This window comes from Malus domestica, chromosome 04, assembly GCF_042453785.1.
Source record: "Malus domestica chromosome 04, GDT2T_hap1".
In the NCBI taxonomy this organism is placed as follows: domain Eukaryota; kingdom Viridiplantae; phylum Streptophyta; class Magnoliopsida; order Rosales; family Rosaceae; genus Malus; species Malus domestica.
In genome coordinates, this window is record NC_091664.1 from 24,837,412 (window position 1) to 24,962,283 (window position 124,872).

Below are 124,872 nucleotides of genomic sequence, written 5' to 3' on the forward strand. Positions count from 1 at the left end.
GTCGGTTTTAATCGACGTAAATACTTATTATTTCGACACAACCACTTATTATTTCGACGCCTTGTATTATACGTCGGTTTAAACCGACGCAACCAGTTATTGTTTCGACGCAGGCATTTATTTCTATGCCTCGGTTCTTTCGCACGTCCAATTCCGAGGACACTGCAATTAATGTCTGTCAGAATAACGTCGGTTAAAACCGACGTCATTGTTCTCTATTTCGACGCTAGTTAGAAATGTCAGACTATAACGTCGGTTTTAAGCGACGCAATATGCCCATATTTCGAAGCCTCGGTCACATTCGCACGTCCAATTCCGAGGCCACTGCAATTACTGTCTGTCAGAATAACGTCGGTTCAAATCGACGCAATTAGCCTCTATTTCGACGCTATTTAAATCTGTCAGACCTAACGTCGTTTTGAAGCGACTCAATGTTACCCTATTTCGACGCTAGTCAAAAATGTTGCAGAGGTGGTGTCGCTTTGAAGCGACGTAATAGTTGCATATTTCGACGCTAATTTTTTTGGCATATTTAAGGTTCTACGACCTATTTCCGTCTCTCTCATTTCACTCCCCATTTCACTCCCTTCACTCCCCATTTCACTCCCTTCACTCCCTTCACTCCCTTCACTCATATTTCCGCACTTCTTCCTTTGGTTTTGCTATGGATAGTAGTTGTGATTCTCAACGTGATGAGGAACTTCATGTGGAAGGGGAGGAGGTCGAAGCTGGTTATTTTTCTACATTATTATTGGATTCGTTTTTTTTTTTTTTTTTTGTGTTTAATCTTCTATTATCCTTATAAACTGAAAGTTTACATCTGTTTCCAACTTTTTTGGTTTGTTTTAACTGTGGTTTTGTTATGAACAAGGAACTTCTCAACGGAGGCGAGGACCCTCAGTTCCCAAATGGACGAAACAGCTTTGTTCGTTTGATATGTCTGGAAAATGCGTTAGTGATAACTCTAGTGCATTTTCAAAATATGTGGCATCGGAGGTTAGAGACCACAGAATTCTCCCATTGGCGAAGCATTGGCGTAAGATTAAGGATGTAGATAAGGAAGCTTTTTGGAATAGAATTAAGGTATAGGTATTTATATTTTTATTAGAAAATGAAAGAATAATTCAATGATTGTTATAATATTTGACTTGGTTGATTTATTTTTTTTATTTTTTATTTTATGGATGTAGGGAAATATTGTTTTTGAAGATGCTGATATACCAAGATTGCCTTTGATCCGCTTTATGACGCTTAAGGTTGCTGAGCATGCACATAAGGAGTACAGAAATAAGTTAAAAAAAAAATATTATACCAACAGAGCTGCAGAGGAGCGTCCCCAGCCTCCTCCTGATGTGAATCCTACCCAGTGGGGTAATTTGTTGGCATACTGGAGTGGAGATAAAACAAAGGTAAACGATGTAGTTTATTTCGTTATAACTATAAATTTGTGTAATAATTTTTTTATTTTTATTTTCAGGAGGTTGCTGAAAAAAACAAGATTAATCGGCAAAAGAAAACAATGAACCATACTACTGGTACAAAATCTTTTGCAAGAAAGCGGCAAGAATATGTATGGATTGTACCATTTGAAGAAATGTTATTTTAAATATTCAATAGTTATAAATTTTAATTTTAACGAGGTTAGCCTAAAATTGTTTGTGTGAAATTTTATTTTTGGTAAAGCGGAAGAAACATGGGAAAGAAGCTGATCCTGTAACCTTTTTTCGTGAATGTCATACACGAAAAAATGAAGCTTGGATTGATGAAGAATCGGAGCGTACAGGGGTAATTTATTTTACTGTGTTGGTATTTCATTATTATTCAAATTTATTATCTATAGCTTATTGTTCTGTTTTACGATTGAATTTTTCTTTTTAAAAATTGTAATGCTAGGCAACAATGGAGAGCAATCTGCAAACTTTGATTCAGTCGGGGCAAGAGGATAATGAAGATCTTAGGACCCAAGTGTATGTTGACACAATGGGTCCTGAGAGGTATAATAGAGTCAGAGGATACGGTCATGGGGTGACTCCTGATATGGTTTCCTATGCATCTTCTTCGTCTTCTACATCAATTTCCTCCAAGAGGTCATCTAACAGTGCAATCGCATTGCTGATGACTCAAAATAATGAGTTGAAATTGAGGGACGAAAATAACAATAAACGGATTTCGGACCTAGAGAACAAGCAAAGTCAGTTGTTTGCGTGGCTTTTCCAAAGATTTCAGCCACAAGCACAACCACAACCACCGTTTAGCCCGGGAACCCAACAGTCAGGCCAGAGTCAGCCTCCTCCTCAACAGTCGGGTCAAAGTCAGCCGCCCCCTGCATATCCTTATGCTGGCTATAATCAGCAACCTCCGTATCCTATGTATCCGCTGCCTATGCAGCCCACGCCATACATGCAGCAGCCGCCTATGCCATACATGCAGCAGCCTCCCATGCCTTACATGCAGGAGCCGCCTTATCAAGTGCCAGTATATCGACCCGAGATGGCTGCGCCTTGTCCTGAATTTCCAGCTGGGGGGTTTGCTGAAATGCTTGCGGGTGTTGGATCTGATGTGGACTTGTCGAGGATGTTGGCATCAAATATAGGACCTCAAGGGCGAGAAGGATCTGTGCCACGTTCAGGCGCAGATTCGGTTCCGTAGTTTATTTGGTTCGCTTTTTTGTCGGTTAAATATGATACTTTAATCGTTCTATCTTTTTTGTTTTTTATGTTATGTTTGTAATGTCGGATTTAGTAGTTGTTATGACGGATGGGTTTTTGTATATTTTGACATTATTTTTATTGTTAATTATTTTCATTAATGTATGGACAATATTGTGTATGTTGGCAGACTTTTTTTTTAATTATTTTTATTAATGTTTTTTTTTTGACCTTGAAATTAATTAATATAATTATATAAAATTTTTCTGTTACAATGAATCGAAGAAGAATGCGATTTGTGTGTTTTTTTTATTATTATTAACAAAGGTGGTGTCGGTTAAGACCGTTATTCGGTTGCATATTTTATTTATTTAATTGTTATTTGGCGTCGGTTTATGGGATATTAAATTGATTTAATATTATTTCAGTGTCATTTAAAAGCGACAGTAGGAATTATATTTTACAATTAAATTGCTAATGAACGTTTTCTTAAAGCGACGTAACGTGTAAGTATGCGTCGCTTTAAACCGACGTTAGTTTAGTGTCGCTTTAAAGCGACGCTATGTAGTGTCGGTTTAAGCCACCAAACCGACGCTAAAGCCCTTTCGTGACGCTAGCAATAGTGTCGCTTTGAAAATGCGACATTACATTGTTTTATGTCGCATTTTTTCCAAAATTGCGACAGAAATCTGATTTCTTGTCGGTTTTGACTCCGACGGTGATAGCATATATTGTAGTAGTATGATTCAACATGTCAAATTTGTGGTTATTTACTTCTCCAACATTAGGATTTTTTTTCATATCTTTTAGGAAACAAATTTCTCTGCTCACACCTATGTTGCTTATTCAGCTCTGCATTTTGATCAATTGAATGAGGGATATCCTAAATGCTTCTTCTTGTAAATTCTTAGTTTTTTTAAGCCAAAAAAAGAAAGAAAGAAAGATTGGCATAAAACTTTAACACACTAATTAGTAGGAAAAACTGCATAATATCACCACAAACTTCTATGTTTGTGAACATAGACTAAATTTTTCCCTAATGACTATGTGGAGATTCACGTCTTGTGACAGTTTGGCACCTGCGTACAACTTCCTTGAATTTCATCTATTTTTTTGTGTCAAATAATGCTCACGTGAAATGCATGTGGCCCTTTTTAAGGTTGTTATTGTAATTCTACATGGATAAAAGATCCAATATTATTTAGTTTATCAACCTACATCCAAATTGGCACCAATGCGAATGTTTACGAGGTTGTTCTTGTTTGAGTGTGAGCATGATGAGATTCAGAGTTTAGATGCCAATTGTTTCCGAGTTCAATTTCACTAAGAATGTCTTATTAGAAGAGGAGTGCTAATCCTTATTGCTGCGAGGATTGTAATAGAACCTTAAACAGATGTCTTGTACTTTAAGGAAATATATTCAATTTCCTATATGAATTTAATAGGGAATCCTTATGTGGTTCAATAAGGATTGTATATCTATATATAGTGGTCTTTGCTCCATAGTACACGTTCTTTTCTAGACTAAAACATATTGTTCGCTTAAGCATTGAGATTTTGACAAATAAGAGAAGGATTACTGTGATTGTTTATGTGATTTTGCCATGGAAGAAAATGCTGATAATATCGGTGAAATATCGCCGATATTATCGGTTTTTCGCACAATGGATATTTAAATAGGTATCCGAATGGTTTTCGTCAAAATATCGCGATATTATAGATAATATCGCGATATTTTTTTGAACGGTGCAATCGGACTCCGAGCCGAACGTCGGAGAAGAACACTGGAGATGGTGTGCCTATTCCCGAGCCGATTTCGTCCCAAAAACCTTGCAAAAACACGATTTTTAACTTCAATTTCACATATAAACTTCAAATTTCACGCATGTAAGAGGTAATCAACGATTCAACATATGTGATGTCGGTTTAGGGTTTAGGGTTTCAATGGAATCTCACCTGTAAACTTGTTTTCTTCGAGTCGAAGATGAACCAGATGACTGAGCCAACTCCTTGCTCAGCGGCACACCGCCACAGACAACTGTGCCAACTCCGACTTCGCTAGAGCCACGATCAATGGTGGCGACACCCAGAAAGCTGGTTTCTGAAAAGGAAGAGGGATTCGAGATTGTCGGACTGAGGAGCAGAAGGATCGAGAGAGTGGGAGAAGGATCGAGAGACCTTGGGTCTCTGTGCGTGTGTGTGGGAGAAGGATCGAGAGAGTGGGAGATCTGTGTGTGTGTGGGAGAATGGTGAAAGGGGAAAAGAGAGCTCAGGCCTCAGAGAAGAAGAGAGAAGGATCGAGAATTCGAGAGAGAGAGAGAGACGTATGTGTGTGAGATCTGTGTGCGTGTGTGATGGCATGTCTGAGAGAGTGGGAGATCTGTGTGTGTGTGGGAGAATGGAGAAGGGGGAGAAGAGAGCTCAAGCGCCTCAGAGAAGAAGAGAGAAGGATCGAGAATGAGAGAGAGAGAGAGAGACGTATGCATGTGAGATCTGTGTGCGTGTGTGATGGCATGTCTGTGTGTGTGTGCCTATGTGATCTGACTCACCTAACTAATTGTTCAATCACTTTTTACAATTTCAGACAATTTTCTACATATTTTCTACACTCACAATGTTTGTCAGCTCGCTATATAATCAACTTGATAATGTTAAATCCATCATGCAATGCATTTCTTTCCAATTTTTTGTGATAAACTAATAGATAATTGACTAAATAAACATCCTGCAAAGTTTCAATAAAAATTTCCAAGTTTTTCTTACAATTTCCGTGGTTTCCATGTAATTTTTATCAATATCGATATTATCCCGATATTTCCATCGATATTTCCGTGTTTTCGTACTACCGATATTTTCGATATTACCGATATTTAAATCCTTGGATTTTGCTCATTCATGACTTCAACTAATGGGAGTTCTTCAAGTAAGTTTTCTATTTGTTTTTTGATTGACTATGGTTTATGACACTTGATTATCGAGAATGTCACATGATTATTTTTTTTTGGTAAAAATATAAATATAATTAGACGGATGCATAAAATTGACGCGTAAGTAAATAAATAATAGTAAATTTCTCTTGTCTAAGTGATAATTACGAGAACATAGAAAAATTTCAGATAATATTTGCACAATTTTCCCCGACTAACATTAGCTGTCTTCCTAATAAACAAAAATCGGAGAGAAAAGGAGAGAAAAATGGCATCCATGAAAGACAGGCAGGCCGACTTTAACGCCTATCCTCCTGTGTCCTAAAACACTACTAGGACATAATATTCTATCCATCTTATCGCTCTCAGACATTGCACAAATCACAACTCCACATATTATATTATTATTTTTAATCATCATGAGATGGTTTAATGGTTGATGATGAAATTTAAATTCATATTTTACACCACATGTCATAAATTTAATTTTTTTTATATTAATGAATTATACGATAATAGCAAAATAAAAAAAAATAACTTTATGAGTCTTTTCAACCTTAATATTTTAATTGCAATCATTCATTTTCGGATGTATCGTAGTAGGGAAGAAAAAAAATAATGAAAACAGCCAATAAACAGAGAGAAAGGAAAGGCGCATGTTTAGATGGACAAGACAAGAATAATAAGAAAGAGAGAGAGAGAAAGAGTGGCGGTTGCAACGGCCAGGCCAGGCCACCCTCCACCTCAACACATCTGGTTCCAAATTTTGCAAGTCAATGTGATCAATCATTCATTCCCTCCCCTTCCTTCCTTGCCACTTCTCTCTCTTCTTTCTCTTCCAAACACCCCAACTTTCTCTCCATTTTCTTTGGGAAAAAGAAAAAGAAAAAACCAAAAAAGGAAAAATACCCAGAAAAACCTGTGATTTGCCCACCTCGAATTCGCCTGCATCACCATCGTTTCCACCTCCAATTTTGTGTTTTTTTTTTCTGGGTGCCCAAACGGTGGTGCTTGCTGGGCAATGAGGTAGCTCCCAATTATCTATCTATTTCTTCAATTTTTTTTTATTAAATTAATTATATTTTGTTTGAATTTAGAGCTTTGAATTTTGAGGGTGATTTGGGAAAGTTGAAATTTGTTGCTACTTTGGAAGATGCAGCATAATATATTTACAACAATGCGTAGCTTGAAGATCATGGATGGGTGTAAGGGAACTCAAGTTTTCGCGCTTAATCCTTCCGGAGACACCGCCGCCGCCGGAAACGGCGGTGGTGCTGGGGGTGTGGGGGACAAGCTTCTTCACCATTTCCGGGTCAACTCTATTCGATCCAGATCGAGTCGGGGCAGTTTTCAGGCTCCGAACCCGACCGCCAACAATGTTTTGCTCGAGACTCTTCTTCCATATGGTCTTCCGGTGTCCGATCTACTCGAGCCCCAAATCGAACCTTCCCTCAAATCGGTCGATTTTGTCGAAACCCTAGCTGATGTGTACCGTAGGATTGAGATTTGCCCCCAATTCGAGAAGTGGAAGATGTATTTGGAGCAATGTGCGACATTTCGGGGTCTGTCGGATCCAAAACTGTTCCGGCGGAGCCTCAGGTCAGCGAGGCAACACGCGGTGGATGTGCACTCGAAGGTGGTGCTAGCGGCGTGGTTGAGGTATGAGAGGAGAGAGGATGAGCTTATTGGGTCGTCATCAATGGATTGTTGTGGTAGAAATGTTGAATGTCCGAAGGCTAGTTTGGTTTCCGGGTATGATCCCGAGTCTGTTTTTGAGTCTTGTATGTGTTCTAGGACGCTGCGGGGGGAGGAGGACGATGATGATCTTGTGATGGGGGATGAGGTATGTTCCACTTCCGAGGAGGATGGTGATATTTCATTTTGTATTGGAGATGCTGAGATTAGGTGTGTTAGATACAACATTGCCTCGCTTTCTAGGCCTTTCAATGCAATGTTGTATGGTAACTTCACGGAGACGCGAAGGGAGAAGATAAATTTCACACAGAATGGGATATCTGTGGAGGCAATGAGGGCAGTCGAGATTTTTAGCAGGATAAAAAGAGTAGATTCTTTTGAAGTGAGAACTGTTTTGGACCTGCTATCCTTTGCAAACAGGTTTTGTTGCGATGAGTTGAAGTCGGTGTGTGATTCTCATTTGGCATCTTTGGTTTGTGAACTGGAAGATGCAATGCTGCTGATTGACTATGGATTGGAGGAGACTGCTCATCTTCTAGTGGCAGCTTGTTTGCAGGTGTTTTTGAGGGAGCTACCGAGTTCATTGCATAATCCTCATATGATGAGATTATTTTGTACTTCAGAAGCTAGGCAAAGGTTGGCTATGTCTGGGCACTCTTCTTTTGTTTTGTATTATTTGTTGAGCCAGATTGCTATTGAGGAAGACATGAGATCGAACACAACAGTGATGCTTCTAGAGAGGCTGGCAGAGTGTGCCACCGAAATTTGGCAGAAGCAACTTGCATTTCACCTGTTAGGTGTTGTGATGCTTGAGAGGAAAGAATTTAAAGATGCTCAGTGGTGGTTTGAAGAAGCAGTAGAGGTTGGTCATATTTATTCCTTGGTGGGCATTGCGAGGGCCAAGTTCAAGCGTGGCCATAAGTATGCAGCTTACAAGCAAATGAACTCTCTCATTTCTGATTATACACCGGTTGGGTGGATGTATCAGGAGCGATCTCTGTATTGTATTGGAAAGGAAAAGATGATGGATTTGAGCACAGCAACTCACTTGGATCCAACTCTATCTTATCCATACAAGTATAGGGCTGTTTCTTTGTTGGAGGAGAACCAGTTTGAAGCAGCTATCACAGAGATTAATAAGATAATTAGTTTCAAGGTCTCTCCTGATTGTCTTGAATTGCGGGCTTGGTTTTCAATTGCCCTTGAAGATTTTGAAGGAGCTCTCAGAGATGTCCGGGCACTCTTGACTTTGGACCCAAATTACATGATGTTTCATGGGAAAATGCATGGTGACCATCTGGTAGAGCTGCTCCACCCTCTTGTTCAACAGTGGAGTCAGGCTGATTGTTGGATGCAACTGTATGATCGATGGTCCTCTGTTGATGATATTGGTTCTCTAGCTGTTGTACATCATATGTTGGCAAATGACCCTGGGAAGAGCCTTCTACACTTTAGGCAGTCTCTCCTTCTGTTGCGGTAAGTAGGAGAAAGCGGTACATTACTATACCAACTAGCCTATCTATAATTTGCTTGTGCATTTAATGAACTGCCTTTGTTCAAATCAGTAGTATTGTTTTTGTTTGAAGGGCGTAATCCAGAACATAACATCTTAAGTTCTTGACACGTAGAATTCGTCACTTTCAGCTCATTGGAATTGTATGTGCCTGACTGACTTATATTGCATGTTGGGCAGAACTCTAAACCTCGTTTGCTCCTAAGACGTATTATAGAGAAGGATGACACTCCACTTAGTCCAATTTCTATTGCTTTTTTGATGTCATTGGTTGTTATATTAGTCTGTTTTAGTAGCATCTCTGATGTTCCTGAAAATCGTAGGTTAAATTGTCAAAAGGCTGCTATGCATAGTCTTCGGTTGGCTCGGAATCATTCTAGTTCTGAGCATGAGCGGCTTGTCTATGAAGGATGGATCTTGTATGACACTGGCCATCGTGAAGAAGCATTGGCAAAGGCAGAGGAGTCCATTGCTATCCAGAGATCATTTGAAGCATTTTTCCTTAAAGCATATGCTTTAGCAGACTCAAGTCTTGATTCTGAGTCTTCAACATACGTGATCCAGCTTCTAGAGGAAGCGCTTAGATGCCCTTCGGATGGTCTTAGAAAAGGACAAGTAAGTGTCATCCTTGGAAAAAAAAAATTCAATCTTGGTATCTAAACTTTCAAATTTATTCAGATTGGTATGTTATCATGCAGGCTCTAAATAATTTAGGAAGCGTCTATGTAGACTCTGATAAGCTGGATCTTGCTGCCGACTGCTATACAAATGCACTCAACATTAAGCATACGAGAGCACATCAGGGTCTAGCACGAGTATATCATCTTAAAAATCAACGCAAGGCTGCATATGATGAGATGACAAAGCTGATAGAGAAGGCTCGAAACAATGCATCAGCTTATGAAAAACGTTCAGAATACTGTGACCGCGATATGGCAAAGAGTGATCTAAGTATGGCAACACAACTAGATCCCCTGAGGACATATCCGTACAGATATAGGGCAGCAGGTATGTTGTGACTATGGTTCTTGTTTGTTTGGTGCATGCCACTTAAAGTGGAAGTTATTGTTTATGGATAAATCTTAGTGCTCAGAGATGAAATCCGTACTGTATCCATGGCGTTTATCATACTATTTAAATATACAGAGATGCCTGTCATTATATCCTTGGGCCTTAACTTAGTGTAGATATCCTATATGCCGATTGAATCACTTAGAAACTAGTATGTACTTATATAGGTATTCAAGCAGAAGGGGCTAGTGGTCCATTCTGCTCGTTGGAGCTTCAATTGCTATGAATTTGTCAGTTTAGAGGGCTTTATTGTTCTGTAGTAGGATTTGAATTGAACACTAATAGTTTATTTAGAAATCTGCATGCTGATGTATTTGCCAACTTGAAACTTGTTATTAACTTACCAAACTTACTATAAAAGAAGGATGTCGATGGTTTAATAAATAATAAACTAGAGGAAAAAAAAAAAACCTGACAACTGTAAGTTCTATAAAAAACACTTAAAAGAGCTCAATTGAGAAAAATAAAACCTCGTCTATCCACTTGTGACGTTCTTATGGATTCTTAGTTATGGAATTTCTTTGGTGCCGTTCTCCTTTTACAAAGGCAGCTGGGATTTTTGGTCTTTCTAAAGTTTTCGGTGAATAGTTTTTCTCTGAAGTGTATTGTTAACAAGGGCTTCTGAGTGAAACCTCGATAAAAGAAAAGAAGGGAAAAATAAAACCTATGAAACATTTTTTTATTTTCGGTTGGAAGGACCTAGGTTGTGTTCTGTTATATGCTTCATATGATTATGTTATCAAAGCTGTACAGTGTTAAAGCATGAATTTTTCTGAAAGAATGTATTTGTGAGTGTGTTTGAAAAAACTGTGAATTACTAACATGGGAATTATGGCCCTACAGTTTTGATGGATGACCACAAAGAAGGAGAAGCCATTGAAGAGCTAACAAAGGCCATAACTTTCAAGCCAGACCTGCAGCTGCTACATCTTCGAGCAGCATTCCACGAGTCAATGGGTGACTTTGTCTCCACGGTGCGAGACTGTGAAGCAGCCCTGTGTCTTGATCCCAACCATGCTGACACTCATGACCTCTATGCTAAAGCACGGGAACGTGTCAATGAACAACAGAAGTGAGAAAACCATAGAGAGATTATTCTTTACCGTCTGGGGGGGCAATCATGCTGCTGCTACCTGATTGGTTTAACATGGGAATGGCCAGCAATTGTCAGCATAGGCGATCCATTGGATTTTGTCTTTGGAAACGTACAATTGTAGATTCCCATGGCCTTCAAAAAGGGTACGAAAAGCGGAAGTAAGGAGAGAATTTGGATTCATAAAGGAGGAGAGTAGAGAGGAGCAAGATAGCATGTAAATATATCAACTGTTTATTGATTGGATCAACTTATTGAGTAGAGCAGAGACCTGCTGCTGCTGCTGTCTGATATACTACTCCAGCAAAGACGGGAGCAGAAGTAACCGAAGGCAAAAAAGTATCTTGTACATGATCATGTAAGCTTGTGATGTGTGTCTGTCCAATTTAGATGTGTCTACCCTTTGTTTTTGCCAAGTGGTTTGGGATGTGTTGTAATCTTGTCGTTCTGTTCTCTCATTTGTTGTATCAGCTTCACGGGTTTCATTAAGAACCGGCACAAAATTGATTTATTTCTAAAGAGGCTTATTGGTACCAAATTCAGAGCCAGTTCTGCATCTTCCTCTTCCCCTGACACTCTTTCCGCACTAACTTTTCTCTTAGTTTTTCGGGAAATACAGAGAGTTGGAATTGGTTACAAACTTTTAATCAAAGAATCAGATGGACGCTTAAGACGTGACTGAGAGTTCATTTGTTTAAGAATTTGTAACGGTTGTATTTGTGCGTATTCCCGATTTCTTAAGCGATTGACTTGAAACCAAACATCCCTACATGGACCTATGCTAACCACTATACATCGATGATCCCTCCAATTAAATCAAGGGGTCCCTTCCAAATTTCATACAGAAGGGTCTTTCTATCTGATCACCTGTGACCATTTTAAAGTGAAAATTACTGCTAAACGGACTGCATGAGATGTCCATAACTTTCCAACTGTCCTGCAATTATTTTCATTCAACTGCCTCTTACCATTTCCTTCCTTATCACTCACCTAAAGCTTTCAGCTCACTCCAAAATGTCCTAGGATGCTGAACTTCAATGCACCACTCCTCTCAACCCGCCGCCTTGGAAACTCCGGCGGTGAAGATTTACAAGGTGCATCGCTGCCAGCGAGCGAGCGGATTCCGTTTTCCTGGGAACGAGTCCCTGGCAAGCCCAAGGACTCGAATGCGGGTGACGATATCCAGCCTGGGGACACTCCTCGCCCAAAGCTTCCCCCAGGCTGGTGGCACCGGCCTCTTGACAAGGACAACGAGTGTGATCATGAACTCGATGATGGATGTGAGGGCGACATTGATGACGATGATGATCTACGTGACCTTGAGGATGATATCTACGATGTTGATTACAGCAACGAGGCCTTCTCGGATGCCATAGATGTGTTCTCACTCTCAGAGGCAATAGACATTGTGGAAAAGAAAGCACAGAGAGAACAAGAAACAGATCACAGCTTGAAGTTGAAGCTTGCAGAAGAATCAAGGGACGAGATGAATCAAAACTGTCCGAATTTCATAATCGAGCGGTTTCTTCCGGACGCAACTGCATTGGCTGCACCTTCTGCTCTGAAGCTAAACGTGTCACAGATGAGTTCAAGCAAGAGACTCTGCTACCCGTGGAATTATCCCGAGCCGGCGGAGGCCTGTGTTTCGAGAACGGTGTGCAGGCAGTCGTACTCGTCGCCCAAGGGTTGTGGCTTGCAAGGTTTCTTCCCTTGGCGGATGAAGCATAAGCTCTGTCGAGCGAAAAGCCCTGTCGATGCACAAGCTCAATGCAGTGTAAAACACAAGAAAAATAGATCATGAGCTTCATATTCATAGTACTTGATGTATAGTATAGATATGAAATTAGTTTCCTCCTTTGTTTTTTACTTTTTACTGCGGTTATTTCTCTCTGTCAAAAAGTTTTACATAGATTCTACCTATTGGGTTTGATGCTATGGATGGATTGGAGCTTACCAATATCAAATTTGCTTAGAACTTTAAGTTGGGAAGAAATTGAGAGTCGTCACATGTCAAAAGGATAAAAAAGATTGACTTTTAAAATGGAACAACTTTTTTTTTATTTTTTTTATACGGTATTATAGTCTGGTTTGAGTGCACTCACACTTGCCCCACACACATCTTAAGGTTATCGAATTACCAACGTTGCAATGACACTAGGGCAATTTTTATTGTTAATGAATTTCCAAAGTTTAGACAAAGCGTGTTTTTCTTAAGGTCATTAAATTATCAACGTCTCAATGACACTAATGCAATGTTCATGGTCATCAGATTTCATAAGTGCATATATGTGCAGCTATAGTAATTCAATAACACGTTGTACGCGTTATTGGATTACATTGTCTTTACCACGATTTTTAATTATTTCCTAAAATACATTTTCATTCAAATTCATAAATATATTCAGAGTTTGGTAATTTTCAAATTTACTTGAAAAAAAAATGTTTTTGTGATATTTCTGAACTCACATGTAGGAGACTTTCAAATCCTAGGGTTTTCAAAGGCGGTGGACCCGGGTAGCTCGGGCAGGCAGTAGACCCCTGCCCGCTGGTTCTTATTTCAGAAATTTTAGGTGACCACTCCCTCCCGCTTCTTCCACCCATTCGAAATATATACAACGATTTATATATATCGCCGATTAATTCATCTTCCTCCTCCCTCTCTCTCTCCTCTCTGTGCTTTGCCTTCTCACGACGCAAACGTACAGAGTTAACCCGAAGTCCTCCTCGCTTCTCGCGCTACTTGTTTGTCGAGTAGGGTTTTAGAGCTGCTAGCCGCTGCTGCTACCGAATCGGCTTCTACTCGTGGTAATTTCTCGTTCTTCTAATCTCAATCTGTGGATTTCGGTTTACGTTTGTGCTGATAGATCTGATGATTTTGTTTATTTCTACTTGTTTTGGTCCCATGGGTTTTGAAATTGGTTCCAGTATTTGTTAGGGTTTTGATCTAGTCCGACGCGATTTCGTTTGGTTTTGGTCCTCAAGATCTTAATTTTCGTTTGGTTTTGGTGCTCAAGATCTTAATTTTTGTTGCTTGTTGGTTTTAATCGCACAGTGCATGTCAGGGATTGCGGGGGATTGGGATTTTGAGGGTTTAAGCTCTTTGGGAGACATCCTGTTTTAGTTGAAGTACACGTTTTGTGCTCTGTACCAAAAAAGTACACGTTTATGGATTGTATGGTTGAAGAACAGGTTGATGGTTTTGGTTGTCATGCTGCTGTTTCTCTCTACAGTTGCCTTGGTGTTTGATCATTCCTTTTGCAGTTTCGTGCAATGTGTCTATGCTCTAGCGATTTAACGAGTTTTTAGTAGATTTATTAATTTGTTACATTTATACTTTAGCTTGTGACATACTGTATAGTGTATAGCCTTACGAAATCATTGGTTTTAATGAAATTATTGTTTTATGTTTATGTATGCTTATATAGCTTTGCTGTTCTTTTGTAGTAGGAGCGAAATGGCTATGGAGATTACTCAGTTTCTATTGGCAGCTCAATCAGCTGATGCGAGAGTTCGTACCGAAGCAGAGGCTAATCTCAGGCAATTTCAAGAGCAAAACCTTCCTGCTTTTCTTCTATCGTTGTCCGTTGAGCTTGCAAACAATGAGAAACCCACTGAATCCCGTACGTTGGCTGGTCTTGTGCTTAAGAATTCATTAGATGCCAAAGATGCTGGTACAAAAGAACTTCTTACTCGACAATGGATGGCTATTGATATTTCTATTATATCCCAAATCAAGGACTTGCTCTTAAGGACACTTGGGTCACCTGTCCTGGAGGCAAGACACACATCTGCCCAAGTTATTGCAAAAGTTGCTTCTATTGATATTCCCAGAAAACAATGGCCCGACCTTATTGGGTCTTTGCTCAACAATATGACTCAGCGAGATAACCCAGCTGGTTTGAAGCAGTCAACTTTGGAAGCACTTGGTTATGTATGTGAGGAGATATCTCATCAAGATCTTGAGCAAGGCGAGGTGAACAATGTTCTTACTGCTGTAGTCCAAGGAATGAACCTTGCTGAAAATAGCCCGGAAGTTCGTCTGGCTGCAACAAGGGCTTTATATAATGCCCTGGAGTTTGCACAAACCAACTTTGACACTCAGATGGAACGAGATTTCATTATGAAGATGGTCTGCGAGACGGCCTTGTCTAAGGAGGTACAAATTAGGCAGGCTGCTTTTGAGTGTCTTGCTTCAATTGCCTCCAGATATTATGAGGTGCTTGAGCCTTACATGCAGGCTCTCTTTGAGCTTACATCAAATGCTATAAAAGGGGATGAAGAGGCAGTTGCCCTTCAAGCAATTGAGTTTTGGAGCTCCATTTGTGATGAAGAAATAGAGCTTCAAGAATTTGAGATCTCTGACACTGGGGACTCGGGGCCTCATTCAAAATTTATAGAAAAGGCTCTGGCGTCTTTAGTTCCATTGTTGCTAGAAACTTTGCTGAAACAGGAAGAAGATCTAGACCAAGATGACAACATTTGGAATATTGCAATGGCAGGTGGGACATGCCTACAACTTATTTCCATGACTGTTGGAGATGCCATTCTGCCCCTTGTGATGCCATTTGTGGAGGCTAACATAGTGAAGCCAGATTGGCACTGTCGTGAGGCAGCTACATTTGCATTTGGCTCAGTACTTGAAGGCCCAAGCACTGAGAAGCTCTCTGTTTTGGTTCATTCAGGTTTGGATTTCCTGCTTAGGTTAATGAAAGATGAAAACAACCATGTCAAAGACACTACTGCCTGGACTCTCAGTCGTATATTTGAGTTTTTGCATAGTCCTGGTAGTACTGTGATTTCTTCTGCTACCCTTCCAAGGGTGGTGGAAATATTGGTGGAAGGCACTAAGGATGCTCCAAATGTTGCAGAGAAGGTCTGTTGGGCCATCTATCACCTTTCTCAGGGGTATGAGGAAACCTGCTCCTCTCTATTTACTCCATATGTCCCAGGCATCATTGAATGTCTTCTTTCCACTGCTAGTCGTGCAGATGGTGATGATTCTAGGTTAAGGTCTTCTGCTTATGAATCGTTGAATGCCGTTGTGAGGTGTTCTAATCTTAAAGAAACATCACAAATTATAGCACAGCTACTTGTTGTTATTATGAATAAGTTGGGCCAGACTTTAGAACTTTCGTCAGATGACAAGGAAAAGCAAGGAGACTTGCAAGCTTCTTTTTGTGGTGTTCTACAGGTTATTATTCAGAAGCTTACCAGTGATGATGGAACTAAGCGTTTTATATTGGAAGCCGCTGATCAGATAATGGTTCTGTTTCTTAGAGTGTTTGCTTGCCGTAGTTCCACAGTACATGAGGAAGCAATGCTTGCTATAGGTGCACTGGCTTATGCAACTGGAACTGAGTTTGAAAAGTACCTTCCAGAATTGTACAAGTATTTGGAGATGGGGTTGCAGAATTTTGAGGAGTTTCAAGTATGTGCTATCACAGTTGGGGTGGTTGGTGACATTTTTCGTGCATTGGATGAGAAGGCATTACCATACTGTGACGGGATTATGAGCCACCTGATGAAGGACTTGTCTAGCGAATCGCTTCACCGGTCTGTCAAGCCTCCCATATTCTCTGTCTTTGGCGACATAGGTCTCGCAATTGGAGTACATTTTGAGAAGTATGTCCCTTATGCAGTGCAGATGATGCAGGGAGCTTCAGAGCTTTGTGCTCGGATGGACACTAGTGATGAGGAGTTAATGGAATATGGAAACCAGTTAAAGTGTAGCATCTTTGAAGCTTATTCTGGTATACTTCAGGGCTTTAAGGATTCTAAGCCTGAGGTCATGTTGCCATATGCCCAACATCTCCTGCAGTTTATAGAATTGGTTTTAAGGGATGTAAACAGGTATCGTCTCTATCTCTCTCTCTCCCTGTCATATGTGTGTGTGTGTGTAACCTAAAATGTCTTTCCGGTTTGTAATCTGACTCGTTCCTTGTTTATAGGGATGCCAATGTCACAAAAGCTACAGTTGCTGCGCTGGGTGACCTTGTTGATGTACTTGGCCTAACCATCAAGCCACTGTTCGGAGATTTTGCATTCTTTGAGGGAATTTTGCAAGAGTGTCTTCAGTTCGACGATAAAAGTCTCAGGGAAACAACGGCTTGGGCTTATGCTATTATGAGGCGCATCATGGATCAATGAGAAGTGACTGGTCGGTATTCGTTGAGGTCTAAGGATAGGTGTCACGGAAGTTAAAAAGTTATTCAGATCATGTAACCCTTTTTTATTTTGCATTATGGACACAAGTCTGTAGTTTTCGTTTTTGGTTCTTAGAACATCGTCACTTTATTGAGGCTACAGGAAAGGTGTCCTTTCTTATGTTTCGGAACTCTGTTAAGTGCAATACATCCACCGATCAGTGGTTTGAGTTATGTTCTCAATCAGTTTTTCTCATGCTTTACTGGTACGGACTTTTTGTTTTCGAGAAAAAAAGAGAGTTACGATAATCTTTGATATAGATTAAGAATAAAAGACTTGCAGTATGAAACAAATGTTACAATGTTGACTTGATAAGAATGGGAGCAAGAAAGAAATTATAATGGAAAGTACATTGGCGCTACCATCTGCCGGTGTTCATGGAACTGCAAGAGATCCCGCCCAAGGACGATGAAGGATACGATGCCATCGTATCAACCGAAAAAACCTGCATAAATCTTGCGTTCAATTCACTGTTCTGACGCGAATCAAGGAGGTTCCAGTTTTCGACTTCAGGAGGCTGATCCTCCTCATTGAGATATCGAACCACTTGTCTCATGGTAGGCCTAGCTTCTGGTTTGTAGTGAGTGCAAAGCAAACCTAGTTCCAGCACCAACTTCATCTCTTTAACATCGAAATTCGAGTCCAAGTTCGGATCAACTGTATCGAGTATGTGATCCATTTCATGATTCTCCATCACCCAATCCGCCAATATGAACTCGCCTGAGCCGATAGGTCTCTGCCCACAAGCCACTTCAAGGAGTAGAACTCCATATGCAAACACATCGGAGCATGTGGAGGCCTTCCCTGTGCGAGCCAATTCTGGTGCAATATACCCAATTGTGCCAACCACGCCAGTAGTGTGTGATATTTCTCCATGATCATACAGCCTGGCAAGGCCGAAGTCGCTTAGCCTCGGGTTCATTTCTGCATCTATTAACACATTGCTCGACTTCACATCGCGATGAATCACCACTTGCTCCCATTCCTCATGCAGGTACAAGAGCCCTGTTGCAATGCCTTTGAGGATGTTGAACCTTTGTGCCCAGCTCAGCACAAAGTTGTTTTTGGACCCAAAAATGAGCGAGTCTAGGCTTCCATATGGGATGTAATCGTAGACTATGAGGAGATCGCTCTTCTTCTTGCACCAGCCCTGGAGATGGACCAAGTTCTTATGCCTCAACTTTCCCAAGCTCTCAATTTCCGAAGCGAATTCCCTCATTCCTTGGATCGAATTTTGGGTGATCTTCTTAACCGCGATTTCACATCCACTAGAAGGTAAGACACCCTTGTAAACTTCACCAAAACCGCCGGCTCCAATCACACCGGAGGCCTTGAAACCCTTTGTTGCTGCATAAAGATCCTTGTACTTGAACCTGTGAGGACAATCCAGCTCCCAATCCTCAAGACTCTCAAACTCATGCATTCCTTTGTACAAGGTGAAGAACAACAAAACTCCCAACAGCACGCAAACCACAACCGATAAGGCAATTATAAGAGCCTTGATTTCGGGTCTGTAAGAGGATGAACCTTTCTCTTTTGGCGGTTTAGGAAGTTCCGAAACATTGATTGGTCTCGGTATTCCATCCACCGCGAAACTCCACGCTAATATGTAATGAGAGCTCGCCTGTTCTCCGGTGGATGCAGAGAAGCCGGCGTACATAGTCTCTTGAAGAGTAGTAGATAAATTGATAGGGTGCGACAATAGTGGTCTCTCAGGTTTCTCCACATGTATGGGAGATATTGTGACATTCAGCATTTGAGTTTTGCCATCGTAGTCTATCCAAGCTTGGATGAGTTCACCGCTTTCCAAGTTTACTTCTTCTTTGTGTGCTCCTTTGACAGAGTAAGCAGCTGGTTCAGAAGCTACAGAGTACACACTGTTGTTGTTTATACCAACATGATTTCCTGCAGTGTTGGAGTTCTCTTTAAACCCATTCACCGTGTCGAATTCCACAGAAAGGATGTGGTTTGAGGTGTTACTGTCAGTTGTGGAGTTGAAAATCCCAAAGAAATGCCCGGGTTCCGCCCCAGGGAATTTTGGAGAGGGAGAGAGTGTGAAGGCTAGGCCAAAGCCTCCGTGGCCGGAACTAGGGGAGACAATTGCAAAAACAAAATGTGTGCTGAAGGAAGAAGCATTAGGGTATGAAGAAGAGTTTTTATCAAAAAAGTTTATTGGTTTGGGATAGAATGCATGGCCTATAATATTATGTGATGCGTTTGTGAGCCTGAGCATGCCGGAGGGCTTGAATATAGTCGCCCCCTCTCGGATTAGGTCGCTTGCCTCACTTCCATTGAATCCGTTGAACAAAAACTCAACTCCGCAAGCCGGTGAAAACATGGCAAAGAAGAGGAGGAAGGCTAAAGAAATTGGTAAAGCCATTAGGGTTTTAGAAATTGCAGAAGCAAGTCCAAGACCTTTATGTAGCTTGAGAATAAGGTGAAGGACTTAGAAATGGTCAATGTCTAGAGCATATGCGTGTAGAGAAAGACCCTCCTACTATGTGGAGTCGTTTAATTTAGATGATGTGGTTCTCAAGATGAATACTAAGATAGTACGCAACTTAAGAAGGAACTCATAGTTTTCCTTGAATAATATTGCCTTGAATTAATTGTCAAAGTCATATGTTAACTGCTCATTTTTCCGCGTTGGGAGAGTTGTGATAGTAACAGGCTACAAGACTTAACTAGAAGGTATTGATCAAAGGCAATTGGCATGTAATTGCCACCATTGACTTGCTCAGCCCTTTAGCAATTGACCTCTTATTGTTAAGGAAGAAAAGGACGTGAGTGCTTATCAGCATATTGAGTGGCTACAGATCGTTGCGCCGTCCACTTTTTGGCGTAAACTGACTGTTGTTGTAATTTACAGTCTTTGACGCTTGATAAGGGGACTGTTCTACTGAAATGGATCGTTGCGCATGCGCAGTCCAACTTTTGACGAAGATTTGTTTTTAGTACTAACACTTGTACTGTTTACCAAATCTCATTTTATCTTTTACACTCTATTGTATCGCACTTTACCTCATGCACTCTTGCTCAGTGTCCTAGTTTACATTATTCCGTCAATTTCGTCAGCAAAACTGTTAAATTACAGACATGGTATGGACATTGCGATAAATTTTTAAAAATCAAATACAATGAAAAATAAATGGGAAGATCTACGTTCTTTATAAAGTTACGTGGAGTTCAAGTTGGGCAGGTAGTGGCCTCGCGCTTGCCAACTTCAATAGTTATCGGACAAATTGACTGAGGTTTGGCATTGGAACGAATTCATAAGTTGATGTGTAACATCGCAATTACATGACTCAAAGTTGAGGTGGTAAAATGAATTGTTATTAGCACTCTAAAATCTCATTTGACACTCTAAACTTTCTATAATTAGAAAAAAAAATACACTTGTGTGGAGTGGAGAATGTAATTTTGGAGTGCTAATCTTATATTTAATAGTTAAGTTTACAAATGTATATTTATTAGAGAACTATTATCTGCAATCCAAAAATCTCATTTTACACTCTTCAAAAATGTATTTTTCTTTTTAATAATAAAAAGTTTGGAATGCAAAATAATATTTTTAAAATGCGAATAATGATTTCCATTTATTATATTAACATAGAGAGTGCGATTTGTTGACCCAAAGAGGCAAGAATATCTCAATCATTAGAGAATCATTGCAGCACTACTCTCCCCCACCAAACTCCAGTCCAGTCCCATGTATATGTCTAAGTCCATTACTACGCGTGCGTGATAATCTTAAGCACCACAGGGCAGCCGGGCAAGAGGATTGGATATAGTGAATTGCTCATCTGCAATGTCCCAAAGCAGCGTTGAATTCTTGCGTAAAATGTACATACTCCCCACATTCTCATTTGCCACACCAAAGTGTGATGTAGCGTGACAAAGAAAAGAACAAACGATACTGTTAGTGAAATATTATTTCTTTATTCTTTTGACACTCGTTTTTCCTTGTATATCGATATGAAAGCTCTCTCTTTGCTCAAAATAAAGATATGAAGGATTTCTCTTCAATTTTGCAATTGTGGCTATGGCACAATGGAGATGGCCCGCACCAGCAACAAAGAGCATCCATTCCGTCGAAAAGATTCAACGTGATTGTACGTAATGATTATTGGAAGATAATGGTAGCATTGTCAAAACGATCAATCTTGTAAGATATGGTGTATCCAACTCAGTATCTCATAAGAAAATGAACTTAAAAACCAAATAAAAATTGTAAAAACACACAAAACACCTACTTTTTCATTTTTAGAATCCTCATAGTTGTTGATATGTTCTTCCATCATGCTATTTTTATCTTTATTTTTTGAGTTTACTATTATTAGGGGGAGGAGGAAGGGTTCGAAGCTATTACATTAATTTCAAAAAATGAGCAATTTCGAATCCAAAACACATAGGTAAAAATTTAGTACCTTATCCACTAAGATATTTGACTGTATGCCTTCCATCATGCATTCTGAGTAGAGCTTAGGGCAGCTCCAGGGTGCCCAAATCCCCTTGCAGATACCCCCCTCCCAAAAAAAAAAAAAAAAAAAACCCTCCAGCCCACACCAATCAATTGGGGAGCCCAACATCCCACTAGGCTAGAATCACGTAGCTCAGCGGTGAGTGCATTACGTTAAGTAAGAATTTGAAATAGAATAAGCTGTTGGGAAGAGAATATCACGAATACGCTCTTTGGAGAGCGCCGGGGTATTGTGATGTCAGCCAATATAAAACTAATAAAAAAATATAAAAAATTGTAATTTTTTTATAAATACCTAACCATGTTCTTCTACCTTATATCAGATTTCAATGTTTTCAAATATTTTCAATCAATTTTTTATTATTATTCGAAATTAAAAACAAAAAAAATTTAAAACATTAATGAAAAAAATTTTAAAAAAAATTTTAAAATACAAAAAAAATATTATTAAAAATACCTAACCATGTTCTTCCATTTTACATCATTTTCAATATTTTCAAATACTTTCAACCACTTTTTTTTTATTATTATCCGAAATTAAAAATAAAATTATGTTTTTATTTTTTTATAAAATAATAAATATAAATATTTTAATATAAATTGCCTGACGTACTCAGTTTAAGAGTGGAGATACACTCGGTCGGTTATTGTTCATTATAGGCGGTTATTGTTTGTTTAAAGGGATTGAGTTGCCTATAGCTCAGATGACCTAGCAACATTGGAACTGCTGTTATGCAAGCTCACGGCAAAGTGAAGTTCAAATTTCAGTAATGCCCCGCCTTTCGAAGGATCCCTTTCCACCAAATCTACCTAGTCTGGGATCCGGGCCATTGAAATTTGATCCAAAGGCTACAGTTATTATAGCTTTTAAAGGGGCCAACTGTTTGTAGCCGTTGGATCAAATTTCAATGGCATGGATCCCGAACTATGTGGATTTGGTGGAAAGGGATTCGGAGATGATCATTTCCCGCCTTTCGGATATGATGCTAGTGGGATGCCTTAGGCTACCAGCACTGCCTGATTTGGCGCACACGGCAGCACTTCTTCGCCGTCAACCTCAGCACTTGATATAATTTCCTTCAACTTCTTTCAATCGAATGCAGCATAAACTTTATATGCTTGGAAATTGTTAAGGGATGAAATTGCAGAAAAATGTTTTTAGTAAAAATGTTTTTGGAACCAATTCTTAGTAAAAATGCAAGTGAATCTTGAAAAGTACTTGAAGTGCTTCCTATAAGAAGCACCAATTGTGTGCTTTTTCTAAGAAGCACTTCAAGTTTTTTTTGGAATCTATAAACATTTTATCTAAAAGAGTTTTTAGTTATTTTAAAAGCACTTCCAAACAAACATCCTTCCCATCTCATGCATGACTTTGATGACATTCCATCATACATGAAAATTTGATCCCAGACAATTGTTATGGACAGTATTCACACACTTGATCCATGAGGCAATAAGAAAATATGATCAAATAATACCGACAAACGCATAATTTGTTAGGCAAAAACTTGAGTCAACCCTAATAATTTACTGAGCATCAGTTTTATCCTTGTGCAATTTATTCTTCAAACCAATACTTGAAGCCTTCTGGATAGGGAAGGGCTTGACCAAGAACATGTACTCTAAACTTGTTTTATCTGTTGACAAGATTAGATGGCTCGTTCTTTGATTGAATACCAGAGATTGGTATCTTTTGATCAGCAAACATTATTTTTATCTACTTTAGGACAAGTGTGAAGATGAATATAATAATATAGCTTATATTTCCCATAATTATGTGACAAGATAATGATTTTTTATGCTTAACATATTATTTGGCATATATACTTTCGCCGGTCAACCGATAGGATTATCGAAGTCCGCTATATATATATATTACTTGTCTTAATTAGGTCATGAACCATGGATCAGGATCCTCTCCTGAGCAGATGGAGAGGATCCTCCTGACCAAGGTCATCGGACCGTTCATTTTTTATTCAACGGTTATAAGTATTATAACTTTTAGAGGGTCCCCTGTTTGTAGCCGTTGGATATTAAAAAATGAACGGCCCGATGGGCCTGGTCAGGAGGATCCTCTCCATCTGCTCAGGAGAGGATCCTGATCCATGAACCATGATGAACATGTTGCAATGTTTCATGCATGCATTGCTTTGGACAGCCAGACTTCAAGCCCAATTAGGTAATGTCCTGCAGCATCATAAGCTTCTTAATATTCGTGAGGGAATTTTTGTGCCTTGGAATAATGTCTCTGTTTCTTTATAGGGGAACTTGCTTGTTTTCGCACTTGTAATTAATAAATCTTTACTGTCTGAACATTATAATTAGAATTGTTTATTCTCTTTATATTCATCTAAAGATCATAACTGTAACAAATATTCAATAAAAATGGTATTATGTAACTCAATTAACGATAAAGCCGTTTACAAATGGGTTATAGCATTTTCCTTAATCCGAAAGAAACAGAAATTAATAAACCTAAGTTGTTAAAGTTTGGCCTTCATCTGAGGTTTAGTGTGAATAAAGATAAGGGTTGTTTTATTAACACATCACGCATTGTTAAATACATCCCTCATACTAAATACACCCCACATCTATTTTTTCAATCAAAATTTATCTTAGTACACCCCACATACTTTCCTATACTATCCTCACATCGCAAACTTTCTACGTACACCCCACATTCTTCACATACATTCAACATTCTCTCATTGTTCATTCTCACCACACCTCCAAATTTCAAGACTCTCGCTAAACATGTAGATGCTAATTATGAGGTCGACTACATGACATTCGATTGTTGGTATATTTTACTGGTAGAGCACAAATCCAAAATTTGTATCCCTCTCAGACATAATTTTGACCCAAAAAATAATGATAGGACATGGGTGAATTCTTTTTTTTTTTAAATTATAATGGGATCAATTCTTTACTGTACAAAACTTAAAAGAAAGTAGTGCCAACTACTATGCTTACCACTTAGAGAAAAAATTGTTTATATTATAATGGATTTATTCTTTTTTTTTTTTTTTGAGAAATCGAAAATTTGTTTTGGAGTAGTTATAGATTTTGATAACAAAAAAAATGTTGTAGTTCTTACAAAATTCATAATGAAGTACGTCTGGTTACGAATTCGTAACATTTTTTTATTCTTAGGGTTTAGGTTTCTATCAATTTGGGGTTTTTTTGTCAATTTGGGGTTTTATGATTTTAGGGTTCGGGTTTAGACAACCAGAGTTAGGGTTCATATTAGTAAATAATTTGTGTATTTAATTTCTTTTAAATTTTTTGGTGCTAAATAGTCATTTCATGTTGAGTTGCATGAGTGATTTAATAATACATATTTGTGTATTAAACATTATGTGGGGTGCTAATAAAAAAACTCTAAAGATAAAATGTGAGTAATAGGATTTAATACATGAGTGATTTAATAATACATGTTTGTGTATTAAACAATATGTTGAGATGCATTGGGCTTACGATGCGTGCATGTCATTATACTTGTGTACTTAATTTATATAAGGGTCTCTATTTGTGTTACGCACATTACACATAATAATTGTGAATGAAAATTTTCATCGTCTTTTTATTTGACGAAAATGCACCTGTAAAATAATAATACCTAAGATTAAGGTCAAAAATCTCACGTGCCCACGATGAATTGGGGGGGAGAGTTTGGCCCAAGAATCTTCGATGCCAAAATTAGAATTTGAAAGAAAATGTGTTTAGGAATCTTTGGGTAGAGAATGGTCTAACTTTTTAGTGGGAGAATATGACTATTTATTGGGAGTGACCGGCCCTATTTGGATAACAGAGGCCAGCCACATATGGTCAAATTATGGGTATAATTGCAAGATATTATGTGAAATAATATCTTGCAATTAACTTGGCAATTAATCCTAAATTGAATAGGAAAATTGTGAGTTACCTTTTGAGTAAGGATTTGATGAGGAGTGATAAAAGGGATTTGAATAGATACCATTTTGATCACCTTTGACTCTTCCTTGATTGAGCCGTTATTGTCCGTTGCATGCGCGTGAGAATTCTGATGTGTCTCGAAGATAATTTTATCATTTTAACCCAAAAATACACGTGTCACCTCCATAATTTTCTTGATTATTTTTTTCTCTACAATACTTTTCATTCGATATTATAATCAATAGAAGAGCAGTTACTGGTGATCATACATAGGTTCAAGTAGAAAGATGTCTTTCACTCTCAATCCAGATTACTATCCAATTAGCATGTCTTGATTTTATACCTTAACGATAGCATGTTGCTGTGGTCTTGCTTCACTATATATCTATATAACTAGAATCTATGTCAAGGAAGGCTTGTAAACTTTGAGTCATGATGTGAGAAAGCTGTGAGTATATATATACAAAATGGGTGAGTTATGTATGTCAAGACCAATATTATGGTATAAAATTAATGACCAAAATTCCTACTTGGCTCTTGTCTCAAATAATGCAACCCCATGCTTGGTTATTTTGCCCATTTGGGTTTTCACTATCAACTGATTAATTCCAAGATAATTAATTCCTTGCGCGTAAAGGTATTAAATATCGATGATATCAGAAATATCGGTAGTCCAAAAACACGAAAATTTCGATGAAAATATCGGGATATTATCGATATCGATAAAAATTGAATAAAAACCACGGAAATTGTAGGAAAAACTTGGAAATTTTTATTGAAACTTTGCAGGATGTTTATTTAGTCAATTATTTATTAGTTTATCACAAAAAATTGGAAGGAAATGCATTGCATGATAGATATAACTGATTTAAGTTGATTATATAGCAAGCTGGCAAACATTGTGAGTGTATAAAATATGTAGTAATTAATGAAAGAAGTTTAAACACACCATAATCATTTATATATAATGAATTAGTACAATATTTTACACTTTATACATTGCATGGTAAGATACATAAGTGACTTAGCAAGGTCTAAAATATCGATGATATCGGAAATATCGGTAGTCTAACAAAATATCGGTAGTCCAAAAACATGGAAATTTCGATAAAAATATCGAGATATTATGGATATTTTAGACCATAAGGTACCGTTTGGTACGCAGATGGAACGGGTCAGGACAGAGGTTCCTTGTATGTTTGGTAACAGGATGGTTGTTCCGCGTCTGTAAAAAACAGAAAAACCCAACCCAAATCAGACAAATAAGAAATCTTTGAGACCAATTTCGAACAAATCGTCAGGAAAAACCAAGTGGGTACCTCTCAAATCGACGATTTGGCGATGAGGGACAAAGCTTCGGTTTTGAAAAGAGAGTGGGTTACCAGGTCCGCCACCCATATCTCTCTGTGTCTCTTCCCTGAGTTTAAAATACAACTTTTTCAGTAAATTTTCGTTCTTTTCGGCCTTAAAACCAAATTAATCCCAAATATTTTACAGCATAACAACAAATGGTAAAATTTATAGCTTTTTCAAGTAAAGTTTCGTTCTTTTCGGTTCTTATTAAGCACCAAACACCAAACCGAACCGAAACCAAACCGACTAAGCACCAAACCGAACCGATTTTGTACCCATACCGAAATGAACCGAAAAAAAAACCGAACCGACCGGGTTCGGTACGGGTTTGGTTCGGTTCTCGGTATTTTTTGCCCAGGCCTAGGTATATGTCAAATTTTTAAGGTAATTTCAAGCATATTTTTTTGGGCCAAAAATTGATTTGGGCCAAAATGTTTGTGAATCTAGGCCTAAAATTTATTTGTGTGAACTTTTTTAATTTTGGGCCAAAAGTTGATTTGGGCATTTTTTTTTACATAAATTGAAAAATAGGCCTTGTTCCTCATAGGCCCAGAACCGAACCGAACCTATACTTATACCGAACCAAACCGAACCTATTAGGTTCGGTACTACATCGGTACAACCATTCATACCGTACCAAACCGTACCGAAAGTTTGTTATAGGTTCGGTTTCGGTATTACCTCGGTACCGAACCGTACCGAACCGTGCCCAGGCCTAGTTCTTAAAGCAACGAAACAGGGGGCAAAAGAGTAATTAAGTAGTGAGCTCATGAGATGTTGTACCTTGCCATGGAAGTGGTGCTTGTTCTTGAAAACGGCATTGTAGTAAGCGTCCATGAGGACTTGATCAAAGATCATCTCCTTCTGGTGGTAGAGGAAGGTGTAGGTGCAAAAGTAGTTGGCGAAGTCGACGCCTTAGTCCACCGGGGCGCCGCCAGCATCGCCATTGCTGGTGCCGCTTTGGTCCCCGCCAAAGCCGCCGTTTCTGTAGCTCCCCATGTAGCTAGTGTAGGAAATGGTGGTGGCGGACTGGTAGTGATCAATCAAATGCTCTCTCACTCGGGGAAGAGAAAGTGAAGAGGCAGAGAGATATTTTGGGGGGGGGGGCAGGGCTTTCGGTTCTTAAAAAAATGTTATAATTTTGTGTTCTACGTACTAGAACGAGTTTTTCCAAGGAGGTGAGGTGAAACGAAAATTTACCTAGAACTCGTCCCGTGAAACAGCGTGTTCCACCTGTTTTAGGCGCACCAAACGGGGGATTGAACGCCTCATCCCACTCTGTTCCGTCTCATTCCATGTACCAAACGGTACCAAAAGGCACGCCCTAAAGTTTCATAAAAATCAGTATGGCAAAGATTCCACATAACTTCATGTAATGTTCAAAACTTCTAATACACTGTTCAGCACATTTGACCTGTTGAACCATGTGTTGTTGCTTCTAGTATATTTTATGAATTAGGGCTGGTTTGGTATTGCTGTGCTTTGAAAAAAAGCTGCTGTGAAATAAATTAGCAGAGTGTTTGGTAAACTTTTTTGTAAAAGTGCTTTTGGAAAAAAATAACAGTCTAATAGTGGGTCTTTTCATTAAAGGAGCACTGTAGCTCCGTGTGCTTTGAAAAAAAGCCAGTTTTCCAAAGCTGCAAATAGCAGCTTCAGCTTTTTCCTTTGATTTCAGCTTATTCTCACAACAGCTTCCAAAATAAGCCTTTTTTTTTCAGTTTACCAAACACTTAAAACTTTCACAGCTTTTTTTCATGGGTGCTTTTTTTTTAAGCACCTCACTCCCAAACCTGGCTTTAGTTTAAAATATCAAGCAAGTAATACAATACAAACATCACCACAGAGACTTCCCATTTCATCACTTTGATGAAGACCATCACAACTGTCGATCAAGCGTGCATTCTAAGCTTCGATGGCAGTCCCTCATAGTAAAATCTGATCCCACACAATTATTATGGACATCATTCAGACACTTGATCAGACACGAGGCAATAAGAAAATAAGATCAAATAGTAACGACAAGTGCATAATTTGTTAGGTGAAAACTTGACCCAACTTAATATTTTACTAAGCATCAGTTTTGTCTTCTGCATTTGTTCCTTCAAATCAATATTTGAGGATAACTTAAAGCCTTTGGATAGGGGCCTTGACCAAGAACGTGTACTCTAAACTTGTTTTATTTGTTGACTAATTAGATGGCTCGTTTCTTTGATCGGATACCAGAGATTAGTTTCTTTTGAGGAGCAAACATTACTTCTGGGCATCAAGAAGCATTTTTCATCTACTTGAGGACAAGTATGAAGATGAATATAATACTACCCTCACATTGCCACAATTATCCAATTTGCAGCATGTGGGAATGCTTGTATATTGCATACGTGACAAGATACACTTAGTTATATTATTTAACATGTGAATTAGGAGATAAATTAACAGTCTGCATGGATATAGACGTGCTTAAAATATGGTTTGGCATATATTTATTTCGGTCAACGGATAGGATTATATTCAGGAAGTTGGCTCTAAACCACCATTAGATCGCGACAACCACGATCAACATATACTTTGGCGATTACATTGCAATGCTTCACGTATTGCTGTGTAGTTTGGACTGCTAGATAGGGGTGCAACTCGGGCAGGTTGGACGGGTTGGAAGGTCAATCTAATTGTAACCCAACTTTTAGAATTCGGGCTCGGGTTCGGGTTGGGTTTCATTCAGGTTCATTTGGGTTCAGGTTTAGTTGGGTTAGGGTTTACTTGAGTTGGGTTTGGGTTGGCCAACTTTTTCAAGTTTAATCTTGTAACAACTTAGTTTCCAAGAATTCCTAAAAAAATTAAGCCAAGTAGCATCAAAGCTAGCTTACTCTAATTTCATACATCAATCTACTATAAAGCTTTAGGATTTAGAGACTACGAATATAGGCTAACTAATCAAAGTCTCTTATTCCCTAAAAGCTTAAGTAATTATAAATGGTAATTTATTATAAAAATATTAGAAAGGGCATAGGTTTTTGGACTTGGCACACTTGGGTATAGTATGAGCATTAATTGATATGGGTTACAATTTGGTTAGATTGGGTTTGGTTGGTCGGGTTAGGTTAGGTTAGGGATGGACGGGCAAATGATCAACCCAACTCAACCCAATCAATGAATATGTTAAATTGGGTTGGGTTCGGGTGGGTTATAACTAAAAAAAACTCGCTTGTTCAAGTTTAAAGTCGGGTTGGATATAGATGGGTTCGGATTAACCCAACCCAAGTTGCACCCCTACTGCTAGACTTCAACCATAATTAGGTCATGAACCATGATGAACATATAATAGGGGTATTTCATGGATATCATTGTACTCATTACATGGTTTCAAATGTAAAACTTCACAAAATCAAATGAGAAATAGAGATGTTCAACAAATTAAAGTTCCATGCTTTAATGTCATATATAATTAAACCCAATTTTGCAATCTGAGGCCGTTTACAAAGCATATACGTACTAGTGAGCCTCTGAAGCATATGCACCACATAAATATTAATATATATGTCAACTTCTTGATGAATTTTCTTAATCTTAATTAGTCCACGAAGAAGATGACGAGAGGGGTTACAATGACTATTGAACTGTATACCACGTTATTGAGAGATTAATTCATATAATAATGATCCGAATACGAAGATTCCTTTTTTTGTGGCCTCCAAAGCAGGAAAAGTCCATGACAGTCATCAAGGAGTACGTAATACGTAGATCAATGACAAGGCAAAGAAAGAAGAGTATGCTTTAAGTGTTCGAATACAGCCAACGTTGGTAGAGAGTCTAGAGACCTTCATGCTTCGAACATCGTTCACGTAAAGAGGCTAAGACATGATATTTTCAGATATGCTCTCATAAAAGATTCAATCAATGTTTCTGATGCATGTATCTTATGTTTATTTATGTGTCTTTTTGATACACTAAAAAATGAAAATGATTTGCAGAAATCACCTCCCTAACTATTTAATCTGATATAATCTCATCAAGTGAGCCTCAGAATTTGTTTAATCCAAATCTACAGTTTCCCTATCCATTGAACTTGTACTATGTTGAATAATAGTTTATGGCTTCATTGTTTTGGGCAGATTACAAAATCAATGTTATCCCAATATCGTTTGAGATGAAATATAAGAATCTGGGAAGTTGGAGGAGAATCTAATCTTTAGGACTGCAAACAACATAATGATAGACGCAATCTGATTACATATATAATCATATTTAACTAATAATTAATCAATTAATTAACATGCAAATTACCTTATCAGCAGAATGTGTAGTTGTTCTGAATTAGCTTACCGCTGGTTTGGGATTGAAAAATCTAGAATATCTAAACTTATTGAAAAAAAGCTTATTGAAAAATCTAGAATATCTAATGTGTTTGGTAAAACAAAACAAAAAATTGTTTTTTTTTAAACTGATATCAATGACAATGAAAAAGCATTGAAAACCAAAATCAGGGTCTACTATGCTTCTAAAAAAAATGCGTTTTTTTTAAAAAGCATAGTGCTCTTTCAATGAAATTTTCAAATGGCAAGTATACCCCCCACATACTTTACAAAATTACAATCATTACCCCTACATTTCTCTTTGATAATTACTATATCACATTAAATACCATCATTTTTAGTCATTTAACATATTCACAACAATTTATATAAAAGTTTACTAAACATTCAGACTTTTTTTTTTGTTAAATGCTTTTTTTTTAAAACACGGTAATACCAAACTAGCCCTTGAACAAATGGATTCAAGTTTTCTGCAGAATCTCATTACGCAGAAACGGCGGCACATCCTTATCCTAAATTATAAAGATTATATTATTGCAATTTGCATTGACTACTTGTTAAAGACAACATTTGCTAATTGTAAATTTGCATGAGGTTGCGTCGAAACTCTTTCTTTCGGCAATATTTAATTAAACGTACATTGTCTAGCTAAATTAATATTATGACCTCCTCCAGATACTTAGGAGATGTATCGGTGGCTATTTGTGTATCGACATTATGACCCCAACATAATGAATAGCTAATTGTGTGTCAACATTATGTCCTCAACATGACATGAAGAACAACTAATGGCATGAGTCCACATGGGAATATCGGGTCCTAATCATCAAGCACTTTCTCCTCTTTAAGAGGGTTGTAACTCATTTCGTTAAGGGCATTCTCTTTTACACTTCAGATTCCAAGTTTGAATTATTGTCACCAACATAACTTATATTAAACCAAGCATTTCTCTGCTATTGGTTTACAAGAGAGAAATTGAATTAAAAGAACCGTCTTATTTGAAATGTCATTAACAACTCATTTTAAAACTATTCTCATGTCACATTCAACGGATTATGAATATTACAGGCCTTAAGATTGATACTGTCATGTATAGTTTAATATCAAACATAATATAAAATGGACCCTAAGCTATCCAAAATAACCAACTGCTGAACCAGTAGGACCTATACTTATTATAATATATAGGAAGTTTATTCAAGAAGTTTACGTGAAAGTTGATTGATTGTATGTGCTTATTTTTTCTTTAGGGCAAATACTTTGGTGACCGCCAGTTCCCTAACCAATACGTAATTGTTTTATAATTAATCAATCAATGTAATTTTCTTGACAATTGTTAATAGGGTTACAATATTTTTGTAATGCAGTTACGTCTATGCATTACGTCTATGCATAACATCTTACCTTGACAATGTAATATGACATCCACAATGTAAAATCAATCTTGTGTGTAACTTTACTTTTCTAGTAATTCATATGTTAAATGTTAATGTTATGTTGTACAATTAAATGTGAAGGTAGCCTTAGGGAGCTCAAAAGTGAACAACGATAAGTAATTTCATGACGTCCATAAATAATAACTTACATCTATATTGTAACAAGATATTTATAATGTAGCAATTAGCGTTGGTATTCTAATAAACAATTCAATTTATAACCTCAATATTATTATCTAACGTTGCACAAGAACCTTTGATGGTTATAATGTAATTTATTTAAACAAAGGCCAACAGTACCCTTTTTGTTAAGAGAAGTACTGCAAAATTTCCTCTATTAATATTAGCGAAAAAAATACTCGTACAATCAACCTAAAGAGAAAAGAAAAAAAAAACACTTTTACATATCAACAACAGTAATGTTGAGTGCAACAATAGTCAAGTTCAACACTAAAGTTAGGACCAAGAGTTCTTGTTCTTCTTCAAAACACTATTTTAGGTTTTTTTTCTTTTTTTTTTGGCAATGAAAGTGATTTTTTAGGGAATTAATTTATTAAAGCTTTTTTAAAAGGTATAAGAGCTAGCTAGGTGTCATTGTATGGAAGGATGACCAGGACTCTGTGTCACCAAATTGGACTTATACCCTTGGTTGTTCTTCACATTGAGAGTTTTTTTTTTTTTGTCCACACACAATTAATTTATATTAAATAATTGATTAATTAAGGTTATATTTCTTATGATGAAAGGTACTTACGTTGAAAAGACATAATCATTGTCTATCTAATTTTCTTGATTAAAAAAGAATGATACGTGCAACATATAAGTCACCCCTTCAAGAAGCAGCCAAGAAATCAAAGAGAATTGAGCTGGGAACCATTGTGGAATTACGCGTGCAGTGCAAAGAAAGTTAGTGAGAACGATTGGTATTTGTTTATGAAGATAAGATAGTGATTAATAACTTTTAATAATAATTTTCCATTTTAATAATCTTCTGTTCTTTCTGCTATTTTACGCTTAATTTGTCATGATGTTGTCACCAACCGATATATAACGAGGTTAAGACTTCATTAGCAAATCAAACCCAAAGAGAAAAGTCTTCAAACCCTCTAAAAATATTCATCAAAAAAAGAAGAAGATGATGCAGTCTGAGATGAACTTTCAATCCTTGTGGCCCTACCTGAATGTCACAAATTCACCTATGGATACAAACGAATACAATGATCAGATGGCCAGCACTGAATTTTCTTCGATTTTCATGGCGTCTGACGAATTTTCAGAATCTTCTCCTTTTCCATTTTCAACCATTTTTTCTGGTGAATGTGAACAATTTGCGGACTGTGATAATCTCCTGCAAGCCACATCGATGGCGGCAGAGGAATTTCCGATGGAGTTGGGAGGATTCGAGCCGAATTTTTTTATCGATCAGTATGAAAATATGTATGCCTCATGTTTAGAAGGCAGTGAGGGAAGCAATACTCTTCCTTCACAGCAATTTTCTGTTGAAGGAAATGATGTGTGGAGTCCAAACTCCTTTGTGACATCAGAGGCATCCTCCATTGATGTGACCTCGGTTCAACAATCACTAACCCTACCAAGAGACGACATGGAAATTGACAACGAAGTGAGTATTCACCATCTGCTCAAGGCGTTCAGCGAGTCCATGGAGATGGGGCAGAGGGAGCTGGAGTTGGTTATAATGAGATGCCTTGCAGAGAAAGTAAACCCACTTGGTCAATCTCTTGAGCGCCTTGCATTCAACTTATGTCAAGGATTTGTTGATAATCAGCACGGAAACTATTTGAAACAAGAATCCTTCAATAATTTCGAGGCCGCATTCAACTTGTTCTACCAAATCTTCCCTTTTGGGAGGCTTGCTCACTACGCAGCAAACACTGCGATCCTCGAGTCTATCCCAGAAGATGTAGAGACGGTTCATGTAGTGGAATTTGATATTGGTGAAGGGGTTCAATTGTCACATCTGATTGAGGCTGTGGCAAAGAGAAACAAAACATTAAAAGTGACAGCAATTAAATGGGATGTGGAAGAGAGTGATGAGGTTGCTCCTCCACAGTGGAGATTCGAGGAGACGAAAAAGCAACTCCAGCATCATGCAAGGTCTTTCGGCCTAAACTTGAAGGTGGAGGAGATCGCGATCGAGGATTTGGTGAGCGAAATCAAGAAGGCGAACAAGAGAGGTGGAATGAGAGAATTTATAGCCTTCAACTCTATGGTAGGGCTTCCTCACATGAGGAGGAGAAGAAGCAGAGGACTTGTAATGGAATTCCTAAGGCTAGCTAAGGATTTATTAGCCAATTCAGCAAGAGGTATCGTAACCTTTGGTGATGGATATGCTTGCACGAAAAGGGGAAATGACTTGAGTTTCAGGTCCTTCTTTGACGTGAATGTTGTGCATTACAAAGCATTGTTAGAGTCTTTGGAATCGACCTTTCCGAGCCACCTAGGAGAGGCAAGGATGGTGATGGAGTTGATGTTTGTGGCGCCGTATGTGTCTTCTCAGGCTTGGCTCGATAAGTGGAACGAAGAACGAGAATGTGGAAATCTTCAGCCCTTGTTCGGGCTGGAGAGTAGGAGAGTGAGTAGGGAAATGTTAATGGAGGCCAAAGAAATTGTGGGGGCAGATAGCTCGTATGGAGTGAGAGTTGGAGGAGAAAATGGGAATGAGATGGCTTTGGAATGGAATTCAATTCCTTTGGTCAGAGTTGAAACCTGGACAAACGGAAGCTAACTAGAAATAAATTATTATTATTTTTTGAACTCTCTTTCCCAATTTTATTACAGCAAATGTGTAGATTGCTGGAGATTACCATAAGATATTTTTCTACAGATTCATATTGTTGTGAAAGGAAGATCAACTAAGTTGGTGGATATTTGGTATATAAATTTCACTCTAGCTATGACCCTCGCAAAACTTACATATCATCACAATCATTTTATGAACAGACAACAGAGTATCAATTATTTTAACAACATATTTTGCGATCATCATCACAAGTTAGAGTTGACGCAAGTTGTACCAACACATGGGATGCTACTGTGACGGTATTCTAAGCTGATAATGCACTACGAGGTGAAAATATAAATATATGACAGTTCATTAGCGTCCTAAAAATCTGCCACAATAGCATTTATGTACGTAAGCAAGTTTCTCTTCAAGTACTACAAACTTTATCAGCAGTAAGAATTTGACAGGTTTATCTACAATAGTCAAATGTTTGACATACCTCCGAAAACCACTAGAACTCGTTTGATGTCTATGATTGCAATGGCGGAGCTAGGAATTTTTTACCGGGTGAGCTAGCTTAAAATTTTATATCTTTATAAATAAAGAAATTTGATACCGTATTTTTCATAGTATCAGCTAGCTTAAAAAAAATCACAAGGTGAGCCAAAAAAATTGGTAATTAAACATATCCAAACTTGTACATGTACAAGAAGCGATGAGAAAAATGATGTAAGAAAAAGAGATGGTTTGCAAACTGTATTACATAATTTTATATAGTTAAACCTAGAGAATTCGGATGAGTGACTAAACATTTAGTGGGCTACATTCGAAAATCAATTAAAATTACATATAAAATTTTATTTTTCACCGAAAGCTACCTGGGAGCCCAGGGCAGCCTTAACCTGGCTCCGCCAGTGTATGATTGAATTGAATTGGACTGGATTAGTAGCACGCTATACCTTGAACCTTATAAGTTATCTAATCCATTCCAACGTCAGCACATAAAAAACACAAGCGAATATAAGGCTTGTGAAGACAGAACGAAGAGAATCGAAAACAGCAGATCATACATCGGCAAAAATAGTTCAACGACATGAATTTTACAATCAGCGTTTCATTTTCTTACTGAAAGAAACAAACCTAAAAATGGCAAGAACCGAAAGATCGACAATTGGTTTAACCACAAACATGAAGTTTGAACAATCGTCAATCGAGCACTACTCTAAACGTGTGTCTGAATACATATAAAAATCTGTTTGCTTATATTATACTAAGAACTCAAATGAGATAGGATCCTAATTCTAAACAATGCATTCTCGTTTGCCTGATTAGCTCCTCAATCGAAATGCCTACTTGAAGTACATGGAGATCTGCGGGATATCAATATCGTTCTCCTCATCATCGGCTCCTCGTACGCCACCACCTCATCAGAGTGCTTCTAATTAGCGGGAAGATCTGCCTTTGCAACACAAAGAATACGTGTAACATATCCGCCGCCACCTCAAGAAGCAGCCAAGAAAGCAAAGAGAATTGAGTTGGGAACCTTTTGTTGAATATATATGCTGTGCGTAAAAAACTGGTGAGAGCGATTGGTATTTGTTTATGAAGATAAGATAGCGATTAATAACTCTAAATAATTATTCTGATCATTCTCTCTTTTAATAATCTTGATACGATAGTGATTAATAATTCTAAATAATAATTCTAATTATTCTCCCTTTTAATAATATTCTGTTGTTTCTACTATTTTATGCTTAATCTTCTCTACATTGTCACCAACCGATATATAATGATAGTTTAAAACTTCATTAGCAAATCAAACCTGAAGAAAAGTCTTCAAACCCTCTAATAATATTCATAAAAAAAGAAAAAGATGATGCAACCTGGGATGTTTCAGACCTTGTGGCCGTACCTGAATGTAACAAATTCACCTTCGGATACAAATGAATACACTGATCAGATGGGGAGCTCTGAATTTTCTTCCATTTTCATGGCTTCGGACGAATTTTCAGAAACTTCTTTTCCATTTTCAACCATGTTTTCTGGTGAATTTGAACAAGTTGCAGATAGTGATCATCTCCTGCAAGTCTATTCGACCGAGGTGGAGGAATTTCCGATGGAGTTGGGAGGATTCGAGCCTAACTATTTAATCGGTGAGATAGAAAATATGTATGCCTCATGTTTGGAGAGCAGTGAGGGTAGTACTCTTCCTTCGCAGCAATTTTCTGTTGAAGGAAATGATGCGTGGAGTCCAAACTCTTTTGTGACATCTGAGACATCCGTCCAACAATCAATAACCCTGCCGATAGACGAGATGGAAATCGACAACAAAGTGAGTATTCACCATCTGCTCAAGGCGTTCGGTGAGGCCATGGAGATGGGGCAGAGGGAGCTGGGGAAGGTGATCATGAGATGCCTTGCGGAGAAAGTAAACCCACTTGGTCAATCCCTTGAGCGCGTTGCGTTCAACTTATGTCAAGGAGTTGTTGATAACCAGCACAGAGACTATTTGAAACAAGAATCCTGCAAGAATTTTGAGGCAGCATTCAACTTGTTCTACCAAATCTTCCCTTTTGGAAGATTTGCTCACTACGCAGCAAACACCGCAATCCTCAAGGCTATCCCAGAAGATGTAGAGACGGTTCATGTAGTGGAATTTGATATCGGTGAAGGGGTTCAATTGTCTCAGCTGATTGAGGCTGTGGCAAAGAGAAACAAAACATTAAAAGTGACAGCAATTAAATGGGATGTGGATGAGAGAGATGAGGTTGCTCCTCCACAGTGGAGATTTGAGGAGACGAAAAGGCAACTCCAGCATCACGCAAGGTCTTTTGGTCTAAACTTGAAGGTGGAGGAGATCACGATCGAGGATTTGGTGAGCGAAATCAAGAAGGTGAACAAAAGAGGTGGAAGAAGAGAATTTATAGCCTTCAACACTATGGTAGGGCTTCCTCACATGAGGAGGAGAAGAAGCAGAGGACTTGTCATGGAATTCCTAAGGCTAGTTAAGAATTTACTAGCCAATTCGGCAAGAGGTATCATAACGTTTGGTGATGGAGATGCTTGCGCGTTAAGGGGAAATGACTCGAGTTTCAGCTCCTTCTTTGACACGAATGTTGTGCATTACAAAGCCTTGTTAGAGTCTTTGGAATCAACCTTCCCGAGCCACCTAGGAGAGGCAAGGATGGTGATGGAGTTGTTGTTTGTGGCACCGTATGTGTCTTCTCAGGCTTGGCTCGATAAGTGGAACGAAGCAAGAGAAGGCAGAAATCTTCAGTCCTGGTTCGGGCTTGAGGGTAGGCGAGTGAGCGGGGAAATGTTGACGGAGGCCAAAGAAATGGTGGGAGCAGATAGCTCGTACGGAGTGAGAATTGGAGGAGAGAATGCGAATGAGATGGCCTTGGAATGGAATGGAATTCCTTTGGTTACAGTGGAAACCTGGACAAACCAAAGCTAGCTTTAGACTCTGCTGCGGTAGATTACCATAAGTTGTTTTCTGTATAGATTCATTACGTTTTATGTTGTAAAAAATAGTCAACTAAGTTGGTTAATTTTTTGGCATAATAAATTTCACTCTATGAACCTCGCAAAACTTACATGTCATAGAAGATTTTTACAGGACCTCCCTACATCTAGGACTGTACCTGAATCATTAACTCACTTCTATGAGCTCAAATGTTCCACGTGACCTTGCGTTTCGGCTTGGATACCGCACAGTTGCTCTCCAATTGCTAATAGCGGGCTTACAGAGTTTATCGGTAGTACTTAAAACCTTTTGACATGTCTCTGTATTTTGGTTGAAGAGTGATGGTGCTTGAACTCCCAAAAGGATGTCTTACAAAGCGAGCCCTCCCCATCTCAACTGCGCCTTCCCTCTCCTTCCTGCTGGCCTGACCCGGGAGGGGTCAATATCCTCTCAAGTCAGGTGTGCCAAGTTAATAACAACTTGAAGCTTTCAAAAGCGATGACATAACCTAAACTTTACCAGTCTCGTGAATTCAGCCGTGAAAAAAAGTTCACATCCTAAACTCGTCCTTGGGTTCGACAGAAGCCTCTACAGGCTTGTAACGGTACAGAGAAAGCGAATCGAATGCAAATGCCAGAGGTCAACTGATAAGTTTGACCCAAGTTTAGCGAATTTGAGCGAGACTGTACCAGAAAATCCTCAGTAGTGGAAAACAATAATACATATCCACCTTGTGCGAGTTCAATTCCCACTAATCCCTTTCCCCACTAACGCTATTGTTTAAAAAAGACCGATATGTGTGACAGTAAAAGAGATTCACTAGAAGAAAGAAGAAGAAAAGGCAACAAAAAATCAACTACAAACCGTACATCAGCAGAAAAATTCAACTGAAAAGGAAAAATAACAAATTTCACCACGTAACATTATTGGCAGAAATAAACAACCAACATTTGAAAAGTACAACTAGATGGACCTAAAATCGGCAGGAACGTAAAGACTCCAGAGACTCCAAGTTCGGACAATCGGTCGGTGCTACTCTAAAGTCAACATATATTTGAGTACATATAAAACTCCGTTTGCTTATATAAACTTAAAAAGTCAAATGAGATGGGGAGTTCACGTCCTGAACATCGCATTCCGGTTTTGCTTGATGAGCTCATCAACTGAAACGCCTACTTGAAGTAAATGGAGATTTGCGGGATATCAATATCGTTCTCTTCTTCATCTTCGCAAGCCACCACCACGTCAAAGTGCTTCCTATTAGCAGGCAGTTCTGCCTTCGCAATACTCGTAGCCAAATCCACCATGGTCCTGTCCATGCGCTCCTTGTGCTTCGGGAACATGCTGTTAAAGAGCAGGCAACTTCCATAGGAGATGCTGTACGCGTTTAAGCCCTGGTCTTCGAGCCACTTGAGGAGCTGCTTTAAAGTTGGGTTGTCCTTTATAATCCACCTGTCCCATACTGTCCACTTCATATCTTGGTGCTTGATGACTTTAGGAGGGACTGGTTCAGCCATGGAGAACAGAGGAAGGGAGAGATTGGCAAAGGTGTTTCGGTAGTCTTCAACCTTGTGCCCTCCGTCCAGAACCTTGTACAGCTCCAAGCAAACAAGGCCGGTTGCCAGAGCAGTTGATGTTGCAATTGCAGGAATGATTCTTCCTGCAATGAATTTGGCTTTCAGTTTGTCGACTTCACCAATGCCATAGTTCCTTGCCCTCATATTTGCAAATCCAGCTATTAGGTCCATATGATAGTTTGTATCATCATCCTGCATCAAAACATATCAAAAGCGCCACGTCAGTTGTGGATTCATGATTCTCTGGGAAAACGAGAAAGAAAAAAAGAAAGTCGCCACTTGTAAACTTTTAACTTTCACATACTTTTGGCTCTAATTCAAATGGATACGATAGCATCATACAACAAAAACCTATCCGAGGATATAGCACTAAGCAACCAATCCCTCCCCAAAATCAATAGCATTGCATACAATATGCTAAACGCACACCCAACTAAAAACGATTTAAGTAGTTAATGAATTTATCAAACTCCTCGTTGATATTTAAGTTGATTTCCTTATTAGGGCAGCTATAATTAGTTCTGCAAGATTTAACTGTCATGTACTTCCGTACTTCTACAGAACATGGAGAAGACCTAACAAGTTTGGGAGATGCTAATACCCTTATTCAAAGTTTCATATACATTGCTTATTATCTGCATCAGCATGTTGTAATAAAGAACTTTACTCTTGCACATGTAGTATGTACTATGGTTGCCCTAACGCTGGCTCCAACATTTTACCTCACACACGCTACGATACATGGAAGTCACTCTATCTCATAAGCCGCAAGCCTGAGATGAACAAATAGATACAATGTCTACGCATAATTTCTACGTAAAGAGAAAAGGCTGAAAAACAAACCTTCTCAAACTGAATCGGGTTCATCTTGAAGCCTGGTGGCAGCCGCTCCTTGCATCTTTCTAACTTCACAACTAACTCGTTGATAACCGCAGCATCATCAATCGATGCTGGTAAGACGGTTGTAGCTTTCTCATCAGTCTCAATCTTCACATCTTTCTTAGGCTGAAAATCCGGTACCATCACTTTGTTAACAGCATCAGCAAACTTTGCACGAGACTTGACCCAATCAGGAATTGGAATGTTGAATGTCTCTGCTCGTAGTATAGATGCTGCCATTAAAAACTGGAGGTGGCTGAGATCATCAACTGAGAACTGCAGTGGGCGAGGAAAACGCTTGGGGGCAGACCAAAATGGTGTCCCACTACTGGTTGTAGCATCCTCAGGAAAAGTATAAGTTAACTGCTTCACACGGTTAGCAAAGTAGTCCTCAAACCTGTTTCCATTAAGTACAATTGATTAGATACAGAAAAGAATATTATGACTACATGAAAATTTAAGAAAAAATGATAAACAAGAACTGTACTTCAGACGGGCCCAGCTTATGCAATCTTGGAACGTCTCACATCTCTCTTTGTCAAGGCATTCAATGACACTTTCCAAGTTGTTCCTGGCCTGAGCATCACCAGCATTTTTCATTGCGGCAATGTATTCATTAGGATTAGTCAGGTAGGCATTTACTTCAGCTGGCACCTTCTCAAGTAGACCCTCAAACTCAGACCGGGCCCATGTCAAGCAATGGTCAATGTTGTGAGGGAATGAATGAACTGTGCACATGGGTGCTTGCTTTTCAGGTGGGTCCCGTGATGCTCCATAATTTTCAGTCAGGTGAGGAATGACCATCTGCGTGTTGCACTTGGCACCTAGAGTTCCTGACTCCAAAAGTGGCTTCTGGAAGTACAAGCATCTCTGATCAATGTAAAGCCTTGCATTCACATTATCCAGAGCATTGATAACAACATCCAAATTCTCCCAAAAAGTATCATCAAACACATTTTCAGTATCTGGGCTTGCACGATTCTGCAGTGCTTCAATGTTCAGACGACCATTTATCACCATAGCAGCAGAGGCAGCTACTGTTGATTTAGCCTGCCCAATGTTCCAATCTCTAAAGAGAAATTGCCTGCTAAGGTTACTCTTCTCAATGACATCATCATCTGTTATTGTTAACTTCCCTTCTTTACCACAAGAGACACCCATCAATGCTAAATTCTTCAAAAACTCACATCCTAGTGCCCCAGATCCGACAGTGAACACTTTTGCGTCCTCCAGCTTTTTCTGGAGCTTGGCTCCAAATACTGAAATTTGTGCATCATATCGGCTATTCAAAGGCTTCAAATCATTAGGATCCAAGGTCTCTGAAGGAAGGGATTCAACTGAATCGAAGTAGAAAAACTGTCCACGAGGCAAGCAAAAACAAGGGTTAATTTATAATGATACAAACGTAAACCTAATGGAGTCAGTTAAAGATTCAAAACAAAAAAGCAGTGTCAACCATTCTTGCAAAGAAAATTCAAGTTGGTTTTAGTAATTACCTGGAAAAGAGGATGGAACTTAGCAGAACAGGCCTTCACAACTTCTTGTCCAACAATACCACCAAACATAGCAGCCATGGGATTTAGCACAGCTCTAGCACCAAAGGCAAAATGACGAAGAACCTTGTGGTCAATCTCCTCAAGCTTACCATCTGCTGAGCTATCATTGATGTTAGTTACCATAGATATGAATTTTGTAGCATCATCCTCAGATCCAGCAACAGGGAAACGCCCCAACTCTGAAATGAACTTATCTAGTGCCTGAAATGCCAAGTGTAGGAGAGGTGGGCGATCAAACTTGGAGAAGTCACTCAGAAGGAAGTCACCATGATCCTTGAGTGCTTCTCGCAGAGGCTTAAAGTTCAACACCTTGGGTTGCTTCACCTGTGAGACTATACCCCCTTTCTCATATGCAGCATAATTGGTAGTGTCCTCCTCGATTGTGAATGAGTAAGGTCTTGCATTCTTAACCTTCCTCGGCTTTCCATCATTCAACTCGGTCATTCCATGGACTTCGGTGAACACAACTAAATCCCCATCCTGGAACTCAAGCCTCTCATCATCAACACATGCTATGAGAGCAGGGTTGTCATTACTAATCGATGCAATTATACCTGTATGCGGATCCTCACCATCAACATCAAGAACAGTGAACTCAGGGCCAAAGTCACAAAATACGCTGCCAAAAAGGCCTCGTACTTCTGATTTTATAAAAGAGATGGGAGGGTTATGATTATGGCAGTAGTCATCGAATTCAATTGCCTTCTCCAAGCTAATATCAGTGAAAACTACAGCCTGCAGAAAATTGAAATACAAAGCTAAAATACAGTTATCTGCTGAATAATTAAAGTATATAAAACAAAAGGACAGTACACAGCTCCAAAATTTACAGGAAAATTCACTCGGAATCCAGCTTAACAACAATATCAGTACTTGTTTGGCCAAATGCACCTCTTCCCAAAAGTAAATCAAGTCCGTCTATTATTGTGTGTTAGTAGATAAAACACAACCATACAGGAAGAAAACCACTCAAACTACTATAACTGAAAAAGTTTTAAACTTCTAAAGTGACATTGTTAAAAAGGAGCAAATAGTCTAGGATACACCTTGTGTTTTTATGCAAGCAGAATATATGATTTCAAGAACATTGATTCACTTGATTTTAAGAATAATAATTAGAAACTGAATTTCACCAAAGCCTCTAAAATATATGTTAGTGACAATGCTGCAATAACACAGGAAAAGCAGTAACAGAAACACCATTCTGACTCCAATAATTGGAAAGGCATTGAATTTCCAAAAATACATTGACAGAAAGAGATAAAATACTCAACATATACCGCTTTTCATAGGCAAGCAAAAAATATGATAATGAAGAACATTGGTTTCCTTTGATTATAAAAATGTAAATGCGAAACTGGATTTAACCACGGAACCCTAAGTTAAAAGTTAGCAACATCAAGCCATCATGCAACAAAAGAAGTAACAAAGAGACAACGGGTGCAGTACCTGGAAATCAGAGAGTTTCTCTTTAGTCAGTTCAGTTGTTATGGTCGAAATGACAACAGCGTTGTTTAGTTCTTGTAATTTTTGAACACAGGCAAGGGCCCGATTCTTTCCAACATCCTCCTCAGAAAAGAAGAAGTTGCTTGACAAGTCCCACAACTCAACAACTCCATCATCATGCAAAGTCACAGACTTGACACCGGCAAGAACAAGGTTTTTTGCTGCAACAAAGGATCTCAATGCATAAACCACAGAATTACCGGACATTCGTACCACCTTAATTTCTATGAGAAACTAACTTAGCAGTAATTAGCAAGGTACTATCTTCGAGCTCCTAATAAGTATAGGATACACAACAATGAATCAATGGAATCATTTCACAGTTTTCTCATGCATGATCAGGTTAAGCATGTCTAACTTAAAAATGGAAATGCAAAGTCCATTAAAACAAAAAATATTTATACCCTTCCCTTTCTTATTCTCAGTTATTATTAGAACAAATTAAGTTCTCAAGAGCTATAAAACATCTCCATATCATCCAAATAAACCCAACATTTTTCACATACCAATCTCAGCGCCCAAGCCCTGCATCCCCGAGACGAGAATGTTGGAGGCAAAGAGCCGGCGCATGGTCTCCCTGCCATACACCGCCAACTGCCGGCTGTGGAGATCTTCATCGATATCGTTTGAGCTCCCGTTGCCCAATGCCATGATTGGAGATTCTTCGATGCTGCTACTGCTGTTGCTGTTGTTGTTAAAGGTGGTGGTGTTTTTGTTTTCGTTGCTCTTAGAATCGTCAGTAGTCGCAGCTCCGCGAGGCTTCTTGATCGGAGATTCCGTGGCTTCGTTTACTACAACCTCTCCGCCCACTGCTTCTCTCTTTCTAGGAAGCATATAGTGCGATGAACTGCCGGAACACCAAAATCTCATTTTATCAGTAATCAGTCTCGGATTCCACACTCTAAATCCAAAACCCTAACGCAGTCTCCAATTAATTAAACAATAAAAAAATCCTATATCATCTTAAACCAAAATTAAACCCTAAAATCACAAGATCGGTTTAAACGCTTCCGGATTTCAGCTGACTGTTTAAATTTCTCCAAACAACAAAAACAACAGAATCCGGAATCAAAATCAAAATTTTCTTTTCGTATAATTTTCTCGGGAAACAAACAGAAACTAAAAAGCTAAACAGTGATCTAAAATCTACCGATTCCAAAACTAAATACATAGATCGATTCGATGCGATAAAGCGAAAAGGAAATCAAGCGAGTGAAGCAAAGAAGATATACCGAGACAAACTGTGGCGAAGAAGCTACGGTGAGAATATCTGGAGAGAGAGAGAGAGAGAGAGAGAGAGGAAGCGTCGATTGCAGGTTTTTGTTATGGTTTCTTCCTGTTTCAGCTTCTGCAGAGAGATGCGATGGTCCTGATGTCGCGGTTCATCTCTCTTTGTAGAGAGACGGAGACAGACAGAGAGTGAAAGAGGTGGGCCGAGAAAGGTGGACTTGGATTGGGGTAAAGGGAATAGATGTCCTTCGGGGCTTGTTTGGGAGCGGGGATTAGTGTAATCTAATAGGGATTGTGTTAAAACTTTGGGTTAGTTATCCTGGATACCAACGCGACTATTGGGATATGTTGCAGGTAATGATATCCGCACTCCTATATTAATATAGCGTCATTATTTTTTTTCTTATTAACAAACAGATAAATGCTGGTGAAATTGTCGGTGTTGGAATTTAATGAACCGACAGAGGGGATTTGCATTTGCCAATTTGATTTTGTTTTGTCATTCTTTCTTGGTACTAGGGGATTAATCGAAGCTCCAACAATTTATATTTGTTTGAATTCAACAACTTGGAGAAGGGGCTAACCAAATCTAATTTCATATTTGTTATCCACGATTATTTTCAATGTTATGGGGTTCTTACGAAGTAACTTAAACTTTAACTTAATAAAAGATTGATGATAAATTTCAATTTTGTGTCGTGTTAACGACTCTTGCACAACTTTGCCAAGTCTGCTTGGATTTATGCAATACATAGAGGATTGAGGATCCTCTTTGTGAGGATTCTGGGAATTCTCAAATCGTGTTCGGTCATCGTATATCGTGCGGTCAATTTTCTTCAGGTACTATTCATATTTAATTTAAAATAAAAGTATTTAAAATGATTTCTGACCGCACAATATACAATGAACGAATGCGATTTGAGAATTCCCAAGATTCTCACAAAGAGGATCCGAAGACGATCCTCATTCCATATAGTGATATGATCCACCCAGTCATGCTAGTATGTTAGGATTACTGATTATTAGGGTTGTAATTCAAAAATCAGTACTTTGTTATAAACAATTTTCATACTTGTTATGAAAGAGGTGGACCAAGAAAGGTGGACTCGGATTGGGGTAAAGGGAAAAGATGTCCTTCGGGGCTTGTTTGGGAGCGGGGATTAGTGTAATCTAATCAGGGATTGTGTTAAAACGCCTTTATTGGGATATGTCGCCGGATAAAGAAAATTCGCACACCAATTTTTACTTTTTACATATCTTTTTCAAAAAAAGGGAGAGTGCGCTGTTATAAAATTCTCTGTCTAGCGCCACTAGGCCCTGCCTAGGCGCTAGGCGGCTGACTCTTGTCTCAATAGATCCCTAGGTATTTGGAAATTAAGAAAGAGTACCTAAACCTTCTTAGGCGTGCACCTAGCCGGCTTAAACCCGCTTACGCACCCACCTAATCGTGACTCCCACCTAGACAGAAAATCGATAACCTTCATTTTTTATTTATTTTTTCAATAAATTGTAAGAGATTGAATCCTTGAATGAACATAATAAATAGATTTACTTAATTCACTTAATCTATCTAAACCCCCGCCTAACCACCTAGGCGCTAAGCCCCTGCTCACAGTGATTGCCAACTAACGCTTAACATCTTTAAAATCTTGGGTGTGTGAATAACATCATCTTATATTTTACAAACGTTTTCTTTTAGCTTGTTAAAAAAAATAAAAAATAAAAAAAGAGGACAACTGGTGACAAGCCACGGTTATCCACCTTTTTCGGAGGCCGAAAATACTCACATGGGCATTTCAGCCTCCTTCTGACCGTGGTGTTCTTTTAGCTTCTTAACAAACAGATAAATGTGTTGTGAAATGGTCGGTGTTGGAATTTAATTAAACCGACAGAGGGGATTTGCAGTTGCCAATTTGATTTTGTTTTGTCATTCTTTCCTGGTACTCACGGATTATTCGAAGCTCCAACATTTCATATTGGTTTGAATTCAACAACTTGGAGAAGGGGCTAACAAAATCTAATTTTATATTTGTTGTCCACAAATCTCACTTATTTTCATGTTTATGGGGTTCTAAAATTTAAAACTTTAGGGTATTACAAAGTAAATTAAATTTTAACTTAATACGTTTAACTTAATGAAAGATTGATGATAAACTTCAATTTTGTATGGTGCTAACGACCCTCGCACAATTTCGCTAAATCTACTCGGATTATGCAACAAATAATGAATATGGTCCACCCTGTCATACTAGTATGTTGGGATTACTGAATATTGTGATTGTACTTCAAGAATCAATATCTTGTTATGACTTGTTTACTTACAAACAATTCGCATTCTTGATAAATTCTTCATTTACTAACATGTAAAAACAAAAACGAAAAAAATAAGTGATTCCATCATCCTACCTTTAAGCTCAAAACTTGAGTTGAAAGAAACGTGTTTGAATTGATCCATCCTAACCCCATATAGGATAAAATATTAATTGTCTTAACATTGCGCAAGGGAACATGACCATAGACGAACTATTTGTATAATTTATAGGAATTAACTTGGCTACTGAACAATTCAGCAGCCTCTCCTGCTTATATTCAATTTCGTGTGGACATGTGTCCAAGTTTTGATTAAAAAAATAATCAAAACTTGAATACGTGTCCACTCGGGATTAGGTGTAAGCAGGAGTGGCTGCTGAAAATTCAGCAGCCAAGTCTTGTTCTAATTTATATATTGTAAAGACAACAAACATATTTTTATAACACATCTCCTGACCCAATACAACTTCGTTCATGTTTTCTTGTCAGATAAATGTCCGCTCGCGTTTAAAGTAATTTTATCGCAAATGATTCTTTATGTTTTGTTAAGTCATTAATTTGGTCTTTTATGTTTCAAACTCGTTAATTTCGTTTTTCATCTCTAGAGTAACTCATCAATTTCGTTCTTATCATTAGATTTAGTTATGTTTTCTTGTTAGTGTGCTTACGTGACATAAGTTTCGAGCCTACAAAGGTAATGACATGACTCCACATGTATTTAGTGAAAAAAAATCCATTAAAAATGATTTAAAAACCATAAAGAAAAAATAAAACAAGTTTTTCCAATTTCGTACAAAGGCAATGACATGACTCCACATATATTCAGTGAAAAAAATCCATTAAAAATGATTTAAATGTTTAAAAACCATAAAGAAAAAATAAAACAAGTTTTTCCAATTTTCCATCTAATACAGTAAAAAAAGAAATGAGCGTTGTAGAATAGAGAGAGAAATTATGAAAAAAAATTGCGTCGACAGCAGGATTCGAACCTGCGCAGGCAAAGCCCAACAGATTTCGAGTCTGTCTCCTTAACCACTCGGACATATCGACAGCCCCGTCAGAACAATAGAAACAAATAATATAATCACTCAGTGTGTCCCACTATTCGTTAATTTGCAAAGGGGGATTTTTCAGTGTCTAAATTCAACACACCAAATCCCTAGATTCGTTCCCACCAATTTCTCTTTAATTTGAAAATTTCCAAAATCTCTGACAGTTGCAGCAAATCCGATTCCTCAGAGAAATGGGAGAAGCTTCTGGAATTTCGAAGCTGATTTCGTACAGCGACGATCTGGTGAAGGTGTTGAAGGACCATAGGGACATCAACAACTTGGCGCAGTGTCTCCAGCACTTCAAGGCCCTCCGCTCCTCCTGCGATTCCGATTTCAATGAAGTCCAGAACTCGCTTCGAGGTTTGTTTACTCACTTGGGTTCTGTTTGTTTCCCGAGAAAATTTCTGACCCAGAAAATTTTCAGTTAGTTGCTTATACTTTTTTCCATTTTCAAGCAAGCTAAATTATGCCTTAGGTAAATCTGGGATTGTTTAGTTTAGAAAATTACTTTATGCATACACGCAGAGAGCTTCACCTCAAAATGTAGGGTTCAAGACCATTTTCCGGGAAAATGTTTTCGAAAGAACAAAAAAAGGGGAGAGAGGGGTTAGGTTTAATTTGGGTTTTTCTGGTTGATTCTCGTATTTCCCTTGCATAAATGTTTATCGGAAAGAAGATATTTGGCTGGTGTTGTATGTCGATACGTGCATTGATTGATGAGTTCTTATATGAAGCAGACTATGAGATAAAGACAGATGAATGCAAGCAGAAAACCGAGGCGGCAAAATCGGAGGTTGTTGCTGATGAAGAGTTAGACCGTCTTCAGAGAGAGTTTGATGGGGATGCTGAAATAGAAAGTTCGCTTATGGAGGAGATTAGATAAGTATACATTTAGTTGTGTTGGCTTTCAGATTTTTTATTTTAGGTTGACTAGCAATGGTTGCTGATTTGGCTCTCTTTTGCTTTAACACAGTTCTAGGCAACGAGATTGGTGAGTTTGAACGCCAAAGGATTTCTGTTCGGGAGAAAAAGCGAAACTTGAAGAGACACGAGCAAGATGAGTTCAGGGAACAGTAAGTATTTAGAAGTGTGATGCTAACATTGCGGCGATTCTTTCTCTTCTGTTCTCAGTGTTCTTATATTTCTTAGGTTCTAAAAAATACCGATAAAAGTCTATGCATTCATCACAGTAGTGGTTGCTGTAGTTGTACCGGTCATGAGATGGATTGTTCTGGTCTTATTTTTCTCTGTCTCTCTTGACAGACTGACAATTCATTTCTAGTCAATAAAATATTTTCTCTTATCTACAGGAGGAAGCTCTCCATGTATGCTTCTGTCACAAACATTATACCAAACCTGGAAAATAAGTCGCGTGATATGGGTTGTATCCTACTGCTGAAACTTACTTATTACTTGGACATGCATATTTCCTTCATTTGTTTGTTCGTTCATTTTTTTTTTTTTTTTTTGTGCAATGTTATTTAAAGTATGATATAGCTGTAATCACCTTGTTTTCCTTAAGTCTAAAATTACAGATATTGTGGATAGCAATAAGAAAATTGTTCAGAAGTTTGAATTTGATCCAACAAAGATGACTGCCTCTGAAACATGTGATAGCATTTGGAAGATGATATCTTGAACATTTTCCCTTCAGACGGCTTGTATAATATAATATTTTCCATGTTTGTTTGCTTCTTTTATGCTGTCCTACAGCTTGATATCGTGTTTTTGAGAAGTGATCTGTGGGAGGTTTGTAACTTATGATGACATATTGTAAAGCACATTTCAAAGTTGATTATCGGGGATGGTGTTGCTGCCCCTTGGAAACATATTGGTTGTGTACTTGTGTTTTACTGTCTATTTTGTTGTAGCATAAGTTTGAAGGGCGTATTAGAAAGTCATATATTCGAAATTCAGTTTAATTCATAACTATTGAACCAAGATACAATACATATAACGCTGGTCAATTATTCATAATGATATGGGACCGGCAATGCTGCACAGAGCAAAATATATTGCAGAACCATGTATGTGAATCACACTGAAGTTTCCGCCTTCATCTACGAAGTTTTAGCTGTTCCTGGTGTTCTTCACCCTTGTAGCATCTTTGTCCGGTAGAGTTTTCCTTATCAGTTGAGTTGATATTGGGCGGAAGTGGTTTGCAAGCCTCTGGTTTTGGACTTCCTTTGTAAGCCGCACAGACAATGGGTACAAAGTTTTGGTAGGACTACAACCAGATATGAAGAGTTCAGTATTGTATGTGTACTTGCGGGCGCATTGTGTGTGTGTGTGTGTGTGAGAGAGAGAGAGAGAGAGAGAGAGAAAGAGAGAGAGAGAGAGAGAGAGAGAGAGAGAGAGAGAGAGAGAGAGAGAGAGAGAGAGAGAGAGAGGGAGAGAGATGGAATTTACTTCATAGAGTGGTCTAGTATTGACAAGAACCCATGGCACATAGTTGTGAACCGGATCAAGATGCGCTGTCTCATTTGCATATTGTAGTATAAGCTGCATGCCAATTTATAATCATTTTGTTTGTTGAATGAAAATATTGTTTGGATTTGTACACACTTGGTGCGATGGCAAGTGCCTTCGCCCATGAGCGGTAGGTCTCGGGTTCGAGACTTGGGAGCAGCCTCTCCATAAAATGGGGGTAAGGCTAGCCGACATTTACCTCTCCCAGACCCTGCGTAAAGCGGGAGCCTTGTGCACTGGGTACGACCTTTTTTTGTACACATGAGTTTCAACAAAATGCTGTTTAACAAATTAGTGTTAACCTTTTTCTCTAACCCGCTGTCGTAGCAATCTTGGACAGGTTTCGGATCCATCCCTAGTTGTTGAGAACAAGATTTCCATTCATCTTTCGACTGCTTTCCTTGAATGGTTTGGTTCTCAATGCAATGAATGAATTTGAAATGCTGCATCTGCATCAGAGTTAAAGTGACGATGAAGATCAAGTAAAAACTCTGTAAGTAATCCTATTCGTATCATTCATCTTTCTTTGTTTTTTTCTGTAAGGTCTGTGGAAGTCTGCAAACATCTCCTGGACAAGACTCATATCGTTTTAGGTTCTAATGGAAAGTAAACTGTGAAAACTTATGATTTTGTCATATGTGTAAGTATATATTTATTATTTTCTTAGATGTTGAGGAAAAGAAGATGGCCATACCGCATCTGGATAGCTGTTGATAGCACAGGCTTCTATGCTGTTCAAGTAGCACTCATCCGGGCCGTGCTGCAGAGTGTGAAGCACCAACACATTCGTTCAGCACAGGCGATGATAAAAACACAGAATGATAAAAGCCAATTAAAAAAAAGATGAAGATGGGAAATCATAAATCTGACCTGGCAAACGATGGTGCTGTTAGGTCCTTGTATATGAGCATTTCCATATGGGACTAGCCTCAAGTTCACAATGTTGATGAGATCTGTGTCGAATACCTTTGATAGTCCATTTACGATGAACTGTGCACAGAATGGGCATAGTGTTTCGTAATACAGAGTCAGGTCAACTTTCTTAGCTTTGGTAGGAGGCCTAGGAATAGCACTAGGAGCTTCTATAAGTTTTCGGGATTTTGGAGAAGGCGGGACTTTGCTGCCTTGATCTTCAAAAGAAGAACAAGACACGCAAACGATGAGCAAAGAAGTTAGAATGAGAAGGGAGAAGAGCTTAGGAGAAGCCATTACTGAATGTTTATTAGCAGTTAAGAGCACACTGAAGCTATGCACATGTAAGCCTGCATATTTATAGCTCCTCCAAGTACTAATGTACCACCCACCACAGGACCAAGCTGTTTCTCTACATTAAATTTTAGACTGACCAAAATACCCTCTTTCGTTCGCTATGAGCTATGATCGCCACGCCACCTTAAGCGGGAAAGCGACAGTCGCTTATCTTCTCAATGTGTTGAGAGATGACTCGTATGATAGCTCTTAAATTTCGTCATTTGAGTTGATTGAGTTGCATCGTCGAATCAACAGATGTTGCTTACTTGAGGATGATGAAACTGTGCTAAGAAGGGAGGATTAAGGAAAGATAAGGCAATTAATTGCAGAGCCCAAACCCTTGAAACTGTGATAAGAAAGGAGAACTATGACAAATTAAGGATTGCAGTAATTAGGAGTTGGTATATTTTGGATTATTATCATTAATTCATTTGACTTGTCCAACTAATATATTTAAGAATCAAATGTCTTGTACAGTCAATGAGCTATAAGCTTATAAGATTTGGTGTTGATGATGGTTTGCTGAGATAAATAGAAACTCAAACAAGAAAAGTTTTGATGATGCATTAAACGCGTATGGGATCGTGTAGTGTGTATCAAACACTCTAATGTGTTTTAACTTTTCCACATGATAGTGTTGGATTAAATTTCAAATATCGCCGCAGTGACATTCCGGTTATAGATGAGTTTCTCTCAGCCCTGAGGGGTGGTGGAAGAAGGGTCCTGTAGTTTTGCGTCTTTGTGGCCCCTCTGAAAATCGCATGATGTGTTGAAATATTTGTAAAGAAGGTTATACATCATTAGTGTTACCTAGTGATATTGGTTGAATGGAACACCTTTGGGTGTAATCAAAGGTTCTTCTTGAAAATCCGTCTTTTTTTAATTGGGGAGTCGAACTTGAGAGCTCTTTCACCACAAAGCTCAGTTAGTGGTGCCATACATATAATTAGGACTATCTTCTTAGTATGTTTTCAATGAGTAAAAGGGTCAATTAAGTACTTTGTCATTAAGAGATTTAAATTGTATTTGTTATGTGATGTTCCTTTACATTTGTTATGTGATGTTCCTTTGCAACGCGTTTTCTCCCTCTCTCTCTCTATATCTCTCTCTCTCTCTCTCTCTCTCTCTCCATGTTTCTCTCTCTAGAAGTCCAAATCCAGAGCTTCCTCTCCAACTTCAAGTTTCAACCGCCGTCCCTTACTCTTGCTCGGGGTAGGTGGCAGCCCATTACTCCTTCCCTCCTTCTTCCCCCCTTGCCTTTTCCATATTTTCCCTCCTATCTCACTTCCTCTGCCCCATCCCCCTCCCTGCATCCACCTCTTCTTCCTCTCCCATTGCCAGTCTCCTTCTTTCGTTTTATTCCTGGTTCTCCCTGAGTTTTTCTCAATTTTTCTTGAGCCGGATCTCAACTATCCCATGAGCTTGTCTCAAATTTGGGCTTCATGCCCCTTATCTAGGGTCATTTGCCTACTTTTATTGCTTTATGTCTTTTAATTTTCTTTCCTCCATCCTCCTTAGTTGTGATACTTCATCTCCATCCCAACATGTACTCAGACATGCACGTCCCGATCAAAAATTGGATACCAAATCTACTATCCTCCCTCACTTCTCCTCCCCCAATTTGCATATCAGGCATGATAGATTCCCATCGTGAAGGGGACTTGGATATGGTGTCTACATTCTCAATTCTGAGTTTGGATTCCTTTGAGTATGTGACGGCATCGATGGTCTAGTTTATGCAAGCTTGAGATTAGGGTTTTTTTGTTATTTGTTTTTTCAACCTTCGGGCCTAAGTTTGTGAGGGCCTCCTGTTGTTTCTTGGGTTGCGGCATTTTACCTTATCCTTTGTTTGTTTATCATGTTCCTTTTGGACCTTGTACTAGTTTTTTAATGGAATGAAAGTTCTTTTGACCAAAAAAAAAAGTACTTAGTCATTAATTAAGACTATCTTCTTAGTATTCATAAGGATTAAGACCAATTTTCCAGTACGGAATGTATATTTTGTTTGTTTTGCCTTACGTACATGGTAATTTTCCTTTATTTAAGCAATGATCAAGGAGCTACTCAAACTTAATTAAACATGAAAAGCACTGGTAACGCGTAAATACATCAATTCATCTATTTTTTGGCTTCCACTAACCCTAATTAAATTGATCAAGTTACTTATTCGTATAAGGTAGGTGGGTTCTAGGTTTTAAGTTTCATTACTTAATGGTTTGACTGTACCAACTCCAACAATAGTTATTTGTCGTTGTCTTATTAATTTGTCATTATCCATGTCAGCAGGATATTGTGGTACAACTTGTTATATGAGAAAATGATGATATATTGATAACGAAAATGACTACAAGTGCTTTGAGATTTTACAGTAGAGTGGAGAAGACGACGAAAGATAAGGCAAGGAGAGTAGGAGACGGCATAGAAGGATACGATATGGTACGAAGGGAATATTTATTCCAAATTTGACATGGGAGGATTGGCATCCATTAGATTACATGAATGGTCAATATTTGTTTAAATGCACAGATGATAAATGCAGAGACTCGGGATCCACTTACAACCATAACAGAAAAAAAACTTGAACCCCGAATCATAGAGTCATAGAGGATTAACCAAGCCAGAACTACACATCATCATGAGCCGGACTATGACTGCCAAAGCAACCTACCGTTCCGCAAGGAGTCAGGCCCCTTATAGAACATCCTCCTTATCAACCTATGGAGGTGGTGCACTTGGACAAAAATTGTTGAATTTTTGATGTGTATTTCATATCAAAACAATTACAAGATGAAACATTATATAGGAAAAGAAAGAGAACATAAGCCTAACTTGCCTAACTTGCCTAATTTCCTAACTTGCCTAATTTACACAAAGAAGGTTGACTAGCCTAACTTCATTAGTCATCCAACATGTTTATTTCATGCATGCATTTTAACAAAAGATATGACTTGCATACATTCCAACACTCCCCCTCAAGCTAGATCGAGGGGATTCCTTGAGCCAAGCTTGGACAGAATGCGCATGAACTGAACCGTAGGAAGAGGTTTAGTAAAAATAACGCTTTGCTTCTTGCTGCGCCATGTTACCAAATTCCCACTTGAAATGGCTTCGTGCCGCAAACAAACAGTAATGGCTTCGTGCCGCAAACAAACAAACTTGAAATGGCTTTGTGCCGCAAACAAACAGTAATGGCTTCGTGCCGCAAACAAACAAACTTGAAATGGCTTCGTGCCGCAAACAAAGAATAATGGCTGGCTTCGTGCCACAAACTTGAACAACGTTAGGTAGAGCTAAAGCATCCATCGAGCTCTCAGCTTCATAATGTTCTCCAGCCATCTTGGCTTAGAGTAAATGTTCTCCAGCCATCTTGGCTTAGAGTAAAAGTTCTCCAGCCATCTTGGCTTAGAGTAAATGTTCTCCAGCCATCTTGGCTTAGAGTAAAAGAAACTTAGCGGAAACGATCAATAGAGCATCCATCGAGCACTCAGCTTCATAATGTTCTCCAGCCATCTTGGCTTAGAGTAAAAGAAACTTAGCGGAAACGATCAACAGAGCCAGGAATTTCGAGTTCCTGCTCTGATACCATGTTGAATTTTTGATGTGTATTTCATATCAAAACAATTACAAGATGAAACATTATATAGGAAAAGAAAGAGAACATAAGCCTAACTTGCCTAACTTGCCTAATTTCCTAACTTGCCTAACTTGCCTAATTTACACAAAGAAGGTTGACTAGCCTAACTTCATTAGTCATCCAATATGTTTATTTCATGCATGCATTTTAACAAAAGATATGACTTGCATACATTCCAACAAAAATGGTATTCGGCTACATCAAAATATGCAAGTTCATCACTCACTCCTCTACAAGGGTATCGTCACTTCCTTTTCAACGAAAGCTTTCTGGAACAATGGTGGATCTGGTGTGGTGGTTAGGGATTGGACGAGCTCTTTTATGGCAGCGGTGGCATGTTCGTGGTCGGCGTTGCTTTCTGTTCGCTGTGTCTTTAGGTACACACAGGTTCAGTTCCAAGGGCATTGTCAGCTTGTTGTGGCTTCCATTCAGAGGATCCAACTATTTCATCGGTGGCATGTGAATGGAGTTGCACATCGGTGGGCTTGAGTTGCTACTTTCTCTTCCTATACGGAGATGATTTGGTTTCAGTGACCTCTAACTTTGCTGAGTAATATTTCATTATTTTACTTGAGGATTGTAACCTTTTCAATAACTGTGGTACAACTTTGACGTACGTTTCCATGGGTTCTTTGCAATCAGCTGTTTGAACTTCATGTAGAATGATAAAAATTGGAGATGGAATTAGTGGTGAATTTCGTCTCCAATTAAGTTTATGTTCAAAGTTAATGAGGCAAAACTACATCACCAATACTTAAATTAGAACACTACACAAGTAATTAATTACGTACGCTACTAATTAGTAAATTATTATTTCTATAGTCTAGAGCTAGTTGACCAGCAATAATGCTGCACGCAGCAAAAGGAGATGCAGAATATAGCTTCTTATTGCAAAGTTTGTTGTTTCAGCTGAGCTGCTCCAGCTGAGAAGCCCGGGGGGAGCAATGAATCGGCTGCAAGTCCGTGGTTTAGAATAGCCTTCGTAAGCCTCACAGACGTACCTCTCAAAGTTTTGGTAGTCCTGCATGAAATCCACAATATGAATGATAAAGAGAGTGGTTTAATTGGCGTTCGTGTATGTGTTTGTGCAGGCACGCGCGAAAGTTTGAATTAGAGAAAGAGATTAGAGGGAAGGAGATTAGGGTTTGCATAATAGAGTGGTTTTTGATTGACAACAACCCATGGGACACATGTAAGTGGCGGATCGAGACCGTAGGTTTCCAAAATATAATGTAGCATAAGCTGCAGCATATGACAATTCATAGATTAATTAGCAATAGAGTTTTGTGTATATATCTAGACCGGCCCTGAGATTTTGAGGCCCGCGGTGTGAAATTTAAACTGGAACCCTTACTAAGAACTGAAACAAAATGTGCAGTGTCCAGTTTGGGCTCACCTTTCTCTCATATCCACTTTTGTAGCATGTCAGTAGAGGTTCGTGGCTCATATTGTGAATCTGACAACAATATTTCCATACATCTTCTTTCAATCGATGTTCTTTGACGGCAAGGTATTCAACGCAGGAAATGAAGGGTAAATGCTGCTTCTGCATCACACAGTTAAAAGAGATGAATTAATTAGGCTGTGTTATTATTCACAGGTGCTGAAAAAATTAAATAATCTAGGGCTTTACCACATTTGGCCAGACGCTGATCGCACAGGCTTGTATACTATTCAAGTAACATTCATCTTGGCCATGCTGCAATGAAAGCACAAGCCACAATTAGTTATTAATCAAATTAACTAGTGCAAATACATATAATGAAACTATACTAAACATATAATACCAAAAATAAATTAGGGGCCGGGAAATGGGACCTCGCAAACGACGGTGTCATTAGGTCCTTCGACACGGACATTTCCAGAGGGCACTAGCCGGAGGTTGATAATGGACATGAGATCCTCCTCCGAAATCAATAGGGGTAACAGTTGCTCGATGAAGGAAGCACAGGCTGAGCATAGAGTGCCATAATAAATAGTCAGGTCAACTTTCTGATGATCAGCTACTTGGGGCTCCAGAGGAAACGAAGGCGGGGCGACGGATCAATGCCATGACCATCTTCAACAGAAGCGCAAGACGGAGGAGAAATGGACAGCAAAAGAGTAAGAACAAGTAGGGAGAAGAGCAGCTTAGGAGAAGTCATTAAGGCATCCATTTTGTTCTTAGTATTTGCTTAATTAGCACATAAGAATGGTGATCATGTATTTATATTATAAATATACCTCAAGTGCAATGCGAACGCTTACCAAAATTGTTTAGGATACAAAATTACACGTCGGAAATTTGTGGCCTTGTATCTATATATATTATAAGGATTGATTTGCACATCATTTTCCAACTCTTTGTCTTCATCTATTTTGTTTGCATTATCTAGCCATTTGGGAATATTGTTTTATTTCCAAATGAGTAAGAAATTATTTCAATGAAGAAGAAAAATAGAGCAAAAGCTACATAATTAAGCTTTTGAACCCTTGTGTATCCACCTAGTATGGCTAAAATTTTGGAAAGTCCCGCAAATCTACATAATTTATATATATGGGGCTAATGATGACCTACTCAAACTTAGGGTGAAACGAGAAAAACACTCATAACGCATATCACTAGTATATAGCCTCCCTCAATGGCTCAATCACATATATCCATTTTTGGCTTCCAACCAAATAGGTGAGTTCTAAAGGCTCATTTGTGTCTAGGGTTGGATTGAATTGGGTTGATGTCAAATGTTATATCAATTCAAATTAGACTGTAGAATTACATAAACGTACAAGAACACAATAATTTATAATGATTTGTTCAAAGTTGTTACATATGCGTTAGTGTACTTTCTGTTTTCACTATATAATCGAGTTTTACAATATATAGACGCTTGTTGCTTTTTAGAGGGAAAAGTGTGCATCTAGGGTTACAATGTGAGGAATAAGGATGATTGGGAGTTATCCCTAAAATAAGGGCGAGGGAGCCCCTTCATGAAGAATTAGGGGTTCGGGCCGTGCCGATTCCCTGATTCGAATCATTCTTTCTTTTGACAGCAAGCACGGTTCGCAGCTAAACAGTGACACCAAATATGATACTAACATATTAGATTAGATTAGATTGGAAAACTCATACAATTAAATGTATAAGTGAAGGTAGAGCTTAATGAATTTCAATTTGAGGGGATGGAAAGGATTAGACATGAAGAAATGCATCCCTTTTATGCACCAGACGAGCTCTAGAGTTCATAGCTCCAAACACACCCTTTTAGGTAGAAGTGTAGAACATCACCATCAAATCAATTTCATATATGAATAAAAGAATTTGAGTCCTACCAACAATATATAATTGTTATATGTCACTTTCTCATGAATTTGGTATTCCATGTCAGCAGGTATACATGGGATTGAAAGTGTATATATTTTTAGTGATAAGAACTGGCAAAGTGATCTATGAAGTTCATATTTTGATGCTTTTGAAATTATAATCTGATTGATTACCTTTGTCTCAAAGTAATTGGGCTTTTTTCTGTCTAAAATATGGTAAGGCAGATAGATTGTCATGCACTTGACATTCCATTGCAGCACAAAGCAGTCGGTTTGAGAATTTATTTATCCCTTAAAACTTCTAAATGCTAATGTAATATTTGACTTATGAGCTCAATAGAGTCAAGTAATTAAGCAAGCTGAGAAATTGATTTCTGTGGCGATAGAGTACTCTGATTGGCAGGCCATCGGCAAGGCGGCACCTTTGTAAGCCTTGCAAACGTAGGAAGCGAAATTTTCATAGTCCTGTTACCTGTATTAAGGCGAAAAATGTTGAGAGACATAATCCTGCATCAAGGCAAAAAATGTAGAGTGAAAGAGAGATGACCAACATTTCCAATCGGTTGATTATTCAGAACCAGCCATGGAACGAACTTAAGAGGCGGACTGAGGTGAGTGGTTTCATTCGCATATTTTTGTTCAAGCTGCATTGCATTAACAACCTCAATTGTCAGATTATGCGACATATAAACATGATTTCTAGTAGATGCTACTATTACTATTCGACAAGAAGGGTAAAAGTTGAGACACGTGAAGCTTGCAGCTCCCACTACACCGCTCTGACCAAGAAGGGTAAAAGAATAGCAAAGAAACAGCACTAACAAAGTTTAGACACATAAATTTTGAAGGTCTAGCTACCATATTATTACCCACAAGGGTAAAGGAACAGTACCACTACTGGATAATTGGAAAGTCCTTGTGTGTCAACCTCTGTGCTTCGTGGCAAGATAGACTAGCAAACATGCCCAACCTTTTCTCACATTCGAGAAAACACTCCTAACAAGACTGCTTGCTCCAAAATCGAAGAGGCACTGCCCTCCGAATCTCGAGAGCCAGACTCCCAACATGATTACTTTCTCAAAAATCGAAGAGATACCGCTCTCCGAATCTCGAGAGCCAGACCCCTAGCAGGATGGCTTTCTCAAAAATCGAAAATGCATCGTTCTCCGAATCTCGAAAGCCAGATCTCCGACAGGATTGCTTGTTCGAAAACCGAAGAGGCACCACTTTCCCAACTTCAAGAGCCGGATCTCCTTGGATAAAGCTTGTCTGTAATCTTTACACGCAACATCAGCTTTCCAGATACCACAGACCACTTTTTCAAAGTGCTCTGACAAAGTTAAAACATGTGAAGCTGGCAGCTCCCACTACCGTGTTATGACCAAGCAGGGTAAGGGAATAGCATTACTACTTGTTGTTAGGGAGACTCCTATATATGTTGACCTCCATCCCCAACAGACAGGCAGACCTGCAAAAATGCTCAACCCTTCCTCATATCTGAGAGGGCACTCCCAAAGAAGCCTTTCGAAATATTCAGCTTTCTTTCCCCCGATAATACCTCTGCAAACAAGCTATACTAGAGCAAGAATATCTCATATCATCAGGGTTAAAAGCAAGAGTATCCCATATCATGTTTTTTCCCTGTCTTTTCCTTTGACCTCACTACTCTGTCAAAAGCAAAAGTATCCCATATCAGCAGGGTCGAACGTACTATAGATTTGATGGACTTGTTTTGACCCTCAAATTCTTCGGTCGGCCTTATACTCTGGAGGAAACCAGAAAACCCTCCAGCCCAGTTCAAGAATAAGCCTGTGGAAAGTTACTTATTCAAAAGCAAAAGTATCCCATATCATCTCTTCTCATTTTTCTTCTCTTTATCCTTCATGCTGCCTGCAAGATAGGGAGAATGTGAACAATCAGCCGGAACTCGAAATCAAAGTTCTGATCTGGGACTGATTGCTTGGAGCTCTGATTGCTTACCTTGTCTGTCACCTCTTTCAGCAGATCCCCTAGCTCGGCGACTTGGAGGACTCCTACTACATGGTTTGTATCGCGCTTGACCAAGCCTGAAACTACAAGTAAGCTTCAAGTGAAATTGATACATTACCTTGTGCATCTCCACCAGTTAAAGATACCACCCCTGGATGGAGGAAGAGTACTTCCAGAAAAGATGCCACATCTACCTACGAGACAGATAAGGCAAGTCAAGACGATACCACACTCCGGAACTTAGAAGTTTCGTGATTACGAGATCATTCTCCCACAATATTTCCTAATGTCATTTGTACTAAATCATTCACTTGTACTCACTAAAAGAGAGCTTGAACCTATGTACTTGTGTAAACCCTTCACAATTAATGAGAACTCCTCTATTTCATGGACGTAGCCAATATGGGTGAACCACGTACATCTGGTGTTTACTTTCCTATCTCTATCCATTTATATACTTATCCACACTAATGACCGGAGCAATCTAGCGACGATCACAAAAAGCGACCGTTTTCGCTACCTAGGATCTATCTTGCAAGAGAACGGAGAATTAGATGGAGATCTCAACCATAGAATACAAGCTGGATGGATGAAGTGTAAGAGTGCATCCGGCGTGTTGTGTGATCGTCGTAGGTCACTGAAGCTAAAGGGAAAATTTTATAGGACGTCAATAAGGCCAGCGATGTTGTATGGCACAGAATGTTGGGCGGTGAAGCATCAACACGTACACAAAATGGGTGTAGCGGAGATAAGGATGCTTCGTGGGATGTGTGGGCACACGAGAAAGGAGAAGATTGTGAATGAGGATATCCGAGGTAAAGTAGGAGTAGCCGAAGTTGAAGGAAAAATGAGAGAAAATCGGTTACGGTGGTTTGGACATGTGCATAGAAGGCCTACTGACGCTCCGGTTCGAAGATGTGACTACGGAACAGAGGTTCGGGGCCGAAGGGGTAGAGGAAGACCTAGGAAAACTTTGGAAGAGACCCTAAGAAAAGACGTAGAGTACTTGGATCTAACGGAGGACATGACACAAAACCGAGCGCAATGGCGTTCTAGGATTCATATAGCCGACCCCACTTAGTGGGAAAAGGCTTTGTTGTTGTTGTTGTTGTTGTTGCATTTGCAGTTTTTTAGCAATCCAAAACGGGCTTTAAAGGCAATCCCAATGAGCTGAAACAAGTTTGCCACTCCTTGTGCCTTCCCTCAATTACCAGAAATTCTATGCAGTATATCAAAGCAAAATGCTTGTTCTGCATCACAAATTCATCCTAGTGTAAGATAACGTGAATTCGAAATCATTTAAGACCAAAAATATCACAGATTGGCCAAGTCTAAGTACATAAGTGTATATGATTATATCCATACTACCACGTACACATTAAGTTCCAACACAGTATTAAATCTAAAATATCAGAAATATATTATACGGGAAGAGAGGGGTCTCACCACATCTTGTAAAACATCGAGCGCACAAGCTTCCAGAGAATTTAGCTTGCACACATCTGGTCCGTGCTGCAAAATTTCAGAAAAATCGTCATCAAGATACTTAGGGCCGTACGATAACCATTTTGTTTATATGTTTTAGTTTTCATTTAGTTCCCACCACCTCCCTTAATCCTTCTCCATTACACATTTCTCCAATATATTCTCTCTATCTCTAGTGTAAAAACTAAAACAGAACCGTTATATCAGATGGATCTAAATGTACAATAATACCTGTTTGGTTGCTAATATTTCGATGCAAGAAAAGAAGTAACAAAATAAGCACAAGTGTTCATGCAAGAAAACTGTAAAACTTCATTAAAAAGATGAAATGGAGAATCGACCTGACAAAACGTGGCTGTAGAAGCATTTCCCCAAGGAACCAGCCTGAGATTGAGAATGGTGATGAGACCCTTGGCGAAAATTCGAGCAAGATTTGTTTCGATGAAAGTAGCACAATAGGGACATAGAGTTTCATAGTAAACTGAGAGAGTAACTTTCTGAGGTTCCACCCTAGAAACTCCGAATGAGCACAAAGAACTGGCAATGATCAAAGTGAAGAATAAATAAGTACTAGTAGCCATGTCTCTGAGATTTCAGAACTGCTAGGTTTAAATTTATGCAGTTGGTTTAATTAAAAACCTCATACTCCTACCAAACATGCGATTTCAATTTCCAATATTTATTATAAATTCATTTTGCAGCTGTCAAATCCCTTTCGATCTAATTTGGGAAATGCTTGTAGGGTTAAAGCTTCTATTTTCTTTTATGTCTTTTACTGTAGGGTTTTTTGGTTGTTACTGGTGTGAATAAGATGGCATCAGTGTTTACCTACAAGTTTCTGCAGAAACAAGATTCGTTTGTCTTCCTATACTTTTGGCAACAACTCTTCCAAACGCGTTTATGATTCTTGACTCTTTAGACACATCAGCCAGTGGTAGATACAGAATTTTCCTGTTGGGGTCAAGATATAGCCCAACCCATGTCACTTTGCCCATTGTTGTCACGCCTTACTCATCGTGAAGGACTTTTGTCAAAGAGCTTACCCCACAACAGCCATACTCAAGTAGAGATGGAGCTTTTTTAGATCATAAATAGCAAAACGGGCAAATATGAGCAATAGCCTTTACGCGCCATTATGTGGATCCGTCGCTGAGAGCAGCAATTCATCATATTGCATTATACACCAATTTTATAGTAATGTGAAAGTTGCAAGCAAAGACACAACAACCGACTGCTGTCAAGTTTGCCATCACTTGGTCACCTCCATGGCATCAATGAAACGCTGTGCATTGAAGCGTTCTCTGGTATTACAAACCCCACAATTACAGTGACTTGTGTCACATAACCCATATATATAAGGGTACAAATACTAAATTTTGCAGATGAGCATTAATGTGAAGAGTTCCTTCCTTGGTTTGCAAAGCACACTTGAGGAACCGGTTTTTCTTGCTCGGTTGATTCGGTCTTATAACGAATTGATCCGCAAGCTTGTGGAGGTGTGCCTTTGTAAGCCTTACAAATATAGGCCATAAAGTTTTGGTAGTCCTACGTACATACAGCAAAGTGTTAACAAACAAGGGTGACAAAACCCAATAACAACTTAAATTACCTATACCTTGGATGCCACATTGACTGATATTCATGTAAATTGGCTTGAGATACCGACAACGTGACATCCTGGCTAAGTTTCTCTCAAAAAAAAGAAAAAAAAAAGAGATGACAAGGTGAATTACTAAGTGACCTACCTCTTGAAGTGGTTTATCATTGACAATCACCCATGGCACAAATCTATGTGGAGGTTTAAGCTGAGCAGTTTCCCTAGCATAGCTTCCTTCAATCTATATATGTATCAAAGGAAAATCCCAATCCATGAAGCTCAATTCTCAAACAATGAACCAGTTCGTATTAAAAAGCACCACAACAATACACACATTAAGAGGAATCCCGCTCCACTTGTTTACAGAGCGGGATCAATAGTATCCTCATCTTGCCTGTATGATGACCATGTATTGCCTACATAACACCCCTGATATCGTATAGCCAACAAAACGGCAAAAACATTAAACTATAGACAAACTATGCGGTCAATACATGGTCACTATACAGGATGCTATACCGAGGTCCCAGCTAAGAAGCTAATCCTAAATATATATGTGTATGTGAAATATAAGTGAAACTAACCACATAGCCATTTCCACTGTTGTAGCAATCGATAGGCTCAGTGCCCAATCTTGTCATTTCAAAGCAATTGGCCCAAGCACCGTGTTTGCCCCCCAATGTAAAGCGCTCAACGCAGTGGATAAATGTGAAATGCCGATTCTACATGCATTAAAATTTGATCAAAATATTAAACTATGAGTTAAATATTTGGTTTTGCTTAATTAGTGAATTGATGAGTTGATTACCACATCAGGATAGATGCTAATGGTGCAGGCCTCAATGGTGTTGAGCAAACATTCATCTGATCCATGCTGCAAAATCCAAAAGAAACAAGCGGAAAACATGTTTTAGTCCTTGTAATTTTCACAAAGTTTTGGTTTTTGTCCTTGTGTTTTCAATTGCATCGAATTTGGTCCCTCTAGTTTGCAAACTCCGTTAATCCAACCCAAGTTGGTGGATGTCTTTCGATTGGAACAATTTGCAAATTAATTACAGAGATCGGATTCGATTTAATTGAAAATACAAAAACGACAATTAGGGACTGAGGTATGCAAAAGCAAAACCACATAATAGGTCCGCCATATTTCGATATTTAAACTTGCCGTCCAAACAGAATTAAACCTAAATTTTTCACTTACAAGCAAAAAAAAGACTAATATTGTGTTAGTGGCTAGAGTAATGCTAGGAGATTAAATTTGTATACTAAATTAGCAAATCAAATGAGGTGTTACCAACAGAATATAAGGAAAATTATCGAAAAGTCCAAAATAACTTATCTTTTAACGAAAAACTTTTTTTAAAGGTATAGTAAATAGTGCTAGTTAAAGGTAAAAATATGATTTTTTGTTAAAAGTGAACAGTACCGGAAGTGTTTTGTTAAAACTTCCTAGAATATAAACACGTTTATCAACAATTAAGTAATAACTCAATCACCAACTTCCATGTCATTTAGTTTACAAAATTTAATATACAAATTTAGTCTCTCTAGCATTACTTTAGTGGCTAATTAGAAACTCATTTTAAAGTGCTTTTAAATGACTAAAAGCACTTTTAGTAAAATTGATTTTGAGTTCCAAAAACATTTAAAGTACTTTTTAAGAAGTACTAGATATGTGTCTCTTACATACGCTTAAATTATTTTTTCAAGACCCACTTATATTTTTACTGATTTAAAAAATATTTCCACTAAAACTACTTTTAATTATTTTAAAAACATTTCAAAATTACAAATCAAACCAAGACAATGTGACTGGCCCACTGAGCCCACGAGAAAGTTAATATCGCTTATGAGGTAGCCCACGAGAACTGGATGTCAGGTCTCGTGATTGGCCCCAGGAGAATGACGACGCTAAAAAATGGGACAGGCCCAAAAACCGCAACCGACGCCGTTTGCGGCACGCAAACAGACAAATTTTTTAATCCGGTTACCAGTTGCAGGGTGCAGCTGGAGCAAGAAAGGTATTATAACGGCAAACAAGACCATATTCAAAGCAATGGAAGGGAAAGGGAAGGGGTACCTGGCAGGCGAAGGAACCGTCGGGATTGAACCAGGCGTTGCCCCAAGGGACCAGCCGGAGATTGACGGCGGAGATGAGACCGTTCTGGAAGATCTTGACCAGCCGGTTGACAATGAAGTCTGCACAGTACGGACACAGAGTTTCGTAGTAGAGAGTCACTGAAACTTTCTCAGAAGCAGCAGATGGAATTACCATTATCCCCAGGAGGCAGAAGAAGATGAAGAGTCTGAAGGATTTTCTGATAAAACCCATCTTTCACATCAAATCAATTTTGTGTACAAAAGTGTGTGTGTATGTCTATTTATTGAATTCACTGACCTGGACATTCATGTGCTCTTATATCTGTGTCCACGTGTCAATTGCCTTTTTATTTTTGCTTTTCACTTTCACATAGATGGTACTGTGGTCGCGTGATACCAACTTTCTTTCCGTGTTGGAAGAAATTTTAAGTTCGAATCTTTTTGTTTTTTGATGCATAAAAGAATGGTGTAGTTCTCTTGAACGAAATGGCGTTGCTACTCGTACTTGAGTTTTTATCAATTTAGGGTTTATAGTTTTAGTTTGAAGTTTTTGTCAAATAGGGTTTATAGTTCACAATGTGATTTTCGAACCAGTATCAGTTAATAATGTTTTTCTTATTTTGCAATTATGAAAGTATCAGAGATATTTTGAACAAAATAAATCAAACTTAATTATTGATGAGAGATATTTAAACACCGAACTTCAAGCGTAAGATGAAACGTTTTAGTCGCTTCAACTGCAAGTACCTTAAGGAAAAAGTGAAGAATGAAGAATGAAGATGATAAGTATCGAGGACAACAAAACACCATCTTGTATCTTTTTTATGGGGCTACACGAAGGGATTGTGACGGCAGAAAAAAACAAGGATGTGATTTAGTTTTTCTATCGACATAGTGATATTTTAGACCTAAAAAGATTTGAATTTGAATGCAAATGATTGAATCGACTGACTTAGGGGAGAGAGAATTTGATTCATGATCGGACTGAGGCCCATAAAAATTCGTAGTCGTTGGATGAGCCCAGGCCCAAATTTGAATCATATCCACTTTCAAACAGTCAAAACCCCTCCAAGTCCTCCATTTTCTTCAACCTTGTCAACGATAAACCCCAATAATCTCAAAATTTTCAGAGGCTTCCACGAATCCACTCTTCCTCCTCCGATGGCCTCCATCAACTTCAACCCCTTCGAAAGCTGGTTCCATAAACCCCCATCAACCTCCTCTCCCTCGACTCATTCTTCCACCGCCCCACCATCGCGCAATCACCTCCCAATTTCTCCTCCCTCAGCCTCTCCAACCTCTTCAACGCCCCCCCCGAAACCCGACCCCAAAAAAACCATCGGAGCCCGAGCCGGAAAAGCCCGGACACTACACCTAGATGCTGGAGCAGTTCTTCTGGGAATGCGAGAACGACCCGGATTACAGTCACGCCCCGGAAGTCGCGAAGATTCTGAACGAAGACCCGATTTTCAAAAAGGAGAACTCAACTGAGGAGGAGGTCCGGGAGAACGAGAGGTTTTGGAAGGAGTTCCGGGAGAGCCCGGTGGTGAAGTTTCTGGCTCAGGCGGAGAAGATTGCAGATATGGTTAATGAGCTGGAGCTGAAGGAGAATGACCGGCCGTACAGGGATGAGGATAAGAAGCTGTGGCAGGCGGTGCCGTGTGTTATCGGGCCGGACGGGAGGCCGATGCCGAGGAAGGCGATAAAGACAGGCGGGAGTCGGATGACAAGTTCTGGTTTAAAATTTCGTGTGGTTATTTCATCACTATGAGAATTGGCTACAAAGGTTTCAATTACAGTGAAATGCAGAATTGGCTACAAATGTTTTAATCACAGTTTAGTGGTTCGGCTCAAGTTGAAGAAATGTCACATTCTTCGATTGCATTGTTAACCAATGATTTCTCGACTCGAAACTCGTTATTGACATTCTAGATTCCTTTTGGAGAAAAGGGTTGTGTTATGTTGTCTTGATTGTTTGTCTGCAATAGCATTGATTTTACGTTGATACAGTTATCATGAGGAACGGTGGATTTTACTCTGAGGACCGGTTAGGTCGAACAAGAGCTCCATTGGAGCTAATAACCCTTAAAACAGCTTGGGGTGCTGGGATTATTGATAAAGACACATTCATTTGGGGTGAGGACATGGATGAATGGGCTCCTATTCACATGGTTTACGGGTTGGAACCTGCTATTGCCACTTGGGAAGGTATGCTAAATATTCCTTTTTCTTGAAACAGCAAATTTATAATGGGTGATAGCAGCAACACAATAAACACACCCTTTAGAATTGGAGTTCAGTAACCACTGAATTACGATGGCGATGGGACCAATATCTGTTTTTATCTAGTATCATCTTATGTGCATGTCAAATTTGTACTAGATATTTGAAGGAAATTTTGTGAAACTTATCGATATGATAAGCAATCCAATCTTACATGCATGAACTGTGCATAGGAGTAAAATAACTTTAATTCTGTATTTTCAACAAATTGATTCTTGGCTTATGGTTGGGTGAACTTCAGTTGGACTCGCGGCTGGTGCAACTGCTTTGATTCACAAACTGCAAAAAGGAATTCCTCCCTGGGTTCCACTCAAGGGACACGAGAAGAAAACTTATAAGCAGCTACAAGAGGAGGCTGTTGAAAGCAAGAGACGTGACTTAGCAGTACTTGAAGCTAACGATGGTGTTTGACCTCCAACTCCGAGTCATGCTCTATTTCTTTGGGCTAGTGGCTCTGAACTGACAACAATTTTAGAAGAGGATCACATGCCGAACAAATACATTCCAAAAGCTCTTAGGTATTGTGAATCCTGGTTATTACACCTTCAGTATTTCTCTGCAAATTCCCATCAGTCCATTACCCAAGGTCCAAGGATACAAAGAGATTTATTTGCATATTAGTTTCTCAACCTCTTTGGACATTTTGCATAATTTCCCTTTAGGGATGTGCAAGCACTTCCACTAAATCGTTGTGGGTTTTTTCGTGTTCAGAGACTGTATAATATTTTCACCAAGCTAAGCACCCGAGTGTACCAGAAACTGGAGCTAACAATTCCTGGTTTCGATAAGATAATGGAGAATGTCCTGATGCTACTGCAAGGGATGCCAGACGGAAGGCAAGAGGAGAGGCAGAGATGAAAGCCGAGCAGGAAAAAGCCTTGGGAATTCAGAGCGATCCCTAACTCACAATTCAGAGGCAGTATTTCTTCTTTAAACATACATTTGATATGGTTGTAGTTGTCTTAGCTCGGTCGAAGAATGTCTCACATTTGAATTACATTAATATTAGTACCGTATACATTGCAATGTGTATGTTATTCAGTTACGGTTATATCCATTTTGGCGACGGAACTTTGTCGTATACCCATTTTGTAAAAATAATTTCTTGGTACATATCAATTGTCAGAAAGAACTTGAAGCCCTATCTATAATTTGTCACCATAATAGGTACCATCAATTGCTGCAATTGAAGATGGACAATAGCTATCAACACATAAATTAAACGAGTACCGAAAGCACAAGATTACAAGTCTATTTATTATATCAAATCCCAAAAGATGATGTGATGATAAAGAGATGATGAATTATTTAGTGGCGGTCGGTGAGACGTCAAGGAGTATGGTTGAAGACCACACAACATGAAGAGGTTCATGTCACATACTTTCAGTCCCTCCGCTACCCACTACTAGCAGTGCCAAAGGGGACTAAGTAGAGTTCTTACAAGTGTCTTTTAATTTTACGGGTTAATTACACGTAAAAACAAAAAGGAAAACTAATGAAAAGTTCTCAAAAACTTTAGTTTTAACGAAAATAAAAGTGTAAGTGAATAGTATCGGAAGTGACTTTTTAAGGTAAAAATATCTTTTTTCGTTAGAAGTAAACAATACCGGAAGTATTTCATTAAAATTCCCTTAAAAAAAAGGATCAGCTTATTGTCAATGTCAAACCACGTCAATCCATTCTTTCAATGTAAATCAGCCTTCTTCTAGCTACTAATATGTGATTGATCAACGTTAAGAATCGAATCGAAAATAAACCGTTTGAAATACAGACCTAGAATTCACCTCAAACATCAACCTGTGGTAATTAACTATTTTTAAGCTTTCAAAACTTACACCAACACCTCATAGGATTCTAAATCGTTTTCACATGACTCATTCTATTCAAAATTCCGTTTAAAAAGTTGATCAGTTTATCGAGACAAAATTTCACATAACAAAACTTTATGCTACATATCACACATTTATTTACACGTACCATCAACTAATTATGTTACATATCACATCACTAACGGACCAATTTAAAAAATAATAATAATAATAATTAACAATAAAAAAGAAGTGTAGAAGCACAAACTAGAAGGCACTAAAAGAAAACGGAAAATCCAACAAACCGTTTGACTAGGGACCCATCACTGCCTTCCTCCATCCACTATAAAATTAAGAATCTTGGGAATCAAGGATATGAGATAAAAGCAAAATTCCAAAATATCCCTCCTACTCATTGTCCATTTCTTCCTTAATAAATATTTCCCAATTTCTAATTTTCTACCTAAAAAGTTTTCTAATTTAATTACTTTTTATTGTCTTTCTTAAACATAGAGGTTTATTTATGTCACCTGATTTTTTATTTTATTTTATTAAAAAATAAAAGATTTTGAATCAATAATTTCTTGCACGTTTGGTTGGTTGCAAAGGTTTATAAGTAAGTAGTCAGCCTAACCTTCGGTTTTCATAACCAAGTTTTTCTTTCTCGCTCCTTATGTTATGTACTTTTTCTTACTTAATCCATACTTTGTTTCAAATAGGTTTGTCCCATATCAGCAGGCTCATTAACAAAGAATGTCCTGCTTAGTTAACAAACATCAAGTTTGGAGTTGGGCAGCGTGGATACAAGACTCTTGAAGTGTAGATTGTAAAACAAACAAGAATATACTTAAGAGAAAAAGACACGTAAAAATTATTTCCATGTAACACATGAGATTTACCCAGCAAATTAGGTCAATTAAGCAATCCCACTCACATGTTTTAACTTAGGTTAGACAACGAATCACAGACTCTCCAATTGGGTAAATGCCACCTGCCATACGAAATAGAGCCACTTCGTAATACCAATTTTAGGCCTCCCTACTTGATCAGGTTGACATTGGAAGCAAAGTTGAATTGGGGTGGGGTGACACAGGTGGTGTGGTGTGATTGGCCAGAGGTTTAAATTTGGAATGATCCAATCGGACATCAGAGTGCAACAAAAATACACTGTTTTGATGAGTGTTGCTTAGTGCTATGTCTACATGCAGTTTGTTGGCTTTGCTTGGATAGTAGTATTTTAGTGAGGGGAAGTTAGGAGAACTGAAAAATTCAACATATAAAATGGAGAGGAGGGGAAGGAATAGGAACCATCTGAAGATGGTGGGTTGGAAGACATGGATTTGCTTCAAGCAATCCTTCCTCCTCCCAACTAAGTGCTTCCTTCTCAAGCTTGCTTCACGCTCAAGGCACAAATCCAAAGGTGAGTTAAGTTTCCAATTATACCCTCTCCCTTCTCCCTCTCTCACGCTCGGAATTCCCTGCAGCGGAAATGCTACTGTAACAGTATCTCAAGCCAATTAGACGCTGCTATCTGAGAAGTTTAAAACTCAAAGCGGTGCGTGATTGTTTTAGGATACTGCAATAGTCGTTGAATTGTTTTTGAGATTTGCGTTAAATTTGCAGGAAGTGGGCATGGATTGGTGAGCTTGTACAAAGACATGGAGTCTTATGGGGAATATGAAGATATAAGAGTGATGTGGGAGATTATTCACTCTTGTCAACAGAATGCAAACAACACTAAAAGGAGGAGGAAGAGGTCGTCTTCTTGCTGGAGATTCTGTCTTCAGCCTACATAAATTTTGTCCTTCCTTTTCAAGAGAGATATATAAATCTTAGCTTTGGTTCTGCAGGATTTCACATGTAAATACCAGTAATCTGAGCGAGTATACATGATAGTTTGCTCTCGATTTCATTCTTAGCGTTGTTCGAGCGCGCTACTGTGTAATTTTAGAACAGAAGAATGAAAGTACTTCGAATAAAAGCATATAAGAAGGTCCACTTAATCATAACAGAACTTAGTTCAATTTGTACAGAGTCATAGACTAAAAGGATAACTAGAACATAATCACTAATTCAATAAACTCTTCACTACATAAGTTGGAGGCGATCAAACCCTCGAACCAACGATTTGCGCAGCAGTAAGTCTACTCTGACCTGTCGAAGGCGCCCACCTGAGCTCACACTCTTACCAGCTTGCCTAAATAATTATACATAATTCTGAAGAGCTGTGAATTTTTAATTTGCAGCATCACCCTCGTGAAGGAGCTGTTGGTCAAAGTGCCACACTCCTGCAAGCCATGAAGTAGCTCATTAGAGTCCAGAAATTAAGATACGAGGAGTCGAAAGGAAAATACAATGGCGACAAGTTGAAAGTGTGAAATTTGTTTCATACCATGGCCTTTTCCAACCATTCTCAGTTGAGTGACATAGTCAGCTATCTTCTTAATGGCTTCAACCTGTAAATAATACAGGAACAAATCGTTAGTCAGCGTTTGAATATTGCAAAGCAGTGGTTTTCCTTCTGCGTTTTGGTATGTTCACTTATTGAAATGATTATCAACCAGAGTAAGAACCAATAACAACCGATCTTGGCTTTTTTTACCCTACCGATGACAATATCACAATAGTAATTCAAACTCATACTAGAGTAGAAAACGTGTTTAATTCACCTGCTCAGCCAGAAACTCGCTCTCGATAAAGTCTGTCAATTGGGCATCATTGTTCTCGTCTGCAACCTGTTTTGGATCAAACAACGAGAATTTAATACAAAAAGAAAGCGTCAAATGGAAACGAGACACCATGAGCTTTATCAATGACCTCAAACCGATCTCATATGACAGAGATATGTTACCTTATGCAAGTTCAAGAGCTTTTCATTTGTCAGCTTCTCCAAGGAGAATGCTAACTCCATAGCTGCATCAACGAAAAATACGTTATCTTGGAGACTAATTTAAGTATTATAAATTAATGTATAGGTCTTCACTTGTTGGTTTCAGATAAAGACATGCTCATTCTCTAATTATACATTTCACCAATTCAGCATCCAGCAGCAAAGAAATTGTCAAACGCCGAAAAGTACTCTGTTGTCCACGGAATGAAAAATCTTACCATACAATGCATCTCCCTTCTCTACATGATCAAACTCCGTAGGCGGCGCTATTATGGAGTGCAGTGTCACTCTCCCACCTCGCATATTCTGAGAAATAAACCGCAACACTATCAAATCTCGCAATACAAGACCCTAACACACGAACACGCAGACACACAAAAAACTCGTATGCCCTTGATGGCGAAATGAAACAAGAAGGCGGAGAATTGAGTTTAACTTATACCTGATATTCCATCAGCTTTTCGGCATGTTCTCTTTCTTCCTCGCTCGATTCCTTGAAAAACCTGATACATCACAACCAATTAACCGGGCGTGCAAAGAGACTAGTATATATATTAAGCGGGATATTTACGAGTTTAGAGTGTTTACTTGGCAAGGCCCTTGAGAGCAATGTTGTCCCTGTCAAAGTACGCAAACAGTGCATGGTACACGTACGACACATTGTACTCCACACTGTCACACAAAAATTTAAGATTTAAGATTAGCATATGAACAAGAAAATCATCATAAAATCAAAACAAATAAATTACAATTATTAAAGTTGAAATTTTGCGACAACAACATAGAGATACACACTTGATCTGCTCGTTTATGGCGGCTTCGGACTCTTTTGCGTAACGCTGACGGGCAAGAGAGACATGAGGAGCCGCGGGGACAACAAAAGCATCGTTCTTCACCTCCTCAAACGGCTGAAACACCACGCCGGTCATCGCCACTGCATCTCTCGATGCAGAAACCGAAAACTTTTCGAGTTTTCGCTGCGGCTTGAAGCTCAGAGCGGAGGAGGGTGATCCAAGTTTTGAGTTGAACAAGAGGGTGCTAACAGCACCACCATTGTCCCGTTGCTTGGATGGGACCGAAAATGTCGAAACGGACCTCAGAGACATCGTCGATGCGATTTTCGAACGGAGTATCCCCAACGGGTGATTCGAAACCAGAGATTCTGAGCAAGAATTTGGACTGAAAATTGCAGAGGAGTTGGAGAATGGTGAAGAAATATGAGAGGCTGGGAGTGTGCTGAGGCGATAAATAGGGATATGGAGGAAATACAGCTGGCATGGGATTCATTCTGGACCGTGGATCAGAAAATAGATGGGTGGCTACGATTGGAACACGTGTGACGGCGTGTGGCGAGCTCGTGGTTGTTTATCTTGTACCTGTGAAATCGTGGAATCCAGCACACTTTTCGTTCCAAGTTGCAATTTAAAACTATCACAATTTTGTCTTTTTATTATTGCAGTTTCTCACGCGCTCGAGTGAGGTAAACGAAAACACGCGCGATTTCAGTCCGCCAGCTAAATGGAAAGGGCACTTTCGTAATATAAGATAGTTTTCCTTTCAGCTGGCGAGTAGCCAACTTTTATAGCGTGGCGGTTTTTGGTCAATATCTTTGAAAAGTATTTTAAATTTTCTTTTATTTTTTTTTGTATACAATGAGAATATTTAAAATTCTCAGATATCATTGTATTGTATTGGGATTTGGATCCTTTCTGAGGCAATTGGTCGAGATTCTTCTGATCAGTGTTCGTAGACCGTTGAATTTTTATCCAACGGTTATAATTATTATAATTTTTAGAGGGTCTCATATTTGTAGCCGTTGGATAAAAATTTAACGGTCCACGAACACTGGTAAGGAGAATTCTAACCAGTTGCTTCGAAGAGGATCCAAATAAAGTTGACTATAGAAGTGTGCCGTTGTTCTTCATTGATTTTAAATACCTCGACTTTAAATAACAATCTACATAAATTAAAGTAATTAAATCAGAATAACATTTTGTTAAAAACATTTATTAGTTTTCTTAATTACAATCGATAATATTATTTAAAGCTAGACTAAGAGAAAAGAGAGTTTGAACATCAGAGGTATTGGGTTAAGAAGAAGGTTCTAACCACTCGAATAATTCACTACCAAAAAAACATTATCAGTTGATATTTTCGCTAAAAAAAATAGGTTGAAAAATGTAAAAATATGGAAGAAGTAAAAAAAACAAGTTGAATGGTATGAGAGGTCGAAGAAGCTGGAAGCCTCTAGGAAGAAAAGTATAACTTCTATCTGTCTGATTTGATTGCAAATTTGCAATGAAGGGGTTGTCGACTAGTTGTTGATTTGGTATGGTCGGGTTCGGGTTTGGGTTCGGGTTTGGGTTTGGGCCGCAATATTGGGATTTGGTAAAGGGATATATAAACATGGATTTGGGTTGGGGAAGGAAATTAATTGGGTTTATTAAGCCCTACTACTTGATTTGTTAGTTGGGCCAAAAAGCCAGACTGTAAAGCGGTGGCCCTTGGTTATAATTGGAGTGATAATCCAGAAGTAATTCATTGAATGAGAAAAAGAACAAAATAAGAAATAAAAAGCATATTAGATCAAGAGAGGAAAAAAGTTGTGAACTTATTGGAAGACCTAATTAAAGTTAGGCTAATGAAAAGCTTAATTATGGTCAAATGATATTCCTATTCATTTGTAAATTAGAGGTCTCAGTTCGACTCATAGATGGCGAAAATGTATTATATTTATGTTGAGTTGGATACTTAATTAGTGGTTGTCCCATTGTGTGTCCTAATCTCCCTTCCCCTCTTCCCTTAGAGTAGAATGTTTCCCTTTTTCTTAGAATATCGTTGTATAAGGGAAAGATAATACTGACATTCCCCCCACTTGCGAATAATTAGAGCGATAACCTGGATTAGTAATTCATTGAAAGAGAAAAGAACAAAAAAAGAAATCAAAGCCATATTAACTTATTAGTAATTCATTAACAAAACAAGGATGTTAACTCATTGGAAAACATTATTTAAGTTAGGTCATTGAGAACCATATGGACTCGTTTGATGTCAAGGATTCTGATGTTGATAGAAATATCAAATATGAATGTCAGTTTGCATAGTCTTTTTTCTCATTGAAGATATAAGGTGGAGAAGTCATGAACAAATCAAAATTGTCCCTGTCAATCCCAACATTTTTGAAGGGATTAGGAAGGATAAGATTTCTCATGATTTCTTCATCTTCTACCTTCACTCGAACAAATATGCAAGTTGACATTCATATTTTCATTCAACATTCATGTCTAATGAATCAATCAAATCAAACCAAGCCAATTTTTTTTTTCATCAAACAAGTCCTATAGGGTCATTTATAAGGTTCGAACTCAGAATCTTCTCTAATCAAATAAAAATGGTGACCGACTAAATGAACGTCTCTACGTGTTTGGACAACTTCTTAGAGTTCCATTTTTTTCCTGAGATTTTATTATTTTTGTTAAGACGGAAATAGTGATTGTGCGAGAGTGAGTCGTTTATGGGATTGAATAACAAAAATTTAAGTTATTAGGAAACGAGCCTGATCTAATGGAAAATTGGTCATGTACTTTCCTTATTACGCTGCATGCTCTATTCTGACATGATTTTATTGATTTGGTGAAGACATTTTCTTATACTAGGCAATACTTTATTCGTTTTGTGGATGAAGCTGGACAAAATAAAATTTGAGTTCAATTTTATTTTTTGGAATCTGATCCATTTAGATGAAACTTATAAGACGCAATATCTCATACTGCTGTCCAATTTAATAAGTTCACTCTCAACATTGACAAGTTACCCAAATAACGATTAGAACAGTAACCCAACAAAAGCTTTTGGACAACATCAGAAAATAAGCATACCAAATCAGTTACGCAAGGAGTCTGCAAAATGACCAAGACTGCATGCTTGAATTTGAGATAAGAGCTTGTCTAATATACGGTCGCTCGATGTGAGAACCTGTGGCTCTGAGGCTCTCTGCCATGTAAAAAACATCTTGTTTTGGAAGCCTTGTGAAGAATAATGTCGACACCCTGCATGCGTGTCATTTTCTACAATGGAAGAGTTTTTGTCATTCAATGACTATAGTTTATGATTCTATGCGGCTCACATGATTGATGTTGCGAATTAATATGAGAAATGTTACATTCAACGGATGCATGTAAGTTTTTCTACATCTTCACGACCACAAAACGTCTTACAAATTTTGTTTTGGGCACCTAGGTCATGATAAACAAAGGAATGATTAGAAGTGTATTTGGCACACTCACTTATCTTGTTTTTCCACCCATTAGTTATATAAGGTGCATTAAAAAAGATGACAGATTGGTGGACGTAACAGCACTCTTGATTATTTGACACCTAGCACTTCCATCGTAGATATAATGGGAGGGGTGCCTTATTAGTCCATTCTCCCTTTTGAGATATTGTATATATATACACTTTGAGTTTGGGGTTTGAATTGAAATGCGAAATTTTCGACAGGGATGGAAACTGATTGTGGTAAGACTTGTGTGCATGTGGACATAAACGAAGATTGAAGCTTGTGGATAGCACAAGCATGGCACACCATTTGTCCTTAAGCTTATGGAATTGCTTTCTCGTTTTGGAACTGAAGTCAATGTAATTTTTACACGGGAATCTTTCTGGATAATACTTCTCTCTTTCTAATATTGTATAGATATTGTAAAGAATGTATTAATTACGCGTCGATATGTTCTACTAGCAACAATTAGCACATTATCAATAAGATATTAACAACTCAACCTTTTTAAATTGCAAACTGAAACTGCAAGTTTACGAGAAAATAGCAAATAAAGAAATGAACTTTGGGGTCACATATAATACATAATGGAAATAGAAAACTAGGAATGATGCTAGAAAGACCAATTTTTACTATTTTTTTGTAAATGACATAAATGACGGTTAATGGTTAAACTTCTTCTTTAAATTATTTATAAAAATTAAAAATTTAAAAAAAACCCAACTATCAACCACCAGAATCATGTTATCTACAAAAAAAATATGAAATCCTTCTGATTCTCTTTAATCTCTCAAACACTCTAAATTTGATTTCTTTCTTTCTTTCTGAACTAAATGTGTAAATGTAATTCAGTTTCTTTCATTCTCTGAAAAATTCACCCAAAAACCAAAAACTTTCTCTACAATATGGAGACAACCCAATATTTCGCATTCAACCGGAAAGCGATTCCCAAACCCAAATCATTCACTCCCTCTTGTAAACCCTCCAACCCCATTCCGATTACAAATACGAACAGAGGATCGAAACGATTTTCCATACTCGAACTCATTTTCCTGATTTTGAATCGCTTATTTTTTTTTTCGACAATTTTCTCCGCGAAGTTTGAACCCCATCTTGTACTACACCATTCACCATGGCGATTGACGCCTCCCCTGCATTCCAAACCGTCACTCAACCCCACGACTTCCGGCCAGAAATATCAGCATCCCCCTCCTCCGCCCATGACGGCCTAGAGTTCTGGCAGTTCATGATTGCCGGCTCCATAGCGGGCCTAGTTGAGCACATGGCTATGTTCCCAGTTGACACGCTCAAAACCCGCATGCAGATTTTTGGCGGGTCCTGTTCCGTTCAACCTATTGGCGTTAGACGGGCCCTTGGCTCGATTCTGAAGCTCGAAGGCCCCGCAGGGCTCTACCGCGGCATCGGCGCAATGGGGCTCGGAGCAGGACCTGCCCATGCAGTTTATTTCTCAGTGTACGAGATATTCAAGGAGTATTTCTCACGTGGGAATCCGAACAGCCCAGTGGCACACGCGGTTTCCGGGGTGTTTGCGACCGTTGCAAGCGACGCGGTGATCACACCGATGGACGTGGTGAAGCAGCGGCTGCAGCTGCAGAGCAGTCCGTACAAGGGAGTTGCGGATTGTGTGAGGAGGGTGTTGGTGGAAGAAGGGGTTGGAGCTTTTTACAAGTCGTACAGGACGACTGTTGTGATGAATGCCCCGTTTACTGCCGTCCATTTCGCTACGTATGAGGCAGCGAAGCGAGGGCTGATGGAGGTGTCGCCGGAGAGCGCGACTGACGAGAGGCTGGTGGTTCATGCCACTGCAGGTGCGGCTGCTGGGGCTTTGGCGGCGGCTGTGACCACCCCGCTTGATGTTGTAAAAACTCAATTGCAGTGTCAGGTCAGAACTTTTATCAATCAATTTGTTGCTCAATATGTTTGATCCAATTTGTATGGTTTTTATTGGGTTTGGAATCTGGATGAAGGAACAAGCAGTTTCGCACCACAAAAAATTAGTTCTTTGTTGTTCCAGAGATAAACGTATCAATGACGGGAATCCATTGTGGCGGTACGTATCCCATGCCACTAACGTACTGTTTTGCATCTTCACTTCCTCATTTGGAAGTGTGCATGATTGGCTTAAGATACCACCACAATGACATTCTTGTTACGATAAAGTCCTTGTTGCTATGATTTTTTTTGCTATGCAAGTACTGGAAAGATTGTATTTGTTGCTTTCAAGTTGCCTTAGTAGGCCTTGCTTGTTAGCAAACTGCAAAAGACTAAATTGACTTCTGTTCTAATAGCAACTCAATCTGATTAGACTGTAGGCTGTTTGGAATTAAACTTGGGGTTTTCTTAAGGTTTCATTCTTTTTGACACAGGGGGTTTGCGGGTGCGATAGATTTTCGAGTAACTCGATAGGGGATGTTATTCGAAGCCTGGTGATGAAGGATGGGTACCGCAGTCTTATGCGAGGTTGGATTCCGAGGATGCTCTTCCACGCCCCGGCTGCAGCAATTTGCTGGTCCACTTATGAAGCATCAAAAACTTTCTTTCAAGAACTCAATGGCAGCGACAGTTCCAGGACTTGATCAAGGAAGATGGATCTGCAGAAACCTTGATCTGGATTCTCACACACTAGAGCAGCAGCTTTGGAGGTGTTACTTATGCACATAATCGACTCGGTTGAAAGCCCTTGTTGGTGTAAATGACTAATAAATTCACCGGGAATTCCCAACTTCTAGTTTAGTAGAAGGGAAAATTTGTGAACTGTCATATGAACTTGTACCCATTTTTCAATTTGTAATACCAACTTTCCGAAATCATCAATTTGTCATCTCACCATAAATGTTAAATTTTTCATCAAAAATAAGTCATGTGACTTGTGTTCAGGGTTATTTCTATCATTTTAACACACCACTTCCTTCTATTAAGTTGCATTCAATCAAAACAATTATAGGGTGATCAGTGTAGCATGTCATGAAATCAAATTTTATATGAGCTCTGTAATATGAAAAACGAGTTGAGGTTTGGTGCCAAAAATAGAGTTGTAGACGCACATACGCGACTCGAACACAACGATCCGCATGAATACCCTCGAACACAAAATTTAAGGGTTTTACTAAAGTAAAGAACTTGTAAAAATATCTTAAATGACATAAATAACCTTGAACACAAGGCACATGACTTATTTTGGATGGAAAATTTTACGTAGTTGGAGTGAGATGACAAATTGATGATTTCGGAAAGTTGGAATGACAAATTGCTTAAAATTTTAGTTTTCTATGACAAATTGAAAAAAATGTACAAGTTCATATGAGATTTCAAAAATTTTCCCTTTGGTTAATATGTCTGTGAGAGGTACACAAGTGATTCAAAAGTCGATATGTTGGAAGCAAAATGCCCAATTTGATACATAAAACACAGTAAATTTCTACAACCATGGATAACTGCATCAAACCGTTCGAAGTCCACAGGAAACAAACAAGAGTTGATTAAGCCCGAATTCGTACAAGCCAAATTGTCCAAAAGCTCTACAAACTAAATTACACAATAAAAACCGATGAGCATTCTGACCCTTGTTAAAACTTCTCGACAGTAATTCCGTCTCTTTGAACCTCATAAGCCTCTCTACTCCTGGTTCTCTTCAACCCAGCTGTGAAATGGAGCTTCGATCCCTCCGATGTGATGCATGACACATTTACCCATATAAGCACCTTTGTCTTCATCCCCTGTATATCTTCTAGCCTTCCTTTCTTCAAATATCCAGTTACAATGGTGAAAAAACGTAAAACAGTCGAATCTCTGTAGCCCACTTCACAGACTGTCGGTATGTAGACAGTAATTTTCCCAGTCTCCTCATTAAACTCATAGTTGGTAGCATCACGAGGAAAGATTCCTATTGCCATGTCAAAATCCTTTAGAAGCTCAGGCAACGGCTTTTGCATTTTCCCTGAGAAGGTTGCTTATATTGTTATGAAGATTTATCAAAGTAACACAGGCCTACACGAGGATTACAAAACCTAATCAAATCTTTTCAATTTACTACACCAGTAATGACTCTGTCGCACAAAAAATGAGTGAACGAATATAGTACTAGTCCACCCCTGAGTATAGCAGTTTATATAATCCAAAACCTAGACCTCGGAAGCACCATTCCACCCTCCACAGCTGCACAAATACAACTTATATTTCAAGAAACCCCAGCAGCAAGTTACTTGCTTGAACTCCACATACGACATTTTCGAGAGTCGAGCAAGTTAAAACCATAGGAAAAGGGTCGTACGAATGTACTCATATCCACCCAGCATCATTAAGATTAAGGAACAAACCATCTCAAACATACCCTCAATCACAACGCGCTCTACAGCACTGGCACACCCATACTCTGGCCAGAATACGCGATCGCTCACTCACTTTTAATTGCACTACTTAGACGTATTACATATTAACCCCATGAATTAATACAACTACAACGTCCGAACTATACGAGTCGTAAAATCAGTCATACAACAACATTATGTGAGGGGTTACTTTAACAGGCAATGCAAGTAAACAGAGCCAGCAGAGAAAGCTAACCTTTGAATTTATTAACCAACCATTTGGCTCCTCCTTCGACACTGTTTTGCAATGACTAATCATCAGACAAACAATGTTAGCGAAAAGAATGTCATAAAACCAAAAACAAAACAAAAAAACCCAAATTTGGAAAAGTATTAATCTTGACAATTAACATATCGAATCAATCATCATTCAGATTTAACAAAACAACATTTTAATGAAAAATTAACCTAAACACGATTACGAAAGTGGGCTCCACACAGAAAATTCAGATCGTGTAAAGAAATCAACTTTGGGAACCAAAATCATCATTAACCAAAAAAAACCCTGATTGGATCCTAAGTCAGATTAAAATGATCAATTGAATAACATAATTAAATTGAGATCGACAGATAGAGTGAGAGAGAGAGAGAGAGGGAGAAAAGTACGTTGAGGTCATCACCGACGGAGCCGAGCTCCTTGGTGGCCTTCTGGTTGAACCAGTAGGATCCCGCCTTGTTCAAAATCTGATCCATGCGAATTGCCTTCTCTCTCTCTCTCTAGAAGGAAACCGATCAGAATGTTAGAGAGAGAGGAAGATCTCTGGCTCTCTCTCTCTCTCTCTTCTTTCTGTGCCTTGGCTCTGAAGGTTTCTCAGAAATTATCTCCCACCCCTAATTGTCCGTCCAATTTTGGGGGAAATTTCAAGTATGATGAGTCGACCCGCTATCCACTCGTTGACTCTTCTCTCTCCCTTTGTTGGCACGCCTACTCGTTTTCTTTCTTTTTTTTCTTTTTTTACACACATGCGTGTGAACTGTCGGGTCGGATTTCACTCTTGACCGCGCATTGTCGTGAAATAAAATGGATCGGGATACTCTCCTGAGTAGATGAAGAGCATCTTCCTGATCAGGTCCATCGGGCGTTCAATTTTTATTCAACGGATATAAATAGAAAGTTTCTCTAAAAGTTATAATAATTATAGATGTTGGATAAAAATTGAATTACCCGATAGGTCTGGTCAGGAGGATCATCTCCATCTGCTCAGGAGAGGATCTCGATCCAAATAAAACGACCTTCGTTTGTAGTTAATTATGAAAATTCTCGTCGGATTCTATTTGTGGGAATTTCGGAGATTCTCAAACCACATCTTTTTATCGTATATTGTACAGTTAATTTTCATCAAATACTGTTTATATTCAATTTTAAATAAAAAAATTTACAATAATTTATAACTGCACAATGTAGTATGTACGATAAACAGATATAATTGGAGAATCCCCAAAATTCTCACAAAAGGGATCCAGCAAAGATCCTTTCTCATTATTTATTGCCTTTAATATCTTTTTTTTGTTATAAAATGTGTTTTTTTTAGTTATTAATTATTAATCAATAACCGTGGATAATCGTCTTACCACCGGTTGTCTCCTCTTTAAAAACTAAAAAAAAAAAGTTATTAATTATTAATTGGAGAAAGTTCAAAATTATTAAAATAATTTAGAATATGAGAGAATTTTGAATTCGAATGCATGGGCTGAATTATTCGTTGAGATTCAAAACTTTTTTGGTTTTGCGTCGTTTTTTTTTTAAACCTGAATTATAAGGAAATGCTGCATCATGTTAACATATGATCCTTTGAGACCTTTAAAACAATATCTATACAGCTAATTGGTTTTTCTTGGTTTCTAAAGGTCACTGCCCTATTAATAGGAAACGAAACGAGCAAGAGGACGATGACAAATTAGCAGTTCTATAGCTGTCTCATGTCACATGGGATATACATACATCGAGAACGTCACGTACGTTGTTCCAATGCATGCATGCATATAGACTTGATCTCGGTGCTGCTGTGTCCGTTGTGCATGCATGCTTGCTCATTGCCACTCGTCATCAACCTACATCGCGCACAGTGCACCGAAACCTTCCCCCTCGTTCCCTCTCTTCCTTTGATATTTAGAATTTTCCCACTCTCTTCATTCAACGTATATATGAAAAGGTTTAACAACTTGTATCAAAACCCAATGCTTTTATTTATATATTTCTATAGATATCCAACTACATTTTAGCTCAATGTTCGCACAATTTGCAACCACTTTTGCACTTTATAATATTATTTCAATTGTACCAATTGTACTAGGACAAGTCTTATTGTATTTTTATTTTTTTATAAACATAAGTCATTTATTTTTTTATAAACATAACTTTATTGGCCGCCCATGTTTTACTTTTTAGTTTCTTTGGATACCCCACTATCTTTGCAAATATACCAAATCCAACCCTCGATAAATCATGCTTTATTTCATTAAAAATGAAACTTAAAAGCTACAAATTTAAAAGAAATGTAAAACTAAAATAAAAACAAACTTTGTTGTTCCAGATTCCATGTCATGTGGGGGTTTGGGTAGTATTGTGGCTGGGCATGGTGGTTGATAGTTGTGGTCCTTGTGTAGATTCGAGAAGGAAGGGATCGGGTGAGGGGCTTGGGGAGTTGAGATAGGACAATGGTCTAAAATATCCATAATATCCCGATATTTCCATCGAAATTTCCGTGTTTTTGAACCATCGATATTTTTTTGGACTACCGATATTTCCGATATCATCGATATTTTAGACCTTGCTAAGTCACTCATGTATCTTACCATGCAATGTATAAAGTGTAAAATATTGTACTAATTCATTATATATAAATGATTATGGTGTGTTTAAACCTCTTTCATTAATTACTATATATTTTCTATACTCCCAAATTTGCCAACTCGCTATATAATCAACTTAAATCAGTTATATCTATCATGCAATGCATTTCTTTCCAATTTTTTGTGATAAACTAATTGACTAAATAAACATTCTGCAAAGTTTCAATGAAAATTTCCAAGTTTTTCTTACAATTTACGTAGTTTTTATTCAATTTTTATCGATATCAATAATATCCCAATATTTTCATCGAAATTTCCGTATTTTTGAACTACCGATATTTCCGATATCATCGATATTTAATACCTTAGGAGGATGAGGTGATGTCGGGGAAATAGGGGCTGCCAGAAGTGATAGTGAACGGACTCAACACTGGAGATCGAAGAGGCAACCTTAGGGGTTTGGCTCGAAGAGGCAAAAGGTTCATATATTTTTGTGGAAATATTTTTAAATTTAAAAAAAATAGTTTTTTTGTTTGGTGACAAATTCCAACAAAATTAGTTAATTTCTTTATTTTTTTTAAATTCTAAAACCAATTTTAATTGAGTTTTTGGGTCATTTTACAAGAGGTAAATCTGTCCTTCACGTTTTGTTTTTCAAAACTTTGGTTTTAGATCACTTTTGGATGTACAAAGAATCTCTTAAAGTTAATAGCATTTGGCATCACAATCTTGGAAAAGTTGGGCATCAAATTCACTATTCATACAGAACCCGATATTTTAAAAATGCATGGTTAAGTTAATTAATCCAATCATGAGTGAGAAAGGAAATAAAAAATATACCGATTGGTACGTTTAAGTTTTTAAATGTCAAGTGGAAGGAAAGCAATGCTTTTAGAAGAATGGAATCAATCCAGAAGAGAAATCAAGAAGCAAAGATTGAATAAAGCAATTTGATTAGTATTTTGAAAAGAAGAAACCAAGTGGTTTAAGTACTTTAGTTGAAAGATATATATCGAACTCAAGATGAACACACTGGCAGATACAAATTTACATATTTTGTGTACTTTGTCTATCTTAAAGAGATTCGAAGTTGGAGAAACTGTCATATAGTCCAATACACAGTCACGTGGGAATATTAATATAATCTTGTTGTAATTAATGACTTATGCATCGAGCTCCTTTTTAGTGGAGAACCTATTTCAACCTTAGTGTACGTAAAATAACAAGACGATAGAGTTAGGGATCACATATTTACCATATATGACTGTCATATTTTAGAGAAAAAAGAGAGAAACAATTATGAATAGAAGTCCTATAATATAGTGAATACATATATATCCTACGATGGTTCTATGTATTTTTTGCTTTTGTTTTTAATAAAACGAAATCCGCCACTTAGTACTACGGTCTAGTGACATTCTTCTTCATTTGTAAGCGAGAGATCTTAGATTTGATTCTTGCGAAAATACAAATTTGACCCACATTATTACTAGCCTATTATGAGGCTTAGCCTACTCCCCCACCCATTTAGTGTAAATAATAAAACAAAGGTGTTGATGCACAAAACCGGAGGGGTCTTAGAACAACGTAAATCCGACCGTGAATCTGCAAAAAAGTAAAGAACACAAGATGTATCATGGTTCACCCCAATGTTTGGGCTACGTCCACACTGATTATTGTATTTCTCTGAGAGGATTGTGAGGGGGAGAGAGAGACTCTCTGTAATGAGAGTGAGGCTTTGAGAGGGTGAGAGTCAGGCCTAAGAATTGGCCTCCTCCTATTGTGAGGGTGAAGAGTCCCTTTTATAGAATAAGGGCTCCTCACTTATTACATATTTGTCCCTTCCTTTATTACATAATTACAATTGAGTCCTCCGAGTATTTATACGAGATTTAAATACGGATGCCTTAAGTATGGTACAAACAGTAGTCCCCCAAGTCTTCAGTCAAGAGAGTCTTTTGGCTGGAGACTTGAAATTCAGTCCATGTGTGGGCCGAAGTAACAAGATGTCGTCTAAAACTGAATACTCAATATGAGGCGGTGCTCAATGTGAAATGAGGCTCAACTAGATGAAGCACATGTTGCGAGGCTGCTTGGCTTATGGCTTATGTTGCCTTGGTTGGCTCGGCTTGGGGCGTTTGAAGGTGAGGAAGTCCCTTTTATAGAATAAGGGTTCGCTCCTCAGTACATAAATAATGGGCTAGAGTTGATGCTTGCGGCGAAGCGGTTGCTCGGTAGGCGACGATGCTCTCTAATGCCCTTTTATATAATAAGGGTTCGCTCCTCAATACATAAGTGATGGGTTAGGAGTGATGCTTGCGGCGAGACGGTTGCTCAGCTGGCGGCGATGCTCTCTAATGAAGGTGAGGGAGTCACTTTTATAAAATAAGGGCTCGCTCCTCAGTACATGAATAATGGGTGCTCTCTAATGAAAGTGAGGGAGTCCCTTTTATTGAAATAAGGGCTCACTCCTCAGTACATAAATAATGGGTTAAGTCCCCCAAGTATTTTTCATGAGGCCTAGTTGAGGCCCAATATATGGTATATAATGTATGGGCCAAAGTGGCGGTTGTTCGGAGGCGGTATTTGTATACCCTGTATTGAAGTTTTGTAGGTGAAGCTTTGCAAGTGAAGCTTTAAAGCTGGAGCTTTTGTAAATGAAGCTTTTGAAGCTGGAGTTCTCGAAGCTGGAGCTCTGTAAATGAAGCTTTCGAAGTTGATTGACATGAGTAATGCTCATGGATGTGGATATGAGTAATGCTCATGAATGTTGACATAAGTGATGCTCATGTATATTTATGTATGATTGACATGAGTGATGCTCATGTATAATTTTAGAGTACTGGACGTACTTTTGATCACCTAGTGGGTGATAATAGCGGCAGGTTGCCGAATAATTTTGGAGTACTGGGCTTACTTTTGATCACCTGGTTGGTGATAATAGCGGTAGGTTGCCAAATAATTTTGGAGTACTAGGCGTACTTTTGATCACCTGATTGGTGATAATAGCGGCAGGTTGCCGAATAATTTTCTATAGCACTGGGCGTACTTTTGATCACCTAGTTGGTGATAATAGAGGGCTTGACTCTTTTGGGCATATGGGCCTTCGCCCTCCACATATCATTTCAGCCTTTTATTTTGGGCTTGCCTTTTTTTTTTTTTTACCCTTTAATGAGGTTACAGATGTCTTCGAAAGATAAGAAAAAATAAATTACATCATTTAAAACAAAGGTTTTGACACAAAAGCTTCGACAGTTACAGATCGTTGGTGCGTTGCTTTTGCTTTTGCTTTTGTTTTTTGCTTTGCTTTTGCTTTCGTTTTCTGCTTTGCTTTTGCTTTCGTTTTCTGCTTTGCTTTTGGTTTCTTCTTTTCTTGATCTCCTCACTCCTTCTCTATCCACCCATGTTGCTTTGCAAGGTCATCTTTTGCTTTTCTTGATCTCCCCGCTTGAAGATTAGAGCATATAGATTTTCTTTTCTTGATGTCGGAAAGGTGGCAGGGCACTAAAGTACTATCTGGAGTGCAAGATAGTTTATGTGCTTTATCTTGAAGCTCCTTGAGGCGAAGGTCATCATTTTTATCGACAAGAAGCACGTCCATTGATGTCTCGAGGAAGGTGGTGGAGTCGTTGACGGATTGGACTGAATTTGACGAGGTCGTATTGTGATAGGAGTTAAACACGAGAAATAGACCAGGCTGAGCCTCCGTGTAAACCATCAGCACCAAAATTTGTCGAATTTTGAAAACCCATGGGCTAAGATTTAGAAACCAAAATGTCGAGGGTCTCGACAGAGAATATGGGTTTTTAGTTGCATAAGCAACAACAGTGGCAGTGACAACAGCGGAAGAATGACGATCGTGCAACAGTCTCCGGTGAAGAGGTAGAGTTTTCCATGTACAAACCCTAGAAGTCGTCGAAGATTGGTAGCTTCGAGATTTTACCTTATCTGGCTCCTCCACTTCGTCTCTCTCTCTCTTGTTTTCTGCCGAAGACTTTAAGTCATCCATATTTCTGTCCCTTTCGAAGTTAGGACTTGTTTTTTGCCAAAAATGCAAAGCCAAAAGTGGAGCATCCGGGCCAACTCGACCCGATTCCGATTCCGACGAAAGATCCTGCGGGTTTTCCGGTGAGAAACTGAGAGTTTTAATAGTAAAAGAATAGAGCTTTAGTGTCGGAATAGTCATCGGAGGTGGACGAGTGGTCGGAGTCGGAGGAAATGTAGTAGTGGTAGTCAGACGGAATCTGAACCCAGGTGGTAGGATCACATTTACATGAACTGCATCTCATTCTTCAGTTGTCATGTTGCTGCTGCTGCTACTGCCACTGCTCAGCAGTTAGATCTGTCATCTCCGTAGTAGTGAGACAATGGTAATGGAGCCGTGGAATTGGGCTGGTTATAGAACCTTAATAAAATGACGGGCTAGTCAACACAGTCAAACATGAGCTCCAAATCAGGCATTTTCCCTGGATACCTCCGTAACAATTGTAGGATCCCCCATAGAGTAAAAACATCTCTCGTCTGAAACGACTTCTGATATGTCTCCAAGTGAGCCTTGCCATTCAGGATCACCAACTTGAAATTGGCCGTCGGATTTGTGCCTGTTTTTGTTTTTGGATTTCCTTTTGTTTTGGTTCTTGGGTTTCCACAGATTCACGGTAGAGTGTGGTGAGATGGAAAAAATAAAAGAGAACCGACATAGCTTTTCGTGTCAATTCTCACAGACGGTGCCAAATGTTGATCCACAAAACCGGAGGGGTCTTGGAACAACGTAAATTCGACCGTGAATCTGCAAGAAAGTAAAGAACACAAGATGTATCGTGGTTCACCCCAATGTTTGGGCTACGTCCACACTGATTATTGTATTTCTCTAAGAGGATTGTGAGGGAGAGAGAAAAAGCCTCTGTAATGAGAGTGAGGCTTTGAGAGGGTGAGAGTCAGGCCAAAGAATTGGCCTCCTCCTATTGTGAGGGTGAGGAGTCCATTTTTGACACACCCCGTCCTGAATGAGGGCATGCTAGCCGTCACGTGAGAGTGACGTAACCATTTACACAGTTCATAAGCTTTAAAAATACAATTACTAAGATGAAACACCCGAGGGTGAGTCCTACATTTGTGAATTTCTGTCAGAACACCGTTGGATTCCTCGTGGCCACCAAAGCTCTGCTATCTAGAACCTGGAGGGGCGCAAAACAAAGTTGAGTGTGTCAGTAAAACAAAGTTTTTCGAAAACATTTCATTTAAAACATTTCTAACCCCTCGATGTAAAACCTGTATACTTTCCCAGAAAATAACATAATAGCATATACCTTCAAATATCTCAAATCATCAATCCTTATCAAAATCGGAAAGTATGCCATGCCATAATGTCAAAAACAGAATATGGATGCATCAATATAACAGGTGAAATAAAGAATCAATCGGAGACCCGCAGTTGGTCCTGTACGGTTAATTCTATAGCTCAATATCCAATCCAACCAGAGTCACCACGGTGACCTGTACGGCGCTACTCTGCACATAAGTCGGAATTACCTGAAGTAGTCTGTACGACAAGAATGGTGTAATAATACGCTCTAGTGCTTCTCTCATTAATCATCTGTGCACATAATCTAAGGTCACCTACCAGTCGGAACCACCTCTAGTGGTCTATACGACTAGCATGTCGGAACCCTCTATCGGTCTGTACGACATGCACCTACTTGGATCCAAGGTGAGCATGTGGTGCGGTGAATAATATAAGCACTAACACCAGGGGTCCAGGTTATGAGCTCTTAACACAATTCACATCATCAATGATTCACATGAATAACATAAAACTCACCTGATACTTACCTGTGCGTCCACAACACCAATTCACATATATATATGCATCAATTATCAATTCATATATCTCATGATATGCATGCATGGCATTTTAAAACGTACTTTCATTTAAACTCAATTTCTGGGAAAAATATCAATAGTATATAGGTATAAACAGAAATACTGCCCACTCACCTGGAGTTCGCCTAACAACTCCCTAGCACAACACATCAAGGCGTCATGACGATCGGCACCTAGAACAATAATCAAATCCAACCTCATAAAACATATCGATAGAATATATACCCCGGGCCGGGATGTGACACTTTTATAGAATAAGGGCTCCTCACTTATTACATAGTTGCCCATTCCTTTATTACATAATTACATTTGAGTCCCCCGAGTATTTATACAATATCTAAATACGGAGGCCCTAAGTATGGTACAAACAAAAGGGTTCTTTAGATATAGACCCTTACAACTCTTATTTCCTAAATAAAAACCCACCTAATAATAAACATCTAAACAAAACCCAAATTTGAAAAAAAAAACTACCAAGTAGAAAAGTAATTAACCTATTATTACAAAACATTTGTAGCTTGTGCCACAATATTCAAATCAAATCAACAAATGTTATTACTCACCTTAATTATAATGAACAAATAATTATTGCACGTATATATACATATATATATACACACACACATATACACACGTTCAAAAGTATATAGTACTGCTAGAAGTTCAATATATATATATATAATTTAACTATTTGTATATAGTACTACTATACATTCAAATATGTATGTATATATATATATATATATATATGTGTGTGTGTGTGTGTGTGCACAGTACTAACATATATGTTAAAGTAATTAATTTACCTATATGTAAATTTATGATTAGCAAATAATATATATTTTGTAGGTAAATTAATAATGAATCCAATAACATTCTTGTTACATCCCACATCACCCAAGGGTGAGGATCCTGTAAGGCTTATATATATATATTCTCATCTCTACCTAGCACGAGACCTTTTGGGAGCTCACTGGCTTCGGGTTCCATCGGAACTCCGAAGTTAAGCAAGTTCGCGCGAGAGCAATCTCATGATGGGTGACCCACTGGGAAGTTCTCGTGTGAGTTCCCAGAAACAAAACCATGAGGGCGTGGTCAGGGTCCAAAGTGGACAATATCATGCTACGGCAGAGTCGAGCTTGGGATGTGGTGAGGGCCCAGGCTGGGATGTGATAATTTGGTATTATAGCCAATCACTGGCCAGAAGTGTGCCGACAAGGACTTCGGACCCCTAAGGGGGTGGATTGTTACATCCCACATCACCCAGGGGTAAGGATCCTGTAAGTCTTATATGTATATTCCCATCTCTACCTAGCACGAAGCATTTTGGGATCTCACTAGCTTCGGGTTCTATCGGAACTCTGAAGTTAAGCAAGTTCGTGCGAGAGCAATCCCATGATGGATGACCCACTGGGAAGTTCTCGTGTGAGTTCTCAGAAACAAAACCGTGAGGGCGTAGTCGGGGCTCAAAGCGGACAATATCGTGCTACGGCGGAGTCGAGCCCGAGATGTGGTGGGGGCCCCGGGCTGGGATGTGACAATTCTTTTATTTTGTAAGTAACTTATTTTTAATATATTATTACATATATTTGACACATTTTATTACTATAAGATATATGTACAAATAATAGGTAAATTAGCTTAGAATCAAATAACATTGCTTTATTTTGTAAGTAAATTAATTTTGAATCAAATAGCATTATTTTGTTAGGTAGATATTTTATTTTGTATGTATCAATATCATATATATATATATATATGTATGTATGTATGTATATATATATATATATTTGGCACATTTTATTATTATATGTACAAATAATAGGTAAATTAGTATTAAACAAAATAATATTGTTTTATTATGTAGGTAAATTAGTTTGCATGTATGTTGCATATATGGGTTTGTTATTATGTAGGTAAATTATTTTTCATGTATTTTACATATATTGGGTATATTATTTTTTTATGCAATCTAACATTTTAAATTTTTAATAGTAGGTGCACTATTTGAATCAAATATTTTTTTTTTGTAGGTAAATTATTTTGCATGAATTTTACATATATCATGCATTATATATATGGAACTTTAACGAAAAGCACCTGGTACTGTTCACTTTAACGAAAAACCACATTTTTACACTAAAAAGTCAATCCTGGTACTATTCACTTTACCCTTTATTTTGTCCTTATCATTAAAACTCAAAATTTTCAAGCCATTTTCATTAGTTTTCCTTTATATATATGTGCGTGTGTGAAATAATTTACCTACATTAATATGTAAAATAGAATTTTATTGACTTAATTAAGCATGTATAATAACATATATTAGACATGTTTTATGTTATTATATATTAGGCAATGAATTTATAACATTAATGTTTATATATCTATATAATCATTAATTCTCCCTTACCATCCATCCTCATGGCATTAATTATGTACATCATATCAAAAAAAAAAATCAAATAGGGGTAGTTTAGGCATCCGAATTATTTTAATGTGTTAAGTCAAACATAATTGATGAATTTGCTGATGTGGAATCTAGTCAATGAGTTTTATTCAAGTAAAAAACTTATGTCGGGTTTTATGTGGAGAAAATTCAATTTTAAGAGCTAAAGTTGTATTTTCAGTAAAACAAAATCCTGCTCCTACTATATCTTATTTGATGATATAACAACTCATATTATCCACTTATATTATTATTCATAAATAAATAAGACGCACTACGTACTTGACAAAATGACTGTCGCACTTACTAATCTCTACTAATTAATAAAACACTCATTGTCAACCAAAATCGTATGAAATTATCAGTTTAACCCTCTAATTAAAACAGAACATAAATAAGAAATATGAGGCAGAAATGTAATTTCGCACAACCAAATTTTATTTTATTTTTTCAAAAATCCTAACATATCTCTAATTAAAAAATTAAAAAAATAAATTTCCCACTCCCACATTCTCTATCACTCTCTTCCTCTCCCCTTCTATTTCAAAAACAAAAATAAAAAATTTTCTCACATACTTTGTGTGTGCCCATATGTTAGTATCTATAACACTTTGGCTCCAAAGAAAAAACGGGTTTCAATACGAACAAGCATGGAGTGGAATAGTAAACGCTGGCTAACATGAATATGAGTATATTTAATAAGAAAAGGAAGAAGGATGAAAGGGTGTGGTAATCAGTTTGGTCCAAGTTTTTATTTCTCAAAATTTGTCTTCACGCTCATAATCTGGGTCTGGGACTGAGTAAATGCTTATCCTATCCCTGTGGGCTGTGGCTTCTTGCAACTTGATCCCAATTTGGCATTTGGCAAATTCAAATTGGTGACCGCATTCTAAATAAGTTGGTAAATATTAGATATATATGCAATGACCAAAACTCCATATTGGCTTATGTCGTATAAACTAACCGAGATTAGGGTTTTGCACTGTAAAGCTTCTAATTTCATTAGGGTTGTGGAGTTTCCATCCAAAGGACCACCGGCAGTCATGAATTCGAATTATATATGGTCCAATTCCATCAAATTGAAGCAAACTCTGTCGCACCAACCGGTGGTCCGGCCGGTACCCTATGGACCCTCATGTTCTTAGCGTTTGAGACAAACACCAACATGCAAAAATGTCATATATGATGAAGCTTCTGTTGCATGTGAGAGTGAGACTTGAGAGTCCCATCTCCGTGACCAATTTCTTGCTTCATTAATCATCTCTATATGTATTGTGATGCGATATTTGCAAGAGGTAAAGGATTTTCACACTTTTTTTTACACGTTTTTATTTTTATTTTTAGTATTTGTATTGAATAACTCTAAGGAAAAAAATAAGAGATGAAATTAATAGGGTACGCAGAAGGAGAAAAGATGAGTATTGAAATAATTTTCCTTCATTTCAGTTCATAGCATTTTTGAATGAAATGAGTATTAAAATTATTTTGATTCCAAAATTTTCTTGTATACAATAACACTTGGTTATTTAAATTATTTTGATTTCTGACTTTAACCATGTGTGCATTTATAAAGACATCGACAATAAAAATAATGTAGTTTTTTTTTTTTTTTAGAGAAATACCATATTTGATATTCATTGCAAACAAAGCAATACAAGGACAAATTGACAACAAACTGAGGATAGTGTGCACATTGGGCCTCGATAAAACCTTGTCGGAGAACCCGGTCTAAGGAAAAAGAGTGTCCCACACAACGAAAAGAACTATCCCCAAATGTCAATACAGAAACAAATTACAAGAAATCCCAAAGCAAATCAGGAGAATCTTCCACCCACCAAACATGTAGCGTATAACCATTGATGTGCTGTGAGCGTCAACCGTTCGGCAAAACATGTGACCATGGCTTCCATAGTTTGTACATAACAATCCACAATTTGATATTTCAAAACAGTGAACTAAACTGATAAAGAGAATAGTCAATCTTATAAGTATGAGAAAAATATGTTTGAGAATCAATTCACTTATAAACTCTCCTTAATATTAGCTCTCCTCCTTTTCTCAAAAAAAAAGAAAAAAAGAAAAAGAAAAAGAAAAAGAAAAAAGCTCCCCTTAATATTCAATATCAAATACCTAAATTTCAGGAATCAGAGCAACTATGAAGCTAGTTGATCCTCTTTTTTTTTTAGTACTTTCTCTGTTTCTAAATTTTCTCATTTTTCAGTTTTCAATTTCCATTAAGTAAACATGTTCTTATTCTTAGAGCGTGCTAATCTTGAAGACTTGAAGTTGTGAGGCCCAACAACTTTGAGAAAAATTTAAGTGTGCGGGGAACAATTTAGTTCACCAAATGTCACAATACTATTAGTTGAAAAATTATTTTTTAAATTTCTTACTAATTTTATTATTACATTATTAAACTAGATTATGTTCCCGACACTCTAAAGAACTCTCCAACAACCTTATAAATTTCAACTATAATAAATCCTAAGGTACATGGGATGAGACGAAACGCAGTGGAACATAATGCACTCGTCCTATGTTTGGTGAGTCAAATATAGTGGGACGCGCTATCTCACGGAACGAATTTTGGTTATATTTTCGATCTACCTCTGTCCTGGAGCAACTCGTTCTGTCCTGTGGAACACAAAACTATAAAATTTTCAGACAAAAATTTTAACCGAAACCTTCGTTTCATTCCGTCTTGTTGCGTACCAAATGTTACCTTAAATTAATCAAATCATGAGTTGGGAATGATATTTAAATGACATGATAACATAATTAAATCCCCGCGTTCTTTTGTAGGAGGTCAACTTGTAATCCATCAACTTGTGTGGTTTATTTATTAAAAGAAAAAGCGTACATGACTGTTACGAAAACTGAGTACAGTTAGAAAAATTATTTATTTAAATGATATTGTTGACCTGTTTGTTGATATTTAAAATATTATGTATATATTGATTAGCGTATTTATTTTGTATGAGTTATGATTTATAAATATAAATTAAAAAATTAATCTATCTAGTATTATTTCAGTTTAACATTAGAATGATTTTATCTATACATCTTGTTTTATTTTTCACACGTTATTTCAATTTTTGACCTTGGAATCAAATAATTTAAAAACAATTAAAAGATAATAATTAACACAAGATATATGAGAGATAAAAATAAATAAAAAATTGCAGATTGCACCGCCTAACTTCAACCCGATCAACTTGCGTTTATTTTTTTCCTTTATTTATTCCTTTTCTTTTTTGGCTTCAAGGGCCAACTTGTTTCTATTTTATAAATTATAATCCCCCACATGAACTTTCTCCAATTTTATATTCACTAATTCTTGGCTTTGAAAATTGCAACCAACTCATCTCTCTGTTTGTGCGTGATAGAGAGAGAAAGCTAGAGAGAGAAAGAGGGAGTCCTTAAGAATTAAGATCTCTCACCGGAAGCCAGAGCAGAGCAAGGCAAAGAGCCTCCCTCTACTTCAGAAGCAGCTCTCCAAATTTACCATTTATACCCAAAACCCAAGAAGCTATACCACTTTAAATCTGCTCCAGAGTGAAATTTCTCAAATGCCTCCCAACCCGCCCAAATCCTCAGTCTTGATCCACCGTGTTCACACCGCCACCTCGGCGACATCGAACACGGCGTCGTCGCAGTACCAAAACCAAAGAGGAGGAGGATCTGCTGCACTGCTACTCAACAACAATAGTAATAATAACGGTAAGAAGCGGGCCACAGTACCGGAAGCCGTGGCGCGGCACCACACGCACGCGGTGGGGCCCAACCAGTGCTGCTCCGCCGTGACTCAGGAGATCGCTGCGCCCGTGTCCACCGTGTGGTCGGTGGTGCGGCGCTTCGACAACCCGCAGGCGTACAAACACTTCGTCAAGAGCTGCCACGTCATCGAGGGCGGCGGCGACGTGGGAACGCTGCGGGAGGTGCAGGTGATATCGGGGCTGCCGGCGAACAGCAGCACGGAGAGGCTGGAGATCCTTGACGACGAAAGCCATGTCATCAGCTTCAGCATGGTGGGCGGGGACCACCGGCTGTCGAACTACAGGTCGGTGACGACACTGCACCCATCGTCGCGCGCGGGCGGCGGGACGGTGGTTGTGGAGTCGTACGTTGTCGACGTGCCGCACGGGAACACAAATGATGACACGTGTATGTTCGTGGACACTATTGTTCGATGCAACCTGCAGTCCCTCGCTCAGATCGCCGAGGATTTAGCTAGATGCAAGTAATGATAATATTAATCATTTATTAAAATTAATTAATCATACTTTAGCTACTAGCTTAATTAGCTCCTTCATCTTCTTTTGCGCTTGCATGGATTAATTAGCCTCATAAAACTATCGTGAATGTCTATGATCGAGGTTATGAGCTAGTAATCTGTGTTTGTACTTTTTTTGGCGTTTCCGCGATCGTTTTGTGATTTTAATCCTATGAAACCGCTTCAATGGTTCAATGTTTATGGCTTTAATCAGTGCTATTACTGTGTGTGATATCCATTATGTTGAAAAATTGGCCAAAGTGATCAATTTTTCAAATTTCAATGGCTGAATTGATCATTTTTCAATCGAGTAGGATTCCTCCCTTCAAATTCCCTCCCATTCAGTCACCTTCTCTCTTACTTTCCTCAGTCATAAGCATTCAAATGGGAGATCGGAGGAGAATCTTACTCTTATTTCAATTTGTCAATCTTCGATTATATTTGATCGGTATATTAATTCAACAATTAAATTTGATTTTTGAGCATTTAGTCATTTTTTTTAATGATTTTGTTCGTTTAATTGGAATATTAGGGAAATTTATAATGGCAACTAAGAAGACATCACATTATTAAAATTTAAAGAATGAATTGTTGTATTTGTATGTATGATCTAAAAAAGAGCAGAAGCCATGGTTGCTGCTGCCTAATGTTTTGGATGGTTGAACTTTTCTGACTGGTATGGGTAATGGTAATGGCAGTGCCGCTGACGACTATTGAGGCAGTGGGCAGCTAGCTGCATGGCTAGGTTCTCAAGAACAAGACCACTCGACCGACGTATGCATCTCACAGCACTGGCATAATTAGTTAGGAGTAATAGTAATGTAGTTTGTGTATATTCTTTGTGTATTATATTTTGTAATTTAGTTAAGAGGTATTCATCAATTCCCTCTTTGAACTTATGACCATTAGCCAATTTCTCCTCTCAACTTTAATTTTGGCCAATTTTCCTCCTCAACTCTCATAATTAATCAATTTCCCCTCTCAACTTTAATTTGGCCAATTTCCCCCCTCAACTTTATAATTAGTCAATTTGCACCCAACTGTTAATTTTTTTTAATTTTCCATCTATTCTTTTTATTTTTTCTTTAATCTTTCTAATAACTTCAAACAAAGTACTAAAATTAACATAAACTCACCTGCATAATATAGGGTAAAATGTACAAAAACATAATACAATTAGTATGTGATATGGGTTGATTATAAGAAAAAGTTATGAATCTGGTTTAAAGCGTGTAGAAGAAGAAATAATAATCCTAAACTTATGGATCATACCTATTTCAATAAAATGGGTTATTCTTAATAAGGAGTCGAAAATTATGAATTGACTAGCCATTTTTGCACTAAAGCTCGATTCTCCGCAATTTACTTGAACTTAGCTTTCACTTTTATAAAGAAAATTGTATTCACATACAAAAATGTACACATCAATCCTTTTCGTTATCAACTTTTTATAGTAAAAAATCAAATAAAATTACTCCATACTGATTTATTATGACTAATAATACTATCTATGATAAATTGTAAAATTCTAAATTTTAATCTATTTGTAATAGGATAAAGACATAGGAAAATGATTAACATACATCTTATTTAGTTTCTTACACACACTTGTTTAATTATTATCAAATTAAAAAAATTAATAGTAGGGTGCAAATTGACTAATTATGAGAGTTGAGTGGGGAAATTAGCCAAATTAAAGTTGAGGGGGGAAATTGACTAATTATGAGAGTTGAGGGGGAAATTGGCCAAAATTAAAGTTGAGGGGGAAAATTGGCCAATAATCACAAGTTCAGGGAGGAAATTGATGAATACCTCTTTAGTTAATTGTAATTGTTTGCTATCAATATATGTTATCGTTGTAATTGAGTTAAGTCCATGAGATATCAACTTTATCTCATATGTTGACACCTCACGCGCAATTTTCTTTAGACTTGTGTTCCTTTAGAATTGTCAAAGTCAGAAAGAATCATGTGTTAACAAGGATTTGTAATTAAGTACGTTGTATAATAGTGTTATACACAAAATCAAGATTCAAATACTAAGAAAATGAAGCTCATCTTCTTATTCTCTGCTAATAGGTTTCTGATTAATTTTGAAGAAATAATAACTAGAAAATGGCAGAGAAAAAAGTTAATAAAATTGAAAATGAAGCCGGCTATTTATCTCTCACTGTCTTTTTTTTCCCCCCGGTAATCACGATCAAGTAGAAAATGACAGAGAAACGTTTCTAAGAAAATCTAGAAAAACAGGAGAGAATATGAAAGGATATATTTAAATATTTATTGTCGTCTTGTATGGATGGTATCGATAATCGAGTAGAACGAAAGCATGTATGTAAAATTTGCATTAAAAAATGGTGAACAACGTGACAGGAATCCAATACAATAGCTTAGCTGCCTCTTTCGCTTGCAACTTGCACTTTTTGATAGCTATTCGCTAGCTGTTCTTCCAAAGAAAAGGAAAGGAAGGCCGGATACATGCAAAGCAGTTGCATGCAACTTGCTCTCTCTCTCTCTCTCTCTCTCTCTCTCTCTCACTGTCATGATTTTCGTTTAAAGAAATGCAAGTTGGGGGGTGTTGGTCGATGGATCGGTGGCTGAAATGTGAATGGTTGAGTTTTGAATATGTTTGAATAGAGACTATATGTCTAATCTGATTTGCAAGTTGGTAAGCAAGTGGGATGGAAGACAAGGCTCTCTCTCTCTCTCTCTCTCTCTCTCTCGGGTATTCTTGTCTACTTTTCCAATTCCTTCACGCTACCTACAAATGAGCCAGTATATGACCCATTCCATCCGTCTTCTAACTCTTCGTATCTGTACGAGGAGGATGCTTCCCTCTCCCAGACTGGTGCATCTCGTAGAGTTCAAATCTTCTGCATTTATTTTGTGTATAATTTTTCGTAGCTCATATTATTAATTGATATGTGTTAAATTTATGATAATAAAATTAAATAGAATTAATACATATTAATTAATAATAAATGTCACAGATTAACTACACACAAAACAAGTGCACATATTTGAACTTCATCTGGTCGTATGGTTTCTTCGCTTTTTTGCATGGAAATTATTGACTAGGTAGAGAGATCACATCATCACTCGATCATGACCTAGCAGGCTAGCAGCAGCTGCTTCCTTGAAAAACTCATGATGTATCACGCCTGTCATAATTACTTTGCTTGAAGCAAATATTACCAAAAGGATTGCCATCCTTTTCCATGTTATGATAGTGTTTGTTTGGGTCATTGAACAATCAGTATTCAATACGTAATACGCTGTTTCCCGTCTTGTCTTGAAACAAATTAGGGCATCTTAGAGTTGGAGATAATCTCAGTAGATGACTTGCTTTTTGAACGTTTATGAATCCCCCTAACACAACAATAATGTCTCATTTTTAGAATATATTAATAAAGAAGGCCAACATAATTCTATAATATTTTGAAGTAACACCACTTGATAGTGTTTTATAAACACTAAAAATCTAATGAAATAAAGTTAAAGCAAGCTGAATTTGCCACTATGGGTTTGGCAAAAGAACATTGACTTGTCAATATTTCAGAGAGACATGCTAACGGTCCACAACTAACAATATTGATATTATTCGTTCAAAGTACATCTTACCACCTACAAAACACAAAATGTATGAGGGTTTTGTACAAAAGTCATCGGTGTAATTAGTACTAGAACCACACAATACAATGCATAGTCCCCCTTCATATTACACCACTTTGTCCATCCATTTGCAATTAACGCATTTTTATGATACAAATTACATAATTTAAATTGTTTATTTTTTCAATCATCATTTGAAGATCATACGTGCAAAAAAAATTAATTAAACTAAAATTTGTTTAGTCATCTTTATTTATTAAATAAAGGGGCTTTTAGATTTAAATGCCTCGATGTTCTATTTGTTAGATTAAACATCTATACCTTTTAGAATTTTTATTAAACATTTTCCTACATTTTAGGTGTCAAATATATTATAAGTAGTATTTTTTTAAAGGAAAACTAACGAAAAAATCCTTAAAAACTTTAGTTTTAATGAAAATGACAAAATAAAGGTGTAAGTGAATAGTATTAGGAGTGACTTTTTAAGGTAAAAATGTTCTTAATGTTAAAAGTGAACAGTACCATGAGTGTTTCGTTAATTTTTTTTAATGCAAAATTACACAATTTGCCCCATATATAATGTACCAATTAGTTAATAATTATCCAAATCTCCTAGAATCTAGTAGACGTATGTTTTTTAAAATCTAAAAACATATCAAATTTGATTTACTTATGCTTCTAACGTGATATATATATATATATATATATGTCATCTTCTTTCACGACTATTCTACAATCTCTTCGTGCCATTTCTTTACTGTTAGTCGATACTCTTCCGTCCTCCTTTGTGAGTCATGTTCATTTCCCTTATATTTTCATTTTATGCAAACCTCTTGATTTGAGTATTCGTACCATGGTACATTTGGAAAATAGATTCTAGTGGTAGATGATATGGGGTATGTTTCCATTTAGTATTGGTACGTTTCTAGCTGATATGTTGGTACGTAAGTTGGCATGGGTACATTTCGTATCAACATCGGTACTTTCAATTTGGCATGGGTACATTTCTAGATAATATGTTGGTACGTTTCAAGTTGGCATGGGTACATATCATATCAACATTGGTATGTTTCAATTTGGCATCGGTACATTTCAAGTCATATTAGTACATTTCAACATGGCATGAGCACAATTCAAATTAGAAATTAATATATTTAAATTTGGTTTCAATTTAAAATTCACATTCATATATCTCATGCCGAATGACATTAATCTCATTCCTGCTAATCCCTTTTCTTAACAACTTTTGTGCAAATTATATTGTGCTACAATATTTTAAAATCACTTGTTTTCTGTTGCATACTAGACAACCATGCAATCAAACTAGAACTCAACAAGATAAATGTAGCGTCCATGGTGTTTTCATCATGTTGGATTGGCTATCTAAATTTTTTATACTGATGTAAGCTTTTTCTGTGATCAATGAAGTTTTATTATAGAAAAATAAATATTAAAAATTCAAAAATTAAGAGATAATATTGATGATTTAATAGTTGATATCTATTAATTATCCAACATCCCTTAAAAAGGTGCATAGATTCGGGCACGACGAAAAACCTCTATTAACTAAAAAGATTAAGTGGGAATTCAACCTATAACATTTTTCATTTAGAAAAAAAATAATTAAAATAAATTTAAAAATGCTTAGGTGGCCACTAGTCATAGCGCTTTAATCAAATCTTCGAAAGACACAAATGTTTAATAAAAAAATTGTAGGAAAGGAGTGGGGCATTCCAGTTTTCTCTTAAAATAAATTGATAATTCATGAGACTACTAGTTGTTACTAGTTTAGTACACGTATTTGTATGTATGGATTCAAGAAGTTTCCAATATGAATGCCACCATTTATTAGAATGTGTATATCCCCAACAACAACAATAAAATGTACATCAACTTTTACTTTCTACGGTCAATATTGTGGATACAAATTTCCGTCTTCTTCTTCTTGGATGAAATTGCATCTGCAAAACAATTCACACCTAAGGTCAAGGTCAAGAGCTTCACGCGCCCACGATGAATGGGGGGGGCTTTGGCCGAAGAACCTCCGATGCCAAAGTTAGAATTTGAGAGAAAAAGTGTTTAGAGAATTTTAGGAGAAGAATGGACTTAGGTTTTTGGAGAAATGGGGAGCTATATATAAGGGTGTGGCCGGCCCCTATTTGGAGAAAAGGGGTCCGGCCACTTATGGTGGTTTTTGGTTCTAATTGCAATATATTATGTCAAAATAATATCTTGCAATCAATTAGGAAATTAATTAGAAAATTAACCAATTAAAAATTTGGTAATTAATCCTAATTTGAAAAGAATAAATAGGGGTTACCTTGTGGGGAGGATTTGATGAGGATTGATGAAATATGTTTTGAATAAATACCTATTTTGATCACTTTTGACCTTGACTGAGCCATTATTGTCCGCTACTTGTGCGTGGGAATCCCAGTGTGCCTCGAGGGTAATTTTATCCTTTTAACCCAAAAGTTCACGTGTCACCTCCATAATTTTCTTGATTATTTTTTGCTCCACAAATGCCCCACACCTGTTGGGCTGCTTACAGGAAAGAGCAGAAAGTGTAGAGATCTCCAACTTTGATGCAGATTCTCACTTAGACTTGGAATTATATTCTTCTAGGAAAGGGAAATAAATCGCCTCCGAAGCCTATTTAAGCCTACCTTAAGTAGGAGATTAAATCAACTTCGGAGAGCAATTATTTATCCTTATAAGAAAGAGAGAAAGTTAGAGGATATTTGTTCCCCCTCCCCTAGTTCTCTCATTTGCTTGCCCGTGCAAAGAACTGTCTTCCGTTGAATTTTTTGTTCTTTTCTGCGCCGCACCGATGTAAGAAAAACTTAATTTTCCTTGTCTTCTTCTTGGGTGGTGCTGCCACGGGGCATCCATTGGGGTGGTGCGGCACGTCGGCTAGTTAGGGCTAGGAGTCGGCTTGGCAAAAGCCAATGAGGTAGTGTGGCAAAGGCCACAACTTGTGCTGCTCGACTTGACTAAAGCCAAGGGCTGATGAAGTGGCGTGGCATGGGCCATAGTTTGGGCTGCCACGTCTGGGCTGTCTGCCAAGAATGAGGAAACTGCTTAAGTTTGATTTCTCAGCTGCCGTAAATGGAGCAATCAAGGACGGAGCTGCCAAGATTGGAGCTGCTAAAGATGAAGTGTCGAATAAGCAAACTATTGAGTGCGAAGTGGCTACTGCCCCCTGACCATTTGCTATTTAGCTGGACTTCGAGTATTTAATCTTTTGAGTTGTGTGGTCTTCATGCACTGGAGAGCAATTAGTTTATCCTATCACGTTAGAGAGCAAACCCAGATGGGTGTCAGGGAATTAGTTTACCCTATCGCACTAGAGAGCAATTAGTTTATCCTTTCGCACTGAAGAGCAGACACATATGGGTGTCGGGAAATTGGTTTACCCTTTTGCACTGAAAAACAATTAGTTTATCCTCTCACGCTCAAGAGCAAACCCAAATGGCTGTCAAGGAATTAGTTTACCCTATCGCGCTGGAGAACAATTAGGTTATCCTCTCGCACTGGAGAGCAGACCCATATGGGTGTCGAGGAATTGGTTTACCTTCTCGCACTAAGAGCAATTAGTTTATCTTCTCACATTGGAAAGCAGACCCCAATAGGTGTCGAGGAATTAGTGTACCCTTTCGCACTAGAGAGAAATTAGTTTATCCTCTCGCACTGGAGAGCAGACTTATATGGGTGTCGGGGAATTTGTTTACCCTATCGCACTAGAGAGCAATTAGTTTATCCTTTCGCATTGGAGAGCAGACCCAGATGGGTGTCGAGGAATTAGTTTACCCTCTTGCACTGGAGAGCAATTAGTTTATACTTTCGCACTGGAGAGCAGACCCATATGGATGTCTGAGAATTGGTTTACCCTCTCGCACTGGAGAACTTACCTAGATGGGTGTTGGGGGATTGGTTTACCCTCTCGCACTGAAGAACATGGAAGTCATTGTCGTGAGTGCAATTGAGAAAAGCTGGACAACTGCAATAGTCCTTAGCTTGCGAGGTCTTGTTTGGTGATCTACTTGAGACTTCGAACTGCTTGTGGAACCTGCGTAAGATTGTAAGCATGAAGCACAGTAAGCTGTTCCTGGACCTTCTCCAAGTATTACAGAATCCTTAGATGTTTCATCGTGTGTTCTTATGAGGCTTGGTCAGCTGAGAATCTGAATAGATTGCAAGCTTCTCCACCGTTAAGTCTTTTGCCAGCAGAGGCTGCTAGTAAGGCTTTGTATTCTACTCCATTGTTAGATGCTTTGAAGTTTGAAGTGTTATGAGCTTGGTCGGCGTGATTATGAGCCATATTGCAAGATCGGCAAGGCTGGGTGCTGTGGTGCAAGATCGGCACGGTTATGAGCCATGGTGACAGATCGAGGGTTGCCAGGGGCCATGAAGCAAGTAGACATGGCTGTGAGCGCAGAGCTGGGGCTGGCTTAGGCCAGGTTGTGCGCAGTATAAAGGATTAGACCACTAGGTTTGAGATGCTTAGCCACTGGTGATGTGCTGCTTCAGTATTGAACCGTCTGGAGTGTTAAGAACAAGACCTGCCCCAGTTCTTGGTAGTTGAGCTGTGTGTCTTTCTAGTACTCATATACCCCCGGCGCACTATTAGGCTGAGCTACTGCATTTTTCGAAACATAAGTAATCTTTGTATTCGACAATCTATGTGAGATGGTCTCGTCTACTCGATCTTGTCAATGAAAGGTGATCCGTTTATGTTGGTTATGTCTCGTCAAAGTGCCTCATCAGTAACTTCATTGGATTGGAAATCGTGTAATCGTTCAGTCAGGAGCATCTTGACTTCTTCTTGAATTTTCCTCTAGTGAGGCAGCGGAGCTTCCGGCTACCCCCGGTTGTGACCTACTAGTCTAGGCTGCTCTTCCATGTGTTCCGGCTTGTCTATACTGCGACTGCGGTGCATATGGTATGTGCCTAGCAGTGAGCGAATTTCTCCCAGGCTGCCGGTTGAACTTGAGTCGAATTGAGTGACTGCTTCTCTTTGTCCTTCATGCTACCTATTCCGATGTGAGGTGGATGATGCTCCTTGCAGATCTAGTCGCGAATTAACACTTTGTTTGGAAGGTTGCTCATGTTGATTATCGGAGTGTGGTCCCAACTGTTAGTGTATGCTCATCCATGGGCTTAGCCGAGAATGCACACTCATTCGCGCACTAATATGAGAGTATACGCTATCTCGGGGGCCTAATCGGGAGTGTACACTGCTAGAAAGCTCGATTGGTGACTAGTCGAGTGGCTGCCTGCCAAGACGCTGTTAGAGAGGTTCTTCGTCTGCCTTTGTTCTACTTCAGGACACCTCGTCTGGGGCATGTTGCATCTCGGTGCGTTGCAAGAGCTGACTCACCAAGGTCGACTGTTGTGTAAAGGCGCTCGTCAACTCTATGACTGTTAAGACAAGTGTTGTTCACCATTTAGGTTGGAAGAGCTTGGACAAAATGTGTCTCATTGAGTAACGGAAGTGTAATTAGCTCCGGGCACGAGATTTAAGTTGGGAAATGTCAAATCTACAAAGAAATAGGGTGAAAATACCCCTGGTTCAATCGTTGGCCCAGAAATATAAAGCTGGGATGGTTGAACCGGTCTTGGACCGGTTTGGGTTGCATGGGAAGCCCCGGAAATCGGCTGGGCCACGATAGTGGGTTGGTCCGCATGCGGCACACGTAGGTGCATGGCTTGGGCTTTGTTGAGGTGTGCGTTGGGCTTGTGCTGAGTCGCAGCTCGAGCTGGCTCATCTTGGGCTTGGGCCTACGTGGTTTGGAGTAGAGCGGGTTGGATCTGCTGGTCATGTGCTTGGCATTGGAGCGCAATGGGCTCGTGCTGGCCTTAAGCAAGTGAGGTCTGAGCTGCTCTAATTGTTGCAGTTGCTTGGGCCTCAGCTGCATGGGCTTTAGCTGCCATTGCAGCACTGTGGGCTTGAATGTGGGCTGCCTTACGTTGGTCTGGCTGCCTTGTGACAAAGGCCTAGACTTGCACTGTGAGGTGGCCAGCTCACCGTGGGCAATGGGTTCGCCAAGGGTCGCTGTCGTGGTTGCTACCATGGTGGCTGCCACGGTGGTGCCCTGTGGGGGTGGTGCCACTCCACCCGTCATTGTGTTGAGCCTCATAGATCGTCGTGGCCAAATCCTTGAACGTTGGAAGTTCCGTTCGTCGTGGTTTTCAAATTTCCTAGTCATTATACTTTTCGTTTACATTCATTCAAAGAATTTTATAAAAAAAATCTAGGAACTACGAAAAATCTACAGATGAACAAGAAACTAGAAACTTTTGAATGCAAGAGTCTTCTTCAAGCGTGTGAATCAAGACTCTCGATGAAAGCACCAATTTGTGGATGCAAATTTCCACCTTCTTCTTCTTGGACGAAATTGCACCTGCAAAACAATTAACACCTAAGGTCAAGGCCAAGAGCCTCATGCACCCACGATGAATGGATGGGCTTTGGCCGAAGAACCTTCGATGCCAAAGTTAGAATTTGAGAGAAAAAGTGTTTAGAGAATTTTAGGAGAATAATGGACGTAGGTTTTTAGAGAAATTGGGAGCTATATATAGGGGTGTGGCCGGCCCCTATTTGGAGAAAAGGGGTACGGCCACCTATGGTGGTTTTTGGCTCTAATTGCAGGATATTATGTCAAAATAATATCTTGCAATCAATTAGGAAATTAATTAGAAAATTAATCAATTAATTTTGGTAATTTATCCTAATTTGAAAAGAATGAGTAGGGGTTACCTTGTAGGAAGAATTTGATGAGGATTGATGAAATAAGTTTTGAATAAATACATATTTTGATTACTTTTGACCTTGATTGAGCTGTTATTGTCCGCTGCTTGTGCGTGGAAATCCCGGTGTGCCTCGAGGGTAATTTTATTATTTTCACCCAAAAATCCACGTGTCGTATCCATAATTCTCTTATTTATTTTTTGCTCTACAAATATTAGTGTCCTGGAGACTGGGTATATGATCATCTTACTTTTTCTTTTTATGTTTGCCCTTTAGTTTAGGCAAAGCCTTCGCTTTTTAGGACGTACGAAGCAAGTAGGAGCAAGATAGGCAACAAGAAAGCACAGATATGTTGAGAATTTGGGTTGAGATTGGATATACATGCACAATGAAGGTGTGTAGCTGAAGAAAAAGGGGGGAGTTGGGGGGGGGGGGGGGGGGGGAGTTGGGGGGGGGGGGGGGGAGGGGGGGGTTGTGCCATCAGCCCAAACCCATAGTCACGACAACAACAAATTAGTAGGTGGAGAAAATAATGGAACTGCCACTGTTTGTAAGATTCAATTGTTGGACAATTATGCAAATTTAATAAGTCTGATCCCATAATTTACAAGTTTACCAAACAATCTTCAGAATATTAGTCTAATTTAATTACGGAATTGTTATTGGCACTCCAAAATTCTCATTCTACACTCCAAACTTTCTATATTTAGAAAGAAAAATATACTTGTGAAGTGTAGAATGAGATTTTTTGAGTACTAATAACATTTCCCTTTAATTAAACTAATATAGTCTAAGCCAAACCACCAAACAAAATTAATTGTCATCTAAGTAATCTAAAAATAATTGTGAAGCAAGTAATTTTCATAAATATTGTTGAAAATCTATATTTTCAGTTATCCACTAACGACCATTATTTTACTCCAAACCATTATATCAAGTTACTCTTTGACTCAACTGTCATACCAGACCAGGTCAAACCAATTCAAAAGTATTATTTTCAGCAAACCACCAAGGAAATGCAATTCCACAAACTCCTAATTCTGAACTAGAAAAAAAAAATTAAATTAAACCATGAAAATTGTTTCTCACCCACCACTCTCATCACAAAGCTTCAAAAGGGAGAAACGACAGACTCTTCAGTCCTCCCACATGCACCAAATAGCTAGCAAGAATATTTGCAATGAATGAAATGGCCAAAAAGCACAAAATTGTTCTTGTTCCCACAACATGGGGAATCAGAAGCAGTTTGCATTCCCTCATTGCAATCCTTGGCAACTCTACTAGTTGCAGCTGTTTATCTAACCCTAGATGGTGGACTGTAATTGTTGTATCAAGATTATTGTGATATAAACGACCACATTGGAAACTTCAGCAGCAGCAACTGGGGAAAACCTAAATTGCCAAGAAGTAGCAGATGCAATTTGTTTTCAGGGAAGTTTTTGATAACCAGTCTTATCTCTGTAAAAGGAGAAACAATGCGTCAGACCAATTGGCTTGTGATAAGTTTGGGAGGAAAGACTTGTGCTATCAGAACTGCAGGTGGCAGCCTCACCAGTGCGACCGCCCTAGGTCTCTCTCTACCTATCCCTCTCCTTATTCTGATAAGAACATATGTGCGTTGACGATTTCTGATCATTAATTATGCCTAGCCCGCATCCCATTAACGGTCAGTAATCGTCCACAAGAAAAATTATTGATATAATATGTTACACTTCCAATGGTAGCTGAGGTTAACAGTTGATGACTTCTGAATCGATCATGTATTGAGAAACAACACCACAAAAATAAAACTGGGGAATATAATTCAATTAAAGTCTTTTTCTTATTCTAAGAAAAAAAATCTCTTAATTGGATTGGATTGGCCTCCAGTCTCAAACCCAGTACAAACTGGATTGTGAATTAGCACAAAACCAACATGCTTCAAGAGACTGGGGTGCACCCAGCACATGTTTGTGCTTTTGGTAATATTCCTCTTCACCTGGAAGTGAAAGGTTTTAGGTTTGAATCTCATGGATGGCGAATTCGATACTAAATTATACTGCACATTATGTGGCCTAGCTGAACTTCCCCTCCCCTTAGTATAAATATATGGATATACTAAAAAAAAGATTTATTATTTATGATAATTGGTTATATATAGCTTGCATTCTATCAACGGTTAAAAATTGCCCACATGCACTAGCAGAGGTACACCCACAACCAAGGTGGGCTGTAGCCTAAGAAGCTTTAGTTTGAACTCTTGCTAATAGCTTATGTAATTAACCTACTTTAACCTATTATACTTATATATACCCCACCCAATTCTAATAAAAAATATAACTTAATATGTAATTAATGCAAGACTTTTTAAGAAAAAAATGAAATTATATTACTTGTTGTAGGCATAATTTACAGAACAATTATGAATGTCATATAGAGAGAGAAGGTGCAGCATAGAGAGAAGAAGAGAGAGATGTTTAATTGTGGGTGTGTTCTATTCCACCAAATTGTGCATTTATTTATAGTAGTAGGATAGGTAAAAATCTTTCCCTTTAGGATTACAACATTTAATAGGTAATCAACTCCTAATAGGAATATAAGAAATATCCCTAGATCTAATAGGATTTACACAATCACATTTCTAATCGAATAGGACTACAACACTCCCCCTTGAGTGTGTAAATACTCAAGTAAATGGAGCATCAGGTATTCAATGATGAAGCAAGTACAATTGATGAAGTCGTTGGCACAATGAGCGAATGCGAGTCTCAAATCAACGGAAGAATGCATAAAAAGTAAAACTCACAAAACTTTGCTATGGTAAAACCCAAGTTTGGAGAAAAAAACTCATAGGCTAAGAAGAAAGGTGAGAAGTTGCATTAAGTCAAAACTATACGTCTTTTAGACGCAAGTAGAAGAGCTCACAAATGTATGATCAACCCAGGATGGGTGCCTAGTTAAAACCTAGTTAGGTAGCAAAAACCCAGTGGGAAAAATGCTCCTAATCGTAAGGAAAAAGATCACATTAAGATCAAGTGAGTATACTTCTGGATACTCCCCCTAAGTTTGACATAACTTCCAAATGAGAACTATAAGCATTGCATATGAATATTTAGGCATACCAATTCCTCAGACAAGCTTCTAGAAGGTTGACTTCGGCAGTGACGTCGTGTAAAGGTCAGCAAGGTTGTCTAGGATCGGCTTGCATGACTTCAATCTCCTGATGCTTTGCTAATGTAGATGTGGACGCAATATATCTTGGTGTTGACTTTGTTGATGTATCATGGCTTAGTCGGGTTGATACATGCGGCATAGTCTTCATGGATCGTCGTTAGGCCTCAACAATGGATGAAAAACACAGCAAGTACTTCGAACATGCTCAACAATAACTCCTCATAGATTTGGAATGTGATTGTGTAAATTCTAATGTATCTAGGAATATCTCTTATATTCCTATTAGGAGTTGATTACCTATTAAATGTTGTAATCCTAAAAGGAAATATTTTTACCTATCCTATTACTATAAATAAAGGCACAATGGGGTGGAATAGAACATACGCACAATTACACATCTCTCTCTTCTCTCTATTATTGCCGTACCTTTCTCTCTCTCTATGGCCTCCATAATCGTTCAATAAATTATGCCTACAACACTTTATTAGCATGCTATTGACGATGCGCTAAAGAGAGTTTGATCTTCAATCAGGAGAGTATTACGTTTTAATCATTCTTTTTATGATTAATTTACTCTTTTATTGAATTGATCTATGTTTGTACCATACTTGACCAATCCCGAAACTACTGAGCATCGGTCAACGTTATACCGTCAAGGACCTAGAAGAGCTTCCCTTCAACCAGGAGGCCAATCACAATGCGACACGTATCGACATTAGAAGCCAATCACAGCTCGACACGTGTCAACATCAGAAGCCAATCACAACACGACACGTGTCAATGTTAGAACAAAAATAGAAACTCTCTTCTATAAATAGGGATCATTCTCCCACAATAATCTCTAATGTCATTTTGTACTAAACTATTCACTAGAACTCACAAAATGAGAGCTTGAACATATGTATTTGTGTAAACCCTTCACAATTAATGAGAACTCATCTACTCTGTGGACATAGCCGATCTGGGTGAACCACGTACATCTTGTGTTTGCTTCCCTGTCCTTATTCATTTACGTACTTATCTTCATTAGTGATCGAAGCAACCAAGCGAAGGTCACAAACCTGACACTTTCTGTTGTACCAAAGTCCTCGCTGATTTTGTGCATCAACATTTGGCGCCGTCTGTGGGAAAGACACTTACTCCCATTCTCTTCAGCTTTGTTAAGCTGGTTTCCACCGCTCGTACACTTTCTTTTGGCCAAACATCTCTCTCCAACATGGGGAGCGAAAGAAGCCATAGCACACAGAATGACACCCCCATTGGACCTAGTATGAAGCAACGAAAGCATGAAGGAAATAGAGTTACTCTTCAAGCTAAAGTCGATGAGTTAGAAGCTCAGAACAACAAGATAGTGATGAGGAACGAGGTCCTCCAGGAGCAGTATGAAAAACTTTTCGAGATGCTTCACGAGGCTAGGCATGCTCAAGCACACAAGCTCGTCGCCCCTGCTGAGGTCAACAATCATCTGAATGCCCCCCAACACGAAGGGTCACCGATATCCAACACGGACATCCCTGATAGGGATCGAGCTACACATCAATGTGATAATCAACATGAGACTTCTCTCAACCCAGCTGCTTCAACCCGAAGCAGAAGGAGTAGAGGAAAGCACCTCCTCACAGAAGGAGTGGAAGGATCAAAAGTCGTCTATCGCGATTGTCGAGACTTTTTAAAGCAACGTCGAGAGAATCACATCCACATAAGCTTGAAGATCAATGACCCAAGAGTTTCTGAAAGACTCGGTCCTTTCCCACGACCCAGGCCAGCAGTTAATCTAGGGAATGGGCAACAAGTCCCAGAAGAACATGAAGGTACAGGGGACTCGGAAATGTTCCGACATACTCACTCTAGGAGTCAGTGTGACGAGTCCAAGGAAAAATCATGCTATCTTGATCAAACTTTCCTACTTCCAAGAGGCGATGGGGACTTACGGAAGAAAACTTCAATGATGCACGACTCTACTCAGGACCCCCTCGTCCTACAGCTCCCGGAGGAAGTAAACAAGTTGAAGGCTGAATGTCAAGCCGAGATACCTGACTGGAACCAACCCAGGCCTGGCCCCCTCACAAGAAGGATCCTCAACACACCCTCCAAACGAAGACAAATGAGAAGCTTGACTTACAACTCTATACTGGAAGGGAAGACCCGATTGAACACCTTAACCTCTTTGAGTCCACCATGGTATACCGGAGACACACCGATGAAGAACGGTGTCTTCTCTTCCCCTCCACCCTCTCTGACGGAGCTTTAAACTGGTATTGCCGTCTTCCACCCGAGATGGTAGACTCATTTGAAGAGTTGAGGAAGTTGTTTGTCTCTCAACACATCTTCCAGACCGATTGCTTGCATTCTGCAGATGACTTGTACACTATTCGCCAGAAGCCGGACGAGTCATTACGAAAGTATGCTGGCCGTTTCAGCCATGAGTATTCCCGCTGCGCTGAGGCAGATGACAAGACCGCCCTCAAGGCCTTCACGGCAGGCTTACGTAACTGTTTCTTCAAGTACATGATCAATGCTAACACTTGGAAGACTTACTCTGAGGTGATGGCACAAGCTTACAACCATGCCTCTGCCGAGGCAATGACATATCAAGGGAAACCCCCTACAGTCACCCCTTATCAGCAAGTAGGGAGTGCAGGCCAGATCCAACCGAATGAAAAAACCTCAACCTTCCAAACGGTAGCAGCACACCCCCTGGCCTCATTTAATGCTTCGCCAAGTCAGCAGACATATCAATCCCAAGGTAAAAGGAAAGATTTCCATCCTCACCAATCTCATTTTAATAAAAAGAATAAGGGGCATTATCGCGATAACTCAGTATATCGTCACAATAACACCCATCCCCAGGCAGTCAACGCATTGGGCCAATCGCGTGTCAAGACAGGCCTTACCCCGAGGTATGAGACATACACACCTTTGAACGCTACATGCACGGCCATCTACCCTAGTATAGCTTACCTGATACCAAAGCCAAAGCCAAGGCAGCCAGATTACAAGTCCACGAAGAACACGAGCGTGTTTTGCTGCTACCACGAGTATAATGGCCATGACGGCGAGAAATGCATCATCCTCCGTGATCATATCAAAGCTTTGGCACGTGAAGGAAAAATTGATCAGTTCCTCCTTCACCCTCCAAGGGATAACCGTAACCAACGCCAGGTGAATGTGATATACTCCATAAGCGGCGGCACACCCATGTCTAAATCTTCCAATAGGGCCATGAAAAACAGTGAATGAACTTTGAGACATGGCCATTAAGTGTTTCACGTGGAAGACATCAGGGGAGGCAAGTATCAAAAACCTAACTGGGATCCAATATGTTTCTACCCTGAGGAAGAAAGAGGTATCATCTACCCTCACAACGATCCGCTGATCGTGGAGGCTCACATAGCAAATTTTGATGTGAAACGAATCCTGATAGACACAGGTGCTTCAGTCAATATCATGTTTGCTGAAGCTTTCAAGGCACTTAATGTAGCTGAACACTTGCTCGATAGCTCGATTTCTCCTCTGATAAGCTTCTCTGGCGATATCGTGCAACCTTTAGGGAGTATACACTTACCATTCACCATTGGTACAGGCCCCTACACAGCTACTATTACCACTAACTTCCTAGTGGTCAATTGCCCGACGGCATACAATGTCATCTTTGGGCGCACAGGCATCAATGATCTCAAGGCCATGGTATCCACACATATGTTGTTGATGAAGTTTCCAACCCCTTTCGGCAATGGATACATCAGGGGAGATCAACTTAGTGCTCGATCATGTTACAACACTTCAGTTAAGCAACAACACCTGCATGTCCCCAAGGAGACCCTCTCTATACATAACCAAGTAGTAAAGACCAGTCCAGATGAAGCCAACTCGGATCTTCATGATGGCAACAGTCAACCTGACGACCCTCGAGATGACTCATTCACCCAGCAAGCACAACCCGCTGAAGAGTTAGAGAATGTCTCTATCTCAAAAGACCATCCAGATCGCATGGTGAAGATTGGCACCACTTTGTCACCACCCATTCGGTTGTCGCTGATCTCCTTTTTGCAAGAGAACGCCGAGGTCTTCGCTTGGTCATATAAAGATATGCCGGGCATCTCTCCCGATATCATCTGTCACCACTTGAGTATTGATCCCAAGACCAAACCAGTAAAACAGAAGCGAAGATCTTATGATGTTGAACGATACGAGGCGATGAAAGCAGAAGTTGAAAAACTCAAGGACATATGCTTCGTCCGTGAAGTCAATTACCCAACATGGGTAGCAAATGTTGTCCTTGTTAAGAAAAATCCGACCAAGGAAAGTCTCTTGCTTCAAAGGGTCTTGTGGAGAATGTGTGTCGACTACACCGACCTAAACAAAGGATGCCTGAAGGATAGTTTCCCCCTTCCTCTCATTGATAGACTTATAGACTCTACGGCAGGGTGTGAGCTCTTGAGCTTCATGGACGCTTATTCAGGATACAACTAAATCCTCATGAACCCCTCAGACCAAGAACACACAGCCTTCACTACTGACAGGGGACTATATTGCTACAAAGTCATGCCTTTCGGTCTAAAGAATGCAGGAGCAACTTATCAGAGACTGGTCAATTCAATGTTCGCCGAACAGATTGGGAAGAACATGGAAGTTTACGTTGATGATATGTTAGTCAAGAGCAAACATGCTGACCAACACATCACCAACCTATCTGAAACTTTCACCATTCTAAAGAGGTATCGAATAAGGTTGAACCCCAACAAATGTGCCTTCGGCGTGGGCTCTGGCGAATTCTTAGGCTTCATGATTAGCCAACGAGGCATTGAAGCTAACCCAGAAAAGATCAAAGCAATCCTCGACATGAAAGAGCCAGTAACTTCAAAAGACATCCAAAGCCTTACTGGCAAGGTGGCAGCCTTAACCAGATTCATCTCTAAGGCCACAGACAGATGTGCTCATTTCTTCAAAGCACTCAAGGGAAATAAGAAGTACATTACATGGACGGAGGAATGTGTCAAGGCATTCAGGAACCTCAAAGAGTACATGAGTAAAGCCCCTCTGCGCTCTCCAAACCAAAAGTTGGTGACACTCTCATTATCTATCTATCGGTTTCGGCTTCAGCAGTCAGTTCTGTTCTTATTCGAAATGACAGTGGTGTCGAACGGCCCGTCTACTATGCTAGCAAGGCCCTACAAGATGCGGAGACACGATACTCCAACATTGAGAAATTAGCTCTAGCATTGGTCATGTCTGCTCGAAAACTTCGCCCTTATTTCCAAGCACACGCCATCATCGTGCTTACCAATCACCCTCTTCGACAGATACTCCAGAGTCCTGACACGTCTGGGCGAATGATCAAATGGACGATAGCATTGGGTGAGTTTGACATCTCCTACCAACTAAAACCAGCCGAAAAGGGTCAAGCAGTAGCAGATTTCATCGCCGACTTCACATATCCTGTTGACATTGCTTCTACACCTGAAGCAATAGCTTCATTACCATCGGAAGCTCAGAAGATAGAATCAACAACCCCAATATGGAGTCTGTATGTTGATGGCTCATCCAACCAACAGGGCTGCGGAGCAGGATTAGTCCTCACTACCCCTGACAAAGTGGCGATAAAATACGCTCTTCGTTTCAAATTCAAGGCATCGAACAACGAGGCCGAATACGAAGCCCTTCTAGCAGGCTTATGTTTGGCCAAGCATCTTGGAGTTAAACAAATTGATATCTTCAGTGACTCCCAATTAGTGGTCAACCAAGTCACGAACAACTTTGATGCTAAGGATAGCTCCATGGCAGCATATCTTGTGCAAACACGACTTTTGCTCAAGCACTTCCACTACCAGATTACCCAAGTTCCTCGAGCGGCAAACAGTCATGCAGACGCTTTGGCCCGCTTCGCCTCGGCAGTGGAAGACAAGATTTGGGGAAAAATTCATGTCGAATTGTTGGCAGTACCAAGCACCATGGTCGCGGAAGTGTGCAATTTACAATAAGGAGATAGTTGGATCACCCCAATTTATAAATTCCTTGCCCATGGCACCCTCCCAAATGACAAAGTCCAAGCTAAGCAAATTCGATACAAGTCTGCTCGCTACCTGATCATTAATGACCAATTCTACAAGCGCGGTTTTACCCTGCCCTACCTAAGATGCCTTACACCTGCGGAGGCGGAAATTGTCCTTCGGGAAATACATGAAGAAGTCTGCGGAAATCATGCTGGGTCTCGATCCCTAGCACACAAGATTTTTCGCCAAGGATACTATTGGCCAACACTCCACCAAGATGCCATCAGAATATCTCGCTCATGTGATAAGTGTCAACGCTACGCAATTATCCCTCACTCCCATCCCGAGCCGCTCACTCCTATGATCAGCCCTTGGCCCTTCGCCCAATGGGGACTTGATTTGATCGGCCCAATGCCTGCAGGGAAGGGCAAGGTCCGCTATGCAATCGTTGCAGTTGACTACTTCACAAAGTGGGCTGAAGTAGAACCCTTGGCAACCATTACTGAGGGAAAATAGAAGACTTCGTATGGAAGAACATCCTCTATAGATTCGGCATTCCCAATGCGATAGTCACGGACAATGGGCGGCAGTTCGACAACAAGAAGTTCAAGATGTTCTGCTCTAAGTTCAACATCAACTTATGTTTTGCCTCTCCAGCCCATCCCCAGTCTAATGGACAAGTCGAGGCCGTTAACAAAATAATCAAGCGCACTCTGAAAACTAGCTTGGACAAAGCTAAAGGTTGTTGGCCAGAATTCGTACCCCAAGTTCTTTGGTCATACCGCACTTCATATCGAACTTCCACAGGAGAAACTCCATTCTCACTTGCTTTTGGTATAGAAGCAGTTGTCCCAGTTGAGCTTGAGCAAGCAACATACCGAATCCAGAATTACATGCAGAGTGAGAACGATAAACAACTCACCCTCAACCTGGATCTAGTCGAGGAACACAGAAATCAGGCTCACCTGAGGAATGTCGCCTACAAGCAGCGCATTTCCAACTACTACGACTCAAGGGTCAAACCTCGCTATTTCAAAGTGGGAGACTGGGTACTGAAGAAAAGATTACTCTGTGATAGGGTCCCGAGTGAAGGAACACTCAGTCCTAACTGGGACGGACCGTTCGAGGTCGTCGGCATCAGCCGCCCTGGCTCCTACAAGCTCAGAAACTCTGACGGCAAGACCCTTGGCCATCCATGGAATGCTGACCACTTGAAGTACTATTACAAATAGACTCACATTGTACAAGTGTTAAGCTACAGCCGTTCGACATCCTATGTAACAAAGACCATTTGGTATGAATTCAATAAAGAGGTGATTTAGCCAACTCGGCCCTAAACTCTTTTACATTCTGAGCAATGAAACACTCAAGTGTTGAAGCTTCAACGCAAATGTTTCCAATACAAAACAAAATCTAAGTATGTGTCAACAAGACTATACAAAGGATCTACATCATACATTCCAACACATTCATACATAAACATCATACATTCCAACACATTCATACATAAACATCATACATTTCAATACATTCATGCATAAACATCATACATTCCAACACATCCATACATAAGCCAACTGTGCTTCGAAAGGGTTCAACACACTTTGTGTCATTCGACATTTGCCACAATGTGCCTCGACACTTTGCCCTTATTCTCACCAACTAGGTGATGAAGGAACTCACCTTCGTACCACCAACTAGGTGATGAAATGTACAACCCGTACTCTAATATTATTTGGAAACTTGCCACCCTTATCACCAATCAGGTGAAGAATGAACTCATCTTCATGCCACCAATCAGGTGATGAAATGTACAACGTGTACTTTCCTTCATGCCACCAACCAGGTGATGAAATGTACAACGCATACTCTCCTTCATGTCACCAACCAGGTGATGAAATGTGATGAAAGGTGATTAAGGAATTCACATTCGTACCACCAACCAAGTGATGAAAGCAACCCACCATTCATTCCACTAACCAGAAGACGAGTGGTACAACTTGTACATGTGAACTCCTAGCATTCACAAATAATCAAAAACCATCAAGCTTTACAACTCAACTAGGGGAGCACTTATGCCTAACAAGAGCTATAGTCACCAACAAAGTATTATTGCAAGCCAACAATGGCTTCAGTGCATGGTATACGAAGATCAAGCTCTTCAGCCCTCTTAATCTGCTTCAGACATTTCTCCTCTGTAACAATGCAAACACTACAACTCATACAAAGCTTCACACGCTCTTGATCAAGACTGTTCGAAGCAAATTCAATTTATATGGTTCATCCAAACCTTCGACTACTACAAGATGTGGCTTGCATCATAATCTCTCGCTTAACAGTATGGAAGAAAAATTTGTATACGTTGTCTTTCCCACATTTTCAAATTTCTAGTTTTCCCCAACAAAAAAAAAAAAAAAAAAAAAAAGAGGAAATTGGAAATTGGGAAATTCAACAAAGCTTCATCAATGGAACACAACTACAATCCTCAAAAGCTTTGCACTATCTTCATCAAGATAGTGTGAAGCAAGATCAATTTATGGTGCCAACAAAAACTTCATCAATGGAGGACAAATATCAATCTCAAAAGCTTCGCACTATCTTCATCAAGATAGTGTGAAGCAAGATCAATTTATGGTGCCAACAAAAGCTTCATCAATGGAGGACAAATATCAATCTCAAAAGCTTCGCACTATCTTCATCAAGATAGTGTGAAGCAAGATCAATTTATGGTGCCAACAAAAGCTTCATCAATGGAGGACAAATATCAATCTCAAAAGCTTTGCACTATCTTCATCAAGATAGTGTGAAGCAAAATTAATTTATGGTGCCAACAAAAGCTTCACCTATAAAGCTTCAACCCCAAAGCTTCACCTATAAAGCTTTAACACCAAAAGCTTCACCTATAAAGCTTCAACCCTTCAACACCAAAGCTTTACCTATAAAGCTTCAACACCAAAGCTTCACCTATAAAGCTTCAACACCAAAGCTTCCCCTATCAAGTTTCAACCCTAAAGCTTCACCTACAATACAAAATTTCAACACCAAAACATATAAAAGCTTCACACACTCTTCATCAAGATAGTGTGAAGCAAAATCAATTCATGATGCCCAACAAAGCTTCAACCTCAAAGCTTCACCTACAAAGCTTCAACACCAAAGCTTCACCTACAAAACTTTTAAATATATATATATATATATATATATATTTTTTTTTTTTAATTTTTTTTTTCGGAAATTCGAAAATTCAAAAATCCGGAAATTTGAAAATTCAAAAAAAAAAATCAAAAAAAATAAAATAAATAAATTGCCTAGGCCTCCTCTTCTTTGGGCCTAACAACTTTCATAACAAATATATATGAAGAAGGAGTTTTGGGCTACCACTTAGAAAGGAAATGCCTCATTCATCAACTCCCTCGACCAGAGACTTGGGGGACTCCTACCATATGCTACTGCACCTTGATACTCGGAAGTCTCACGACCACTTAGTGACTTGGATTTTTTAAGTCTCCAAACGAGAAGTTTTCCTCACTCGGGAAATTAAAGGAGCACTACCTCAACCTACATGCTTCATTCACAAAGTTTCAACATACAAGCTTCAACAAAAGGAAAAATTCAAAGAACTTAGTGAAGAAGGCCTTGGTGTATTTAACACAATACGTTGAAATGAAGCAAATCTTGTTTATTGATATTTCCGATAAGTTACAAATATGTACATATACATGAATCAAAATAAACAAACAAGAGGGAGCCTTCACAAAGGTTTCTCAGGGGAAGTCTCAGCAGTCGGTAGAGCCCCAGAAAGAGAAAGCACCGGAGGGTGGTTATCCGAAGCCTCAGTACTGGATAGAACCCCAGAAGGAGGAGGCATCGGAGGTTGATCATTTGGAGCTTCATTACGCGGTACAGCCCTAGAAGACGACGGTAATAAATGTCTTTGGAACAAACCCACAAACCGTTGATGATCAAGTAAAACCTGACCATCAAATTCCTTCATCTGGTCAAGCTTCCTCTTCATGTTTGTAGCATAGTCATGTGCGAGCCGGTGCAACTGTTTATTCTCATGCTTGAACCCTCTAATCTCCTGTTTGAGACTATATCACTTTAGCAGCCAATGATTCAACTTGGCGGGTTCTAGCAAATAGGCGTTGGGCCATATTAGACACAGAACCTGCACACTGAACACTAAGAGCCAGAGAATCCTTAACAGCCAACTCATCAGACCGTTTGGAAAGTAGTCTGTTATCTTTGGGAGTGAGAAGGTTCCTGGCCACCACCGCAGCAGTCATATCATTCTTCATCATAGAATCCCCAACGGTAAGAGGACCAGTAGGGGATATGAAGGATGGGCGCCATATGTTGTCTGGAGAAGGCGTGGCTGTCTCTTCTCCAAGGTTCAAGTCAAAACGACGGTCGGAGGGGCCAGACATTTTCAAAGGTGTTGAAGAGGGAAGAGGTCAGACAAATCAAGATCTTAGAAGTGCAAGAAGGGAGCTTCTACTGGTGGAGATTCAAGTGTGCTGTGGAACTTAATGCCAACCTTTATAAAAATCTGCACTTGACGGAGCTTCAGGAATCGAAAAGGCGTTTGCTTTCTCGAAAGCTGAGCTGCTCAGAGACCACGAGGGCCGATCTCAGAAATCGAAGAAGCACTTGCCTTTTCAGCCTCGTTAGCACCTGTCACATGCACACTCAGCTTTGCGGAAATTACGGGCAATCTATCGAAGATTTCTGGGGAAGTAGAAAGCACGTGAATCTTACTGTTCAATCACCACTCTCCACACGCACCATCAACTCCTCGGGTACCACATATAACTTTGCCAAAGATCTCTGACAAAGTTTAGGCACGAGAATTTCGAAGTTCCAGCTACCCTACTATTACCCACAAGGGTAAAGGAACAACACCACTGCTTGACAATTGGAAAGTCCCTATGTGTGTCGACCTCCGTGTTCCGTGGCAAGACAGGCTAGCAAGAACGTCCAACCTTTACTCACATTCGAGAAAAGACTCTCAACATAATTACTTTCTAAAAAACCGAAGCGGCACCGCTTTTCGAATCTCGAGATCCAGATCCCCGACGGGATTGCTTGTTCAAAAACCGAAAAGGCACAGCTCTCAGAACTTCGAGAGCCAGATTTCCTTAGATAAAGCTTGTCTATAATCTTCACACACAACATCAGCTTTCCAGATACCACATACCACTTTTTCAAAGTGCTCTGACAAAGTTAAAACACGTGAAGCTGACAGCTCCCACTACATTGCTGTAACCAAGAAGGGTAAAGGAATAGCATTACTACTTGTTATTGGGAAATCCCTATATACATCGACCTCCCTCCTTAACGGACAGGCAAACCTGCAAAAATGCTCAACCTTTTCTCGCATTCGAGAATGCACCCTCAACATAACCTCTCGAAATACTCAGCTTTATTTCCCCCCGATAATACCTCAGCAAATAAGCCACACCAAGAACAAGAGTATCTCATATCATCAGGGTCGAAAGCAAGAGTATCCCATATCATGCTTTTTCCCTGTCTTTGTCTTCGTCCTTGTCCACACCTGCAGGACAAAGAGAAAGAGAGCAGTCAGTCGGAACTTGAAATCAAACCTCCAATCTGGAACTGACTGCCTGAGACCTTTGCCTGGTTGCTTACTTAGCATTGCTCTCGAGAACTCATCCTCAACTGCTGTTAAGGTCATGAATTCCACCAGCACATACCTCATAACAGTTGATCAGATATTGGCTCTTTACACTGAAGCTGCCAAGCGTGGATGAGTCACTATGAAGGAATGTTCTGAAGGACCATTTAAATGCAAAGGTTGCACACCACTTCTGCCATGCAAAAGATTGAAGCAGAAGGTTCAACGGTGAGCTGAAACAGATCACTACAGCACGACACCTTTCCATACCAGATTCATTATTCCGTCAACAGCAAAAGTATCCCATATCATCAAGGTCGAACGTACTCTAGATTTGATGGACTTGTTTTGACCCTCAAATTCTTGAGTCGGCCTTATACTCTGAAGGGAACCAGAAAACCCTCTAGCACAGTTCAAGAATAAGCCTGTGGAAAGTTACTTCTTCAAAAGCAAAAGTATCTCATATCATATCTTCTCCATTTGCTTCTCCTTATCCTGACAGCTGAATGAGAGACAAGGAGAAGGAGAACAATCAACCGGAAGCCGAAGTCGAACCTTCGATCCTGGGTTGCTTGCTTGGAAGTTTGACTGCTTACCTTGTCTGTCACCTCTTTCGGCAGATCTCCTAGCTCGACGACTTGGGGGACTCCTACTATAGGGTTTGTATCGCACTTGACCAAGCCCGAAACTACAAGTAAGCTTCAAGTGAAATTGATACATTACCTTGTGCATCTTCATCGGTTAAAGATACCACCCATGGTTGGAGGAAAAGTACTTCCAGAGAAGATGCCACATCTACATATGAGACAGATAAGGCACGTGAAAATGATACCACACTTCAGTACTTAGAAGTTTCGTGATTACTCAATGGCTTGGATCTTGCAAGTCCCCAACCGAGGAGCTTCCCTCACTCGGGAACTTAGGGGAGCACTGTTTGTACCATACTTGACCAATCCCGAAACTACTGAGCACCGGTCAACGTTATACCGTCAAGGACCCAGAAGAGCTTCCCTTCAACCAGGAGGCCAATCACAATGCGACACGTGTCGACATCAGAAGCCAATCACAGCTCGACACGTGTCAACATCAGAAGCCAATCACAACACGACACGTGTCAATGTTAGAACAAAACTAGAAACTCTCTTCTATAAATAGGGATCATTCTCCCATAATAATCTCTAATGTCATTTTGTACTAAACTATTCACTAGAACTCACAAAATGAGAGCTTGAACATATGTATTTGTGTAAACCCTTCACAATTAATGAGAACTCCTCTACTCCGTGGACGTAGCCAATCTTGGTGAACCACGTACATCTTGTGTTTGCTTCCCTGTCCCTATTCATTTACGTACTTATCTTCACTAGTGATCGAAGCAACTAAGCGAAGGTCACAAACCTGACACTTTCTGTTGTACCAAAGTCCTCGCTGATTTTGTGCATCAACAATCTACATGATATTGATTCAATTTAATTTTTCTTTGTTGAATGTGATACAACGCATTGGAGAAGCAATTCTGGCGTAATTTACTGAACAATTATGGAGGCCATAGAGAAAGAAAGGTGTGGCAATAGTAGAGAGAAGAGAGAGATGTGTAGTTATGAGGTGTGTTTTATTCCACCCCATTGTGCCTTTATTTATAGTAGTAGGATAGGCAAAACCTTTCCTTTAGGATTACAACATTTAATAGGTAATCAACTCCTAATAGGAATATAAGAGATATTACAAGATATTCTAGGATTTACACAATCACATTCCTAATGTAATAGGACTGTAACACTCCCCTTTGAGTGTGTAAATACTTAAGTAAATGGCGTATCAGGTCTTCAGTGATGAAGCAAGTACAGTTGATGAAGTCGTCGACACAATGAGCAAATATGAGTCTCATATCAAC

The 124,872-nt window shown here is 38.8% G+C and overlaps 18 protein-coding genes, 2 long non-coding RNA genes and 1 other non-coding gene across 26 annotated transcripts; 13 read left to right on the forward strand and 8 right to left on the reverse strand.

Annotated features, from left to right (window-relative positions):
• Positions 1-664: 664 nt before the first annotated feature.
• On the forward strand, positions 665-2,649 carry LOC139195069 (uncharacterized). Its single transcript, XM_070820258.1, has 6 exons — positions 665-731; positions 872-1,083; positions 1,191-1,409; positions 1,478-1,570; positions 1,684-1,785; positions 1,894-2,649. The coding sequence occupies exons 1-6, from the start codon at positions 665-667 to the stop codon at positions 2,647-2,649; spliced, it is 1,449 nt and encodes a 482-aa protein (XP_070676359.1).
• A 3,524-nt stretch (positions 2,650-6,173) lies between these two features.
• Positions 6,174-11,485, forward strand: LOC103433679 (ethylene-overproduction protein 1-like). Of its 3 annotated transcripts, none has more exons than XM_008371945.4 (5): positions 6,174-6,601; positions 6,729-8,746; positions 9,107-9,398; positions 9,482-9,791; positions 10,698-11,485. In XM_008371945.4, exons 1-5 carry the CDS (start codon positions 6,194-6,196, stop codon positions 10,928-10,930), a joined length of 3,261 nt encoding a protein of 1,086 aa, XP_008370167.4. In that variant the 5' UTR covers positions 6,174-6,193; the 3' UTR covers positions 10,931-11,485. The 3 variants fall into 3 exon arrangements, with proteins under 3 accessions (XP_008370167.4, XP_008370168.4, XP_070676785.1); XM_008371946.4 differs by having other exon boundaries at positions 6,735-8,746; XM_070820684.1 differs by lacking the exon at positions 6,174-6,601 and having other exon boundaries at positions 6,714-8,746.
• A 486-nt stretch (positions 11,486-11,971) lies between these two features.
• Positions 11,972-12,748, forward strand: LOC103434010 (uncharacterized). Its single transcript, XM_008372322.3, has one exon. The coding sequence runs from the start codon at positions 11,972-11,974 to the stop codon at positions 12,746-12,748; it is 777 nt and encodes a 258-aa protein (XP_008370544.3).
• A 705-nt stretch (positions 12,749-13,453) lies between these two features.
• LOC103433680 (importin subunit beta-1-like) lies at positions 13,454-17,333 on the forward strand. Of its 2 annotated transcripts, none has more exons than XM_008371948.4 (3): positions 13,454-13,752; positions 14,392-16,797; positions 16,896-17,333. In XM_008371948.4, the coding sequence occupies exons 2-3, from the start codon at positions 14,402-14,404 to the stop codon at positions 17,092-17,094; spliced, it is 2,595 nt and encodes an 864-aa protein (XP_008370170.3). In that variant the 5' UTR covers positions 13,454-13,752; positions 14,392-14,401; the 3' UTR covers positions 17,095-17,333. The 2 variants fall into 2 exon arrangements, with proteins under 2 accessions (XP_008370170.3, XP_008370171.3); XM_008371949.4 differs by having other exon boundaries at positions 13,516-13,752; positions 14,395-16,797.
• A 57-nt stretch (positions 17,334-17,390) lies between these two features.
• Positions 17,391-19,742, reverse strand: LOC103433681 (lectin-domain containing receptor kinase VI.3-like). Its single transcript, XM_008371951.4, has one exon. It carries the CDS (start codon positions 19,529-19,531, stop codon positions 17,510-17,512), a length of 2,022 nt encoding a protein of 673 aa, XP_008370173.2. The 5' UTR covers positions 19,532-19,742; the 3' UTR covers positions 17,391-17,509.
• A 14,101-nt stretch (positions 19,743-33,843) lies between these two features.
• On the forward strand, positions 33,844-35,391 carry LOC103434012 (protein NODULATION SIGNALING PATHWAY 2-like). Its single transcript, XM_008372324.2, has one exon. The coding sequence runs from the start codon at positions 33,844-33,846 to the stop codon at positions 35,389-35,391; it is 1,548 nt and encodes a 515-aa protein (XP_008370546.2).
• A 1,870-nt stretch (positions 35,392-37,261) lies between these two features.
• Positions 37,262-38,845, forward strand: LOC103434011 (protein NODULATION SIGNALING PATHWAY 2-like). The gene has a single exon (XM_008372323.1). It carries the CDS (start codon positions 37,262-37,264, stop codon positions 38,843-38,845), a length of 1,584 nt encoding a protein of 527 aa, XP_008370545.1.
• A 910-nt stretch (positions 38,846-39,755) lies between these two features.
• LOC103433694 (ubiquitin-activating enzyme E1 1-like) lies at positions 39,756-45,952 on the reverse strand. The gene is made up of 7 exons (XM_008371963.4): positions 45,605-45,952; positions 44,879-45,219; positions 44,316-44,533; positions 42,807-43,601; positions 41,798-42,666; positions 41,275-41,707; positions 39,756-40,623 (listed from the first exon to the last, which is right to left on the reverse strand). The coding sequence occupies exons 2-7, from the start codon at positions 45,204-45,206 to the stop codon at positions 40,027-40,029; spliced, it is 3,240 nt and encodes a 1,079-aa protein (XP_008370185.3). The 5' UTR covers positions 45,207-45,219; positions 45,605-45,952; the 3' UTR covers positions 39,756-40,026.
• A 2,928-nt stretch (positions 45,953-48,880) lies between these two features.
• TRNAS-CGA (transfer RNA serine (anticodon CGA)) lies at positions 48,881-48,962 on the reverse strand. The gene has a single exon. It is a non-coding gene; the product is annotated as a tRNA-Ser (tRNA).
• Positions 48,963-49,025: 63 nt separating this feature from the next.
• LOC103433693 (kinetochore protein SPC24 homolog) lies at positions 49,026-50,793 on the forward strand. Its single transcript, XM_008371962.4, has 5 exons — positions 49,026-49,324; positions 49,702-49,843; positions 49,936-50,037; positions 50,275-50,348; positions 50,500-50,793. The coding sequence occupies exons 1-5, from the start codon at positions 49,156-49,158 to the stop codon at positions 50,601-50,603; spliced, it is 591 nt and encodes a 196-aa protein (XP_008370184.3). The 5' UTR covers positions 49,026-49,155; the 3' UTR covers positions 50,604-50,793.
• A 74-nt stretch (positions 50,794-50,867) lies between these two features.
• Positions 50,868-52,753, reverse strand: LOC103433692 (gamma-interferon-responsive lysosomal thiol protein-like). The gene is made up of 5 exons (XM_008371961.4): positions 52,304-52,753; positions 52,128-52,193; positions 51,736-51,882; positions 51,374-51,466; positions 50,868-51,191 (listed from the first exon to the last, which is right to left on the reverse strand). The coding sequence occupies exons 1-5, from the start codon at positions 52,640-52,642 to the stop codon at positions 51,021-51,023; spliced, it is 816 nt and encodes a 271-aa protein (XP_008370183.2). The 5' UTR covers positions 52,643-52,753; the 3' UTR covers positions 50,868-51,020.
• On the forward strand, positions 51,724-52,374 carry LOC139195331 (uncharacterized). Its single transcript, XR_011580157.1, has 2 exons — positions 51,724-51,926; positions 52,101-52,374. It is a non-coding gene; the product is annotated as an uncharacterized lncRNA (long non-coding RNA).
• A 2,365-nt stretch (positions 52,754-55,118) lies between the features above and the next one.
• On the reverse strand, positions 55,119-64,109 carry LOC103433691 (gamma-interferon-responsive lysosomal thiol protein-like). 3 transcript variants are annotated; one of them, XM_070820687.1, is made up of 8 exons: positions 63,434-64,109; positions 63,054-63,119; positions 60,170-60,262; positions 58,137-60,090; positions 57,952-58,017; positions 57,715-57,864; positions 57,468-57,560; positions 55,119-57,339 (listed from the first exon to the last, which is right to left on the reverse strand). In XM_070820687.1, exons 4-8 carry the CDS (start codon positions 58,212-58,214, stop codon positions 57,148-57,150), a joined length of 579 nt encoding a protein of 192 aa, XP_070676788.1. In that variant the 5' UTR covers positions 58,215-60,090; positions 60,170-60,262; positions 63,054-63,119; positions 63,434-64,109; the 3' UTR covers positions 55,119-57,147. The 3 variants fall into 3 exon arrangements, 2 of the variants coding, with proteins under 2 accessions (XP_070676788.1, XP_070676789.1); XR_011580158.1 differs by lacking the exon at positions 57,468-57,560; XM_070820688.1 differs by lacking the exon at positions 57,468-57,560 and having other exon boundaries at positions 58,137-60,262.
• A 133-nt stretch (positions 64,110-64,242) lies between these two features.
• Positions 64,243-67,076, reverse strand: LOC103433689 (gamma-interferon-responsive lysosomal thiol protein). Its single transcript, XM_008371957.4, has 5 exons — positions 66,770-67,076; positions 65,498-65,563; positions 65,274-65,411; positions 64,838-64,930; positions 64,243-64,637 (listed from the first exon to the last, which is right to left on the reverse strand). Exons 1-5 carry the CDS (start codon positions 67,019-67,021, stop codon positions 64,482-64,484), a joined length of 705 nt encoding a protein of 234 aa, XP_008370179.1. The 5' UTR covers positions 67,022-67,076; the 3' UTR covers positions 64,243-64,481.
• Positions 67,077-68,167: 1,091 nt separating this feature from the next.
• On the forward strand, positions 68,168-68,722 carry LOC139187708 (protein TIC 56, chloroplastic-like). Its single transcript, XM_070820689.1, has one exon. It carries the CDS (start codon positions 68,168-68,170, stop codon positions 68,558-68,560), a length of 393 nt encoding a protein of 130 aa, XP_070676790.1. The 3' UTR covers positions 68,561-68,722.
• An 82-nt stretch (positions 68,723-68,804) lies between these two features.
• LOC103433687 (protein TIC 56, chloroplastic-like) lies at positions 68,805-70,216 on the forward strand. The gene is made up of 3 exons (XM_070820690.1): positions 68,805-68,997; positions 69,314-69,590; positions 69,784-70,216. The coding sequence occupies exons 1-2, from the start codon at positions 68,805-68,807 to the stop codon at positions 69,481-69,483; spliced, it is 363 nt and encodes a 120-aa protein (XP_070676791.1). The 3' UTR covers positions 69,484-69,590; positions 69,784-70,216.
• A 1,951-nt stretch (positions 70,217-72,167) lies between these two features.
• On the forward strand, positions 72,168-72,896 carry LOC103433686 (uncharacterized). The gene is made up of 2 exons (XR_011580159.1): positions 72,168-72,300; positions 72,504-72,896. It is a non-coding gene; the product is annotated as an uncharacterized lncRNA (long non-coding RNA).
• Positions 72,857-75,019, reverse strand: LOC103433685 (ferritin-4, chloroplastic-like). The gene is made up of 8 exons (XM_008371955.4): positions 74,566-75,019; positions 74,359-74,442; positions 74,213-74,273; positions 73,989-74,076; positions 73,732-73,793; positions 73,550-73,615; positions 73,273-73,336; positions 72,857-73,168 (listed from the first exon to the last, which is right to left on the reverse strand). The coding sequence occupies exons 1-8, from the start codon at positions 74,874-74,876 to the stop codon at positions 73,116-73,118; spliced, it is 789 nt and encodes a 262-aa protein (XP_008370177.3). The 5' UTR covers positions 74,877-75,019; the 3' UTR covers positions 72,857-73,115.
• A 3,801-nt stretch (positions 75,020-78,820) lies between these two features.
• On the forward strand, positions 78,821-80,946 carry LOC103433684 (uncharacterized). Its single transcript, XM_008371954.4, has 2 exons — positions 78,821-79,952; positions 80,437-80,946. The coding sequence occupies exons 1-2, from the start codon at positions 79,182-79,184 to the stop codon at positions 80,644-80,646; spliced, it is 981 nt and encodes a 326-aa protein (XP_008370176.1). The 5' UTR covers positions 78,821-79,181; the 3' UTR covers positions 80,647-80,946.
• Positions 80,947-81,485: 539 nt separating this feature from the next.
• On the reverse strand, positions 81,486-83,406 carry LOC103433683 (uncharacterized protein At5g01610-like). The gene is made up of 3 exons (XM_008371953.4): positions 83,044-83,406; positions 82,634-82,688; positions 81,486-82,007 (listed from the first exon to the last, which is right to left on the reverse strand). The coding sequence occupies exons 1-3, from the start codon at positions 83,128-83,130 to the stop codon at positions 81,637-81,639; spliced, it is 513 nt and encodes a 170-aa protein (XP_008370175.1). The 5' UTR covers positions 83,131-83,406; the 3' UTR covers positions 81,486-81,636.
• A 13,436-nt stretch (positions 83,407-96,842) lies between these two features.
• Positions 96,843-98,767, forward strand: LOC103433682 (abscisic acid receptor PYL4-like). Its single transcript, XM_008371952.4, has 2 exons — positions 96,843-97,802; positions 98,534-98,767. Exons 1-2 carry the CDS (start codon positions 97,132-97,134, stop codon positions 98,550-98,552), a joined length of 690 nt encoding a protein of 229 aa, XP_008370174.3. The 5' UTR covers positions 96,843-97,131; the 3' UTR covers positions 98,553-98,767.
• The last annotated feature ends 26,105 nt before the right edge of the window (positions 98,768-124,872 follow it).

Excerpts from the sequence above, each read along its gene's own strand:
- LOC139195069 (XM_070820258.1), top strand. The coding sequence starts at position 665 with ATGGATAGTAGTTGTGATTCTCAACGTGATGAGGAACTTCATGTGGAA. Across the intron at positions 732-871 it reads AGGGGAGGAGGTCGAAGCTG|GAACTTCTCAACGGAGGCGA; the intron begins GTTATTTTTCTA and ends GTTATGAACAAG. Across the intron at positions 1,084-1,190 it reads CTTTTTGGAATAGAATTAAG|GGAAATATTGTTTTTGAAGA; the intron begins GTATAGGTATTT and ends TTATGGATGTAG.
- LOC103433679 (XM_008371945.4), top strand. The coding sequence starts at position 6,194 with ATGAAAACAGCCAATAAACAGAGAGAAAGGAAAGGCGCATGTTTAGAT. Across the intron at positions 6,602-6,728 it reads GGTGCTTGCTGGGCAATGAG|ATGCAGCATAATATATTTAC; the intron begins GTAGCTCCCAAT and ends CTACTTTGGAAG. Across the intron at positions 9,792-10,697 it reads GTACAGATATAGGGCAGCAG|TTTTGATGGATGACCACAAA; the intron begins GTATGTTGTGAC and ends ATGGCCCTACAG.
- LOC103434010 (XM_008372322.3), top strand. The coding sequence starts at position 11,972 with ATGCTGAACTTCAATGCACCACTCCTCTCAACCCGCCGCCTTGGAAAC.
- LOC103433680 (XM_008371948.4), top strand. The coding sequence starts at position 14,402 with ATGGCTATGGAGATTACTCAGTTTCTATTGGCAGCTCAATCAGCTGAT. Across the intron at positions 16,798-16,895 it reads GTTTTAAGGGATGTAAACAG|GGATGCCAATGTCACAAAAG; the intron begins GTATCGTCTCTA and ends CCTTGTTTATAG.
- LOC103433681 (XM_008371951.4), bottom strand. The coding sequence starts at position 19,531 with ATGGCTTTACCAATTTCTTTAGCCTTCCTCCTCTTCTTTGCCATGTTT.
- LOC103434012 (XM_008372324.2), top strand. The coding sequence starts at position 33,844 with ATGGATACAAACGAATACAATGATCAGATGGCCAGCACTGAATTTTCT.
- LOC103434011 (XM_008372323.1), top strand. The coding sequence starts at position 37,262 with ATGATGCAACCTGGGATGTTTCAGACCTTGTGGCCGTACCTGAATGTA.
- LOC103433694 (XM_008371963.4), bottom strand. The coding sequence starts at position 45,206 with ATGCTTCCTAGAAAGAGAGAAGCAGTGGGCGGAGAGGTTGTAGTAAAC. Across the intron at positions 43,602-44,315 it reads AGAAACTCTCTGATTTCCAG|GCTGTAGTTTTCACTGATAT; the intron begins GTACTGCACCCG and ends AATTTTCTGCAG. Across the intron at positions 40,624-41,274 it reads ACCCGATTCAGTTTGAGAAG|GATGATGATACAAACTATCA; the intron begins GTTTGTTTTTCA and ends GTTTTGATGCAG.
- LOC103433693 (XM_008371962.4), top strand. The coding sequence starts at position 49,156 with ATGGGAGAAGCTTCTGGAATTTCGAAGCTGATTTCGTACAGCGACGAT. Across the intron at positions 49,844-49,935 it reads TCGCTTATGGAGGAGATTAG|AGTTCTAGGCAACGAGATTG; the intron begins ATAAGTATACAT and ends TTGCTTTAACAC. Across the intron at positions 50,349-50,499 it reads TAAGTCGCGTGATATGGGTT|ATATTGTGGATAGCAATAAG; the intron begins GTATCCTACTGC and ends CTAAAATTACAG.
- LOC103433692 (XM_008371961.4), bottom strand. The coding sequence starts at position 52,642 with ATGGCTTCTCCTAAGCTCTTCTCCCTTCTCATTCTAACTTCTTTGCTC. Across the intron at positions 51,883-52,127 it reads TCAACAGCTATCCAGATGCG|ATGCAGCATTTCAAATTCAT; the intron begins GTATGGCCATCT and ends ACTCTGATGCAG. Across the intron at positions 51,467-51,735 it reads ACAGCGGGTTAGAGAAAAAG|CTTATACTACAATATGCAAA; the intron begins GTTAACACTAAT and ends ATTGGCATGCAG.
- LOC103433691 (XM_070820687.1), bottom strand. The coding sequence starts at position 58,214 with ATGTCCATTATCAACCTCCGGCTAGTGCCCTCTGGAAATGTCCGTGTC. Across the intron at positions 58,018-58,136 it reads ATGACACCGTCGTTTGCGAG|CATGGCCAAGATGAATGTTA; the intron begins GTCCCATTTCCC and ends CTTTCATTGCAG. Across the intron at positions 57,340-57,467 it reads ATCAAAAACCACTCTATTAT|GACTACCAAAACTTTGAGAG; the intron begins GCAAACCCTAAT and ends GATTTCATGCAG.
- LOC103433689 (XM_008371957.4), bottom strand. The coding sequence starts at position 67,021 with ATGGGTTTTATCAGAAAATCCTTCAGACTCTTCATCTTCTTCTGCCTC. Across the intron at positions 65,412-65,497 it reads TTAGCATCTATCCTGATGTG|AATCGGCATTTCACATTTAT; the intron begins GTAATCAACTCA and ends TAATGCATGTAG. Across the intron at positions 64,931-65,273 it reads ACAGTGGAAATGGCTATGTG|ATTGAAGGAAGCTATGCTAG; the intron begins GTTAGTTTCACT and ends ATACATATATAG.
- LOC139187708 (XM_070820689.1), top strand. The coding sequence starts at position 68,168 with ATGCTGGAGCAGTTCTTCTGGGAATGCGAGAACGACCCGGATTACAGT.
- LOC103433687 (XM_070820690.1), top strand. The coding sequence starts at position 68,805 with ATGAGGAACGGTGGATTTTACTCTGAGGACCGGTTAGGTCGAACAAGA. Across the intron at positions 68,998-69,313 it reads TGCTATTGCCACTTGGGAAG|TTGGACTCGCGGCTGGTGCA; the intron begins GTATGCTAAATA and ends GGTGAACTTCAG.
- LOC103433685 (XM_008371955.4), bottom strand. The coding sequence starts at position 74,876 with ATGTCTCTGAGGTCCGTTTCGACATTTTCGGTCCCATCCAAGCAACGG. Across the intron at positions 74,077-74,212 it reads AAAAGCTGATGGAATATCAG|AATATGCGAGGTGGGAGAGT; the intron begins GTATAAGTTAAA and ends TTTATTTCTCAG. Across the intron at positions 73,794-73,988 it reads GAAGGGAGATGCATTGTATG|CTATGGAGTTAGCATTCTCC; the intron begins GTAAGATTTTTC and ends TCGTTGATGCAG.
- LOC103433684 (XM_008371954.4), top strand. The coding sequence starts at position 79,182 with ATGGCGATTGACGCCTCCCCTGCATTCCAAACCGTCACTCAACCCCAC. Across the intron at positions 79,953-80,436 it reads AAACTCAATTGCAGTGTCAG|GGGGTTTGCGGGTGCGATAG; the intron begins GTCAGAACTTTT and ends TTTTTGACACAG.
- LOC103433683 (XM_008371953.4), bottom strand. The coding sequence starts at position 83,130 with ATGGATCAGATTTTGAACAAGGCGGGATCCTACTGGTTCAACCAGAAG. Across the intron at positions 82,689-83,043 it reads CCGTCGGTGATGACCTCAAC|TCATTGCAAAACAGTGTCGA; the intron begins GTACTTTTCTCC and ends TCTGATGATTAG. Across the intron at positions 82,008-82,633 it reads GTTGGTTAATAAATTCAAAG|GGAAAATGCAAAAGCCGTTG; the intron begins GTTAGCTTTCTC and ends CAACCTTCTCAG.
- LOC103433682 (XM_008371952.4), top strand. The coding sequence starts at position 97,132 with ATGCCTCCCAACCCGCCCAAATCCTCAGTCTTGATCCACCGTGTTCAC.